The 144,179-nt window shown below is 37.6% G+C and overlaps 1 protein-coding gene across 3 annotated transcripts; it reads left to right on the top strand.

Moving 5' to 3' along the window:
* The first annotated feature begins 66,421 nt into the window (after positions 1-66,421).
* On the top strand, positions 66,422-133,086 carry FAM114A1 (family with sequence similarity 114 member A1). 3 transcript variants are annotated; one of them, XM_053704058.1, is made up of 14 exons: positions 66,422-66,453; positions 76,212-76,498; positions 77,180-77,267; positions 80,696-80,800; positions 101,666-101,766; positions 102,521-102,655; positions 105,996-106,148; positions 110,153-110,285; positions 118,567-118,652; positions 120,101-120,250; positions 122,072-122,211; positions 122,616-122,688; positions 123,415-123,468; positions 132,746-133,086. In XM_053704058.1, exons 2-14 carry the CDS (start codon positions 76,217-76,219, stop codon positions 132,842-132,844), a joined length of 1,599 nt encoding a protein of 532 aa, XP_053560033.1. In that variant the 5' UTR covers positions 66,422-66,453; positions 76,212-76,216; the 3' UTR covers positions 132,845-133,086. The 3 variants fall into 3 exon arrangements, with proteins under 3 accessions (XP_053560033.1, XP_053560034.1, XP_053560032.1); XM_053704059.1 differs by lacking the exon at positions 66,422-66,453 and adding an exon at positions 68,153-68,296 and having other exon boundaries at positions 118,570-118,652; XM_053704057.1 differs by lacking the exon at positions 66,422-66,453 and adding an exon at positions 68,153-68,296.
* Positions 133,087-144,179: the final 11,093 nt, after the last annotated feature.

The following is a 144,179-nucleotide window of genomic DNA, read 5'->3' as shown; positions in this document are numbered from 1 at the left end:
CCAACAGTTGGTTTTGTTCCCGCCATCTGTTGTCAGTCTGAATCTGCATATCCGATATAACCCTCATCATCTGAGATTGGTTTTGTACTATACCATTTAAAGATGCTGCCATGTCCCGTTGCAGCTCAATGGAACGCTGGAGTAAGGTCTGTTGGCTCCTGTAAAACTTGCGTTGATCTCTCTGTCTTCTCTCACAGCTTGCTAGTAGTTTCCTATGGATGGAAATGTATTCGTCGCCCATCTCAGAATACAGAGGATCTACAGGCTCTTGACCAGCAGGGATTCTAGGTGCAGGTTCACCTCTAGCTGCTGTTAGATCTGGAACATCCTCAGCTTCTGCTTCCTCTTGAACTAGGACAGCTGGTGCTTCTTGGGGAACTAGGACAGCTGGTGCTTCTTGGGGAACTAGGACAGATGGTGCTGCATGAGGAACTACAACAGCTATATGCTCCTCCTCAGATGCTGGAGCTCTTCCAAGGGAAGCAGATGGTGGAGCTCTCCGTGTGGACTGGTAGTCCCATTGCCGACTGGTGTGCGACCACTCAGCCTGTTGGTAAAAGCCCTGACTGGCCTGATATTGGTGGGGGGGGTAAAGACATCTACCCTTCGGGGCTGACTTGGCTCCCCCTCAAAGCCAAAGGAAGAGTCCTCCTGCCAGGGATCGTCTTGCAATGCTGGTGGCATGACATCTGGGTCCTCAACAGAGGCAGTCCAACCCAGCTCATGCCTGGGAGCATACTCTTGATGTATTCTCTGTACCGGTGGTTGAGGTGGAGGCATTCTCTGTACCGGTGGTTGTGGTGGATGCATGCCCGTTTGCACCCTGGTGACTGGAGGTTCTGTGGAGGAGTCAAATGAGAGTGATTAGTACAATCATATATATGTCCATGTGGGCATACAATGTACATTGATACATGCTAGGGCCTATACTCATTCTCATGTCAAACTCTATAACATGCATGTGCACATTGAGATTTTTGATATTAAGGTTTTTAATATGCAAAGTATACATGTATGTGTTTCATACAATAGTTCTGTGTACATGTCAGTGATGGAGAAAATGTGTTCTTTAAGTGACACTATGGTCACACAATTTCCTTTAGCCTTATGTAGGCACATAACGTGCTTTCTTGAGCTAAAAGTATTGTGATGGCGAAAGTGTCCATTTACTGAAAACTCTACATGTGGCTTGTGGCCTGTGTTACTCTGAGACATGTTAGTATTTCACTATTCCACCTCATATCATGAATTTCAATGTGTTAAGTAGCATTAAATGGACATTAAACCCATTTTTATTCTTTCATGATTCAGCTACAGCATGCAATTTTAAACAACTTTGTAATTTACTTCCATTACCTAATTTGCTTCATTCTCTTGATATTCTTAGCTGTAAAGCATATCTAGATAGGCTCAGAAGCTGCTGATTGGTGGCTGCACATCAATGCCTCATGTGATTGGCTCACCCATGTACATTGATATTTAATAAACAAAGAATAACAAAATAATGAAGCAAATTAGATAATAGAAATAAATTGGGATGTTGTTTAAAACTGTATTCTCTATCTGAATTATGACATAAAAAGCTTTGGTTTAATGTCCCTTTAATGTGAAATCTAATTGTAGATGTTTTTGTTAGTAGGCCAAATACCATGCTCCTCATTGTGTACATGAATGTGGGACATTAAAGGATGTTATATCTCAAATACATATAATACTGGTGTGTGGGATGTTACTCACTCCCTGGAATTCCACGGACTGCTGTGACGCTCAGGGACCTGCGAATGATCTCCTGCCACTCATTATATTCCGCCTCCTGGGGAGGACCACCGCCTGTTCCCCTCTGGTGCATGGCTTCTTGTTACCATTTTCTCCTTGACCCGCCTCTTGCAGTCATCATTCCACCTTTTCTTGAGCCCATCCATATTCCTCCTCTGCCGGGCCACACTGTTGACTGCCTCCTCGACCCTCAGCCATGCATCTTTACGCCTTCGGGCAACTCCTTTGCCCTTCTCTTGGCCAAAGAGGGCAGTGTGGTTCTCCATGACGGCCTGGACTAGCGCAAGGTTTTCGGCAAAAGAGAGGTTGGGGCACCTCATGCGCTCCTCATCCTGGGCCGCCTGGCTCCCTCCCTGGGATGTCCCTGGTGTGGGTTCCTCCCTATCCTCTCCCTCCTCCCCCCTTCTATCCCCATGTGCACCCTCTGTCCCTCTTCTGAGTGTGCCTGGCCTTGGGGCAACCCCACTCCCATCCTCCCTTCTAAGTCTCCCTCTCCCCACTCCACTCACTCCCTGACGGGGACCCTGCTGCTCCTCCTGTCCATAATCCTCTCCCTGCAACTCCTTCCCTCCTCCCCCCGCCCTATCTCTCCCTGTCATCCTCAAACTACACACACTCACTCCCACTTCAATCACACACAATCACAACCAAACACTCAGCCTACCACACTGTAAAAGATAAATAAAATGTGTGAGGTGTTAGAAAAAAAAAGTGTTGTGTATTTTGTATATGTGTGTATGCAAAATGTGTGCAATATGTTAAAAAAAGTATAAGAAAATGTACAGGCTTAACTATCCAACAATCCGACCTAACTAACTTAATGAAATGCTCCTCTCTCACTACTCTTACCACTAATCTCTACTCACTGTAGTGTGCTGTAGCTCCAAGAACCAACCAAACACACTAAAGAAAATGGCCGCTCCGCATGGGTTTATGTATGAATTTTGAATGGCGTAATTACGTGTCGCATCTTTTAGAACTGGCCGTAGTTTTCTACGATTCGTAGCCTAATTTGCATAAAACTACACTTTATTGAGACTTTACGTGAACAAAATACTGGCGTTTTTTCCTACTTACGCCAGTTTAGCATCCGACGGCGCAGTATATTGGATAGGTCGAGTTGCGAGGTGAAATTACGGGCGGCGCGGGTTCCCTCGCTTGCGCCGAAAACTACGACCTATATCGGATCGCGCCCAACGAGTGTAACAAGTGCAACAACATATACAGCTCAGCAGCTGAAATCCTTCCCTGCTAACATAACAGAAAGGAGGGGTCCTCGGTAATATTGAATTGATTGCTCCAGCCTGGCCTCGCAGGACTTGGAATGTAGAACAACTAGAAATTATAAACATTTTCAATCCTTAAAAAGAGAGTAAACAACAAAAATGTTATTGTTTAAAAAGTTAAATAATCCCTTTATTTACTATTCCCAACACTTATTGATATACTTTTTACCTCTTTCATTTCAGGCAATTAGTGCTGACTCTTAAATAACTCCACGGCATGTCTCCTGGCTGCTTTTAAAATTGTCCCTTTAATTCCTGCTAGAAATCTCTGGTATGTCTCTCTGCTTGTGTCTCCTGGCTGCTTTCAAAAACGTCCCTTTAATTCCTGCAAGAAATCTCTGGTATGTCTCCCTGCTGCTTTCAAAAACGTCCCTTTAATTCCTGCTAGAAATCTCTGATATATATTTCCTCCATTTTATCTACCTGTAATCATCTTATCAGATACTCTGTATAACTTTAATGCATCCTGCCTTCCCCACCCCCCTCTAATTTGCAAGTGTGTAACTCCTGTTTGGCTAGCTAGACTGCTTGTAACCAGCTGCATAGAATCAGTTCACTACTTTTACTGCTATATACAGGTCAAACTCGAAAAAATTAGAATATCGTGCAAGTTTATTTATTTCACTAATGCAACTTAAAAGGTGAAACTAATATATGAGATAGACTCATTACATGCAAAGCAAGATAGTTCAAGCCATGATTTGTCATAATTGTGATGATTATGGCTTACAGCTCATGAAAACCCCAAATCCACAATCTCAGAAAATTAGAATATTGTGAAAAGTTGCAATATTGTAGGCTCAAAGTGTCCCACTCTAATCAGCTAATTAAGCCATAACACCTGCAAAGAGTTCCTGAGCCTTTAAAAGGTCTCAGTCTGGTTCAGTAGGAATCACAATCAAGGGAAAGACTGTTGACCTAACAGTTGTGCAGAAAACCATCATTGACACCCTCCATAAGGAGGGAAAGCCTCAAAAGGTAATTGCAAAAGAAGCTGGATGTTCCCAAAGTGCTGTATCAAAGCACATTAATAGAAAGTTATGTGGAAGGGAAAAGTGTGGAAGAAAAAGGTGCACAAGCAGCAGGGATGACCGCAGCCTTGAGAGGATTGTCAGGAAAAGGCCATTCAAAAGTGTTGGGGACTTTCACAAGGAGTGGACTGAGGCTGAAGTCAGTGCATCAAGAGCCACCACACACAGACGGATCCTGGACATGGGCTTCAAATGTCGTATTCCTCTTGTCAAGCCACTCCTGAACAAACAACATCAGAAGCGTCTTACCTGGGCTAAAGAAAAACAGACCTGGTCTGTTGCTCAGTGATACAAAGTCCTCTTTTCTGGTGAGAGCAAATTTTGCATCTCATTTGGAAACCAAGGACCCAGAGTATAGAGGAAGAATTAGAGGCACACACTGTAAGATGCTTAAAGTCCAGAGTGACGTTTCCACAGTCTGTGTTGATTTGGGGAGCCATGTCATCTGCTGGTGTTGGTCCACTGTGCTTCATTAAATCCAGGGTCAACGCAGCCGTCTACCAGGAGATTTTGGAGCACTTCATGCTTCCTTCAGCAGACGAGCTCTATGGGGATGCTGACTTCATTTGCCAGCAGGACTTGGCACCTGCCCACACTGCCAAAAGCACCAAAACCTGGTTCAATGACCATGGGATTACTGTGCTTGATTGACCAGCAAACTCGCCTGACCTGAACCCTAGAGTATCTATGGGGCATTGCCAAGAGGAAAATGAGAGACATGAGCCCGAACAATGCAGAAGACCGCTATTGAAGCATCCTGGTCTTTGCTTGACTCTGCGAGTCCCTTTACTAGCTCCCCATTCACAGCAGAATTAAATTCAAAATAATCACCCTGACCTACAAAGCCCTCACCAACGCTGCCCCACCCTACCTGTCCACACTCATCACCAAATATACTCCAGCCCGCCCCCTAAGATCCAACAATGACTTGCTCCTTGCGTCCTCTACCATCACCTCCTCTCATGCTAGACTACAGGATTTCTCTTGTGCGGCACAAACCCTCTGAAAAGCACTTCCTCGAGCTGTCAGACTCTCCCCTAACCTCTGCTCCTTTAAAACGTTCCATAAAGACCTTTTTGTTCAGGGAAGCTTATCACCCGACTCATTAACACATTACCTTCACTTACCTATCAGTTGCCCTCATCTATCTCCACACTAATATCATTCTCATCTTTGCAGTCCCCACCTCCTCTTTCCCATCCTCCTAGTCATCTAGATTGTAAGTTCCCACAGGAATATGGCCCTCTTCTTTCCCTGTATTTGTCTGTAAAATGTTGTCTTTTATTGTATTGTTTCTCCGTTGTACTTTTATCCTTGTACCCATGGGCAGCGCTGCAGAATCTGTTGGCGCTTTATAAATAAAGAATTATATTAAAATAATAAATAATGTCATCTAAATGGCACACATGGACTAATGCCCTCTAGCTATGAAAAACGGCTAAATACATTCAGATAAGAGGCGGTCTTCAAGGGCTTAGAAATTAGCATATGAGCCTATAGTTTAGCTTTCATCTAAGAATACCAAGAGAACAAAGCAAATTTGATTATAAAAGTAAATTGGAAATTTGTTTAAAATGGCATGCCCTATCTGAATCATGAAAGTTAAATTTGGACTTTACTGTCCCTTTTAATGATGAAATATCTTTATTACAAAGGTTTTTCTTTTGCACCTATAAATGCCCCAGATGCATTCCAGCGACACAAATTTTATGACAAGACAGGAGGCTCCAATTTTGCCACAGGCTGATAGCTTCCATGCCACGCCGCATTGAGGCAGTAATTGCTGCAAAAGGGGCCCAATCCAAGTACTGAGTACATACGGTATGCATGCTTATACTTTTCAGAGGTCCGATATTGTTCTATGTACAATCCTTGTTTTATTAATTGCATGTAATATTCTAATAGAGCCATATATATGGATATTTGCTCACAAAAGTCAACTCCACTGCAGGATGCAAGCGGATACAGGCAAAAGAAACTTAACCGCTGCACAGATCAACCTGACCCCAGATGGGAGTGGCTCCTCCTACCAGTGTATTAGCAAGTGTATAGACGCACAAGTGAGTACAAAAGTTCCAAAAGTTCCGACAATCGTTTCGCTTAACAAGCTTTTTCAAGGAGATCGCCTCCTTGAAAAAGCTTGTTAAGCGAAACGATCGTTTGCCTGTATCCGCTTGCATCCTGCAGTGGAGTTGACTTTTGTGAGCAAATATCCATATATATGGCTCTATTAACCTCTGTATAAGGTGTTTTGTATAGCATTTGTGACGCTTTTTAATGTATTTTAAATAAATCTTTTATATATTGCATTGCCGTGAGAGTACTGTTTACCCATCAGTATAAAGTGGGTGTGCGCATTTCCCTGAGCTTGGTCGTAAGCTCAAGTTCATGTGAGAAGGCATTTGTCCAAAAGTTGGATACATTTCTGCTAATCATCACAGAATCACACTATGTTGCTATTTCTTTCTCTTTTTCTTTGAGAAACTCCAAGGATACAAAGAGTCACAGAAGTCTCAACAAGAATACACATATCCTTATATGAACGTTTTATTTATTGATTCTCGTTTGAATCATCACATTTATTTTCTCACCTGTACAGCAGGCCAAAGACTCATTTGAGCCATAGCTCTCTAATTCTAAGTGGCTCTGTTAGAAGTGGCAGAGTTACTCACTGGAGATGGAAACTACAGTCCCATAACAGGTAAACTTAACTATACAACTACACAATGCTCTATGTCTTTTCTGCTCTCTCTGTCTGCCCTTCTCCTAAAACTCACTGCATGTCCCTAAAACAACAATCTCCACACTATCTCCTGCTCCTATCAGTACTTATCTCCATTTCCATCTCTCTCCTTTTTTTCCTTTGAAGTCCGCTGCATTTGCCTGTTCTCGCCCTTCTCTCTCAGAGTGGCAGTTATCGCCCCCTTGGACCAACCTCCCAATTCCTGGCTTCCTTACTTTCTCTCTACAAATACACCTACTCTAATTCTGGGGGACTTCAACATCCCCATTGACAACCCATCTGCACCTGATGCCTCTAAACTTCTCTCACTCACTAACTCCTTCTGCTCTCACAATCCCCTCTATTCCCTATCCACCGCGATGGACACTCTTCTACCCACCTGCACCACCCCCCCCCCCCCCATCATCTGCATTCAGTGCTCAAGACCTGGCTGACTACTTTTTCAATAAAGCACTTACCATCCAAAGAAACATCTAAACACAAGCCTGCAATCTCCCAACTTCGCTCCCAGTCACCTCCTCTGCCACTCTCTGCACCCTCCTCCCATCCACTGAGAGTGTAGTGGCTTCCCTATTGTCTTCCTCACTACCTGCCCACTTGACCCTATCCATTCACATCTAATACCTTCTCTGTCTCCCACCTTCAATCCCGCTCTTACTCACATATTCAACCTATCCCTATCTACCAGCTCATTCCCTTCCTCCTTCAAACATGCAAAGGTCACCCCAAAAACCCTCCCCTTGATCCTAACTCTCCTGCAAACTACCACCCCATATCACTGCTCCCGCTAGCTTCAAAAGTCCTTGAAAAACTAGCTTTCTATCGCCTAACCCACTTCCTGTCCTTCAACTGATTGCTTGACCCTTTGCAACCTGGCTTCCTTCCCCAAAACTCAACTGAGACTGCCCTCACCAAAGGCTACTACTCTATACTCATCTTGACCTATGGACTCGCAGCTCTCTTGGGCTTTGTGACACTGGATTCACTCTTATATCTCTAACAGACCCTTCTCCGTCTCTTTTGCTGGTGACTCCTCCTCTCCATTGCCTCTGTTGGAATACCTCAAGGCTCTGTCCTGGGTCTTCTACTCTTCTCTATTTACACTTCTTCACTGGGTAAACTTATCAACAGCTATGGCTTCAACTACCACCTCTATGCTGATGATACCCAGATCTACCTTTCCACCCCTGCACTCTCTCCTTCTGTCAATTCTCACATCAGCGACTGCTTATCTGGCATTTCCTCCTGGATAGCCTCTCACCACCTAAAAATAAACATGTCCAAGACTGAACTACGTCTAATCCCCTCTCTAACTCTACTCCAGTTTCTAATTTTTCCATCACTGTTGGTGGCACCACTAGCTCCCCATCAACCCAAGTCCGCTGCCTCGGAGTCACACTTGACTCAAATCTGTCCTTCGTTCCCCACATCCAATTGCTCTCTTCATCCTGCCGCAACCACCTACGGAATATCTTCAAAATGTGTTCATTTCTGAGTAATGAAACTACTAAACAGCTTATCCACTCCCTGGTAATTTCCCAACTTAACTACTGTAATAACTTACTAACTGGCCTCCCTCTCTCTCCCCTTCAATCCATCCTAAATGCATCTGCCAGGCTAATCCACCTCTCTCGACGCTCTGTTTCTGCTGCACCTCTCTGCGAGTCCCTTTACTAGCTCCCCATTCACAGCAGAATTAAATTCAAAATAATCACCCTGACCTACAAAGCCCTCACCAACGCTGCCCCACCCTACCTGTCCACACTCATCACCAAATATACTCCAGCCCGCCCCCTAAGATCCAACAATGACTTGCTCCTTGCGTCCTCTACCATCACCTCCTCTCATGCTAGACTACAGGATTTCTCTTGTGCGGCACAAACCCTCTGAAAAGCACTTCCTCGAGCTGTCAGACTCTCCCCTAACCTCTGCTCCTTTAAAACGTTCCATAAAGACCTTTTTGTTCAGGGAAGCTTATCACCCGACTCATTAACACATTACCTTCACTTACCTATCAGTTGCCCTCATCTATCTCCACACTAATATCATTCTCATCTTTGCAGTCCCCACCTCCTCTTTCCCATCCTCCTAGTCATCTAGATTGTAAGTTCCCACAGGAATATGGCCCTCTTCTTTCCCTGTATTTGTCTGTAAAATGTTGTCTTTTATTGTATTGTTTCTCCGTTGTACTTTTATCCTTGTACCCATGGGCAGCGCTGCAGAATCTGTTGGCGCTTTATAAATAAAGAATTATATTAAAATAATAAATAATGTCATCTAAATGGCACACATGGACTAATGCCCTCTAGCTATGAAAAACGGCTAAATACATTCAGATAAGAGGCGGTCTTCAAGGGCTTAGAAATTAGCATATGAGCCTATAGTTTAGCTTTCATCTAAGAATACCAAGAGAACAAAGCAAATTTGATTATAAAAGTAAATTGGAAATTTGTTTAAAATGGCATGCCCTATCTGAATCATGAAAGTTAAATTTGGACTTTACTGTCCCTTTTAATGATGAAATATCTTTATTACAAAGGTTTTTCTTTTGCACCTATAAATGCCCCAGATGCATTCCAGCGACACAAATTTTATGACAAGACAGGAGGCTCCAATTTTACTTTCTTTACTTAAAGCACTCCAGCAGTAATACAAGTACAGAAAAAAAGCAACATATTAACATAGATCAACCAATCAAAACATAGATCCTCTCCATAAAGCAGGACTCTAGACAATCCCCTTTCTCTTTCTTTACTGCTCTCCAGCAAGAAAGATGATATAAATTAGTCTCGAATATCTAACAGTTCAATAAGACATTTATCTGTCTACCACTCATTCATTGAGAGCGGTCTTTCTTTGATCTATCCTGATCTTTTTTTTTCTCAACTTATACCTTTTTTCTACATATATCTATATTTCTATCCTATCTTTGCAGTATCTCTTATACCGAGAACGCTTAACCTTATTGTTTACCTTGAAATTTAGCATATATTATGTTTATCATTGGTGGTCTCATCTACTAGCGTGCTAACATATTAGGATACCCTCTCATTGATTACCGTTGCACATCTCTCTCATCACCACGCTGCTCTCCGGCGGCCATCTTGGGAAGGTCCTCTAACACTAAGACTGCGCACACTTGTGACGTCACCTCACGTGATTGCGGCCATCTTGGGGAAAAATCTTTGCTTTATTTTTCTACCGCTATACTACCAAGGATTAACAAATTAATAGTTATGCAAACTGCATATAATCTAAATACATGCTGATAACAAGGTATCAACTGTCCCTGATTTAAAAATCCATGGTAGCTGCTTCTGTCTCTCAGGAGACCCTTGAGCCCTCAACCCTGGCACAAAACCCCTCTGAAACAGAGGCCCCTAAGAAACGCACAGCCAAATCAAACCATACGGGGCAGAATCCAAGAATAAAACGAACCAAGCCTGCCGTAACCCATACTCCTGGGGTAATAATAAGGCAGGATACTGATACCCCAGAAGCCCCTCTAAATCCAAATTATTACCCTGATGGGTACCTATCTGAGAATGGAATCAGAAAATGATTGGTCAAAGGAGCTTCCCAAAAACCCCCTCTCTCAAGAGAACAAAACTGATTACCCCCCTCAGGCCATACTAGACCCCTTGGGTCAACCTATGTTCGATCTTGACCATATACGACACACTCGTTCATCTAAGTGGTTCCCCCTCCCCTCAAATAGTACAATTTTTACAATCTTGGCTGAGAAAACCCCCCTCCAATCCTACCAGAAACAAATTGTGGGCTGAATGCCCACGGCCTATTCTGCTAGACAAGGAATCTACCACCCCTGAGTTTGATCCAACCATGCTCACTTTCCTAACCAGGGGTGGAGAGAGCCAAGACGGGGCATAGATTGTTCCCTTAAGTCAGGGAACATGTTAAATTTGAATCCCCAAGAAATTTTAACACAAGGAATAGGTTCCAACCCCTTACGTTCCCTGATAAAGATGGGAAAGAGAATTATCACAGAAAAAATGATTCAATGCCAAGTACAAGTAACCAAGGTAATTTTAAGAGTCATTTTTTAGAGAAAGAGCTAAATTGGAGTGGAATACAAAAACGTCAAAACAAAAAGAATATAGTTGAGGATACTAGTAGCATCTATAACTTGAGTAAGGTTGAACTAACATTAAAACAAAAATAAGTATTAAATAGGGGTTTATCATTTGCACCAACACAGAGAATGAATAGATTTAATGCCTTTATTGATGCACATAAATTTGTAAGAAACCTAACAGTGAAAAAATGGTTTCTTCGAAATCCTCAGGAGAGAAATACGAATAAGAGTAGAAACTAATAAATGTATTGTCATTTAAACATACTGATCTGAAAGAGAAATCCCGTTTTTATCCTAAATATATGAAAGGAGGGTCAATTGAAACTTTTGAAAAACTGGTGATGAATGATATACAAAACTTAAAATTAAATGAAAATAGGAGTAAGTTTAAGAAAACAAATTTAACGAAGGCTCAATTGACTGAAGGCTCAATTGACTGAGATTAAGGATCTAGAGGAGAATAATATGATAGTGGTAAAACCAGCAGACAAAGGGGGATTGTTATAATGGACAAAGAGAAATATCTAAATATGTGTAATCAACTCCTTAATGATAAAGATACTTATAAAGTCTTAACGAAGAACCCAACTAATGAATTTTTGTTAGAGTTAACTACACTTTTATCAGAAGCAAGGGATAAAGGTATTCTAAATGACAAAGAGATGGGCTACCTACTCCCAAAAGAGCCAAAGATTCCACTTATGTATTGTTTACCAAAGATTCATAAAGACAATTTAAATCTGCCCGGGAGGCCTATTGTATCCGGCATTAACTCAATTACTGCTAATTTATCAGAATACATAGATTTACACCTTCAAGAACATGTAAAGGCTTTGCCAAGTTATTTAAAGGATTCAACTGATGTACTTTGTATCTTAGAAACTATAGAATGGCAGGAGGATTTCCTCCTCGCCACCTGCGACGTGTCTGCTTTATACACCTGTATCAGACATGATTTAGGTATAGCAGCAACTAATTATTTTTTAGAAAAGGGTCTCAATCTGCCTATAGAACATAGGGATTTTATTATTGATGGTATTAAATTTATTTTATCGCATAATTATTTCAATTTTAATGGTAATTATTATTTGCAAGAATGTGGAACGGCTATGGGGACCAGATTTGCCCCCAGCTATGCAAATCTTTTTATGGGCCTATGGGAATTAATTTTCCTTGACTCTACTGACCTGGGGGCAAATCTGGTCTCCTTTAAAAGATATATTGATGATATTTTAATTGTGTGGCGGGGAAGTAAGGAAGATTTAGAATAGTTCTTTTCAAGAATGAATCTAAATGACAAAAATTTGAAATTCACGTATGAGATCAGTGATACTAGCATAAACTTTTTGGACCTTAAAATATATGTAGAAGAGGGAAAAATATTGACAAAAACTTACTTCAAACCTGTCGACGCAAATGGCTACATTCATGCTGAAAGCTGCCATCTAGAGAAATGGAAAGCTAACATTCCTTAAAGCCAATTTTTACGTATCAGAAAGAACTGCACGAAAGACATAGATTTTATTGACCAATCAGATGTTTTAGTTAAAAAAAAAATTACAAAAAGGTTATAATGTAGATTTAATAGAATCATCCAGATCAGAAGCCTTAATGACAGGTAGGGCTAATCTTTTGATTAAAAAAGAAGACAGAAGTAAAAATATGAATAAAAATAAGAATAAAAATAAAAATAGAAATGAAGCCATAATTGTAAATAATTTGGGTGTCACAGAGGCCGTTAATATTCCATTCATTACACAATATAATGATGATAATAAAAAACTTGAAAAGATTTTAAAAAGACATTGGCAGGTCCTGAGGTCAGATGAGACTTTAGGACCAGTTTTGCCAAATATCGCTAAGGTAATATACAAGAAATGTAGGAATTTAAAAACGCGTCTGGCACCAACTGATTTGAAGAATACAAGGTTGTGTAAAAATAGAGATAGGGATTTAATAGGGAATAAAATTACAGGGGTTTTTTCCCTGTTTAAGCTGCAAAGCATGTAGAAACTCATAGAAATGTAAAACATTTAAATCAAATATTACTAATAAAGAATATAAGATAAAGGACGTCTATAGGTGCACAGACTCCAATGTTGTTTATCTATTAGAATGTTTATGTGGGGCTCAATATATAGGAGAGTCAACAAGGGCTGTGAAAGATAGGATAAGAGAACACATAAACTCTATTGAGAACATGGATTTAGAAAGGAATAAAGAATTACCTGTCCCCAAACATTTTAAAAAATGCAATAATGGGAACATAAAACATCTTTCATACACTATAATAGATAAAGTAATACCAAATTGGAGGGGTGGCAACATACAAAAGGAGATCCTAAAACTAGAAGCAAATGGATTTTTGAATTGAGAACCCTTACACCTTATGGCCTGAATCTAGATTTTGATGTAGGATGCTTCCTGTGAAATATCTTGTAAAAAATCTTTTTTTAATATTTTCAACTGTATAATAAATTTAATAAGTTCAGGATTTCTCAATCAGGGGAATGTAGGGTAGTGGTTAGGGTGTTTGTTTTTAGAACCAAATGTCCATGGTTCAATTCTTACTTCAGATTTTGATAGTTTGAAAAGCATCTGTGCTATGTAGATCACTCAAATTCTCCAATCCATTTAGATATAAGGTTGGCTGAGTGGTCTAGGTCTCGGTTTTTAACAACAGAGGTCTTGGGTTTGAATCTTGCTATGTCTTAAAAGTATGAAAAGTTTTTTCGTTATATATATCCCTGATTCCCCATTCTATTTAGTATAGAACGGTATGGCCGAGTGGTTTGGTTCTCCACCCTAGAGTCCTTGAGTTCAATTCCAGTTCAGGGATTTATAATTTGGATTTATATTTTCTCATATGTTTTTTCTGTCTTGAATTATACTTTTAATGATACTTTTAATGAAATTTAAATTAATTTTAAATAGAATTATCCTCACAAGATACCCAGAAGTAATCTTCGGTATTTCTTGTAGCTTTTATATTAAATTCATTTGCCAGAAAAAGGTGCCGGATATAATCTGCATTATAATTTGCATTGTTAAAATTTTGAATGTCCGATATTCTATTTTTTACTTTTATGTCTTTTCTTTTTTTATTTTTTTTTGTATTTTACACTTAGTGATTATTTGAATATAATGTTTTTAGGTAAGAAAAATGTTTTGCAAATATCACCTTAAGAAACAGGTGTAAGCTAACTAATTAAACTAATTGTCAGATGAGGGTTTAAAAGGCAGCAGTCTGACATTTGAATTTAGAGCTCGACAAACAAATCTAATGTTTTGAAACGCGTTGCTCATTATCTCTAGCTCCTATACTTTGGAGTTTTTTGCTAAATTCTGGTGGAATAACCCGTTAAGGTGAGGATTGCAATATTTGACCGCATAAGCAGGTCTTGGGAAATCTGTTTAAAAGTAAACTTGTTCCTGTAAAAGAACACTGCAGTACATCACCGGGTTTCTTAGCCAGATTCCTTTAAATTAATTGTTGTAAGCACTTCTGTTTCCCGAGTTGCAGAGACTGAACGATACCCTCAGTGGGTGGTCCACGGCATGGAGCAGTGTTTACAGACTGGAGGCCGGTTTTCTGATATCTAATATGTGAGTACGGATATCTTTTATGTTACTCACAGTTTGACACATATTAAGAGGATCCTTTTGTCCGTAGGAGCAAAGCACCATCAGCTACATTCTTTTGCGAATTCGGAACGGCTTTCCCATATTCACACACAATTGTGCACAGACCTGTTTTGTGTGCCCACATACCGACCAGTTGAAGGCTATTACCGCATTGGATTTCATCTGCCACACGAACATTTTGGGTGTATTGTAATAGTTATTTTTATATATTCCCAATATAGATTTCTACTTATTATTTTTATTGTGTAATATATATGTATTTTCAATAGGTCGACCTATAACCAATTGTCAATGTTTAAATAAATATTGTATTGCTTTTTAAATTTTGGCTAAATATATGTGTTTATAACTGGCACCTTTTCATTTGTTTTGGCATTATTTTATATATACACTAATTTTTTATACTATTCATTTATATCTAATATTGATTAAGTTCGGTCTTGTAGATAGGTCAGTTTATTTTTTATTTTACTCTTTAGCTTGTTTTTTCGAGCGCTCCCTAGTGTTTTTTCTATTTTACTTGGTCTCTACTATAGGTTTGAGAGGGTGTCCTATATTTTCTAGTTGGAGTTTGTAGTAAATTATTTGGAGCTGGTCACTAATAATCCCCTTTTTTCCCTTAAGTCAGCCCAAGATAAACTTTTGGATATGGTGGCACCCATTACCAAGATTTTACAACTCGCAGATCAAGCAGTAGTTACTACACAACCTGTCTGCGGGGAGGCGTAGAGCAGCTATGGCTAGACTAGACCTAAAACTAGCATACATGGCCAGGGTAGAAGGGGGCTCCTCTGCCAAAGGCATACTTTTTGGCTAATCCTTTATAAGAGACCTAAACAGGTTTGTCTCGACCTTCACCTCAGACAGAGCACAAGCAAATGAGCGTAGAGTCCTGTATTCCAGGTATTTTTTGCCAGGGCTGGTCATTTCAGGGGCCGATCCGCCAGCCGGGCATCATTCAGAGGCTCCTTTCTGACAACAGTATGAACCTCACATTAGACCACTATTTCCCACAAGAGGCTGAGCCTTCCGAGCTTGAGGTGGTCACTGAGGAAGTATGTCTTATATATGAAACGCGTTTCACCTACCTAAAATAGCCTGTCTGTAATGCTTTTTTTCCCTTAAATCTAAATACAGACTTTCTTTTGCATCAACCTGGTGTGGATTTGCAATTTTTACATTTGCCGTATGCCGAGTGCATTGGATGTTGTTGCTGTTTGATGTTTGGAAGCAGTGGTGGATTGTTTCCTGCTATTTGCACCGGCGTAGCTGACAGCTTTGGGCTACGTCATCAAGACGTAAGTTGGAGTCCCAGGAGGGGTGTGTCGTTACGTGAAGAGCCGATGTCTGAGCGCTCCCACGTTGTGTAATACTGATCTTTACATGGCAGGGAGATGATCTAACACTGAACAGATTTATTGAATATTTAAATACTAATGACATGAATCTCAGATTCACACATGAGTCAGAGTGGAAATTAACTATTTAGATGTCACTCTATATGTAGAAGATGGAAACAACTCTATTCAAACTAAGATTTATAGAAAACCTATTGCAAGGAATGCTCTGCTTCACGCAAAAAGCAATCACCCCCAAAAAGTTTTTAAGGCTAAAGCCAAAGGACAGTTTATTAAGGACAAAAAGGAACTGTTCGCAAGATGACTGCTTTAGGCGAGAGGCAGATGCTCTAGAGAATAACTTGAAGAGAGGTTTCTCAAAGAACCTGGTGAAAGATGCAAAATATAAAGTCATGGCTATGGACAGGAAAGATTTAAGGATAAGAATATTCCCAATAGGGATAAATATAAAATAAGAAAGGATGACAAAATTATATTCACGACACAGTACTCACAACAATACAATAAAATATGTGATATCATCAACAAAACATATACTTATTCTAGCAGCAGATGAGAAACTACAACAGATTACGAAAAAGAACTGTAGGTTTTCATATACGAGGGGTAAAACCATAGGAAACTTTATTTCACCTACAGTATGAAAAATCTTGAATATAAGTGGATCATTATGGTTAGAAGTAAAGGGGACACATACATGTGGATATACACAATGTAAAGCATGTAAATATGCGACTACAGGTGTGAAGTTCAACTCTAGTGTAACAAGGAGAACATATGAAACTAAACAATGTGTAGAACTGCAGAAGTACAAATGTAGTATATCTCATAACTTGCAAAGAGTGCCACCTGCAGTACATTGGTAAAACTACACATGAGACCAGAGTTAGAATTAGAGAACACCTTAACAGAATCACATCACAATCAGAAAATAAAAAAAATGAGGAAAAATTACACCAATAGCAAAGCATTTCATAGAAATACATGATAGAAGCCTAGAAACATTCTCCTGGAACATTATAGAAATGATTATCCCCAATGAAAAAGGAGGGGACATTGGACAAAACTTAAATAAGCAAGAAATGTATTGGATATTTACAATGAATACAAGAATCCCGCATGTATTGAATTCTAGATTTGATCTAATCAATTATTAGAAATAAATAATTAATATATCTTTGCATACATATCCTATTCAAAGGATCATAAATTATGTTGATATACATATTGATCTAATCAATTATTAGAAATAAATAATTAATATATCTTTGCATACATATCCTATTCAAAGGATCATAAATTATGTTGATATACATATTGATCTAATCAATTCTTAGAAATAAATAATTAATATATCTTTGCATACATATCCTATTCAAAGGATCATAAATTATGTTGATATACATATACAATAACATATTTGTGCTAAAGTTCATAACTAAATAGATATCTTAAATTGATTGTTGCTGAAAGAATCATATTGTATTGAGAAGGTGGGAAGATACCACAAATGATGTGTGTTAAGAACTGTAGATATATATACATTTAATGTGTAAGAGAGCTATATGAATACACTAATTATACTCTATAAATATAACAGACTAAATTTGAATGTTTAAATATCACCATAATACAGTTTGTAAAATCCGAAAAATGACACTAATAAATGTATATGATACTTGTATATAAACTAGAAAAAAAAGAGTTAGTACTAACTAAAAATATTGTCAATGAAACAGCAACTTCCATTACCTAAATACTTTGATGTATACATAATTATTAAGCTTCATAGTAAAGGTATACAACACCAAATTGTATGGAATAAAAGTATAACTATGGAGTTAAAACACTAATTATGTTCAGGTGATTTTAATTGTGTAAGATATAAAAGAACTGTTTTAGTCAGACACAGATTATGTCTATGAGTACGGCAGCAATAGCTGAAACGTGTAAGACAATGTGGTCTGAACACATTAGCTTATTTTATTGAAGATTGATGTTTTTAAGATGTTACAAATAAAGGATTGAAGATATTATATAAAGCAACTTCGTTTTGGGATATCCTTCTGTTTGCTATTTTTGAATTGCCTTGTGCACCAACTATCCCAATTAGAAGACAGCTGAAAGTATCCAGACACCTGTAAAAAGACCTACAGTACCTATGAGAACCATATGGTCAGCGGAGGATGACGTCATGAAGAAGGGCCGAAGACTAGAAGCGGTGTAAGGAGCAGAGACAAGGGAGCAGTGAGAAGACAACAGGATCAAGCCTCTCTGCTTAGACAGCATTGAAAGGTCGAGCTGCAAGGGTGAGTACACACGAAACACTGTAAGCGCAAGAACACCTGTCGAGTCACCCGTCGGCCTTGTTTGGAAGAAGCAAGAACGACCAAGCTGTGATAAAGAAAACGCAGAGGAGGTAAGCCCTTATGATAGATGCGACGAGTAACCAGCTTACGAGCTTGAATGAGAGTATCAATAACTCTCTCAGAAAACCCTCTCTTGCAAGGACTAAGCATTCAATCTCCACGCAGTCTCAGAGAATCTAGATTTTGATGAACAAAAGGACCCTGTTCCAGTTGATCCCTGCAACAAGGTAACTTCGCGGCCAGGATGGAACCATCAGTGTTACTGACGCCTGCTCCTGCTTGATGCAGGACACTACCCAAGGAAGGATAATGGCGGAAAAAGGTAGATTAGACTAAACCTCCAAGGCACCGCTAATGCATCTATTAGCTCCACCTGAGGATCCCTGGACCTCGACCCATATCTAGGTAGCTTGGTATTGAGACGAGACGCCATGAGATCTATTTCTGGTGTCCCCCACATATTGCATAGCTCTGCAAACACTTAAGGATGGAGAGACCATTCCCCTGGATGAAAGTATTGGCTGCTGAGAATATCCGCTTCCCAGTTGTCCACACCCGAAATGTGGATCGCCGACAGCAAAAAGCTGTAGGCCTCCGCCCACTCCAGAATCCGAGATAATTCCCTCATTGCTAGGGAGCTTCTCTTTCCCCCCTGATGGTTGATGTAAGCCACAGAGATTATATTGTCTGATTGGAATCTGATAAACCGGAACAAACCCAGAAGAGGCCAAGCCTTCAGAGCATTGTAGATTGCTCGAAGTTCCAGAATGTTGATCGGGAGGGAGCGTTTCTCCTGAGACCACAGGCCCTGTGCCTTCTTGGCACCTCCAACAGCTCCCCATCCTGATAGACTCACGTTCGTAGTCACATTCTCCCAGGATGGTCTTAGAAAGGATTTTCTCGACCGGCTGTCCATTTAAATCTGTTGAGACAGATCTGAATGATCGCCGTTCCACTGCCTCAGCATGCACAGCTGTAAAGGTCTGAGACGGAACCTGGCAAAGGTAATTATGTCCATGCTGGACACCATGAGACCAATTACCTCCATACACTGAGCCACAGATGGCCTTAAAGAGATCCGGAGGGCAAGACATTACGAAGCTAGCTTGCAATGCCTCTGGTTGGTTAGAAATATCCTCATGGATATTGAGTCTATTATAGTGCCCAGGAATTCTACCCTGGTGTTTGGAATAAGAGAAATCTTCTCTAAGTTTATCTTCCATTTATGTGACCATAGATTGGAGAGAAGAGATACCGAATGGTCCTCCGCAAGACGAAAGGATGGTGCTTGAACAAGAATGTCGTCCAAGTAGGGAGCTACTGCTATACCTTGGGTTCTGTCGACGGCCAGGAGAGCCCCTAGAACATTTTTAAAGATTCTTGGAGCAGTAGCTAGACCAAACGGAAGTGCAATGAACTGGAAGTGCTGATCCAGGAACAAAATGGAAGTGGTCACTGTGGATTGGAACATGAAGGTAGGCATCCTTCAGATTTATATTGGTCATGAACTGTCCTTCCTTAACTAGAGGAAGGATGGACCTTATTGTCTCCATCTTGACCGAGGGGACCATTTAGAAACTTGTTTAAGCACTTTAGGTCCAGAATCGAGCGGGAAGTTCCCTCCTTCTTTAGGACCACAAACAGGTTTGAATAGTATCCCAAACCTCTTTCTGCGATAGGAACCGGGAAAATGACCCCTAAGGAGGAGAGATCCTGCACGCACCCCAGAAAGGCTTCCCTCTTTTCTGGTTTTGAAGACAGGCTTGAGAGGAGAAATCTGCCCTTGGGTGGATGAGATTTGAAACCTATCTTGTATGCCTGAGCTATGACCTCCAGGACCCACAGATCCTGCATGTCCCTGAAACGCCTAAAAACAGAAACAGTCTACCCTCTACATGATCCAGCGCCGGATAGGGGGCTGCCCATTCATGCCGACTTGTTCTCGGCTGGCTTCTTATTCTGCTTGGATTTATTCCAGGATTGAGCCGGCTTCCAAGTGCTCTTGGTTTGCTTGGGCTTAGAGGAGGACTGCTGATGATGGGACTTTTCAGAACGAAAGGAACGAAAATTAACTCCTTGCCCCTTAAATTTGTTATTTTTATCCTGCGGTAGGAAGGCACCCTTGCCCTCTGTAGCTGTGGAGATAATGGAGCCTAGGTCTGGACCAAATAAAATATTTCCCTTAAAGATGAAGGAAAGAAGACTAGACTTAGAAGTCATGTCCGCAGACCAGAACTTCAGCCAGAGTACCCGACGGGTTTGTACTGAGAAATCAGAATTTTTTTTTAGCATTCAGGTGAATTATCTGCATGTTTGTATCACAGAAAAGAATGAGCAATTCTCAAAGCTTTAATTTTTTCTTTGATAACATTAAGGGGACCCTCCACCTCGATCAAATCCACTAAGGAGTTGCACCAGTAAGCTGCAGCTCCAGCAACCGAAGCAACAGCCGCTTCCGGTTAAAATAAATATCCTGTGTGCTGAAACATTTTCCTGAGAAAAGTTTCCATCTTCTTATTCATCGGCTCTCAGAATGACGAGCTATCCTCAAGAGGGATAGTAGTATGCTTAGTTAACATGGAGATAGCGCCATCCACCTTAGGGACGGAACCCCACAACTCCAGCTGAGATTCCGGGACCGGGAATAATTTTTAAAGGCAGACGAAGGCGAAAAGGAAGATCCAATTCTATCCCACTCATTTTTAATAATGTTCGCCATTTTTACAGGTAGAGGAAAAGTTAGCGGCGCTACCTTGTCCTCGTACACTCTGTCTAATTTAGGGATCAAAGGATCATCAGGCAACTTGGCCTCTGGAATCTCTAATGTCGACAAAACCTCCTTTAGAAGAAAACGTTTTCATTTTAAATCTAAAGGCTGGCTCCTCCGCAGCCAGAGGCCTAGAGGTATCAGACTCTGATCCAGAAATTTCACCCTCTGAAGACTCAGAGTGTGACTCATCCTGGGATACATGAAAGGCAGACACATCTAATAAATAACTGGATGTCCCCCTGGACCAAAGAGCTATGTTTAACCTTTTGCTTGGGCTTGGCAGGGCGAGGTAAAGCACTAAGAGGGAGTACCCTTCAGCGTTTTCAACATAAGTAAAAATTGAAACGATCTTACCAGAATCTGTGAAACTCGTCAACACTGGTTTCTTAAGGAGCTGTTAGCAGGCAGTCTGCATGGGTTCGCAGGAAGACTCTTCCTGCATCTCCAAACTCTAACTTTCGTCAATGCTCTCACTGAGAGGCTTACAAGACTACTTAAAACTCCAGTCCCATATCGAAGGGCATATACCCCTCCTGAGGAACAACTCCGAAATCTTCTGACACTTCTCTGCCATCCTCCTGTGACGAAAGGCAAAGAATGACTGGGGGATGGGTGATAGGGGAAGTGGGAGAGGTATTAAAGCCTTTGACTGGGGTGTCTGCCTCCTCCTGGTGGCCAGGTTCAGTATTTCCCAACAGTAAAATGAAGCCATGGACTCTCCTTATATTAAGAAGGAAATTAACACATTTAAAGGGACATAAAACACCATTTTTATATTTCAAGATTCCGAAAGAGTATGCCATTTTAAACAGTTTTCTCATTTACTTCTATTACATTTGATTTAGTCTCTCTATATCCTTTGATGAAAAGCATATCTAGATAGGCTCAGTAGATTGCTGGCTGCACATAGACGTCTTGTGTGATTGCCTCACCCATGTGCACTGCTATTTATTTAACAAATGATATACAAAGAATGAAGCTACTTAGATCATAGAAGTAAATTGGAATGTTTCAAATTGTATTCTCTGTCTGAATCATGAAATAAAAATTATGGCTTTAGTGTCCCTTTAAGATGAGGATTTAAACATAATATACCATTAGGAATTTCGTCTAATTCAAATATATCATTAGAAAATATTCTATTTGACGTTTTTTTTGAAGGAACAACAATGCTATACTGCTTTATATAAATGAACATATGTGGGAGATAATCATAATACATACATATATGTACATAACACACATCACACAACAAAACACACAGTTATATTTTTAATCATCACACAACAATAATGTTGCAAAGTAGAACAAGAGAACGAAGATTTGGAAAGTAGACAGGCATGTAGCTAATATGACGACATCATTCTAAGCTTGAACCATAAGGATTCTATCATTAGGACTTTACTGCCCCATTAAACAGTTTCTCACTCAATATTACATATACATAGACGAGAGGTTTGCCATATCTTCATTATTATTGCGATTTCAATGGTACACGTAAAATATTGAAATCTCACCAATCACTTTATATACATATATATATATATATATATATATACATATATATATATATATATATTTCATGTCAGCCGTTACTTTATAGTTTTACAACAATATTGCAACAACATTGCTCAATCAGATTCTATGCAATATCTATGCACACATTATAGATAAGTATGCACTTTGAATTATGTTAGCGTAAACTTGTGGTTTTTAATATAACATCGCGTTTACTATTTGTTACGCATATGAACAAACATTACGAATTTCAACAAACACAAAAAAAACGCCCACTTTGAAAACATTCACGCCACTCAGATACAATCAAGTGTATACAATCAGCAATCATTACGAACACGCTACCATTGGATATTTTACACTATAAATCACCCAAACACCATGGCCAATACGTCCCTTATGACCGACATTGTATCAGATCGCTTTTGTGTGTTTGAATACCTCGTTACTCATTTCGTGTTTGCTCTGCTATTTGGCTTGTGCTGCTTGGCTCTGCAAATATGGACAACCCCCAGTTAGATTGTGTTGGTGCTGTTAAGTACAACAGATTCAGGCATGCCCGGAGCCTCGAAGAGGAGCATGTGGAACACCTGAGGATTAGGGCTCCTCCTGTTCACAGGGTGAGGCTCACCTTGGATAATATGAGCGATGACAAGGTTTTTGACAAGTATCGGCTCAATAGACAGCAGCTATTGAGCCTGTACGATGTACTAAGACCTTATCTGGAGCCACGCAGACATATGTGCACTGCAATCCCTGGTATGCCCAAGATGCTTTGCTGTACACATGTCCTGGAGTCCGGAATTATCAATCCGCAGAGGGTTACTTGCCCGGTATGTCTCAAGGCACCTTCTCTGTGGTTTTTAAAAGGTTTAACGCCATGAAAACAATTTGTAGGCTTTTCGTAGGATTTCCTCAAAATGAGGACGATTGAAAACACCTCAAGAGGGAATTCTATCAAACAGCTGAAATGACAAATGTTTTGGAAGCAAAAGATTGCACCCATGTTGCTCTGGGGGCTCCAGCAGAAGAGGGTCTTTTCCAAAATCGCAAACACTTTCATAGTTTGAACGTGCAGTTCATTTGCGATGCACAGATGCGAATTATGAACGTGTTTACGAATTTTGGGGGTGCCAGTCACAACACCCGTGTCCTCAGGCAGTCCTTACTCTGGCAACAGTTTGAGGACAGTTTCCCCACAGGTGACTGGTTGGTGAGTACTTGTGCACAGCATGGTTAAGAAGTTAGACAATTGCCACTGTAATGTTCACAAACAGTTGTGTTTGTGTAATGTGCAAAATGTGCAGATATAGAATGTGGCTTAACCATTTACTTGTCTCTTTCAGCAAATGTCTAGGTTTAGCTCCAAACAGATCATAACCAAAATGTGCAGATATAGAAACCATTTACTTGACTTTTTCAGCAAATGTCTATGTTTACATAAACAGATATGTAGCAGGTCATAGCTAAAATGTGCAGATATAGAAGGAAAGTGGAAGACCTATTTAGGGATGTAACAAGTTAAGGGGTAATTTTTTGTAAGGAAGGAAAAGCTGGTAAAGGGTTAAAAAGAGAGGAAGTGTTCCCTGCAGGGCAGGGGGAGGGAGCTTGAGAGGGTGGGGATTCAGAGCTAATAATAGAGCTGCAGAACTGAAAGTAAAACCACTAACCTGTTTTTTGTCTTGCAGGTTACATCATGGAGAGGTCCAAGCGGTCTGCGAAGGTTCCACGAAGATTGGTTGAAGAGGAGGATGTCCCTGCAAGGAAGAAGAAGACTGTTGTTACTTCCAGTGGTGACATGTTTCTGTCTTCTGCTGTAATCCCTGTAGTTTCTGAGCTTGCTGGCTCTCTGCCTGTTTCTGGGGCGGGGTGCACTTCTTTTTCTTCTCCCTTTAGCCCTGTTTATTCTATTTCCCTCCCTGTCTCTTCTACTGCGGTCTTTACTGCTCCTACCCTTTTCCCCAATGTCTCTGTGTCTGCCTCTTCTCTTTTTCCCCCTCATATCCCGGTTTCTTTTCCCCCAACTTCTGTACTTTTTTCTGTCCCTAATGTGGCCACGCTTTCCCTAGCTAGCTCTTCTCAGACTGGGGGGTTTGTGGGGCAGCCGGTTCCTAGCCGGAACCCGGCTGTGGCTCACCAATCCGTTGCTGATGTTCTTATGTACTCCCCGGAGATGCGTTTTTCCCCGGGGAACAGGAGTGTGTCACCATCCCCCTCTTTTGTCTCCGGACAGAGAGGGATGGAAGGTAGGCCCCAAGCACCATTTTTAGAGGAGCCTCGTGGGGATGCTGGGGCAGTAGGTCCTCTTCTGCTCGCGCCCGCTCAGGCTCCGCCCACCGCACTTCCGGTCGCCATCTTGGGACCTACTACGCAATCAATTCAGATTGCGGTGATGGAAGGAGCTGGAGCTGGAGCTGGAGCGGTCGCGTGTAGCTCCAGGCCCATGGGACATCAGGTCCCTGTGGGCAGTTCCAGGCAGGTAGGTGGAGCCGCAGGGGGGAACGGGAGGGCCGGGGGGCCTGTCACTCATGGGGGAAAAGGGCTCTAAGAAGGGGAATATTAATAAATGCGGAAATAAGCCTAGTAGGAGATCTGGTAGGATTCAGGCGGCAAATAAAAGGCCATTAGGGCTGGTTTGTACTCCGGTACATGGGAGATCTGTTAGAAAAGTGGGGCATATGGATTTATTGGCAAGTTTAAGAAAAAGGCTGATATCAAGGCATTTGTCAGGGGGGCAGTCTGCAGGATCTGTGAAATTGAGAGGTGCGACTGGGGGGCTCCCTGGGCAGCTTGTTTCTCCCTGTGTTGCTCCCACTTTTCATTTTGTTCCACAGGATGCTGTTACTGTGGATAAAGCGCAGGAGATTGGAGTGGCTGGTGGCAGTGCGGCACAAGGCGGACCTAGAGCTGAGGGAGTATCGACAGCAGGAGAGAAGGTGGTTGAAGGTTCCTCTGGATCCACGCAGTCCAGGATGGTAGCGGCATCTGGAAACGGTGAGCCTGCTATTACCCAACACACGGGGGTGGAAGATTCATCTAGCTCAGGGGACTCAGACAGCTCCACGGGGCTGAAGGATGAGGGGCATCGCAAATTGTTTAGAAAAATAAGGAAGTTGGTTGATAAGAAAACTAAAAATGTGGGGGTGCGTGGCGTAGGAACTGGTGGTAAAGAGATAGCGGATCCTGGGGCAGTTGCAGTCCTTGGGGGAGGTAGAAAAGGGAAGAAAGGCGGCGTAGCGAGTACAGCTGCATAGTGCGTTCTCTGCATTCACATTTAAAACCCAGGATTGCGAGAAAAATCAGGGAAGGGCGCTACATTAAGATTTTTGAGTTGTCGAGGGCTGCGTACCAGGTTAGGGAAATGGCAGAAGATGGTACAGGGGATAAGAAGGTAAATAGGCCAGAAACCTATCAAGAATGGATGAGGTGTTTTAGGGTCTTTGCTTCTTGTTACATAGAAGCCAATCCAGATCAGGCAGTTAACATCCTTAAGTACATGGAGGTCATTGACGACATCCATGAAAGAGGAAAAGGTACCGCGTGGCGACAGTACGATGCACAATTTAGGAGAATGTTGGAAGCGAACACAGTTTTAACCTTTGGGATGAAAGAGATGGATCTATGGTCCAATCTTGATCTCTTAGACAATACGGGGGCGGGGCCGGTGAAAACATTTAACCCTGGTCAGCAGAACCGTCCCTTTCAAAAGAGAGGGGGCAGGGAATGCTGGCGTTTCCAGGAGAAACTATGCGACAGGGGTACTCAATGCCTCTTGAGGCATGTGTGCATTTATTGCAGTGGTACCCATCCAGGGAATGACTGCAGCAGGAAAAGGGACAGTTATACGGGTAAGCAACGATTTGTGCATGGCCCTGCTGGGAAGAATGTACGTGCCAATGAAACGCGGGGTCAGCTTTAGGGCAATTAGTGTGGTCACGGAGAAGTGGCGGCTGTGTTTTTGCAGGCGGGTTTAAGTTATAGTTTGGAAGTTCAGTTGGGAAAGTTGTTGTTCCCTATTCGCAGTTCTTGTTTGAAAAACCGGTGTCTCAATTTCCAGTCGCTTTGCAGGAATAGGTGGATAAGTAGGTTAAATTAAGCGGAATGACGATTCATCTTTTGGACCTCGGCTGGCCAATGTTGTGGTGTCCCCATCGGGCATTGTACACAAGAGGGATTCAGTGAAGTTCGGACTTGGTCAGTGTTTGTCGCGCCCGATAGGGAGTTCAGGGAGGTTGCAGTCTATAGGGTTGATATGTCAGTAGACTATCAATTCTTTGAGTTGGCATTGGCCATGTTACAGAGTTTAGGATTAGTGCAATGTATTGCGTTAGGTGTTCGCCTACGTGCTTACAGGGCTCTACGTTAGTTCTCCGCCGGGGGAGAATGTTTCAAGGCGGTTAAGGCTTGGGGTTTTATAGGCGCAGTTTCGGGTTTAGTTATAAGTTGCGTTTTAGAAGGAGGCTAATTTTAAAAGCTAGCACCAAAGGTGGAGGTTTAGGGTAATGAGTGTCCAACATATTTCTGACAGGTGGTGAGTTCTGGGGAGCTGCGTTAAGGCTGCTGAGAGGTTCGCTAGCACCTAGAACTTGGTAAGCGTACGGTGTGGCTTGGCGTGAGTGGGGTAAATTTTTACAGTCTTTTGATACCACATGGAGGACACATTCTGTGCAGTTCTTTATTATGTGGTTGGGCTCCTTAGAACAGGCAGGTTTATCCCCTGGCGCTATAGGTGGTAAGGCAGCGGCTGTAGCGTTTTTCTCTAAATTATATGGGGTGGAGGATGTCACTAAGGGCTTTTTGGCTAGGGCTGCATTGAAGGGGGTACGCAGGTTAGGGGTTAAGAGGAAAGATGCGAGGTAGCCAATCACTAGGGGTAGACTAGCGCAGCTGATCCAACAGCTTAGGGTGGTATGTGACTCTAGTTTTGAGGTACTGTTGTTTTCGCTAGCATTTTCTCTTGCGTACTTTGCAGCCCTAGGATTAGTGAATTAGTAGCGCAATCCAAAACGGCTACGGGAATGGGTTTATTGGATGAACATGTTAGATTAGTGGACCAGGCTGTCCTAGTGTTTGAGGCTAGATCAAAAATGGATCAGGTAGGAAAGGGTAGATGGCTCAATTTGCTATCGCAGGTGGAGCCATCAATATGTTCAGTTTTGCTTTGCAAAAAATTTAGGCAAATCAGGCCAAGAGTAGGGGGGCTGTTTTTGGTACACAAGGACGGGTCCTTTTTATCCCAGTTTCAGTTTAGAGCTGTATTGCGGAAGGTGCTTTGTAGTTTGGGGTGGGATCCAGCGGTGGTAGCTCCTCATTCTTTTCGCATCGGGTCTGCCACCGATGCAGCCATGTTGGGATGTTCTGAGGGAGAAATCAAGGTTATGGGCCATTGGTCTTCTGGGCAGTATAAGAAATACATCGGGCCCCTGAAGCAGTGGTAGGTTAGAGAGCGGGCTGTTTGTTGTTCTATGGTTAGTGGATGTGTTTTTTGGGTTTTTCTTTGGGGAGCCAGGACCTTATTGTTGGTTGATGGTTTTTCAGGTCAGGACACGCGATACCGAAGAATTTGGATAGTTGGACATTCATATGTTCATTGGGCGGCCATACGGGCAGCATCCCGGGGCGGGAGGTCAGCAGTTGGGATTGCCGGCTAACAAAGTGTCAATTAGGTGGCTGGGTAGGAGGGGCATGTTGTGGTCCCAACTGCCCAAACAGATTGGCGAAGCCAGAAGGAGATGGGGTAGACCTCATGTGATTCTACTTCATTTAGGAGGAAATGATGTGGGGACTATGCCGATGGGAGACCTTGCTGATATTATGGTTTCAGATATTAGGTGGCTGAGGACACAGTTTAAGGGAGTGACCATTATATGATCAAACATTATATCCAGGAACATATGGAGGCATATGGCTACTAGGAAGGCTGGTTTTCGTGTAATGAGGAAACTAAATAGGGATGTCTGTAAAGAGGTTTTGGCTTCAAGTGGGAAGGTAGTGTTGCATGACAATATTCGTATTGATTATGCGGGATTATTTAGGAAGGATCAGGTACATTTATCCGATAAAGGTAATGATTTGTTCCTGGAGAATATTCGGCAGGTCCTGGCTTCTAGCTATGTTTAGTGGGGCAAGAGTACCTTGTCCTCTTTGGGGTGGCGGAAAGGGGTGTGGCATAACAATCTAATTGGCCGGTAACATAGAAGGAAAGTACAGTGGGCGTGTAGGACCCTAGTCGCCGAGGGGCTAGGGATAGGTCGGCTCACCAGAAGGAAAAGCTGGTAAAGGGTTAAAAAGAGAGGAAGTGTTCCATGCAGGGCAGGGGGAGGGAGCTTGAGAGGGTGGGGATTCAGAGCTAATAATAGAGGTGCAGAACTGAAAGTAAAACCACTAACCTGTTTTTTGTGTTCCCGCCCAGCCCTCCCTGTTTGGCAGTTGTTCGTTATCTAATTTTTTACAGGTCCGGTAGCGGATGGAGGAGTTGCAGTTCGTAGCAGCTGGCTTAGTTTCCTTTGGCGGGGGGCTACATAGTCATCTGGACCTTTGTAAGCCCAAAGGTGTTAATTGGTAGTATGGGGTCTCCCTTCGGGACTAACAGTCTTTTGGCTGGGGGACCGTTGACTATCCAGTATTGGAGACTCCGTTAACCCTAAATTGACAGGTGGGGGTTTGCATGGTGGCATGCTTTCCCAAGTGTGGCGGAAAGGGGTGTGCCATAACAATCGAATTGGCCGGTAACATCATAGAAGGAAAGTACAGTGGGCGTGTAGGACCCTAGTCACCGAGGGGCTAGGTATAGGTCGGCTTGCTGGTCGATCTTCCTTGGGCAGAGATGTAGGCGGAATGAGGGCGTCCTCATTTCCAGGGCGGCCACACCCCTTAGAGGGTTAATTAGGACAAGATCTTCTTGCCAGCTTGTTGGTTATTCAGTATTAAAGTTATTTATTTAATAAAGCAACCCCTCTCCCTGTTGGGGAGGCGGTTTTTTCTCCCAACCCTGAGTGTTGTGTCTTTATTGCATATATATAAGTTGGTATTGGGAGGGTTGGTGTTATGTTGACTGAATGTAACTAAAAAATTTTAACCCCTTATGAGGTTTAACCATTTACTTGTCTCTTTCAGCAAATGTCTAGGTTTAGCTCCAAACAGATCATAACTAAAATGTGCAGATATAGAATGAGGTTTAACCATTTACTTGTCTCTTTCAGCAATGTCTAGGTTTATAAAAACGGATATGTAGCAGGTCATAGCCTTGACAATACTTTTAAAGGGACGGTGTAGCTCTTTAAACGTAACTGACGTAGACGACAGTTTAGCAGTTTGCTGATTTTACAAAGTCTTTCAAAGTCACTAGCAGAGCAATTAAAGTTTATTACATATAGACATTTTAGCTAGGTTATGTAAACGTTTAACCCTCATTTTAATTTCATGGAGTTTATGCGATTTTCGAATACATAAATGCATTGTATCATTTTCTTTTTCTGTCTTTAAATGTATTTTTTCCTCTAATGTATCATATATTTATAATATTGATATTTTGTAATGTTAATTATTTATGGGTGTTTCGGGTTACATGAGCCAGAATTGGCTTATTACGCCTCTACGTAACCCCACCGACGAGGCACAGGAGCGCTACAATCTGGCGCACAAGCGAACTAGGGCTGTAGTTGAACTGATTTTTGGGCTCCTCAAAATGCGCTTTTGATGTCTGGGTAGGTCTGGAGGAGCCCTCCAATACAGCCCTAGGAAGGTGGCAAAGATCATTATAGCCTGCAGCATCCTTCATAACATAGCTCAACAGGCAGGGATGCTGCAGGACATCCGGGTGCCCCTAGCCCTCCAAACAGATGAGGACGAGGAAGTCGTAGAGGGGCTATTCTGAGACAAGGGGGTCAATGTCAGAGACAACATTATTAACAACTACTTCAGAAGGTAAAAACTATAAGTTATATAGGGAGGCGGGGCGTGACCGTTCATGGAGACGGACGCATGAACGAGTAGCTCCGTAGCCTTTCGCAATTCTTTGGCTCACAACTTGTACCAAATCAGGTGCAAAACATAGAAAACCTAGATGAAGCTCTCGGCTATAGACTGTGGACATCATTCTACCACCTTACACCGCTGATCGCGGCGATATTGCTCTGGAATCGCTCCATAACGAGTCCCGGTCGCCATCTTGAAACCGGGGCCTGAATCACTATCGGCTCCCTCAACCAGAGGTTAACGCTGTTCATTCAGCCACTGCAGTGACTTCACTTACGACAAAGGAGGAAAGGGACAATTGACAGCCAACATGTATATCACTGGGGTAAGAGCGGCTTGAAGAGTTAAATGAATGTGCGTAGCAGCACACCGCATGGCTCCAATCCCTGACACCACATAGCAGAGCTGGGTGTAACAACGGCCACATAACACAACGCTACATACCCCATAACCAATCATAAATGCTTGGGTAGATTCGTTATGCAGGCTCTCTATCTAAAAAGGTGGGTCCACACCACATTAATCTGAAAGGCACACGGTACTACACCCAGAGGCATTTTGAGCATCCTGTGGACACAATTACCCTTTCATATAAGCTGCAAATCTAACAATTACAAGATGCTATATTCACTTATATGATTAAACTAAGGTTAAGAGCGCCCTGCTAGAAATATAATATACCCCAGCAGAGATCGCTGCAATTCACAACTACAGGGCCCACAGAGTACATCTGCCTTGATATTACCGCTCACCCCACTATACCCTCAACCTTTCTGCATATGGCAGCGAGGAAGTCCAACAGGCAGACCAAAAGAGCGAATAAATTAGAAATACCGTCAGTAAGCTCTTACTTCACCCTGCAGGAGCAAAACCAGCACTTTGAGACAGCAGCCGCCATACAATCTGACACTATGACATCCCAAACTTCTCAACAGACACCTCAATCCTCCTCAGAACAACTAACTCAAATCCAAGCTACCATAGCTGCACACCCATCAAAATCGGACATAGCCGACCTAAAATCTTTTATTAAATCTGAACTATCGTCCATTAAAAAAGATATTGGCGAGCTGGGCTCCAGAGTTGAATGCCTGGAGGAGGGGCAGGAAAATATGGAGTCTATAGTCAGTGATAACACCCAAACCATTAACTGCCAAGACGCCATGATTCGGGACTTACAATTAAAAGTGGAGGATCTTGATAATAGAAATCGTCGCAATAACTTGAGGATTAGAGGGATCCCTGAAGACGTCACCCACGAAAATTTACTTACATACCTCCTGCAACTCTTTAAACTAAGAAAAGAGCTCACAGAGCCTTACGGCCTAAGCCTAAACCCGAAAGTCCCCCCAGAGATGTCATCATGAAATTTGCCTTCTACCAACATAAAGAACTCATCTGGAAACAAGCCAGAACACAGAGCCCTATAACCTTTCAAGACAGAGCCCTCCAAATCTTCCAAGATCTGAGCCCTACCACAATTGAAAAAAGACGCTCTCTCAAATTTATTACCTCCACTCTACAAGAGAACAGTATCCGTTACAGATGGGGATACCCGTTTAGCCTCCTAGTGCAAAAAGATGGAAAGACTTTCATTTACAAAGACTTGGAGGACCTTGAATCTTTATCTAAAAATCTCAACCTGGCATTTCCAAGCCAGCAGCATCAGACACAAGACTCACACCACAAGCCTCAAGATCCCCGCCACAGCCAGCGTGACGGCAGATGGACTCTTGTAGCTAAAAAGAAGCATAAAGACCCCTCAGTAATTTGAGGGAAATATAATCTTCCTTGGGACATTGCTCCACTTGTTCTCATGGACACTGAAAGATACAGGTTTTATGATAATTGTAGATGTCTACTGTTATGACCTTTAACCCCTTAATGACAGAGGACGTACCAGGTACGTCATGGGAAAAACTCCCCTTAGTGACAATTGACGTACCTGGTACGTCCTCTGCCTTTTGAAGTGCTGGGAGCGATCATGATCGCTTCCAGCTGCTTACAAGGGATTGTAGTGATGTCTCAATATTGAGACATCACTGCAATCCCCTATATTGCCCACCGATGCAGAAAGGGCGGCGCACGCAAAATGTGCATAAAAAAAAAAACAATACAGATGAATGCTGATCTCTGTATTTTAGTAAGGGATCTGGGAGGGGGAGGGATGTAGATTGTTGAGGGGGGCCAGCTACACTACAGAAAACAAATGATTTACATAAAAAAGTAAAAAAAAAACAAATTTGGGGGGCAAATTGGGTACTGGCAGACAGCTGCCAGTACCCAAGATGGAGGCATATATGTAGAGGGGGTCCAGGGGAGTGTTAGAGAAATGTATGGGGGGATCAGGGAGGTTGTGGGGTAAGGGGGGATCCATCACTGCAGACAGTATAAAAAAAAAAAAAAAAAAAGCTTTTTATTTCAGTACTGGCAGACTTTCTGCCAGTACTTAAGATGGCGGTGACAATTGTGAGGTGGGGGAGGGAAGAGAGCTGTTTGAGGGGGGTCAGGGGGTCTACAATAGAGCTAAAAATTAACCCTACAAGCTACCTAATTAACCCCTAACTGCTGGGCATATTACAAGTGTGCTGCGCAGCAGCATTTAACGGCCTTATTATTACCAAAAAGCAACGCCAAAGCCATATATGTCTGCTATTTCTGAACAAAGGGGATCCTAGAGAAGTATTTACAACCATTTGTGCCATAATTGCACAAGCTGTTTGTAAATAATTTCAGTGAGAAACCTAAAATTGTGATAAATTTAAGTCTTTTTTTTATTTGATCGTATTTGGCGGTGAAATGGTGGCATGAAATATACCAAAATTGGCCTAGATCAATAATTTGGGTTGTCTACTACACTACACTACACTAAAATTAAACCTGCAAGCTCCCTACAAGCTCCCTAATTAACCCCTTCACTGCTGGGCATAATACACACGTGGTGTGCAGCGGCATTTAGCAGCTTTCTAATTACCAAAAAGCAACGCCAAAGCCATATATATCTGCTATTTCTGAACAAAGGGGATCCCAGAAAGGTATTTACAACCATGTATGCCATAATTGCATAAGTTGTTTGTAAATAAATTCAGCGAGAAACCTAAAGTTTGTGAAAAAATTTGTGAAAAAGTAAACAATTTATTTTATTTGATCGCATTTGGCAGTGAAATGGTGGCATGAAATATACCAAAATGGGCCTAGATCAATACTTTGGGATGTCTTCTAAATAAATATATATACATGTCAATGGATATTCAGGGATTCCAGACAGATATCAGTGTTCCAATGTAACTAGCGCTAATTTTGAAAAAAAGTGGTTTGGAAATAGCAAAGTGCTACTTGTATTTTTTGCCCTATAACTTGGAAAAAAAGCAAAGAACATGTAAACATTAGGTATTTCTAAATTCAGGACAAAATTTAGAAACTATTTAGCATGGGTGTTTTTTGGTGGTTGTAGATGTGTAACAGATTTTGGGGGTCAAAGTTAGAAAAAGTGTGTTTTTTTCCATTTTTTCCTCATATTTTATATATTTTTTGATAGTAAATTATAAGATATGATGAAAATAATGGTATCTTTAGAAAGTCCATTTAATGGCGAGAAAAACGGTATATAATATGTGTGGGTACAGTAAATGAGTAAGAGGAAAATTACAGCTAAACACAAACACTGCAGAAATGTAAAAATAGCCATTGTCATTAAGGGTAAGAAAATTGAAAAATGGTCCGGTCATTAAGGGGTTAACAGGGTCTTTTTCCTTAACCTGCCAATGTGCACTGTTACTGGGTCTAAAGGGTCAGGATCGTGGATAATTTATGGTTAATCATACGTGCAATTGTCCACAGAATGGTTTTTTTATATATATACATAGCGGTCATACTGCCATAACCCCTCTATAGGCTTAAATGTCATCAGCTTAGTCTAAGAAATAACCCATCCCCCTAGCCATCTCCACACCTTAAGTAACACCAAGGAAGTCCTCCCCCCTTTATTACAGGGGGTCAAAAGACCCTCTCTTGAAAGTAATCATAGGACCTGGGAGAGTACTCAGCTCTATTGGCAGGACGACCAATAAGTAAATCAGTTTGACTTATAGAAATGGGGGAGGTGGTTGTTTCACTCCTGTTTGTTTCCTTTTCTTGTTCTTGTTTTTTTTTTACTTTTTTCACAGGTTAGTAAAGTTTGTCACTGTATATCAATAGAAATGTTTGTATTTCAAGGATATGTTATTTAATGCACCTCCTTTTGCTTATTAATTGCCAAAGTTTGCGAAACGCAACCTCAACGATGTTTTTCTTGTTGACTACAAGATTGTTGCTGTGTCTTTTCTCTGTGTCTCTTTCCTTTCTTCTCTCCTTCTCTGCTGACCTAACTGTCCTGAATTGCCACGCCACATGTGAACATTACGTAACTTTTTCCCATGATTCTTTCATGTCAGTAAAACCCATAAGGTACTCCTCCCTGCACCGCTATGCTTAGCTCTCATACCACCCACAAGCCCCTTGACTCTATTAGAATTCAAACCATAAATGCTAAAGGGCTTAACATCCCGACTAAAAGACATCATGCGCTACAAGATTTTTTAAGGCAAAAAACTGATAGTGTTCATACAAGAATCCCATTTCCTTAAAGGTAAAGAACCAAAAACTTTCACATTTAAATTTGGCACATGCTTCTATGCATCTCACTCACATTCCAAAAAGAATGGAGTAGGGATCCTAATTAAGAAACACATCCCCTTTTCCGTTATCACATCGGTCAAAGACAAAGAAGGCAGATATCTTATATTAGTAGGCCTCTTATATGGGCGCCCAGTAACTTTAGTCTCCATTTACACACCGAATTCCAACCAATCCAAATTTATTAAATTAGTCACTAATCTAATTCTAGAGCACCAAAAAGGTGTCCTGATACTTTGCGGGGACCTGAACATACCTCTAAACCCTCATTTGGACTGCTCGACCTCACACTCTTCAATACCAACCTCCCAGATTAAACGTACTAACGCTCACCTCAGGAAAATAGTTGTCCATGATCTCTGGAGGGTCTCTAACCCAGAATCCAGAGACTATACGTTTTACTCCTACCCTCATAAACGCTACACCAGAATTGATTATATTCTTACTGACGTTACCGGCCTGGCACTTTTCCACAACACCCAAATCTCCCCTCTCACTTGGTCAGACCACGCAGCGGTCATAGGTACACTCACCTGGCCTACTAAACCGATTTGTGATTTCATTTGGAGACTAGATGACCATTTGCTGGCAGACCCTTTGGTAACACAACACATAGCAAAAGCCATCACTGAATACTTTTCCTTTAATACCACCCAAGATCTAAGCCAAGATAATATATGGGAAGCTCACAAATGTGTGCTGAGAGGGGAGTTCATAGGTATTAAAGCCTCTCTATTGAAAAAAAAAGCGTAAATACCTAAATACCCTGTTAACCATTATAGCAGCCTTAGAACAGGACCATAAAAAAAACCTTCAGACCAACAGTTACAGGATGCTTTACAATTGTAGAGGAATAAATTAGCTGCCTACTACAACAAAGAACACAAAAGTCTATCCCTAAAACTACAACAATCAAATTACGAAGGGCGGAATAAACCAGGCCGCTTGTTGGCACGCTATTTAAAACAAAAAACACACAAATCTTACATTTTACATATAAAAGATGATCACAATAAGGAACATTTCACCTCCAAATCTATAGCAAATACATTTAGAGACTATTTCCAAAAACTCTATAACCTAAATAATTCACCAAACGGCTCACCCCTAGCACAGGACATTAAATCCCAAGCAATCACTAAATTCTTGGCAGACTTCCATCTTCCCCAAATCTCCTCCCAACAGAAATCCCAATTAGAAGAACCTATAACTCTGGAAGAAATCAAAACAGTTATTAAAGACCTTCCAAATGGCAAATCCCCTGGTCCTGACGGATTTAGTAACAAATACTACAAACAATTCCAGGAGGAACTACTTCCCCATCTTACCCTTTTATTCAATTATATAGATGAATCCAAATCATTTTCCCCTAGGGCATTGGAGGCCCATATTATCTTATTACCTAAACCTAATAAAACTTTAGATCACCCATCACATTATAGACCAATATCGCTCCTAAACACCGATTTAAAAATTTATGCGAAAGTATTGGCGAACCGTATGAATTGCCTGCTACCAGAGATAATCCACCAGGACCAGGTGGGGTTTATCCCACAGAGAGAGGCTAAGGACAACACGGTCAGGGCCTTGAACCTCATCCAATTTCTATAAGACAGAGGCACCCAAGGGATCCTGCTGTCTATTGATGCAGAAAAGGCCTTTGACCATGTTGACTGGTCATATCTACGTGCCACCTAGGAGTCTATGGGCTTCGGCCCTAAAATATTAGATAGAATTTTTTCCCTTTACTCTCACCCCAACGCCAGGATATCCTTGAACGGAACTTTATCTGCCCCTTTTAAAATAACCAATAGAACCCGTCAGGGATGCCCCCTATCTCCCCTTTTATTTGCCTGCTTTATCGAAACCCTGGCATCTAAGATAAGGCAAAATCCAAACATAAAAGGGATACAAATAGGGTCACAATCATATGTCTTTTCGCAGACGACATTTTATTCACACTTACTGAACCAGAACACTCTATTCCCCCACTACTACACGACTTCCAACAGTTTCACAAACTCTCCAACTTTAAGATCAATTCTACAAAATCTGAGGTACTAAATATTAATCTAGATAAGGCCACTCTACTCAGGGTTAAACAAACGACTCCCTTTACCTGGTGCAAAAACTCACTACACTATCTAGGTATAGAACTAGCAGCTACACTAGAAGAAATCTTTACCAAAAACTACGAACCTATTAAAAAAACTATAGTTAGAGACCTATCATCCTGGCTATCCAAAAGACTTTCATGGTCAGGTAAAATAAACACCCTTAAAATGAATATTTTCCCAAGACTACTATACATCATGCAAGCACTACCTATTCCTTTACCAACATCATACCTTGCAAGTATTCAAAAAGCATTTAGTGACTTTGTGTGGGCCAGAAAACCTCCTAGAATCAATCAGAACATTATGCAAAAACCTAAGTCACAGGGAGGACTGGGTATTCCTAATATAGCGCTTTACAGACAATCCATCTTTTTGCAAAGAATAATAGATTGGCACATTCACCACGATCACAAAAGATGGGTACAACTAGAACATTTAGTATCTGGTACTCCCCACCTGGGCAGAATATGTTGGAGTTTGGAGAAAACTCACTACAAAAAGATACATAGCACTCCTTTAGTCAGGGAAACCTATGAAGTTTGGGAACGAGTCCTTTCCAAAACCACACACATCTCCTCCAAACCGTCCCCCCTCACCTCACTCATAGAAAACGGTCAATTTACAATTGGCCACACTATCCTGACAACTTTAGCAGACTCTAACATCCGTGACTTCCCAGTTTGCAAAATAACATCGGGAGACAAAATCCTCTCCCAAAGCGAATTATTAGACAAAGGGTACACCTACTTCCATAACTGGTTTAATTACCACAGAGTTAACCGATTTATCTTGTTGCATGAGCAGAGTAGAAACATGGTTAGGCCACTAACAAACTTTGAAACACTTTGCACCAGGGCCCCTCCGATGTCCCACACACTCTCGTTGATTTATCAAATACTCACAACAAACACTCCAGGCTATGTCACACCATATCTTGAGAAATGGGAGGATGACTTAGGAATCATAATACTTCCTCAAACTGGCACATCAATCTTCCAAAACATCACAAAAACTTCAGTCTCGCTCTCCGTAGTGGAACTGAACTTAAAGATACTACATCGTTGGTACCTTACACCTAGGAAAATCCATCGCCTCTTCCCCCATAGATCAGACTGCTGTTGGAGATGTGGCCATGGTGGCAGCAACATGGCTCACATGTGATGGTGGTGTAACACCATCCAAACATTCTGGAGATTAGTCATTACTGAAATAGAATCAATACTAGAGGTTCAGTTTCCTCTGGACCCCCTGTTGTGGTTGCTATGCAACCCCCCTAACATAAAACATAAACCCCATAAAAAGCTATTTTACGTGTTGACGAATAGCATTAAATTTTTAATAGCAAAAAACTGGAAGAGTAGGACAGCCCCACCAATAACGATGTGGTCGCTTAGGGTATCGGAACTACTAGAACTGGAGGAATACTTTTATATGAAAAATGACAAAATGGACGTATATGCAGAAATGCTAGCTACGTGGGAATGTTATCTCAAAACTCAAATACCAGCATAGGCAATCGGTCAGGTTAATATTTACAATATAATACACAGGGATAGGGCGAAGTTTCAATCATGGGTATGGGCACCCCTCATTTGGTTCTACATATAATAATGACGTTTATAACTCCATGACAGGGTTCTGCGTGACAAGGGCAATGGGCAACATACCGTCCTTTGTGAAATCTCTACCTTGGCAGGGTGGATCAGCATTCCAATCTTTTATAATCATAGCTAAATTATACATCTTATGTCTCTGGCATTGGCTTCTGTGAAGACTTTGCCACCAGATTTTTAAAGACAACATCAGATGGTGTCATGACTTACACCTGTGCCTTTAAGGATACCTGACACCAGTTGCCATCTGTATAAAATCCCCACCCTCAGTTCATTCATTGCTTAGTAATTTTTGACTACATCAGTCATCTACCTTAGCCTCTCCTGGAAGTATTATTACAAGCCTTTGGACCATTGCTACAATAAGTTTATACTTTGTTGTAAATACCTAAAGTGACTAAGTTTCCAGCTCATTCCAATTTTGTTCTCAGAACAATCAGTCTCCAGCTTTCTCGCTACTGACAGTTTCACAAGCTAATCACGCTGTCTACCGCAGCTGTCTGTATTACCTTCGGAGCCGGATTCCGCGGTGACATCACCCGCCATCTCAGCTGTTTACCTCTTACCATCTGGAAGCCGCAGCTCACGCTTGTTCCACACGCTCTCCTAGCGTGTTCCAGATTCTATCCTCTACTCCTCCAGCTTATTGCTAAGACTTCCGAAGCAGTAAAAGTAAGCCTTTACCTCCGGTATCGATACCTTAACAGCCTTGACTCCGGACTCTCTCTCTCTCTGGTACAGTTATCCAAATTGGTTTAATTTATATTTGCCTGTTAATATCCATACTTTCTGCTTTAACCAATTATACATTAACTTATAAAATTTATCACAAGGTTTTTATTTATAACATAACCTGCCAAACTTGTTGCCACCTATTGGCTATAGGTTATGATTATGATAAGTTAACCTAACAGTAATGGTAGGATTGTTGCCTTAATAAATGAAACCATTTTCATTTAACTCCAATTCCTTCCTAAGTCAACAATTCTTCCACACTCCTCTAACTTTTAAAGTGATACTATATTTATACTAAGATACTTTTATCTACAGTTGGATTCACAATCTATCCTTATATCTCTCCCTACAGGGAAATATAGGATCTTGACTGAGACCTGACAGATGGTAAGTATACACCATGTATGGACCAAGATTGGGGAGGGGGGATTTGGGTCACTGATCCATCATATTGCACACAATAAGTTTACATGTATTATTTATTTTAGACATTATTAGATTTTAGATCTAGTCTGAAAGGGATGAATGCCACAGATAGCAGATAAAGGGATACTCTGAAGCACATCAAATTGACAAAGTCATACATCAGAGGTTAAGTATGCACAATGTATGTGACTCTGCTTCACACTTGATTGTTATAACATAACACAAAAGAGGCTATGTACGCTTATTAAGCTATTACTAAGAAACATTTAGGAAATAGTGTTAAGGGGAGGGATACAGAACTATGTACCACTTTATTAGATATTTTGATTTACACTTTATTTTCTATTAGAGAGATTTACTTAATCTACAGACTGAAACTGAAGAATACCAATGTGATCATGTCTGTGGCATTATCTTTTCAACTGTGCTGACGTCTACAAAATAAAAAAACACGTTCACATTGTAAGTATACACAATGTATAGACCAAGACTGGGGGGGGGGGGGGATTTTGGCCACTGATCCATCATATGGCACACAATTAGTTTACATGTATTATTCATTTTAGACATTATTAGATTGTAGATAGTCTGAAAGAGATGAATGCCACAGAAAGCAAATAAAGGGATACTCTGAAGCACAACGAATTTACAAAGTCATACATCAGAGGTTAAGTATGCACAATGTATGTGACTCAGCTTCACACTTGATTGTTATAACATAACACAAGAGGCTACATACGCTTATTAAGCTATTGCTAAGAAACATTTAGGAAACAGTGTTAGGGGGAGGGATGCAGAACTATGTACCGCTTTATTAGATATTTGATTTACACTTTTTCGATTAGGGAGATTTACTTAATTTACAGACTAAAAGTGAAGAATACCTACGTGATCATGTCTGTGGCATTGTCTTTCAACTGTGCTGACTTCTACAACATATAAAAAGACAAAAAGACACCTTCACATGGTAAGTGTACACAATGTCTGGAACAAGACTGAGGGAGACAGGATGCATCCTATGGGAAACACTTGTTTCCTCATTTATTTTAGATGGTATTTCACAATCCTCTATTTTGAAAGTGATGAATGTGACACATAATGCAGATAAATTGAAATTTGGACTAGAATCGACTTTTAAAGATCATACATCAGGTTAGTTTGCACAATGCATGCTATTGAGAAGTATCATAGGAGGAATAATGGTGGAATTATTAATAAATACATTGAATGTGTCTAACAATTAGTTTTCACAATGTCCTATTTTATTAATATTTATTTCATATACATTCCCCCTACGTTGTGCTATAGAGGGCTCAGATTGTGACCGATCATACAGATAAAGGGATACATTTCATCTGAAAAAAATTCATAGGTGACATTTTTGTATTTTAGTTTTTGAAGGGACATGAAATATAACATTCAATTATGTCCCTCATACAATTGAATAATAAATTAATATTTTGTCCAAAATAGGATATTAGACATTCATTTGTCTAATTTTAAATGTTAATATGTAAGTCAACTTTTGATTAGCCAATTTAAAGTGATTTATTTTAAATTATGTACATATAGATATACAGTCAGAACCTGACTTTAATATCAGAACAAACACTAAAGTTTAGAGAATAGACAGAAGATGACTTTAGAATTATTATACTTACAGATAAAAAATTATTGTGTTATGAAATAACATACTTGCTTTCATATTCCAATTATTTGTATTCTTTTTTCTTACAGATTTTCAAGTTTGCTGAATTCACAAAAGAATTTGTAGTTATTGTAAGCTGAAACGTCGGATATGCTCACTACATTAAAGTGTTGAAACTCATACATGAAGCCGAGTCTTATTGGAATTATTATTTACATATAAGGATTTGGCATATGTTTAACTTTTGGATTGCCTATTTCATATGGATTATATATATACAACTCCGCACTCAGAGTGAAGAAATCCAATTCACGGCCACAAGGTAAAATCTTGAAGTTTATTTGGAACAACTTAAAAACATAAAGGATCCTGGTAAAAAGTATAAAAGCACAAAAGTGTACACTAGTGCATAGCTGTATGCGTTTTGGGCTCCACCTAGCCCTTGCTCACCAGCTGTATGCTCCTATCCTAATTAGGCATATTTAAATACCCTTTGACAGAGTAACATTTCCTAATTCTCTTAAAGTGATACTACATAAAAAGAAAGCATCACCCATTGACAATCCTCCACCATTATCAATTCTGATCTTATTGATCAATTGATATACTATTAAAAATTGCATAAACTGTAACACTACACACGTCATATCTTCTGACATGTAAAGCGTGTAACAAACAGTATACAGGTCGTACAAAAAGACCTATGAAGGATAAATTTCTCCAACATTTGAGGTCAATTGAGGATATAGATACTAAGACACCTGTTGGGAGACACTTTAGGGATAAACATGAAGCAAATACTGATCTTATACAAATTCAAGGTAAACACTTTATACCAAAACCAGTTAGAGGCGGGGACAGATAATGATTATTGGACCAGAGTGAGGTCTACTGGATCTTTCATCTAAATACTAGATCCCCATTAGGTTTGAATTCACATATGGATATTAATTAGTTTTATTAGATTTTTCAAAGCCCTGTGAGATTCTTGGGGATATTTACATATACTCTAAAAGTATGTAATAGGAAAATTTGCATACAGAGATTAAGTAACAAATGTGATCCATTGTTCATTTTCTATTTCTTTATTATATGTCTTCCACTGTCTATAATAATACACTATTAATATGCTAATGATATAATATATGACCCAATATGCAAACAATATATATTTGTTTTTAGTGTTTAACATTGTATTATCATATTAGATACATTTGTATAAGTATTACATTTTTTAAATTGATAATGGTGGAGGATTGTCAATGGGTGATGCTTTCTTTTTATGTAGTAAGTATCACTTTAAGAGAATTAGGAAATGTTACGCTGTCAAAGGGTATTTAAAGATGCCTAATTAGGATAGGAGCATACAGTTGGTGAGCAAGGGCTAGGTGGAGCCCGAAACATGTACAGCTATGCACACTTGCACATGTACACTTTGGTGCTTTATACTTTTTACCTGGATCCTTTATGTTTTTAAGTTGTTCCAAATAAACTTCAAGATTTTACCTTGTGGCCGTGATTTGGATTTCTTCACTCTGAGTGCGGAGTTGTATTTTCTTCTGTTAAGTATTTTACCGCTTGGACAGAGGCGGTCTCCTTGCACCAACTACGTGATCACCCTCTCAGGACGTGCGCCGACGCTGAAGAGCGCAGCAGGCTGGGAATGGAGGTTTGAGCACTGCGGGTCTGCATCCACTTTGTTTGTGAAATCTGTTTATCCAGCTTGGCAGCTAGACCGTGTGGCTGTTCCCGTGACTTTTGAAAGTAGAAGTTTGCCTGACGATAAGCGCATATTGTGCATGGCTGAAGAGAGAGGTATTTATTAAATATATACAGATACTGTTTAAATTTGAGTGGTCACTAGAAATCCAATCCCAAAGAAAATTTTAGAACATTAAAGAGGTTTATCCCTTACCTTATGTTTATAAACCTTTTTACGGCTATAATAAGCTTAATTGGATCTGAGGATTGTTTGCTACATTATTTACTTTGAATGTGCTACATTTCCTGATGTTTACATTATACAAAATGGAGTCAGATGGCTATGTATTCAGAGACGTTACACTAGATGGCGAATCATCTGATATGGAAGAATATATGGAGGATGTTGAATTATACTTGAATAATCTTTTTACACAGATGGATAATTTAAGAAAGAGGGACATTAGATTGTTGCTGATATTGTTGAAAGGTCTTAATGTGAAATTCCAATCACATATTCCCAGGGGATGAAGAATTTAAAAATTCCCATCCTTTCATGTAACCTGTCAGGATTTTATTATCAAATGGAATAGAGCTTTAACAACTTGCTCACAAAATTTGATTAATTTGTTGATTGATTATAAAAAGAAACAAAGATTGCTTTTGATACAACAAATGCAAGAGCTACAGTCAGATTTAAAAAAGTTACAGCATGTTGCTGAATTTAAAGAGTTTGACAAAGCTTTTCAGAATAATATGCAGTATTTGGTTATTTAAAATGCAGAAAATTAATTGTGATAAGAGTGATTATGATATGGATAGGGTATATAGGTGGACCCATAACACCTATAGAAATGCACCTAATAGGAGATATCAAAAGGGGAAACAAGGTGGAGGGAAACTTAACAAGAACAGAAATGTTTCTTTCAGTGAAACAGAGTATGATTATGACTCATCTGATGCTAAAGTTAATTCTACAAATAATACAGATTCTAATATGGAAGAAGCTATTTCTGTTTTAGAAGTTCCCAGTTCTACTAATAAAGACATAGTATTAAACCAGGGAGGTAAACAATAGGCTTTAAAAAACGGGGAGCATATGTTGAAACCAATCTTAAAAGGTCCCAACAAAAAGAGAAATTACGCAGAGGTAGGAGTAGGGGGAAGCACAAGACAAAATCGGTACCCACAGAGAAATAAATTTCAAAACAAATAGAACTGAATATAAATAATGTTGTTAAACTATCTAATAAAGTTTTGACAGAAGCAGAATGTTGTGTACTTAGTAAAGGTCTAGGCTTCTCCTCTATGTGTAGTTTTAACCTCTTTTCCACTGTCCTTGATGTCAAAAGATTTTTGAAGAGCCTCACTCTTAATAAACTTTTTTTATACTAAGGACATGGAGGTCAGTGGAGAGGTTATTACTAAAAACTTATGTGAGGATCTAAATTTTCAAGATTTTACATCTGTTTGTGATTTGCAATCTCTTTTGGTTGAGAATGAAGGGACAATAGCTGCAGAAATAGGCCCTAGTAAAGGAATGATATATATTTCTAGGATTAAACAGTTTAAACTGTTTGTCTGAGGACGTGTTTTTTAACCCGAAAACGTTCACATTAAAGTGACCACATTGTTTGATGAAAGCCCTTTGGAGTGTGCTTCTTCTCTGCATATAATTATATTTTGCTGCACCCAAGGCTGTTGGACCTTTGTTCTGGAGTGCACACTGTCCGGTGATTTTTTATATATATATATATATATATATATATATATATATATATATATATATATATATATATATATATAAAAGTGAAGAATTTTATTGAGTGATGTTTCTGGACCTTTAGCGCCCCTTCTTCTGACAAAAACAAGGTGCAAATGAACAAACTTATAAAGGCCTAACAATCCCTCCCCCAAACTCCTATCACAGGAGGGTGTGTGCAAAACTAAAAGACTAAACCATTATAAATGCTTAGAGATGTTTTTTCACAAAAATGATGAACATAAACTTTAGTGTGTATATAGTGAAAAGTGATCAAGTAATATGTGATACTCTTAATATAAACAGATACATGTGACAAAATAGTGAAAAGGCACTGATCAAACTCCTTTCACGTCCTAAACCACAAAATGTCCCCTCTGTAAATAAATTGAGTGTTCCACAATTACATTCACTGCATAGGCACTGAATCCTACTGCCCCTCACTCCTGATAGGCCAAACAGTCATAATGTCAGGACGAGGATGGCCAATCATCAGTCCAGCATAAGATCTGCCCTAAAGAGTGGAAAATCCGATCAACCTGTGGCCCAACATTTTCTTGAGAAAGGACACACAGTGACTGACCTGAGGTTCCGCATAATTGACCATGTACCAAGTCTTAGACAAGGTGGAAACAGGGCAAGGATTTTGCTCCAGAAAGAGGCCCGCTGGATCCATGAGTTGGGGACTTTAGCACCCAGAGGCCTGAATGTACACTCAGGGTGGCAAGCCTTTCTGGGATGATTGATCCTGATAACCTGAGTTATTCTGATGAGAGTCCGGATCTGATTCTAGTTATGATGAGAGTACAAGATCCCATTATGGATTTAGAAAATATTTCTTTTATAAATGTATCTTCACTCTGCCATTTTGTAATTTTTGAGCACTAACTGAAGATTTATTCTTCTTATTTCAGTGACATTTTTGTCCTACATTATTTCAGTGACATGTCAGTATGCCAAGTGGACTACTGTACATGTGGTTTAATAGGAATCGGTATTTGGCGTGGATGTTGTCTGGAGACTATTAACACTAATAACAGAATTTATGTTTACCTGATAAATTACTTTCTCCAACGGTGTGTCCGGTCCACGGCGTCATCCTTACTTGTGGGATATTCTCCTCCCCAACAGGAAATGGCAAAGAGCCCAGCAAAGCTGGTCACATGATCCCTCCTAGGCTCCGCCTTCCCCAGTCATTCGACCGACGTAAAGGAGGAATATTTGCATAGGAGAAATCATATAATACCGTGGTGACTGTAGTTAAAGAAAATAAATTATCAGACCTGATTAAAAAACCAGGGCGGGCCGTGGACCGGACACACCGTTGGAGAAAGTAATTTATCAGGTAAACATAAATTCTGTTTTCTCCAACATAGGTGTGTCCGGTCCACGGCGTCATCCTTACTTGTGGGAACCAATACCAAAGCTTTAGGACACGGATGATGGGAGGGAGCAAATCAGGTCACCTAGATGGAAGGCACCACGGCTTGCAAAACCTTTCTCCCAAAAATAGCCTCAGAAGAAGCAAAAGTATCAAATTTGTAAAATTTGGTAAAAGTGTGCAGTGAAGACCAAGTCGCTGCCTTACATATCTGATCAACAGAAGCCTCGTTCTTGAAGGCCCATGTGGAAGCCACAGCCCTAATGGAATGAGCTGTGATTCTTTCAGGAGGCTGCCGTCCGGCAGTCTCGTAAGCCAATCTGATGATGCTTTTAATCCAAAAAGAGAGAGAGGTAGAAGTTGCTTTTTGACCTCTCCTTTTACCGGAATAAACAACAAACAAGGAAGATGTTTGTCTAAAATCCTTTGTAGCATCTAAATAGAATTTTAGAGCACGAACTACATCCAAATTGTGCAACAAACGTTCCTTCTTTGAAACTGGATTCGGACACAAAGAAGGCACGACTATCTCCTGGTTAATGTTTTTGTTAGAAACAACTTTCGGAAGAAAACCAGGTTTAGTACGCAGAACTACCTTATCTGCATGGAACACCAGATAAGGAGGAGAACACTGCAGAGCAGATAATTCTGAAACTCTTCTAGCAGAAGAAATTGCAACCAAAAACAAAACTTTCCAAGATAATAACTTAATATCAACGGAATGTAAGGGTTCAAACGGAACCCCCTGAAGAACTGAAAGAACTAAATTGAGACTCCAAGGAGGAGTCAAAGGTTTGTAAACAGGCTTGATTCTAACCAGAGCCTGAACAAAGGCTTGAACATCTGGCACAGCTGCCAGCTTTTTGTGAAGTAACACAGACAAGGCAGAAATCTGTCCTTTCAAAGAACTTGCAGATAATCCTTTCTCCAAACCCTCTTGAAGAAAGGATAGAATCTTAGGAATTTTTATCTTGTCCCAAGGGAATCCTTTAGATTCACACCAATAGATATATTTTTTCCATATTTTGTGGTAGATTTTTCTAGTTGCAGGCTTTCTGGCCTGAACAAGAGTATCAATGACAGAATCTGAGAACCCTCGCTTAGATAAGATCAAGCGTTCAATCTCCAAGCAGTCAGTTGGAGTGAGACCAGATTCGGATGTTCGAACGGACCTTGAACAAGAAGGTCTCGTCTCAAAGGTAGCTTCCATGGTGGAGCCGATGACATATTCACCAGGTCTGCATACCAGGTCCTGCGTGGCCACGCAGGAGCTATCAAGATCACCGATGCCCTCTCCTGATTGATCCTGGCTACCAGCCTGGGGATGAGAGGAAACGGCGGGAATGCATAAGCTAGTTTGAAGGTCCAAGGTGCTACTAGTGCATCTACTAGAGTCGCCTTGGGATCCCTGGATCTGGACCCGTAGCAAGGAACCTTGAAGTTCTGACGAGAGGCCATCAGATCCATGTCTGGAATGCCCCACAGTTGAGTGATTTGGGCAAAGATTTCCGGATGGAGTTCCCACTCCCCCGGATGAAATGTCTGACGACTCAGAAAATCCGCTTCCCAGTTTTCCACTCCTGGAATGTGGATTGCAGACAAGTGGCAGGAGTGAGTCTCCGCCCATTGAATGATTTTGGTCACTTCTTCCATCGCCAGGGAACTCCTTGTTCCCCCCTGATGGTTGATGTACGCAACAGTCGTCATGTTGTCTGATTGAAACCGTATGAACTTGGTCTTTGCTAGCTGAGGCCAAGCCTTGAGAGCATTGAAAATCGCTCTCAGTTCCAGAATATTTATCGGGAGAGTAGATTCTTCCCGAGACCAAAGACCCTGCGCTTTCAGGGGTCCCCAGACCGCGCCCCAGCCCACTAGACTGGCGTCGGTCGTGACAATGACCCACTCTGGTCTGCGGAAGCTCATCCCCTGTGACAGGTTGTCCAGGGACAGCCACCAACTGAGTGAATCTCTGGTCCTCTGATCTACTTGTATCGTCGGAGACAAGTCTGTATAGTCCCCATTCCACTGACTGAGCATGCACAGTTGTAATGGTCTTAGATGAATTCGCGCAAAAGGAACTATGTCCATTGCCGCTACCATCAAACCTATTACTTCCATGCACTGCGCTATGGAAGGAAGAGGAACAGAATGAAGTATTTGACAAGAGTTTAGAAGTTTTGATTTTCTGGCCTCTGTCAGAAAAATCCTCATTTCTAAAGAGTCTATTATTGTTCCCAAGAAGGGAACCCTTGTTGACGGAGATAGAGAACTTTTTTCTACGTTCACTTTCCACCCGTGAGATCTGAGAAAGGCCAGGACAATGTCCGTGTGGGCCTTTGCTTGTGGAAGGGACGACGCTTGAATCAGAATGTCGTCCAAGTAAGGTACTACTGCAATGCCCCTTGGTCTTAGCACCGCTAGAAGGGACCCTAGTACCTTTGTGAAAATTCTTGGAGCAGTGGCTAATCCGAACGGAAGTGCCACAAACTGGTAATGCTTGTCCAGGAATGCGAACCTTAGGAACCGATGATGTTCCTTGTGGATAGGAATATGTAGATACGCATCCTTTAAATCCACCGTGGTCATGAATTGACCTTCCTGGATGGAAGGAAGAATTGTTCGAATGGTTTCCATTTTGAACGATGGAACCTTGAGAAACTTGTTTAGGATCTTGAGATCTAAGATTGGTCTGAATGTTCCCTCCTTTTTGGGAACTACGAACAGATTGGAGCAGAACCCCATCCCTTGTTCTACTAATGGAACAGGATGAATCACTCCCATTTTTAACAGGTCTTCTACACAATGTAAGAATGCCTGTTTTTTTATGTGGTCTGAAGACAATTGAGACCTGTGGAACCTCCCCCTTGGGGGAAGCCCCTTGAATTCCAGAAGATAACCTTGGGAGACTATTTCTAGCGCCCAAGGATCCAGAACATCTCTTGCCCAAGCCTGAGCGAAGAGAGAGAGTCTGCCCCCCACCAGATCCGGTCCCGGATCGGGGGCCAACATCTCATGCTGTCTTGGTAGCAGTGGCAGGTTTCTTGGCCTGCTTTCCTTTGTTCCAGCCTTGCATTGGCCTCCAGGCTGGCTTGGCTTGAGAAGTATTACCCTCTTGCTTAGAGGACGTAGCACTTGGGGCTGGTCCGTTTCTGCGAAAGGGACGAAAATTAGGTTTATTTTTGGCCTTGAAAGACCTATCCTGAGGAAGGGCGTGGCCCTTGCCCCCAGTGATATCAGAAATAATCTCTTTCAAGTCAGGGCCAAACAGCGTTTTCCCCTTGAAAGGAATGTTAAGCAATTTGTTCTTGGAAGACACATCCGCTGACCAAGATTTTAGCCAAAGCGCTCTGCGCGCCACAATAGCAAAACCAGAATTTTTCGCCGCTAACCTAGCCAATTGCAAAGTGGCGTCTAGGGTGAAAGAATTAGCCAATTTGAGAGCATGAATTCTGTCCATAATCTCCTCATAAGAAGAAGAATTATTATTGAGCGCCTTTTCTAGTTCATCGAACCAGAAACACGCTGCTGTAGTGACAGGAACAATGCATGAAATTGGTTGTAGAAGGTAACCTTGCTGAACAAACATCTTTTTAAGCAAACCTTCTAATTTTTTATCCATAGGATCTTTGAAAGCACAACTATCTTCTATGGGTATAGTGGTGCGTTTGTTTAGAGTAGAAACCGCCCCCTCGACCTTGGGGACTGTCTGCCATAAGTCCTTTCTGGGGTCGACCATAGGAAACAAATTTTTAAATATGGGGGGAGGGACGAAAGGTATACCGGGCCTTTCCCATTCTTTATTTACAATGTCCGCCACCCGCTTGGGTATAGGAAAAGCTTCGGGGGGCCCCGGGACCTCTAGGAACTTGTCCATTTTACATAATTTCTCTGGAATGACCAAATTCTCACAATCATCCAGAGTAGATAACACCTCCTTAAGCAGAGCGCGGAGATGCTCCAATTTAAATTTAAATGTAATCACATCAGGTTCAGCTTGTTGAGAAATTTTCCCTGAATCTGAAATTTCTCCCTCAGACAAAACCTCCCTGGCCCCCTCAGACTGGTGTAGGGGCACTTCAGAACCAATATCATCAGCGTCCTCATGCTCTTCAGTATTTTCTAAAACAGAGCAGTCGCGCTTTCGCTGATAAGTGGGCATTTTGGCTAAAATGTTTTTGATAGAATTATCCATTACAGCCGTTAATTGTTGCATAGTAAGGAGTATTGGCGCACTAGATGTACTAGGGGCCTCCTGTGTGGGCAAGACTGGTGTAGACGAATGAGGGGATGATGCAGTACCATGCTTACTCCCCTCACTTGAAGAATCATCTTGGGCATCATTTTCTCTAAATTTTGTGTCACATAAATCACATCTATTTAAATGAGAAGGAACCTTGGCTTCCCCACATTCAGAACACAGTCTATCTGGTAGTTCAGACATGTTAAACAGGCATAACTTGATAACAAAGTACAAAAAACGTTTTAAAATAAACCGTTACTGTCACTTTAAATTTTAAACTGAACACACTTTATTACTGCAATTGTGAAAAAGTATGAAGGAATTGTTCAAAATTCACCAAAATTTCACCACAGTGTCTTAAAGCCTTAAAAGTATTGCACACCAAATTTGGAAGCTTTAACCCTTAAAATAACGAAACCGGAGCCGTTTTTATATTTAACCCCTTTACAGTCCCTGGTATCTGCTTTGCTGAGACCCAACCAAGCCCAAAGGGGAATACGATACCAAATGACGCCTTCAGAAAGTCTTTTCTATGTATCAGAGCTCCTCACACATGCATCTGCATGTCATGCTTCCCAAAAACAAGTGCGCAATAGAGGCGCGAAAATGAGACTCTGCCTATGATTAGGGAAAGCCCCTAGAGAATAAGGTGTCCAATACAGTGCCTGCCGGTTATTTTACATAATTCCCAAGATAAAAATAATTCCTCAAGGCTATGGAGTATAAAATATGCTTATATATAAATCGATTTAGCCCAGAAAATGTCTACAGTCTTAAAAGCCCTTGTGAAGCCCTTTTTTTCTTTCTGTAATAAAAATGGCTTACCGGATCCCATAGGGAAAATGACAGCTTCCAGCATTACATCGTCTTGTTAGAATGTGTCATACCTCAAGCAGCAAAAGTCTGCTCACTGTTCCCCCAACTGAAGTTAATTCCTCTCAACAGTCCTGTGTGGAAACAGCCATCGATTTTAGTAACGGTTGCTAAAATCATTTTCCTCTTACAAACAGAAATCTTCATCTCTTTTCTGTTTCAGAGTAAATAGTACATACCAGCACTATTTTAAAATAACAAACTCTTGATTGAATAATAAAAACTACAGTTAAACACTAAAAAACTCTAAGCCATCTCCGTGGAGATGTTGCCTGTACAATGGCAAAGAGAATGACTGGGGAAGGCGGAGCCTAGGAGGGATCATGTGACCAGCTTTGCTGGGCTCTTTGCCATTTCCTGTTGGGGAGGAGAATATCCCACAAGTAAGGATGACGCCGTGGACCGGACACACCTATGTTGGAGAAATCCTATTTAGTGATCATAGTGGTCACTATTCACTTGGTTATATATTATTGCCAGCCTACTACATTTTGAGTTTATGTACAGCATTAACATTTGAATGTGGCAGTGTGTATTATTTTATTGTTGTTTGAGCCCGGTGCATTCTCTTCTTAAGGGAATACATGATTAGCCTTTCCTTATGTTTGCTGATGATTGTAACTGTAGATTCAATTGGTCGTTATTTTTGAAGCCAGTCTGAAGTGAGCTGTAGGTGTGTAGGGCTTTTAACCTGAGTAAAGAGAAGTGGCTTACAAATAACACAGGGGACGTGGCCTAACTCGTAGTAACGATGTGTTTTGATTTATATGCTTCTCTTAGTTATGTATAATTGTAGGGGCATAGCGATGTGCTTTTCAAATGAATCTGGTTCGTGTGATGATGTGGGGAGTAGCCTTCACAGAGGGTTTGATGTATGTTATGTGAGGCCCTATGGGGGGGCGAGTACAGTCGGGGTATCACGATGAGTTATGATTACATGCCATTTTGAATTGAGCAGATGTGTAGGAGTAGAGCGATGAGCTCTCTTATGATTACATGCCATTTTGAATTGAGCAGATGTGTAGGAGTAGAGCAATGAGCTCTCTGTTTGGATCTGTTGTTTATGTAGTTGAAATGAAGCTATATCAGATGATACAATGTATGAAAAGTGAAGTTTGTTGTGGAAGTGTGATTTGAACCAATGGGTAGAGAGGTGTGGCCCGTGTAGCCTATCAGTATGTGAAGTGGGCGGGCGTAGACTGGCTGCTACGAGTTGTCAAGAGACGGTTCCGTTTTTTTTCAGTTGTTCTGATTACACGGTTTACCCCAGTGACAATCCAAAGTCAGATGTGTACAGAGGGCATGGTCAGACGGAGGGGTGTAGTGTATATGTGAACGATCCCTGAGGTGATCTGGAGATATGAATTATTACGTTCTGTAGCTGTAATCGCTACCATGACAACAGTGACTGTTTGGCCTATCAGGAGTGAGGGGCGGTAGGATTCGGTGCCTATGCAGTGAATGTAATTGTTGTGGAACACTCCATTTATTTACAGAGGGGACACTTTGCGGTTTAGGACGTGAATTAAAGAGTTTGAACAGTGCCTTTTCACTATTTTGTCAAATGTATCTGTTTATATTAAGAGTATCACATATTACTTGATGATCACTTTTCACTATACACACACTAAAGTTTATGTTCATCATTTTAGTGAAAAAACATCTCTAAGCATTTATAATGGTTTAGTCTTTTAGTTTTGCACATGTTTAAATTTGAGTGGTCACTAGAAATCCAATCCCAAAGAAAATTTTAGAACATTAAAGAGGTTTATCCCTTACCTTATGTTTATAAACCTTTTTACGGCTATAATAAGCTTAATTGGATCTGAGGATTGTTTGCTACATTATTTACTTTGAATGTGCTACATTTCCTGATTTGTTTACATTATACGAAATGGAGTCAGATGGCTATGTATTCAGAGACGTTACGCTAGATGGCGAATCATCTGATATGGAAGAATATATGGAGGATGTTGAATTATACTTGAATAATCTTTTTACACAGATGGATAATTTAGGAAAGAGGGACATTAGATTGGAATTTGACATTAAGACCTTTCAACAATATCAGCAACAATCACATATTCCCAGGGGATGAAGAATTTAAAAATTCCCATCCTTTCATGTAACCTGTCAGGATTTTATTATCAAATGGAATAGAGCTTTAACAACTTGCTCACAAAATTTGATTAATTTGTTGATTGATTATAAAAAGAAACAAAGATTGCTTTTGATACAACAAATGCAAGAGCTACAGTCAGATTTAAAAAAAGTTACAGCATGTTGCTGAATTTAAAGAGTTTGACAAAGCTTTTCAGAATAATATGCAGTATTTTAAAAGAGATCTTTGGTTATTTAAAATGCAGAAAATTAATTGTGATAAGAGTGATTATGATATGGATAGGGTATATAGGTGGACCCATAACACCTATAGAAATGCACCTAATAGGAGATATCAAAAGGGGAAACAAGGTGGAGGGAAACTTAACAAGAACAGAAATGTTTCTTTCAGTGAAACAGAGTATGATTATGACTCATCTGATGCTAAAGTTAATTCTACAAATTATACAGATTCTAATATGGAAGAAGCTATTTCTGTTTTAGAAGTTCCCAGTTCTACTAATAAAGACATAGTATTAAACCAGGGAGGTAAACAATAGGCTTTAAAAAACGGGGAGCATATGTTGAAACCAATCTTAAAAGGTCCCAACAAAAAGAGAAATTACGCAGAGGTAGGAGTAGGGGGAAGCACAAGACAAGATCGGTACCCACAGAGAAATAAATTTCAAAACAAATAGAACTGAATATAAATAATGTTTTTAAACTATCTAATAAAGTTTTGACAGAAGCAGAATGTTGTGTACTTAGTAAAGGTCTAGGCTTCTCCTCTATGTGTAGTTTTAACCTCTTTTCCACTGTCCTTGATGTCAAAAGATTTTTGAAGAGCCTCACTCTTAATAAACTTTTTTTATACTAAGGACATGGAGGTCAGTGGAGAGGTTATTACTAAAAACTTATGTGAGGATCTAAATTTTCAAGATTTTACATCTGTTTGTAATTTGCAATCTCTTTTGGTTGAGAATGAAGGGACAATAGCTGCAGAAATAGGCCCTAGTAAAGGAATGATATATATTTCTAGGATTAAACAGTTTAAACTGTTTGTCTGAGGACGTGTTATTTAACCCGAAAACGTTCACATTAAAGTGACCACATTGTTTGATGAAAGCCCTTTGGAGTGTGCTTCTTCTCTGCATATAATTATATTTTGCTGCACCCAAGGCTGTTGGACCTTTGTTCTGGAGTGCACACTGTCCGGTGATTTTATATATATATATATATATATATATATATATATATATCAGCAATCAAATCAAAGCACTCACTGGTGTTCTGACATCAAAAGTGAAGAATTTTATTGAGTGACGTTTCTGGACCTTTAGCGCCCCTTCTTCTGACAAAAACAAGGTGCAAATGAACAAACTTATAAAGGCCTAACAATCCCTCCCCCAAACTCCTATCACAGGAGGGTGTGTGCAAAACTAAAAGACTAAACCATTATAAATGCTTAGAGATGTTTTTTCACAAAAATGATGAACATAAACTTTAGTGTGTATATAGTGAAAAGTGATCAAGTAATATGTGATACTCTTAATATAAACAGATACATGTGACAAAATAGTGAAAAGGCACTGATCAAACTCCTTTCACGTCCTAAACCACAAAATGTCCCCTCTGTAAATAAATTGAGTGTTCCACAATTACATTCACTGCATAGGCACCGAATCCTACCGCCCCTCACTCCTGATAGGCCAAACAGTCATAATGTCAGGACGAGGAAGGCCAATCATCAGTCCAGCATAAGATCTGCCCTAAAGAGTGGAAAATCCGATCAACCTGTGGCCCAACATTTTCTTGAGAAAGGACACACAGTGACTGACCTGAGGTTCCGCATAATTGACCATGTACCAAGTCTTAGACAAGGTGGAAACAGGGCAAGGATTTTGCTCCAGAAAGAGGCCCGCTGGATCCATGAGTTGGGGACTTTAGCACCCAGAGGCCTGAATGTACACTCAGGGTGGCAAGCCTTTCTGGGATGATTGATCCTGACAACCTGAGTTATTCTGATGAGAGTCCGGATCTGATTCTAGTTATGATGAGAGTACAAGATCCCATTATGGATTTAGAAAATATTTCTTTTATAAATGTATCTTCACTCTGCCATTTTGTAATTTTTGAGCACTAACTGAAGATTTATTCTTCTTATTTCAGTGACATTTTTGTCCTACATTATTTCAGTGACATGTCAGTATGCCAAGTGGACTACTGTACATGTGGTTTAATAGAAATCGGTATTTGGCGTGGATGTTGTCTGGAGACTATTAACACTAATATCCTATTTAGTGATCATAGTGGTCACTATTCACTTGGTTATATATTATTGCCAGCCTACTACATTTTGAGTTTATGTACAGCATTAACATTTGAATGTGGCAGTGTGTATTATTTTATTGTTGTTTGAGCCCGGTGCATTCTCTTCTTAAGGGAATACATGATTAGCCTTTCCTTATGTTTGCTGATGATTGTAACTGTAGATTCAATTGGTCGTTATTTCTGAAGCCAGTCTGAAGTGAGCTATAGGTGTGTAGGGCTTTTAACCTATGAGTAAAGAGAAGTGGCTTACAAATAACACAGGGGACGTGGCCTAACTCGTAACGATGTGTTTTGATTTATATGCTTCTCTTAGTTATGTATAATTGTAGGGGCATAGCGATGTGCTTTTCAAATGAATCTGGTTCGTGTGATGATGTGGGGAGTAGCCTTCACAGAGGGTTTGATGTATGTTATGTGAGGCCCTATGGGGGGCGAGTACAGTCGGGGTATCACGATGAGTTATGATTACATGCCATTTTGAATTGAGCAGATGTGTAGGAGTAGAGCGATGAGCTCTCTTATGATTACATGCCATTTTGAATTGAGCAGATGTGTAGGAGTAGAGCAATGAGCTCTCTATGTTTGGATCTGTTGTTTATGTAGTTGAAATGAAGCTATATCAGATGATACAATGTATGACAAGTGAAGTTTGTTGTGGAAGTGTGATTTGAACCAATGGGTAGAGAGGTGTGGCCCGTGTAGCCTATCAGTATGTGAAGTGGGCGGGCGTAGACTGGCTGCTACGAGTTGTCAAGAGACGGTTCCGGTTTTTTTCAGTTGTTCTGATTACACGGTTTACCCCAGTGACAATCCAAAGTCAGATGTGTACAGAGGGCATGGTCAGACGGAGGGGTGTAGTGTATATGTGAACGATCCCTGAGGTGATCTGGAGATATGAATTATTACGTTCTGTAGCTGTAATCGCTACCATGACAACAGTGACTGTTTGGCCTATCAGGAGTGAGGGGCGGTAGGATTCGGTGCCTATGCAGTGAATGTAATTGTTGTGGAACACTCCATTTATTTATAGAGGGGACATTTTGCGGTTTAGGACGTGAATTAAAGAGTTTTAACAGTGCCTTTTCACTATTTTCTCAAATGTATCTGTTTATATTAAGAGTATCACATATTACTTGATGATCACTTTTCACTATACACACACTAAAGTTTATGTTCATCATTTATGTGAAAAAAACATCTCTAAGCATTTATAATGGTTTAGTCTTTTAGTTTTGCACATGTCCTCCTGTGATTGGAGTTTGTTTGGGGGAGGGATTGTTAGGCCTTTATAAGTTTGTTCATTTGCACCTTGTGTTTGTCAGAAGAAGGGACGCTAAAGGTCCCGTAACGTCACTTAATAAAATTCTTCACTTTTGATGTCAGAAGACCAGTGAGTGCTTTGATTTGATTGCTGCTATATACTCATTGATAGCACCCTGGCAGTACCAAGAACTATTTGTGTATGTATGTATATATGTATATATATATATATATATATATATATATAAAATCTATCCATCCAAGTAAGACACTAACAAACACATCCTTCTAATATTAAGACATAGAAAGAAAAGAATAGTACCATAACTGGTTGTTAAAAGTCTAGACAATGTCAAAGGTTATATACATTTAAAGGGTCAGTCTCCAGCAAATATTTACTTTATTAGCCATTCCACTTATCCTTTTAGTAACATTATTTATACCGTTTAGTGGAAGTATTGTTCTACAATAAAGGAAATGTCTTCTCTAAAAAAAACAAAAAAAAAACTGATGTATACTGTATCTTAATTCCTTCTTTCACCTTTTTCCTTTCTCTTCCTCCGCCCAGTCATATAAGAAATGGAAATATAAGGTCTAGCTCGCACCTTTAACTTAACTATATATGATTATTGTTTATATCTAGATCTTTACGAAAACAAGCAAAGAATCAACCTGAAACTTAGGACTTGCATTTGGACGCTGTTATTTTTGGATTAAATTCCAAAAAACAAACAACAAAATTTAGGCCATACTACTTGATGTTTGGAAGAGAGCCACACTATCCGTCTGAAGTCCCTGAAGCATTACAGGTTATTTATTGATATTACATGTTGAAAAGTATAACATCACATATGGTTCAATTTAATAAAAAAAAATTTTTAAATGCGCAGTATATAAAAATTAACAAACACGCTATAATTTATAACTAGTCCAGCTCATTGTAGCAGTTGTTTTCAAGAATTCTACTGAATGTTTACTTAGTAAGTAAACAACTTTTTATAGTAACCTTTATAATATAAGTAATATTTTTGGATTTGTACTTTGAGGGCTATAGTAATAGTTTTTTTTTTTAATTCTATATTTAGAAGTTGAGCTAATAATCAGTGCAAACAAAGCTTTGCAAGCATCCGTAAAAGTTAAATTTAAGTTAGTCATTTTATAACTTTTTAACATGTACTGTTTTTCAAAACCTACTACGTGGCACATCAATGGGTTGAAAGTAGGTGCCAATTGAATATATTTTTGAAGGCCTTAAGTTACAGGGGGGGGGGAGCTGAAATTGTTTCCAGAAAAGTCATGAAAGCCAATGAAAAAAGAAAAATGAGGGTTCGAAATAGTCTTTCAGAAAAATATAAAATCTATTTAGAGAAAAGGTGGCAAATTGCATAGCCCATTTTTGGGACCATTTGAAATTGTAAAAGGTGAGGGGGCAAAGTAGCCCAAATTTTAGATACAAATGGAAAAACTGGTCAACATTGACCTGCTGAAACAGTACAGAAAAAAAAAAGCAAACGAGTACCCCATAAGTTAAAGGAGGATGCATCTATAACAGAGAATATTTCTACTTAATCAGTCATTATCAACAGAATCTTGTTCTTCAATGGACAACCTCTGTAATTCTCCTGTACAAAGTGACTGCTGTAATCAATCAGCATTACTGAATATGGATACAAAAATGGAAGAAACATTCACAACCCACATGCTCAAATTACATTATTATTGCATTTTTATGTAATATTAAAAAGTAATTTGATTTTTTTTCTCAGTTACATTAGAGGTGTGGAACAAAATCACAGGACATATACTTCTTTCCAAAATTGGAGCATATTCAGTATTCAATCTTGATTTGCTCTCTCTACAATCGGGAAACTAATTGGAAAGCAAGTTGAATTTCTATGTTTGAGTGTTACATATGTAATTTAATGGTAGGTATGACAAAACGTATTTAAATTTCTATTTATTGACTAACAAAAGCATGTTAATTCAGCATGCTTTTTGGAAATAGAAACATTGTTTGAGGCATGTTCAACTATCCTAATAATGATTACAGTATTTTATTTTATTTTTACAAGCTTGCATTGTTATTAACAGCTAAGAAAGTCAACCTCCAGGCCCTAATTCTCATAAAGAAATTATGCATTTATACTTAAGATTATAATGAATGTAATATAATAGGAATTAATAAGTATGCTTTTGTGAGTGCCAACAATGTTAAAGGGACAGTCTAGGCCAAAATAAACTTTCATGATTCAGATAGAGCATGTCATTTTAAACAATTTTCCAATTTACTTTTATCACCAATTTTGCTTTGTTCTCTTGGTATTCTTAGCTGAAAACTTAACCTAGGAGGTTCATATGCTAATTTCTTAGACCTTGAAGCCCACCTCTTTAAGATTGCATTTTAACAGTTTTTCACCACTAGAGGGTGTTAGTTCACATATTTCATATAGATAACACTGTGCTCGTGCACGTGAAGTAATCTGGGAGCAGGCACTGATTGGCTAGACTGCAAGTCTGTCAAAAGAACTGAAAAAAGGGGCAGTTTGCAGACGCTTAGATACAAGATAATCACAGAGGTTAAAAGTATATTATTATAACTGTTGGTTTTGCAAAACTGGGAAATGGGTATTAAAGGGATTATCTATCTTTTAAAACAATAAAAATTCTGGTGTAGACTGTCCCTTTAAATAAATGGTTTTGTTGAGAATTTGCTATACACAGCAATGTATTTTTTTTCCAGATAATTAACGCTTACCTGTTTTCTTTGGTATCCAATTATAATAAGAACGCTTCTAAAAAAAGCTTTACTAATTGTCTCGTATCTAGAGCCGCATAGGCTGAGGAGGATCGCTATGATAAATGGACATTATTTAAGCCTTTTTACACCTCCAGATACTATGGGGAAATCCATTATAAGATGGGGTGGTACACTTTACTTTAAAGCTGGCATTGGCTGATGCTAACTCTAAGTAACACTTAAAATGTACTCTAGTTTTTAGCTCCTGACAGGACTCATGTTTTGCTATTCTGGGATTAAACATTTACATGACGATCTTCTGATCCGAGACTTTATGTGCTATACAACTCACTTTGGGGGTGACTAATTCTAGCCATTCTAAAACTGGTATTGTATAGTTTAAGCTTTTCTAACTGTATCTCTATGACATTTGATAAATCTGAGATTCTTCAAGCACATATATCCACCTCTTATAAGTGAATATTCAGCTGCATGTCTAACATATCCTAAACGTTAATGCTTTAGCTTTTTGCCAATACCTTATATTTCTGTAGTCTGCTGCTCAGTTTCCCTAATATAATTGGTTATTTATTCCTGAAGTTACTAGTAATTTAAGTCAAATAACTACAATGGCAAAATGATGTAAGGCTGCAAGAAACCCATACGTTGGCTAACTACCATATCAACTTTATCCTTTTTCTGAGTTATTATTGAATTAGATTGTTAGTTGTAGGATAAATTCTGTGAGTCATACTATAAGATTGAACCAGTTACCTGCGGCCGGGGAAGATTGGTTGGTTTACTTTTAGAGCTTGTTTGGTATGATGTTCTCACAGAAAGAGATTTCCTACACACTCAGATTTTAATATGACATTAATCACAGAAATATGTAAAACTACAAAACTGCATATGGTACCATACATATGGCCTCCCTGCTGGATCGTCACTGTATTTGTCTGTTAATTATTTGATCATATGCATCACATGTACACATAAATATCTATGTTGACTGCAACCCCAAGTCTATTAGACTTGTGAAAATAGCATGCTATCTTCCTTATATTCCTCCTTGTTCTGCCCATCCAACTGAAAGGAGTTAGTAAAACTAGTCCATTAGATTCACTCAGAGTGTAAGCGGCAACTACATAGGCAGTAGTCTCCAGCATACTGAGTATACCTCTTACAAGCTATATTACAGTCCAAAGTGTTGTATATTTATATATTTGGTCTATCTTAGTATGGACCCAATATGTCTTCTCACACAAACCTATTAATCATACTATTCCTTGCAGCCCCATCACCCCATATCCCACAGTTCGCACCTCTTACTACTTGGGTTTTGTTTATATAGGCTCTATAAGCTAGATATATGTTATTTTTTATAGTTGATTGGTTCTACCAGTGCTCTGAAAGTTTAAACGTGGTCTTATATTAATATATTTCTCCTATTACTACTTGCTTCAGATATGACTACATGTGAGTCATGAGTGGCTATCCTTGTATTATGCTACCCTCTATTAGATTACCTATTTATTTTTTTATGAGGTCCAAAATTGGCCTCCTGTGTATTTTGGAGGCTTTGAAACGTATATAGCACGCTATCCCTGAGCTGATACTACAAACACTTCAATCTCTCCCCCCCACCCGAAATTTACTGAGTAAACAAAGGAAAATATATCCTACGACCCCTATCTATGTGAGTCATTAGTGCCTAAGATATCTAAAGGAGACAACTAATATTATACTGTTGGTTGAAACAATTAACTGGTAATATTTTTGTCAGCATCCCAGAACACACAAACTTTTAGGATAACCTGATACTTTATGAGCATATCGAGAACTTCCTTTGATAACAAAGCATATACCGGCTTTCCCGCTCAATAACTAGTGAGGTGTTCCACAGACCACCTGTTATATTTGGTATTGTAGTTTCCTCCTGGATAGAAATGTACCACTTATAGAATAAAGTGCTACAGTAACGTTATACATGCAAATAATAAAAAAATGAGGTGCTATACGGTTTACTTACCGTTTATTTTCATACAGACCATTTTAATTATAGACATTTACAATTTCTGATATATTGCTTTGTTCTGTAATGATTCTCTGTCTTGTTGCTTGTTTTTTGGGTAGATTGTTGTATTTTTGGCACCTGTTATTTTCTTTAATCACCCGTGCAGAACATTGTATTCTGAGATTTATCGTATGATAAATTTGTTTGGTGTAATTTGCTGATGTCCGTATTTATTAGCTAATGACCTCAATAAAAAAAAACTTTTTTTTTTTTTTTTAAATGGTAATACCTTAGATGCATTTAGAATGGTTTAGATACATTTCTGGCTAGAAACAGAATCCAGGGATATGATTGCTTGTGTTAAATGGGTCACCTTTTTTAATGGAATTAATTTAAGATCAACAGGCGCTTTTTTTGTAAGTATATTAAGATTTGTATAGGTTTAAAGTGAAGGTAAAGTTTTGCGCAATTGAAAGCAGTATTATGTTATTTAGTTGATATATACAAAGATCGATAAGTTTTTAACACATATATGTATACATAGAAATATAAAATAAATACTTTTTAGCAACGTGTTTGGGCGCTTATAGCTCCTCCCTGCATCTAGTTCCTGCTTTCTTTCAGTATTACGTATAGAGCGTTCCCACCCGCTCTATACGTATTGCAAATGCGCGTTTGCGATATTCTGAAGGCTTGCGCGTGCGCACATCACGCCGTAATCTCGAATTGCGCCTGCGCGAATAAAAACTATCACGATACTGTTGCCAAAAGTTTGTAAACAGACTGCGTTCGGGCGAGTGGCTTTATTGACGGCGATTTGCGCATGCGCTAAGCTGGAATGAGCACGGCTTCCAAGATACAGGATGTGTAGGTAACGCATGCGCACTATTAATACTAATGAAGTGACGTAAAATGACGGCCGCCTAACGGCCAGAAATATGATTGGGTACTAAAAAAACGTGACCTGGCAAGGAAAAAAAAAAAAGAAAAAACGGGCAGATTGCAGAACGAGTAGTTTGAAGATTAAAAACGCTGATAAATAGGTAAATATTGCGCTCTAACAAAATTGATGAATTAAACTACCCTTATTTTTTGTACTATTTACATTTGCAAACATCGTTACATAATAACTTTACCTTCACTTTAACTTGATGAACTTCTGTTACTATGATACTATATTCCTTCCTATCAGAGACATATCAAATATGTTCCTTGGGTATGTGTAACCATGATATTCCACCCATAATCCCCAAGTAAAAAAATAAATATAACCATATTCTTATCAGAAACAGGTCAAATGTGTTACTTGGGATGTGTAACCAGGATATTCCACCCATAAATCAAATGTGTTCCTTGGCATGTGGGATCATATTACACTCATAATCCCCATGTAGTAAACAATTATAACCATATTCCTATTGGTAATCAAAAAAATAGGAACCCCTAAGGGAACCGTAAGTGGGGTGCGCTGACAAATTAATATGTTGATAATAACAAGTGTTAGTGAGTAATGTCTATGGACAAACCATATTAGTCCAAATGAAGAAACGGTGCTGTGTCTTTTGATACAGTCAAAATGTGCTGGCGGCAAAGCTCCTCTGGACTTCGGGTGAAAGGTGTCTGTAAATTAGAAATAACAAAGAGGGCGCCACATAGCGTGATATTGTAGATTGAATAGCCAAAATGGAAGAGTAATGTAAAGGCTTACCAGAGGTAATGGCACCGTATTGTAACCGGTGCTGACATGCAGGCTAACACTTTCAGTGGCTAGCACACTGGGTGGTCTCCGGCAAGCTGTGCACAGGTGCTATTCAGCGTTTCTGTGATTGACGTCTGTGCGGCTGAAACTTGAGACACTGCGGTAGAGCAGATACTTTGATACCTTATCCAGGAAGGCTCAAAGGGAAAACCAAGGTAAAAACAAATGGACAACTTCCGTGTGTTTAAAATCAGTGAATTTTAATCCATAAAAACTGCTACGCGTTTCTAGACCATAAACCGGTCTTTTCTTCAGGCATACAAACAATGGAGCATCCATTGTTTGTATGCCTGAAGAAAAGACCGGTTTATGGTCTAGAAACGCGTAGCAGTTTTTATGGATTAAAATTCACTGATTTTAAACACACGGAAGTTGTCCATTTGTTTTTACCTTGGTTTTCCCTTTGAGCCTTCCTGGATAAGGTATCAAAGTATCTGCTCTACCGCAGTGTCTCAAGTTTCAGCCGCACAGACGTCAATCACAGAAACGCTGAATAGCACCTGTGCACAGCTTGCCGGAGACCACCCAGTGTGCTAGCCACTGAAAGTGTTAGCCTGCATGTCAGCACCGGTTACAATACGGTGCCATTACCTCTGGTAAGCCTTTACATTACTCTTCCATTTTGGCTATTCAATCTACAATATCACGCTATGTGGCGCCCTCTTTGTTATTTCTAATATTCCTATTGGTAACAGGTTAAATATGCTCTTTTTTTTTCTCTCTCTTCCTTGTCCCCCTCCAGCCACTATGATTGTAACGCTGCATGTCTTTTTTTTTTTAAAAAAAAACACAGTTTACAATATCTCCTGTTATTTAAAGCACACTACTCTTGCAGTGTATTTTTGATATTTTTTGATATTCTGTTGATGTATTTTCTCTTTTTCAATAAATAAATAAAAAAATATATATATGCTCTTTGGCATCTGTAACCATGATATTTCACAAATAATTCCCATGCATAAAAATATTTATACCCATATTGTTATCAGAAATAGATCAACCGTTTTCCTTGGCATGTGCAACGCATAATCCCCATGTTTAAAACATATATTCCCAAATTCCTATCAAAACAGGTCAAATGTGGTGCTTTGCACATGCATGCACTATATTAAATCAGTAATCTAGTCCTACAAAAGGTATGGACTCATTTTTCTATTATTTCTATACAATTTTCTATGATTTCATTGTACAACTGTATATATATATCAGCAAGCAAACAGTTTAAACATTTGCACTACTTTTTGCAATTTAGTATTTTGCAATGTATTTTGAGTTACAAGAGTCAATGTCATATGTGTAAAAAGTATACTGACACCTAGTGATAATGGTAAGCATTACAGCCAATCACCCCAAAATGCTGTTTAGTACATAATGTCTTGAATACTTTTTCACTACTGCAGTTTTAACATAATTTAAATTACATCGTAGTGGCTTTCTAAATCACATTCATTTCCACTACAAATTAAAAAATGTCCCAATTGTGACCGGTTGCAAAGAACGCATGAGTTTTTTAATAATATTAAGTTAATATTAAGTTATGAACAGGGTAGAATAAAAGCAAACTCAGCGTTACTGGGCATATTTGGGTTATAACTGAACTAGTATCAGCGTATTAAATATATATATATTAAACGCTGCGCCGTATTTCTGATAAAAATAATAATAGTCGTAGTCATTAAGTACCATTATTTCTAACGTTCCCGGTAGATTTAATCTTTGTGCGATTTACACAGCAAAAGTATTATAACGAGGTGAGGAATGCGATTATACTTCAATCCCTCTTTACAACGCGGCCTTCGCTGTCTCATTTATGTATATAATTTAAGATAAAATATTCTGCTTTGTGACCCAGCAGTTTAACCAATTTTTAATATGTCAAAGTGTTATTAAACGTAAAGTACATACGCAGTTAACAGATTGTAGGAAACATTTGCGAACACCTCATAATTAACTACCCACTTTCCTCCACCACGCACCCACTCAAACAGGAAACTCCGCAAAGCAGCGATTTTTAAAGCCCACAGGTCACCAACCACGTGGTAAATTATCCAATAAACACGACCTTTGTAGAAGCTCTTCTACTCGATTTGTTGCTATAAACATCAATCAAACAATACAACCAATCGAAAAACAGAGTCCCCTTTCTCATGTAACGGAAATTGCTTCGTGGACTCGGTATTTGTCGGAAGAGATCGATTTTTTTTTTTAAATAACTTTATGTGTGCGTTTAAGTGAATGTCAGTATACGGGTGGAGCCCGAGCCTGGGCGTTAACTCTTTCAGATCTGGATAGATTTATACACAACTGTAAAAAGTTAGGGACAAATTCCTGTCATTTTAATTATATTGATGTGAGAATGTAACAGAATGTTAAACTTGTGTGAGCGTTAATGGCCAGATTTGTTATGCGTGTGTACTACTACAAATTGTGCATAGCAACTAGAGGGTTAACCAAAGAACATGCAGCGTGGCAGTGTGTGCATTGCATTTAATCACACATCTGGCTGCTTAGAGGTATGTTCAAACTGGGGTAGCTCTGCATACAGAAATAATGGTGATCTTAATATTATAGGTTAGATATCCGAAATATAACCATCTCCAAGCAATTGATAATAATGTGAAGAATAAATATGAGGTTAGCAAACCTATACTCTGCGTTACTTAGTAGAGTGATCTATGGACCTTACAATTAATTCTGCTTAAGAGTTTGATATATTTATTTAATGTGGAACAAGGTAAATCCAGATAACAGGAAACAAAAATATCTACATTTTGTATTATTAATATAATATTTTAATACAATAGGTTGCTGTATGGAAAAAGTGAAAATTAAACCTTGGTTATATTCAGTAATGAACATTACATGCATTAATATAAATTTTAGTCACAACATGTCTTACTTTACAAATTATAAACTGGCTATGATATCCATAAAAATAGTTATATTTTAGTTATTTTTTATATATCAACAGGTCAATACATTGCAAATATTCCATTTAGTCATTATTTTAAAATATTTACTGTATATAGTTTCATGTTTTATATACATATATAAATTATCTATTTTGTTTCAAAACTAAATGCTCACTTTGCACCACTTAGTTACAGAAAAAAAAACAAGTCAAGAGAATGTCCTGTCACTTCTTTTAATTTAAACAGTGTCAGACATTAAACAGTCAAGGTGTCAACTGATATATATATATATATATATATATATATATATATATATATATATATATTCACACATAAGTCCTACTCTTTACAAGTCCTAAGATACTAGCCATCCTAAAATGTTATTAGCCACTTTTGATCCCGCCCACACCACACCCACTAACTCCCCCCTCTTTGCATATGTTTAGCCAATGTAAAACACCTTATTGTACAGTAAACTTTTAATATAGTTTTTGTTTTATACCATAAATTCAATTATGCTACATACAGTAATAAATTAACAAAAATAAGTGCATAGCAGTTAGCAACATCAACTAGGGTTCTGGGAAAAACAACAACTAGACAGAAAAAGGATGTTGTTGATCTGAGAGAAAGTAGAGAGTGTTGACATTAATGTGAGGTCATAGCAGACCTGGAACAATTGTTTTATAATCATCTCTCATCTATCTTTCCCCACTTCTCTCTTCAATCTCTCTTTTTACCCCCTCCCTTCTCTCTCAGGCCATATCTGCTCTTTACACTTTCTCTTCTCTCTCCACTCTTTGTTTTTTCTCCACTCTTTCTCTACTCTCACTTTTCCTCTCCAATCTCTCTCTGCCCCTGTTTACCCTATCAGATATAGCCGTCTAAGCACTAATGGGGTCCCTATAGCCCTAGAGGAATAACATATCCTTGCCCTTTCATGGATATATATTCCTTAATAATATTTGTGGAAATTCACTCACTAACTTTCACTCGCCACTGTTAAATTTCCACTCGCCAATGGCTAGTGGGCTAGTTAAAATTTTGACCCTATGTATATATATTTATACAAATATAAATATCACTAAAAATCCTCAACAGAATATTTTGCTTGTGATTGGATAATCAGTTATTAAACTAATACTTCACAAATGTCCCTATTTGCCTGTGACAGTCACAATTTTTGGCCTCTTGTCCCATGGTACAACCGTTCTGCTTTACTTGTTTCTCTTGGACTTTACATTAGAACAGAATAACTACATATTTAATTTGAAGAACTGACATCTGTGATTCTCTTGCAGTTTACAGATAAAATATTTAAATATTGTGTCCATATTCTGTGCAATTTACATTGGGTGCTTTGATGTGGAGTATAATGGGCAGGACTACATAAACATATAACCAGCTGAATAGGATCTATGATGACAGCCGGTAGCCAAAACACGTAAGATCTTTTCAGCATATCTTTTTTTGTTCCTGTAATACATGTTTTTAAAGGGACAGTCTAGTCAAAATTAAACTTTCACTATTCAGATAGGACATGTAATTTTAATCAACTTTCCAGTTTACTTTTATCATTAAATTTGCTTTTTTTCTTTTGGTATTCTTAGTTGAAACTAAACCTAGGTAGACTCATATGCTAATTTCTAAGCCTTTGAGGGCTGCCTCTTATCACATGCTTTTTAAATTTCTTTTCACAACAAAAGACAGAAAGTACACGTGGGCCATATAGATAACACTGTGTTCAGGCACAGAAAGTTATTTAAGATTTAGCACAAAACAATACTAAATGCAAGACAATAGATAATAAACAGTCACAGTCATGTGATCAGGGGGCTGTCAGAAGGTTCTTAGATACAAGGTAATCACAGAATTAAAAAGTATTAATATAACAGTGTTGGTTATGCAAAACTGGGGAATAGGTAATAAAGGAATTATCTATCTTTTAAAACAATAAAAATTCTATTGTAGACTGTCCCTTTAAAGAGGATCAAATAAGATCTTCAGTTTTTAGGAGCTTCCGAGCGCCTTTGTTTTTAATTATCTCTTATACTTATGTCAGACTAATCTGACAACTCCATCATCAGTATATAACACGGTAAAGTCAATATGTCCTAAATTATGTGAACAACACTATGAAAAACATGTATGGACACAATGGGCCAGATTACGTGTGGAGCGCTAAATTGCGCTTTCACAAGCGCAATATTTTCACACCACTTGTAATATCAGCACATGCAATTGGGTGCTGTTATTAGAAGTGAAGGGCAATTGCGTTAGCATTGCAGGGAAGCTCAGCCCATTGTTGGCTAATAGTGCTTAAATTTACAGAATTTAAATACAGTATATGACAGGAAGGGTCAAATAAAGTATTACAGCATTGCAATGAAAAATTAAATATTTTACAGTACAGTTAATTACTATACTAAAGGGGCAGTGTGGTATAAAAAATATCCCGTGTTGCAAATGATCAATTTTAACTGCTGGAGTCTATTAAAGGAACATTAAACCCCCCCCAAAAAAAATCATGATTCAGATAGAGAATGCAATTATAAACAACATTCCAATTTACTTCTATTATCTAATTTGCTTCATTCTTTAGATATCCTTTGTTTAAGAAATAACAATGCACAAAGGTGAGCCAATCACATCAGGCATCTATGTGCAGCAACCAATCAGCAGCTACTGATCATATCTAGATATGCTTTTCAGCAAAGGATATCAAGAGAATGAAGCAAATTAGATACTAGAAGAAAATTAGAAAGTTGTTTAAAATTGCTTTTATCATGAAAGAAAATGTTTTGGTTTAATGTCCCTTTAAATTGTTTAAAAATACCTCCTCTATTTTCTTCTTTGAAATAGCTGATTTTGCCTGTTGAAACCACCACCTATTGTGAAAATGTAAATACTGTAGTATTGGTTATTGAAAAACTATGTAAACAAGAGACAGCAGCAGAAATCAACCTACCAGGGGGAGGACCCAGTCCAGTTGAAAATGTCTGTCTGCAGCTGCTTTGAATATAGTGCACCCTTATCACCTGCTTGTCTGAGTAGATTGTTACTTTAACAATTGCGTGATGGTTCACAAGAAGCTCCAAGGGTATATGTATTAAACTATAACTGTTTGAAAACCTTGGATTATCTATAGGGAAAAGTACCTTCTTAAAAAAATATGACTGTAAAGTTTGTATTTTCTTAATAACTTCATGTAACAAGCAAATTCTCCTACTTTTATCAAACATTTGCCTGCCAATTTTAATATAAATGAAAATTTCTATTTGAAAATAATTGCTGGGATTTCAGGATCATCATCATTTTCAGATGTTTATTTCTCTACTCTGTAAGTGTTTGTGCATCCAAATGCACTTGCACCCAATGCATCTTCGGACTGCCTTCATATACCATTCAAGAGGGTTTTCCAAGTTCCATTCATGCTATCAAATCTCACCTCTTTCCATGTTGCAAATATGTTTAATTTGTAATATGTAAAATCTTATATTTATTCCAGAATTTCTGTTTTGTTACCTTCAGTAGCAGTGGTAACCAGGGAGAAGGTATAACACAATAACCATGGCCTGGTCTATAAACTGAACAACTGAGGTGGTGTATCTTTTAGATGTAAGAGGTGTTCTGGAACATTATCCAAATATAAATGGATACTATGCTCAAACATTTTTTTAATATTCCATACAAAAGAGCAGCAGTTAAAGTAATGGTAAACTTTACATTTTTTAAAATCAGGACTGGAGTCTAAGCAATATTTTACAAGGACTTTAATTGATCACTTTAACTTACTTTTTAATCTAATCATGACATTCTAATCCCCCGCCCTCCAGCCGCTAACTTCAAAACTCATATTTTTTGTGAGCTAACGGTTTGAACTCTAGTCCAATTGGCACTCTAGCTACAAAAAAGTGCCGTATAGCTAGGGCCTGGATTGGAGAACAGTTCAAACCGTTAGCTCACAAAAAAAAAAATTCTTTTGAAGTGGGCGGCAGGAGTATGGAGTATTAGAATGGCACGTCTAGGTTAAAAAGTAAGTTACAGCGCATCTTCATTAGAAGTGATCAATTAAAGTCCATCTAAAATATTGCTTAGATTCCGGACCTGATTTTAAGACATGTAAAATTTACCATCACTTTAAATGTTCTTTTGCCTCAAAAAAGTGAAATAAAAGCTTTTTAAATTGAAATTTAAGTTAATACAGCAATATCTGTTATGCATTTCCTGCTAATGCTCATTGGCTTATAGGTGCTTCCTACTAATCATAACTAGTACCAGTTATTGACCACTAACTTGAAGTTACTATCAACCAATGAGCCTTACTAGGAAGTACCTATCAGCCAGTGAGCCTTAGCAGGAAGTACCTATTAGCCAATGAGCATTAAAGAAAAATACCTATCAACCAATGAGCATAAGCAGCATAGAAGGTTCTGAACTGATACTGCTGTGTTGTAAACCCACATCTTCTCATTTAAGATTAGGACTTATAGATCAACTCACTTATTTAATTGTATTTTAGTTTCAGGCTATAAGGCACTATCGGCTAGATTACGAGTTTTGCGTTATGAGTAAAAAAGCAGCGTTAAGGCTGTCGCGCACACTTTTTTTGCCGTACCGCAAATTACTTTTTCGTAAAGTCTTTTTTCAATGGGACTTCCATTGCGCCGGTATTACAAGCTTTTATTTTGAGGCCAAAAAGTGAGCGGTACAGCCTACCCCGCAAGATTCGTAACGCATTCTAAAGTCAGTAGTTATGAGTTTTACACTACAAAGCTGTTGCATAAAACTCATAACTAAAGTGCTAAAAAGTACACTAACACCCATAAACTACTTATTAACCCCTAAACCGAGGCCCTCCTGCATCGCAAACACTAAAATAAATGTATTAACCCCTTATCTGCCGCTCCCGACATCGCCACCACTAGAATAAACATATGAACCCCTAAACCACCACACTCCCGCATCGCAAACACTAGTTAAATATTATTAACCCCTAATCTGCCATCCCTAACATCGCCACCACCTACCTACATTTATTAACCCCTAGTCTGCCGCCCCAACGTCGCCGTCACTATACTAAATTTATTAACCCCTAAACCTAAGTCTAACGCTAACCCTAACACCCCCTAACTTAAATATAATTAAAATAAATCTAAATAAAATCTACTATTGCATGTAGGGCTTTAAAATTAGACTGAGAACTTCCAGTTAATATACTGTACCTGAATCCCCTAGTATACTTATAAATTGTTTGTGATGGTTATTATGCATGTACTAGTTTAAGGCTATAAATGTCGGTATATCTAACTTAGCGAGAAATGCCATACCAATAGCAAACAAGGGTATATACTGTTCTATGTTGTTTGAAAATCTGACCTAACTAATGTATTGCAGTCCAGCTCACTGACCCATAGACAAAGGTTTGATAGTTTTATACTGTGCCAGGTTTTAAAATCCTGTCTTTGAGTCTGTCTTTAAGTCTGAATCAGACAACACAATGGTCAACGCAGAACTGTTTATATTAGCTTTTCTGTTTATATACATATATGGTTCTGGTCCAGAAAATATGCAGCGACTGATCCCTATGTACCACGCTAAAATGTTCCTCATCTCTATCCTTATATACCATGCTAAAATGTTTCTTTTGTCTATACATCTATTACTTACCACAGCTTCCAGTACACCTTGCTTCATTAGTGCTGGTCTCGGAAATTAGTCTCCTCCAACTTAGTATTGCCTACTCTAAGAGTACCAAAGTAAAATGAGGTAAGAGCCGAACTATCACTTTTTAATATGCCGACATCTCTTACCCTAGGTCACACAGAGCATTTAACTGTTCCTAAAAGCTCCTTGCTGTGGCTTCTCCCACCTTCCTAAGCCAAGCCCTAACCTGTACGCATTATGGAGCCTACTTAAACAGCTCTCGGCTACTGCTTTATTGACACTCGGTAATCATAAGGTCCTGACATACCTCTCATTGCCATCCCTCACTGAGGCTCTATAATAGTTTACTGTTTGAGGTTAAGGAATGTACCATATTATATCATATACCTAATTTGCTAATATTCTACATATTATTCACCCAATATGGTGAATTTCTTAGCGGCATTAATACGCTATTTTGCACCTACACGCACAAGGCTATAAAAATGTGTTACCTCTCATAAATAAGAGTTTGTTATGGCTTACAAAGAGCCATTATACAATTTTACTCTAATAGGCAGCAATCCATGTTCCAGAGGTACTAGTATCAAGCTACCCTATAAATTAAAAAGAGGTATCAAATTATTATTCTTGCATTTTAAGGTTTGCATTATTATTAGAGACAACGTGGTTTACTATATTCTATAAGTAAATATGTTGTCTTCAGTGTTGTCAAACAGATTTTTTTTAGTGGAAAATATGTATAAAGCTAATGTGTTTTGTGTTTGACATGGTCGCTTTGAACATCTCTTATTTGCATTCTATAAATATGATAACACAAAATGTATGTTATTATCCGAAATACCTCAATAAAAAAATTTGATTTAAAAAACAAAACAAATTACAAGATATTTAAGCTAATGACACCTAATCTAATAGCCCTATCAAAATAAAAAAGCCCCCCAAAATAAAAAAAACCCCTAGCCTAAACTAAACTACCAATAGCCCTTAAAAGGGCCTTTTGCCAGGCATTGCCCCAAAGAAATCAGCTCATTTACCTGTAAAAAAAAAAATACAAACAACTCCCCAACAGTAAAACCCACCACCCACACAACCAACCCCCCAAATAAAACCCTAACTAAAAAAACTAAGCTCCCCATTGCCCCAAAAAGGGCATTTGGATGGGCATTGCCCTTAAAAGGGCATTTAGCTCTATTGCTGCTCAAATCCTAATCTAAAACCCACCCAATAAACCCTTAAAAAAACCTAACACTAACCCCTGAAGATCCACTTACAGTTTTGAAGAGCCGACATCCATCCTCCACAAAGCCGGGAGAAGTCCTCAACGAAGCGGCAAGAAGTCCTCAATGAAGCCGGGAGAAGTCTTCATCCAAGCCGGGAGAAGTTGTCCTCCATACGGGCAGAAGTCTTCATCCAGGCGGCATCTTCATCCATCCGGCGCGTAGTGGGTCCATCTTCAAGACATCCGGCGCGGAGAATCCTCTTCTTCCGACGACTATCTGACAAATGAAGGTTCCTTTATGTGACGTCATCCAAGATGAATTAAGGTTGAAAAAATCCTATTGGCTGATGCAATCAGCCAATAGGATTGAGCTCACATTCTATTGGCTGTTCCAGTCAGCCAGTAGAATGTGAGCTCAGTCCTATTGGCTGATTGGATCAGCCAATAGGATTGAAGCTCAATTATATTGGCTGATTGCATCAGCCAATAGGATTTTTTCAACCTTAATTCCGATTGGCTGATAGAATTCTATCAGCCAATCGGAATCTAAGGGACGCCATCTTGGATGACATCACTTAAAGGAACCTTCATTCATCGGGTAGTCGTCGGAAGTAGAGGATGCTCCGCGCCGGATGTCTTGAAGATAAACCCACTCCGCGTCGGATGGATGAAGATAGAAGATGCCGTCTGGATGAAGACTTCTGCCCGTCTGGAGGACCACTTCTCCCAGCTAGGATGAAGACTTCTCCCGGCTTCATTGAGGACTTCTTGCTGCTTCGTTGAGGACTTCTCCCGGCTTCGTTGAGGATGGATGTCAGCTCTTCAAAACTGTAAGTGGATCTTCAGGGGTTAGTGTTAGGTTTTTTTTAAGGGTTTATTGGGTGGGTTTTAGTTTTAGATTAGGGTTTGGGCAGCAATAGAGCTAAATGCCCTTTTAAGGGCAATGCCCATCCAAATGCCCTTTTCAGGGCAATGGGGAGCTTAGGTTTTTTTAGTTAGGGTTTTATTTGGGGGGTTGGTTGTGTGGATGGTCTGTTGGGGGGTTGTTTGTATTTTTTTTGACAGGTAAAAGAGCTGATTTCTTTGGGGCAATGCCCCGCAAAAGGCCCTTTTAAGGGCTATTGGTAGTTTAGTTTAGGCTAGGGTTTTTTTTTATTTTGGGGGGCTTTTTTATTTTGATACGGCTATTAGATTAGGTGCAATTAGTTTAAATATCTGTAATTTGTTTTTTATTTTGTGTAATTTAGTGTTTGTTTTTTGTAATTTAGGTATTTGTATTTAATTTAGTTAATTGTATTTAATTTAGGTAATTGATTTAATTATAGTGTAAGGTTAGGTGTTAGTGTAAGACAGGTTAGGTTTTATTTTACAGGTAAATTTGTATTTATTTTAGCTAGGTAGTTAGTAAATAGTTAATAACTATTTAGTAACTATTCTACCTAGTTAAAATAAATACAAACTTGCCTGTAAAATAAAAATAAAACCTAAGCTAGATACAATGTAACTATCAGTTATATTGTAGCTAGCGTAGGGTTTATTTTACAGGTAAGTATTTAGTTTTAAATAGGAATTATTTAGTTATTAATAGTAGGTTTTATTTAGATTTATTTTAATTATATTTAAGTTAGGGGGTGTTAGGGTTGGGGTTAGACTTAGGTTTAGGGGTTAATTTGTTTATTATAGTGGCTGCAATGTTGGGGCGGCAGATTAGGGATTAATAAGTGTGGGTAGATTGCGGCGACATTGGGGGCGGGAGATTAGGGGTTAATAAATATAATGTAGGCGGCGATGTTGGGGCAGCAGATTAGGGGTTAATAAATATAATGTAGGTGGCGATGTTGGGGCAGCAGATTAGGGGTTAATAAGTATAATGTAGGTGGCGGCGATGTCCGGAGCTTCAGATTAGGGGTTAATGAGTATAATGTAGGTGGCGGCGATGTCCGGAGCTTCAGATTAGGGGTTAATGAGTATAATGTAGGTGGCGGCGATGTCGGGGGTGGCAGATTAGGGGTTAATAAGTGTAAGATTAGGGGTGTTTAGACTCGGGTTTATGTTAGGGTGTTAGGTGTAAACATAAATTTTGTTTCCCCATAGGAATCAATGGGGCTGCGTTACTGAGCTTTACGCTGCTTTATTGCAGGTGCTCTCCCCATTGATGTCTATGGGGAAATCGTGCACGAGCACGTACAATCAGCTCACCGCTGACTTAAGCAGCGCTGGTATTGGAGTGCGGTATGGAGCACAATTTTGCTCTACGCTCACTTCTTTTCTTTTAACGTCGGGTTTATGAAAACCTGTTATACCAGCGCTGTAGGTAAGTGAGCGGTGACAATAACGTGAAAGTTAGCACCGCACCCCTCATAACGCAAAACTCGTAATCTAGCCGTATATTTTTAAGATTAGTGTATACATTATTCACAATTTGTGTTTAACAATTTATATTATATTAACATATATTTCTCTATTGTAGTTAAAATGTCTACTGAAACAAGTACATTTGAAGACAACACAGACAAAGAGATAGAAAACATTGCAAATCTTACAGTGTCTGAAATTGAGGAATCTGTACCAACTGATAACTCAGAGTTAATCACAGATCAACAGCAAAAAAAAGATATTGGTGATGCATCTTGTTTAAAGCATGGACTGTTAGAAGCTCCAGAAGGCGATCTCACTACAAAACCTCTGGATTGTTGTGATTCTGTGAGCTTGGAACCAGTAGCTGAAGCCAACGTGACAGAAGAGGAAAACAGCCAGGTGTGTAATTTATAATATATACACATACACATTTTTATTATTATTTTTTTAAGAAGTGGGCAAAAATCAGGGGTTAAAAGTAGGAAAAAGTACATTTGTTTTTATTACTTGTCTGCTGCAATTTCTTACTCATCCAGCACTAGTGGAAACTTATATACACACATACTTCTGGGGAAAATCAAGCAATGATACTTATCTAGATGTGTTAACTGTCTATACAATAATTCAATGGCTCTTACTTTTATTTTACCATAAATTAAATGAATAGCACCAAATCAAACCTATCTTCTGCTGATAAGAGCTAATGAGCTCAAACAGCTGCCCATAAGTGATTTTGTTTTTGCTGCACCTACCCCATAAGGGGATCGCTGTGGTTAAGCACAGTACTGGAAGCAAAAGCATGAGCTATTGTATCTAATTTGCATATCTTACTCAGAGTTCACTGGTACATTGGTAACAATATATACAGAATACTTCTGGGTAAAAGCAAGCGGGATACTTGCCAAGATGTTGTAATTGTCTAGACAATAATTCCATGGCTATATTTTTTTTTATTCCTTAGAAATAATTTTCCTTAGAAATAAATTTGATATACCTTTCTGTTTTGCTATGTTAATTTATTTTTAAATTGTTTTGTGACTTTCTTTCTATTTATGTTAACACGCTATTTGTATTTTTAAGGATGCAAACACTGCTGGTAAAGAAAGTGCCTGGGGGGCTTGGGGCACATGGGGAAAGTCCCTCCTGTCATCAGCAAGTGCAACAGTAGGTGAGGATTTCACATAGACTGGTAAAGTTACTGCCTTGCTCTTTGGTCATTTTTTGGTTCCTGCTGTGAATAGTACTGCTGAATCTGTTGGCGCTTTACAAATAACCAATAATAATAATATATTTTGAGTATTCTTTGTAGAAATAAAATAAATACATAAACTTAATAACGCATAATAAATAGAAAGTCTTGTGATGAGGGTTTCTTATATAACGTAAAGCTGCTTTACATCAGGGACATTGCAAAAATGCAACTTTTTTTTTTTAAGTGACAGATTTGATCTGAAGCTTATTCAACTGTAATGCATATACTTACATTTCTCTCCAGGACAACGCAAGCGACACTTAGGGTTAGATTTATTAAAGCTGAGGCAGACAGGGACGCGTATACGCTCCCCTGTGCGCCTCAGCTTGCCTGTGGTGGGGCGAAATTACCCGCAGGTATTCGCCATTGCACACAAGCGCAATTTTGCGCTCGCGTGCAATCCTGCCCCCTGCCCGCGCACAGCCAATCAAGCGTGGGCAGGAGCTGTTAATCTCCTCGGTCTGACTAGACTGAGGAGATTGAATTTCGCCACCTTAGAGGTGGCAAAGAGGTTAGGGAAGCGGCGGTCTGGTGACCGCTGCTTGATAAATTATGGTGAGAAAGTTCTTATGAGAACTTGCAGTCGTAGGGCTTTAATAAATCTAGCCCTTAAAGTGTGCATTTTTATATACCACTATAATATCCATTTATATTACTCTGCTGAAATTAAATTTCAGTTGTACTTGATACCTTGAAACATTCAATTTATGTTTATTGAGCAATACTTGTTTCAATACATTTGTGCACATACTATACATTTAACTTGACTTAAACAGTTTAACAGCCATTATAGTTGAAATATAGTTGAGTATGTCATTTTAAGCCTAGCGACCCTGCACCTCTATGTGCAAAGGGGTTAGAAACATAATAGGACAGCTCAGGACCCACAGCGCAGTGCTGGTCAAGAGTGGAAATGGCCACTTACCCACTCGGTCGTGCAACTAGTGCTGCTGGTTGGATCAGTTGTAGTTTTCGCTTGGAACAGTGCAAAAAAAATCTACTACCCATTTGAAGTTCAGACTAAGTGCTATTGCATTGTCTTGTTATCTTGCATTTGTTGTTTATGCAACTCCACTGTATTTACTGGTCATTTAATACCCATGACTCTGTACCCACTAATTAGAGAAAAGTTGCATATCTTCCTGCATACCATTATACAGGCATACCTCATTTTAATGCGCTTCGCTTTATTGTGCTTTGCAGTTATTGCTCTTTTTACAAATTGAAAGTTTGTGGCAACCCTGTGTCGATTAAGTCTATCAGTGTTATTTTTCCAACATATACATACATATACACATACTGTACCTATATATAAGAAACAGGTAATTGAACAAAAAATATATAACTATTATTCAACAGTGCTACCCTTCTGTTGAAATCTAAGGCACACACTTAATTTTCCTTGTAGTTGCACCAGACCGGTGTCCATTTAAATTTCATATGTTTGATGTAAAAAAAAAACTTTTAAGCTAGTTTAAAAAAAGAGGTGGGTATTAAAACTGCTCCCTACCTCCACTCTTTTGACTCCTCAACAGAAGAAAGAATAGTTAGTCACTCTAAAATAGCTATCAAATGATCCTCTGTATATCATATTACCAATGTAAAAATAGCAAATTAATTAATGTTCTTCATATATGTAGAGTAAATACTACTAATAATCTTGTCTGGCTTCACTATATTCTTGTTGGCTTAAAAATGTTATATCAATTTTTGATCCATATTTTTCATATTTATATGCACGCAAATTAGTTCAATTAAATCTAGCTATACATATATATTGGAGCTCATACATTTATGGTTGTGTGTAGCTAAACCAATAAATATAATTGAGTGCAGACATATAATACATTTAAAGGGACATAACACTCATATGCTAAATCACTTGAAAATGATGCAGTATAACTGTAAAAAGCTGTCAGGAAAATATCACCTGAGCATCTCTATGTAAAAAAGGAAGATATTTTACCTCACAATCTCCTCAGCTCAGCAGAGTAAGTTCTGTGTAAAAAGTTATACTCAGCTGCTCCCAGATGCAGGTAAAAAAAAAAAAAAATGAAGAAATGAACTGCAGCCAATCAGCATCAGCAGTGCTGAGGTTATGAACTCTCTTACTGTGATCTCATGAGATTTGACTTAACTCTCGTGAGATTTCATAGTAAGCTTCCTTTAACCTGAATAGGGAAATAGTATGAGAGTGCACAAGGCTCATCCCCTAAGCTGTCCCAGGACAGACATATTAATATGCTGCTTAGAAATCCTTTACAATGGGATGTGGCTACTGAGGAACTTTTGAGGTAAAATATCTTTCTTTTTTACATAGAGATGTTCAGGTTATATTTTCTAGTCAGCTTTTTGCAGCTATACTGCATCACTTTCAAGTGTTTAAACATTTGGGTATTATGGCCCTTTAATGAGATTAGTATTTGCTTATAAATGTGTTTAAATGTGTGAATACATATTTGTTATATGAATGTGCACATACTGTATAGGTATGTAGGTTTGTAGATGTCATGTTTGACCACTTATAAAAATGTCTCTGGACTCCATTGTTACCTGGGGCTTATAGCGTGTTATTGGAATAGAATATAACCTCGCCATCTGTACTCAAGTCAAATCCTCTACTTTCTAGTCATTGCTCAATTCCAATTAGATATGATCATTGTATTATAGGGAAGATGGCCATGCTATATGAATTGCATTACAACAAAGTGGTAAACTATGTGTTGCCTCAAGAGAAAACTAATTAGCATACTTTGCAACAAATTGTCTGTTCTAATCAAAATTATTATAGTAATTTAAATAAAAGACAATGATGTACAGTATATTTAAATAATTATATTATTTAGGAAAATAAAATAAAGATAAAAAATACAATTGTTTTTTTTTTGTTACTATTTAGTAAATACCTATCTTGCTTAAAGGGACATTGTACACTAGATTTTTCTTTGCATAAATGTTTTGTAGATGATCCATTTATAAAGCCCATCTGGGAGTGTTTTTGTAAAAATATATAGTTTTGCCAAAGTTTTAGATGTAGACTATTGTATACAGATTTCTGCTGACTTCTGTTTGTATAATGGTCTTTTAATATGCAGGGGAGGGTCTGCTTGCAGCCCCTTTTAATGGGTGTCACAACCTAACCTTATCAACAGTGCTAAACTTGGAGCCTCTAAGTAAGTTTTTAAAAGGTTTTATACTGTATTTTTAGATCACTCTCTGTTAATACTCTTCTTTATAGTAGTGTCTATTACATGCAGTTATATGAAAATTGGTGTAGTATAGTGTCCCTTTAATGCTCCCAGGACCACGCAAATGACTACAGTTGTTTTCTCATAATTCTCCAGGCCATGGGTTATCAGCAGTGAAGGAAAAAGCTGGGGCTACACTAAGAATCAGAACAACATCTGAAGAGAGTTCTGTTGCTGATGCGTCTGCTAATGCAGATCAAGGTGAGGCCCTTTTTATCTCAATATCTCTCTTCTTCCTTAAAGGGACAGTCTAGTCCAAAACTGCTCCATAACTGGTCCAACTGCTCTGAGGCTGCAGCAATCAATCAACCCGATTTTTATTAATGATTTAACAGTTAAAAACAACAATACATCATTTAATTTTTACTTGTTACATTTGTATAACAATATTAGAACATACACATACATAGCACTTAAGTATTTTTACATTTCTCCGAAAGAGGTGAAAAGTATATATTGTTAGAAGTCTGCTTTTTCTTACCCAAAGCCTAATTCATATCATAATGGCAAACAAGTAAACTCCGCACTCGTCAATCTAGTATGTCCAGACCACGGTAGTATAAAAACTCAAAATTTATTGATGCATTAAAAGTTCAGGATCCACAAAGAATACACACATGTAAAATCACCACATGTAGCGAACTGCTGTATGCGTTTCGGGCTCCTCCCAGCCCTTGCTCACCAGCTGTGTACTACTATCTCAGGTGAATTCTTTTATACCAGCTTCCCAATTACTTTAACCCTTAGTCATTCAGTACTATAAAGAACATGTCATTTTTACCATAGAAACTTATATACTATGTGTTTAGCAGGAGTTCATACATATATACTTATATGTTTGACTATTTCATATAACCAACATCCTCAAAAATAAACATAAACATAATGATACATGTACCAAAATTGTAAAGACAATATCTTGCATATATAAATAAATAAATGAATAGTGTTATTAATAAGTCATCTGTTTACACAATTATATCTCTCAACATTGCAACAAATATATTATAGTATACTATATCATTATAGACAAAATTTAATAGAATAAATTATTATCTATATGTGAATTGAGACCAAATGGAATGCTAGTATTCAGATTGAAAATCCAATATACTTCACTTTGATCTAACAGTCTCTCCCTATCTCCTCCCCTAGTAGGCTTTGGCATAAAAATGTATGCCTTGTATATGGATTAAACTGGTATCAGCACTATGGTATTCTCTGAAATGTCTCCCCACAGGGGTTTTAGTGTCAGGATCCTCAATTGATCTTAAATGCTGCTAAAAAACGGTCCTTCATAGACCTTTTAGTACGCCCTATATACTGTTTTACACATGCTTTGCAAGTTAAAAGATAAACTATATGTGTAGTATTACAGTTAATACGGTACTTGATTTTATACGTCTTCCCTGTAGCATTAGATACAAAAGTATCACCCTCTTCTACATAATTACAAGCTCTGCATTTATAACAACCTTTCTTTCTAGTCAGCCAATTCTGACTTGCTTCAATTTTAGGTAACAAAGATGGTGATAAAATATTACCAATTGATTTAGCTTTTTTGGGCACAAAATGACATCCATCCTTTAATAACTCCCTAAGAATGGGATCCTCATGTAGAATCGGTAAACATTGTTTTATTATTGCACATACTTTATGGTATTCTGTGCTATAACCTGTCACAAAATAAGGTTTAGTTCTATTTTTAAATTCTCTGTTCCCATTTTGGGCATTTTTCTTTTTATATTTAAGAAGTGTATTTCTCGGAATATTATCTACCTTTTTCAAGTTTGTCTCTAATATCTGTTCAGTATATCCTCTCTCTTTTAACCTATCACAAGTTTCACTAAGATGTTTAATACAAGTATCTTCCTGCGTACAGTTCCTCTTAAGTCGTATAAATTGCCCCTTTGGAATGGATTTCAATAAGTGTTTCGGATGACAAGAATCAAATCTCAGAATAGTATTACCTGATGAAGCCTTCCTAAAAAGCTCAACATCCAACCTATTTGTATTGCCATTCACCTGCAATAATATATCCAAAAAATTAATCCTGCAACAGTCTTGTTCCAATGTAAATTTTAAATTCAAACTGTTACAGTTAATGTAATCATGAAAATTCTGCACTCTTTGTTCTCCTCTATTCCACACCACTATAAGGTCATCAATATATCTGCCAACAAATATAATGTTGCCATTAAAGGGGTTTCTATCCCCAAAGACGTGGAACAACTTCGCCCCCATAGCAGTTCCATGTCTCTGGAGATAGTAATGTCCCTCAAACATAAATATCATCATATTCTGAAAAATTATCTAAAAAAAATTGAATTGCTCCAATACCCAAGTGGTGTGGAATCGAGGTATACAATGATGAAACATCAGTAGAGACCAACCTATAGCCTTCCTTCCATTCCAAATTCTCAATTTTAATTATTAATGAAGTGGTATCTTGAATATAGCCAAACAAACCTTTTACTAGCAGTTGTAAATATAGATCTACCATTTCAGATAGTTTTTCATTGAGAGAGTCTATCCCAGCGATAATTGGTCTTCCAGGAGGTTTAACCTCATCCTTATGTAATTTCGGTAAATAATGAAAAATTGGAATGACCGGTTTCTCAACTAGGATAGAATCTCCCAAGGCTATGGTTACTACTCCCTTATGCGTAAATGTATCCAACAAACTTTTCAGAATAGACTTATACCTGGATGTTGGATCAAAAGGCAACTGCTCATATACATCTTTGTCCGACAGTTGTCTCATGGCTTCTGTTATATAGTCTTTTCTATCCAACACAACAATATTCCCCCCCCCCCTTATCAGATTGTCTTATCACAATATTTGTGTCTTCCTGAAGGGATTTAAGTGCTAACCTTTCATCTGATGTAAGATTATCTTTAAATTTGTATTTATTTGCAGTTTGTCTTTTTTCATTTAATTGTCTCAGTTTAGTTTCAACAACTGATTGAAAAACATCCAAAGATTTACCCCTTGAGTGGATTGGGTAAAAACTACTTTTGCTCTTAATACTGAAAACATCAATCATGCTTCTAGAAGGTCTTCTACAGACCAATTGACCATTATCATTTTCAGCAAGCAGAGATTCCATATCACAAATAGCTGTATAATCACCAAAATCCTGGACTACATTTTGCACATCAGTATATGTATTATCTCTACTGTCCTGGATGTCCTCAACATCAAAGAAATGTTTCTTTAAGACGAGATTCCTCACAAATTTATTAACATCAAGGACAGTAGAGAATAAACTAAAACCACATGTGGGAGAAAAATCTAACCCTTTACTGAGTATAGTATATTCTGCTATTGACAATTCTTTACTGGACAGAAATTTCTTCCTTTGAGGATAACGATTCTGCTTTGTTTTTCCCCCTCCCCCTTCTCCCACGCCTGCCCCTATGTAATTTCCTTTGCTGGGACCTTTCAAAATTGGTTTCGGGGTTGGATACCCGTTTTTTGAAACATTACTTTTATTAAGACATTTATTCCCTTGGCTATTTGATGCACCCATATTTACCACATTCCCAGTGGCAGAAATACTCTCCTCTGTGTTAGGCTGATCTCTATCAACAGTAATGACATCACCTTCTGATGAGTCATGTTTGTATTCTGTTTCACTAAAGGATACATTTCTGCCACTGTTAGTTTGGTTATTAATCTTTTTTGTTTTACGCTTATTCCCATATAGTGTCTTTGTGTAAGATGAGGTGTGCTGTGTCCATCTATACACTCTGTCCATATTGTAATCATTTTTATCTCTATTCATTTTTTGCATTTTAAACAGCCAGAGATCTTTTTTAAAGGATTGCATGTTATTCTTAAATGTTTTATCAAATTCTACATATTCTGCCACATGTTGCAATTTCTTAAGGTCAGTCTGTAATTCTTGCATTTGTTGAATTAATAAAAGTCTCTGTTTTCTCTTATAGTCAATAAGTAAGTCCATCAAACTTTGGGAGCATGTTGTTAACACCTGATTCTATCTTGAAATAAATTCTTGGCAGGTTACTTGAAATGAGGGGAATTTAGAAAACCTCAAACCCCTGGGTATACGTAATAACTGTTGATATTGCTGGAACGTTTTTATGTGAAGCTCCAGTCTAATATCTCTTTTACGTAAATTATCCATTTGTGTAAATAAATTATCTAGTGTCAATTCGACATCCTCCATAAAATCTTCCATGTCTGAAGTGTCACCCTCCCTCCAATGTTAAGTCTCTAAATACATAGCTTTCTTTATCCATGTTTACTCAGTCCAAAAAGATGAACGACAGGAAAAATAAAGTAATCGGTCTGCTAACACTTTTAATTAAATTTTAGTGTGATCCTGTAGATAACGTGTTATCCCTTCATTATTTTATAAACTTACCAAACCTGTTACATCTATTAGGTCTGGTTAATTATAAGTATCCATCCTCTTGAAAGTGACCATTCATTTATTCACATCAAAAACACAATATTGCCCTTTCTTCAGTCACTCACATTATAAACGCATCTTCAATAGGTAATATAAATAATAATTATCGTAAGAATTAGCCGTACCGAGCCCAGCTGCTTACCAGTTATAACGGATACATTCATTCCTCAAAAAGCCAAACCTTCAGTGCTCAGGGCTCCGGCTCTTACCTATGGCGTTTTCTTCAGCGTCGACACTAGCAAAAGGCACTGGTCACATGAATGGTGCTGGAGTTCAGGATCCACAAAGAATACAAACATGTAAAATCACCACATGTAGCGAACTGCTGTACGCGTTTCAGGCTCCTCCCAGCCCTTGCTCACCAGCTGTGTACTACTCTCTCAGGTGAACTCTTTTATACCAGCTTTCCAATTACTTTAACCCTTAGTCATTCAGTACTATAAAGAACATGTCGTTTTTACCATAGAAACTTATATACTATGTGTTTAGCAGGGGTGTATGCTGTGTGGATCCTGAACTTTTAATGCATCAAAAAAATTGGAGTTTTTATACTACCGTGGTCTGGACATACTTGATTGACAAGTGCAGAGTTTACTTGTTTGTCATTGTTTCATTCACCGCTGTGACGGAGGCGGTACTTCAGCACCATTCACGTGACCAGTCCCTTTTGCTAGTGTCGACACTAAAGAAAACGCCATAGGTAAGAGCCGGAGCCCTGAGCGCTGAAGGTTTGGCTTTTTGAGTAATTCATATCATAGGTATAGCCTAGGAAATATTGCTCCACTCTCCCAAAATTTGTAATTCTAAAAAATATTCTGTATTTGTGAAGGCAGATAGTATATCTCTTTGATAGGCTTCAGGCAGGGTCTTTATATACAAGGACCATTTTTCCAAAAAAAATTCAATTCTGTTATTAATATTCATTAATGTATCAATTTTTTCTATATTTATCTGGCACCTTATATTTTCTCTAAGTGCACTAATTGTTGGCTTTTTTTTTTTCAATCCATAGTTTAAATATAAGCTTTTTAGCTAACAAAATAATCATTATAATGAGCCTTTTCTCTTTTTTTGTTATTACACTCTGAAAAACAAAGAGCATAATATTATTAAGGTCTAATTGTAATTTTATCTTCATGATGATTGTGAGAAACAAAGACACTTGGCACCAGAAGTGATTTATTTTTGGACAAAGACATATATAGTGTTATATCAGGAGCTAGTTTGCTACATTTCATACATACTGGATTAGTATTATTGTCCCATTTTTCCCTTCTAGTGGGGGTTATATAATCAAGATGGAGATGTCTCATGTTAGATTCCCTTAGTCCCATATCTAATGTTGTATATCTTACTTTCTTAATATTACTGAGGATCATGTTGTTTGTATATCTGCAATTTTCTCCCAGCTTTCTGTTATTCCCTTTAAACATGTTTTTGACTCTTTCTTTATAAGCTGTTTATATAGTAATGCTAGTTTATATTTCTCTTTCTGACATCTTTCAATAATATTTAGCATTGTATATTCTGAATTTTGTTTATCTATCATTAGATTTTCTGATTGAATATAATGCTTAATCTGTAAGTATGGTAATGTTTGTCTTTGAAAAGTTTCATACTGACTAGATAACTCTGTGTATGATTTTATTCACTTTTTCCATAATAATTACGTCTTTTATATATTTAATTATTGAGTTTCCTTCCCATGAAAGAAAAGTAAATTGATTTCCTGATATAAACTTAGGATTCCCTTGTATAGGTGTGTATATCTTAAAGGGACATGCCACCCACATTTTTTCTTTTATGATTTAGAAAGAGAATGCAATTTTAAACATCTTTCTAATTTACTTATATTATCTAATTTGTTTTATTCGCTTGATATTCTTTGATGAAAAGCATATCTAGATATGCTCACTAGCTGCTGATTCGTTGCTGCACATAGAAGCCTTGTGTGATTGGCTCACCATGTGCATTGCTTTTTCTTCAACTAAGGATATTTAAAAAATTAAGCAAAATAAATAATGGAAGTAATTTGTAATGTTGTTTAAATTTCTATTCTCTATCTGAATCATGAAAGAAAGATTTTGGGTTTAGTGGCCCTTTAAGTTCTGATTCTACTTTTAAATTTTTTACTTTTTTCCATGCCCATATTGTGTCGCTTATAAGGACATTATTTTTTTGAGCTATAGTTAATTCCTTTTTGTCTGCATATGGTATTTTCTATTCTAGTTCATACCTATGTATTAATAGTGCCCAATTGTAGTATTGAATATTTGGCAATCCTAAGCCACCTTGTTCCTGGAGAGCTTGCAATTTATTTAGTTTTATTCTTGGGTTCTTTATCTCTCCAAATGAAATTCCTAAATGTCGTATTTATATTATGTAAAGCTATCTTATTCAACAGAAAAGGTAGCATCTGCATAGGGTATATTAGTTTAGGTAATACAACCATTTTTATTAATTGTATCCTTCCGTTAGGTTTAAATATAATCTACTCCAAATCTTCAAGTCTCTTTCTATTTGTCTTATTATGGGATGATAATTTAATTTATATAATGTAATTGAGTCATTAGTTAACATCCTTTTTAACCTATTTTGGGTATTAGATATTTCTTGTTTTACTTGATAACAAAAGTAAATTGGAATTTTTAAAAAAATGTATAATCTATCTGAATCATGAAAGAAAAAAATTGGGGTTCATGTCCCTTTAACTATTACATACTTTAACTATTACATACATAAAGGTCGATAACATGTGACACATTTGAAGATAGTTTCTGAACACCTCTGGTCTTGTTTTATTGTATTTTTAGCCAATTAACATAGTTGAGCACCTGTATATAATGTTCCCCTTTGACTGGCATGTTACAGCTTTGACTACGGCACACCACGTCAAAACGTGTTAGCTTCCCAGCCAGCCCGAGGTTTTCCCCTTCACTGTGGACTGTCTGTGGTTTATGACATTATGGAATAAAAGTTACGTTTTATTTTCGGCCTGACTCCATCTTGTTTCTTTGGATTCGACTACATTATACAGGGAGTGCAGAATTATTAGGCAAGTTGTATTTTTGAGGATTAATTTTATTATTGAACAACAACCATGTTCTCAATTAACCCAAAAAAAACTCATTAATATCAAAGCTGAATAGTTTTGGAAGTAGTTTTTAGTTTGTTTTTAGTTATAGCTATTTTAGGGGGATATCTGTGTGTGCAGGTGACTATTACTGTGCATAATTATTAGGCAACTTAACAAAAAACAAATATATACCCATTTCAATTATTTATTTTTACCAGTGAAACCAATATAACATCTCAAAATTCACAAATATACATTTCTGACATTCAAAAACAAAACAAAACATATCAGTGACCAATATAGCCACCATTCTTTGCAAGGACACTCAAAAGCCTGCCATCCATGGATTCTGTCAGTGTTTTGATCTGTTCACCATCAACATTGCGTGCAGCAGCAACCACAGCCTCCCAGACACTGTTCAGAGAGGTGTACTGTTTTCCCTCCTTGTAAATCTCACATTTGATGATGGACCAAAGGTTCTCAATGGGGTTCAGATCAGGTGAACAAGGAGGCCATGTCATTAGATTTTCTTCTTTTATACCCTTTCTTGCCAGCCACGCTGTGGAGTACTTGGACGCGTGTGATGGAGCATTGTCCTGCATGAAAATCATGTTTTTCTTGAAGGATGCAGACTTCTTCCTGTACCACTGCTTGAAGAAGGTGTCTTCCAGAAACTGGCAGTAGGACTGGGAGTTGAGCTTGACTCCATCCTCAACCCGAAAAGGCCCCACAAGCTCATCTTTGATGATACCAGCCCAAACCAGTACTCCACCTCCACCTTGCTGGCGTCTGAGTCGGACTGGAGCTCTCTGCCCTTTACCAATCCAGCCACGGGCCCATCCATCTGGCCCATCAAGACTCACTCTCATTTCATCAGTCCATAAAACCTTAGAAAAATCAGTCTTGAGATATTTCTTGGCCCAGTCTTGACGTTTCAGCTTGTGTGTCTTGTTCAGTGGTGGTCGTCTTTCAGCCTTTCTTACCTTGGCCATGTCTCTGAGTATTGCACACCTTGTGCTTTTGGGCACTCCAGTGATGTTTCAGCTCTGAAATATGGCCAGACTGGTGGCAAGTGGCATCTTGGCAGCTGCACGCTTGACTTTTCTCAGTTCATGGGCAGTTATTTTGCGCCTTGGTTTTTCCACACGCTTCTTGCGACCCTGTTGACTATTTTGAATGAAACGCTTGATTGTTCGATGATCACGCTTCAGAAGCTTTGCAATTTTAAGAGTGCTGCATCCCTCTGCAAGATATCTCACTATTTTTGACTTTTCTGAGCCTGTCAAGTCCTTCTTTTGACCCATTTTGCCAAAGGAAAGGAAGTTGCCTAATAATTATGCACACCTGATATAGGGTGTTGATGTCATTAGACCACACCCCTTCTCATTACAGAGATGCACATCACCTAATATGCTTAATTGGTAGTAGAGGATAATTTTGACCACATAAAGAGGATGATGTGGTCAAAATACTCATTTGCCTAATAATTATGCACTCCCTGTATATACTACAATACTTTAATTATTAAATCTAGTATGTTCTGAATAATTTAAGTCTCCAATTTCCTGTGACCCCTTTATCACTTAAATATATGGATTTTTAAGTGGACAGAGTTGTGTTCAAGCACAAAATTGATACTTAGACTAAACTAACAGAATAGAAGTATGTCTTTACCACAATGTTCAATATTGTGTTTGTGTAATAAATATTAAAAATATCTTAAAATGAAACACAATAACAATATTGAACAAAAGGAGAGACGCACCCTGCCCTTGAGCACAGTCAGTAGAAGATGCAGTTTTATACAAAGTGGCCTTCAGGCAGAGAGGCTCTCAAGCTTACAATCTAAAGGAAAATGAGTGACTCAGGAAGGTAAGAAAGAAATGAAGTAAATGTCAGAAATATGATCAGCGAGAGTTATGAATTGGAAGATGTGTGGTAAGAAATTGATATGAAGATAGTGTAACTAGATATTAATAAGATATTAAGTCAAAGTATAGAGAGATGTGTGGCAGAGTGCGGAGGGCTTGAAATAAGTATGACGTTATGTAAGAGAATGTGTGTATGTTCAACTTTTGTTGCTTTTTGCTCAATTATTCCAACTGATAGCAATTAAAGGGGTGATTATGTTAGGTTTAGCCCTTAAAGTGATGGTAAATTTTCCACATATATAATCAGATCCTGAAAGTTTGTGTTATTTTAGATGGACTTTAACTGATCACTTCTAATGAAGATGCGCTATAACTTACTTTTTAATCTAGCCATGCTATTCTAATACCGCACACTCCCTCCGCCCAATTCAAAAGTAATATTTCTTGTGACCTGACGGTTTTAATTGTTCTCCAATCAGCGCTTTACCCATATGGCACTTTTATTGTAGCTAGGGCGCTGATTCGAGAACAGTTCAAACCGTTAGGTCACAAAAAATATAACTTTTGAAGTGGGTGGTGGGAGCATGCAGTTCTAGAATGGCACTGCTAGATTAAAACGTAAGTTATAGCGCATCTTCATTAGAAGTGATCAATTAAAGTCCATCTAAAATATCACTAACATTCAGGATCTGATTATAAAAAGAAGAAAGTTTACTATCCCTTTAAAGGGATAGTAAACCCATTTTTTTCTTTCATAATTCAGATAGAGCATGCAAATTTAATCAACTTTCTAATTTACTCCTATTATCAATTTTTATTTGTTCTCTTGCTATCTTTATTTTAAAAACTAGGAATGTAAACTAAGGAGCCAGACCATTTTTGGTTCAGAACCCTGGCTAGTGTTTGTGATTGACGGCTACATTTAGCCACCTAATAAGTAAGAGCAACCCAGCTCTTAAGCTTTATATTTTTTGCTTTTCAAAAAAAAGATACCAAGAGAAGGAAGAAAAATTGATAATAGGAGTATATTAGAAAGTTGCTTAAAATTGATTGCTCTATCTGAATTATGAAAGTTTAATTTTGACTTTACTGTCCCTTTAAGGCGGGTGGGGTAGCAGGGTGGAAAGGGTGCATGTATAAATGGATGGAAGTTTGTTTGCAGGTTGATGTGCTGCCTGATCTTAGGTTTTGCGTGAATAAAGGATCTATGTGATGCAAGTATAAGATATGAGTTTTTGCATGAGGGGACTTTGGAATGGTGGTTCTAGTTATACAGATAAGGAAAGTGTGAATATGGGTAAGGGACAGATGCAGGGGTTAGCTAGCGTTAGTAGCAAAAGTGAATTGCATGATTAAAAATATATGAAATAGATACGGTTTGCTATTTTCTTGAGTGAAGATGGATTTTTCTTTATAACTGTAGCTGAGTTTGTAAATCTGAAGGAAGTTTATTTTCAGGCTGTTATGTGATGTGCTGGATGATCTTAGGTTATAAGTGGTATACTGTAGTGCCCCCTTACTTTAGTTCTTTCATCCTCAGTCTGCAATAGGAGCATTAGACATAGCACAGGTCTCACCAAAAGAGGTGCAGGAATCTAAATAGGGTTTCTGAAATCTGGATTTGGTTATTCTACTGTGATGACCCTGGTGTTCTTGATATCGGACTTTCCCATTCTGGTGTGGCCTCAGGTAGGGCAGCGTCAGGTTTGTACATGCAGTCTGATTCAGGATAAAAAAAAATATTAAATGCTATGAGTATTCTGTATGATAATAACTACCGTGCCCTGTGAACTTATGTTTTTACTGTGGAAAGGTTGGTAATTTCTTATTTTCCTGTCCTGTACCGCTTTAGAAGTAGATTAAAGAAAGTAATCATATGCCCTGGTGCACCATTTCCATTTGGGAGATTATTTCCTTTGTCTGACCCTGAACTTCAGCATATGAATATGTTGATGAAAATCTTGCAAAAGTTTTACCAGCCAGAGCAGAAATATTGTTTGTGGAAAAGAAGGATGGAGGTCTCAGGCCCTGTGTAGACTACAAAGTGTAAGAATCAGAAACCGCTATCTTTTGCCTTTAATCTCTGAAATTCTAGATAGGATTAAAGGACCAATAATATTTCCATTTTAACAATACATAAAGTGTTTTATTATTGCAAGTGAAACATTATTGCAATATACATTCATTATTTGTTTTGCTGCCTTTTTTAAAAAATACATCTAAAATTTGTGCTTGTATTACTTTCTCCCAGGCAGGTTTGGGTTAATACTTTTAGGCAATTTATGCAAACTTTTGTTTACTTCACCCTCCCCCATAAGATTCTTAACAGTCACATGTTTGTAAAGGGTGGATTATCAGTATTGCATCAACAATCATGATAGGAGAATCATTCTTTGCAATAGTAACCAAGTTGAATCAATGCTAAACTACCTTAAAGGGACAGTATACACTCATTTTCATATAACTGCATGTAATAGACACTACTATAAATAATAAGATGCACAGATATTGATATAAAAATCCAGTATAAAACTGTCTAAAAACTTACGTAGAAGCTGTCAGTTTAGCTCTGTTGAAAAGGTAGCTGGAAAGCCCACTGCAAGTGGGAAATATCCGACACTCCCCCCTCCCCCTTCTTTTGCATATGAAAAGACCCTTTACACAAACAGGAGTAAGCTGGAGAAGGTAGCTGACGGTATTCACATAAAACTTTGGGGCTTGGTTAGGAGTCTGAAAATCAGAGCAATTTTATTTAAAAATAAGCAAAACTATACATTAAAAAAAACAAAAAACTTGATGGGCTATATAAATAGATCATCTACAAAACATTTATGCAAAGAAAAAAATGAGTGTATAATGGCCCTTTAAGGGCAGGGATTAGGACAGGTTTACCCAGTCTCTCTCAACTGCACATGTGCAAACAGAGTTGATGTTATATCTGTGTATTAGTTTGTAATTGGTTAGCAAGGATTAATTTGTTCTGGGGGACAGGGAAATAAGTGAAATGAACAAACATAAAACAATATACTCATTTGACAAAATAAAGCTGCAGTTTCCATTGTAAATTTATTCTCAGATATCAAGGTTCAAAATCATGTAGTTCACTATTTGTGTTTAGTGGTCCTTTAAGGGGGCATGTTTTTACAAACATCGACTTTGAGAGGTGTTTAGTACTTAGTACTTGTTTGGGAATGGTATAAGGTTGTTTGGGAAAGGGATAAGTGAAAGACAGGCCTCTGTATACGTTATAGACATTTTAAGTATCTTGTAAACATTTGGTTTATGCAGTATCTAAGCAACCTTTCAGCATTTTCTAAACAATATTTTTCATGATATGTGTGTGTGTGTATATATATATATATATATGTATACAGTAGGTAAAAGTTAAATTCAGCCAGCAAAGTCTTCTTTAAAGAATAGAAAAACTTTATTTTATAACATCATTAAAAAGCTACAGACAGCGTAAGGCAGGAAAATCTGTCTGACATGTTTCGGCCGTATGGCCTTAATCATAGACACTTCAGTCATATATTTTATCAATCTGATACAGTCATGAAATCTATGACTTATAATATGATATAGGATGGTGACTCTGTCTAATATTTAGAAAAGAACTGACATGAGGTCACTTGTTTAATTCCAAAAATTATTTTTACCCATTTACTGATAAATATATAATACCTAATTTTTGGAAGAAGAATAATAATAATATTACTACAGCCCATTAGACAAATAGACACATATATGATAAACAATGTTACATATGACTATCTGAGTTGACTGTTTTATAGCCAATTATGTATTTATTACAACTTAATGTATTGCTATGAATATTGAACTCCATAATCTTATACTCCACATGTGTATTAACTGCAATTCATCCTTATCATTAAAGCCTTCAACCTTTATAACAATGATTTAACCAAAGAATGGGAAACAGCCTTGTCAGAGTGCTCTCTCAAATTAATAAATATATTAATTAAACACGATAAACTCGAACTAACAAAGTTAGATTCTGAAATTGAAGAATATAATGCCCAACTGTCTCAATTTAATGATAAAATAGATTACAAAAATCAGTATGATAAATATCAAAAGGAATTGGACAAATTGGAGCAAGAAATTATAGCAACTAAAAAACAAAAGTTGCAGAGAGATATTGAAGATTTTCAAAATCAAAGAGTTTATCGTTGGCGTAGTAATGTCACCCCTAGATATAGAGGTAACAGATATCTTGTTCAACAATCTGAGAGCAGTGCAGAAAGTGAAACAGATATTTCAGATAATGACTCAGACACCAATACTGACAATGAAAGTACTACCAATACAGACACAATTAGTGCCAGACCTAAGAGCTATAGCTCAGTACAATCCTCCACATCTTCTTCTTCCTCATCATCTTTTTTGTCCAAAACCCCTCACAATATAACTCCACCAGTCACCTCAGCCAATCAGACCAACACTCAGAACAGGGGCAACAAACGGAAATTCTCAGGCCCAGTGAGACAGTCAACAAGAAGAAGGGAATTGAGTCCCTTCAGCAAGATAAGGATGAACAAATGAGGATTATTAACCTCTCTGATTATACACTCAGTACTACACACAAATCTGTACTATCCAGAGGACTGTCTTTCTGCCCTGTAAATTCACTAAATAAATTTGAGGTAATAAAAGATATCCATCTGTTCTCCAGAAAAATATTACTCAAAAAATTATATGCCTTTAATCGAAACAGTTTGAATGCAGAAGATTTACTGACTGTAGACATACTACAGGAGCTATCTGCAGACAGTACAGATATACAAACAGTAACTAACACAAATACTCTAGTAGATGAACCTGCATCTTCTGTTTGGAAATCAAATGTAAAACCCAAATCTACTTATGTTCCATCCTTTTCTATATCCCCAGAGATACAGATTTTCTGTAAGATGGTTTGTAAAGAAATCGAACAATTGCCCATATACAGGGCCAAACAAAACCTTAATATCAATGAAATGAATGCATTAAGAGAGATAGAATCATGGCAAGATGTTCTAATCAAGCCATCGGATAAAGGTGGGAACGTGGTCCTTTGGCCACAACAAATGTATATGGATGAGGCTAAAAAACAACTATCTAACTCTGCTTGTTACAAACAGTTGATATTCAACCCGCAGAGTTCATATCTTACTCAATATAACAAGATGATACTAAGTGCTTGGAAATCCAATATAATATCTAACTCAGAGAAAAAGTATCTGATAAAGGACAACCCCAAAGTTGCCACTTTATACTTTCTACCGAAAGTGCACAAAAATTCCTCAATACCCCCTGGAAGACCTATTGTGTCAGGAAATGACAACTTAACAGAAAATGCAAGTAAATTTGTAGACTTGCGATTAAGGGAATATCTTACAAGCATACCCTCATATGTACGTGACACAATGGAGGTACTGCAGCTGTTACAAAACATCAAATTATCAGAGGATATGTGGCTAGTAACAGCGGACGTCGAGTCCCTGTACACAAATATAAAACACGAAGATGGAATTAAAGCCATTAAATATTATTTGGCTTCAAATAATAATGATAACAATCTACATAATGACTTTATAATTCAACTCTTGAAATTTGTCCTGACTCACAACTTTTTCACATTTAATGACAGGTATTACTTGCAAACCCAAGGTACCGCTATGGGTACAGCTTGCGCGCCGACTTACGCGAATTTATTTCTTGGCTACTGGGAACTATTCTATGTATTTTCTAATGAGCTCGAAAAATATACTGAACACATCCCAATGTGGTTAAGATACATAGATGATGTTCTTTTCATCTGGGAAGGGTCATATCAACAACTTGAAACCTTTATGAAGAGAATTAATGAGAATGATCTCAACATCAAATTAACTTTTGAGGCTAACCAGCAGGAGATATGCTTTTTGGATTTAAAAATATTCAAAAACAATGAAGGATTCATCAATACTACGATGTTTAGGAAAGAAACATCAACTAACACTCTTCTACATCATTCCAGTGCCCACTCTCCAAGTACCCTGAAAGCAATACCATACGGGGAATTTCTGAGACTTCGTCGGAACTGCACTACCAATGAGATCTACATACAGGAAAGTGCAGCCCTAGCACAAAGACTAATGGCACGTGGATACAGTAAGAAATCCATAAAGAGAGCCAAGTACAAAGCACTCAGGAAAAGTAGAGATGAATTACTAATCCCAAAAAGTAAAACTCTTCAAGAGTCATGTCCCAGACTCATTACGACATATAACCCCCAGATGCCACATGTTATTAAAATTATTAATGACCATTGGAACATACTCCAAAATGATGAAACCCTCAAGCCATTAATAGGCGACAGAGTCTCATTAGGATATAAGAGACCAAACAACTTGAGAGACAAACTGGTATCTAGTCACTTCGTAAGAACTGCCAAGAAAAAAGACACAAACCCAGGTATGTACCCATGTGGTACCTGCTCTGCCTGTAAATATGTTCTGAAAACAAAAACAATAACTAAAAAAACAGGACAAATATATAACCTCCAAGCACATTTCTCATGCACCACTATAGGAGTAATATATGTACTCTACTGCTCTTGCCAAATGGCATACGTTGGCATGACGACAAGGGAGATAAAAACACGCATCTTGGAACATGTGTATAACATCAAATATGCCCAAAGAGATAAAGATAAAGGCAAAAAAATCACCTCTGTGGCCAAACATTTCTTATCACACCACAATGGTTCACCTATGGACCTAAAATACACTGTGATCCAAAAAGCATCTCTTGGCATAAGAGGTGGCAACATTGAAAAGGCTTTATTAAAAATGGAGTGCAAATGGATATACCTCCTAAATGCGGTTAAACCGTTTGGCATGAATGACTTCAATAACTTTTTTGTATATATCTAACCCTTAAGTTACAAATACATAGTATCATTATTATCTAAAATTGTGTTTTCAATATTATATACTCACCTAATTTTGGGAGAAAATACACATTAAGGTTATCATTTGATCAACCCACATAGGATAATAACTGTTAAACATCTCGATTGATACAATAACCATTATAAGTGTATAACACAGGGGATATTATCTAAATAATGTGAGATAAGGGACTTAATTCCAAAGAAATAACTATGTATTTTCATTGTATCCAGATACACAGTTAAATAACACACCAATTAAAACAGTATACAGAATCAATTACCAATATGAGTCTCAGTCTCTCTCCTCTACCTGATATTTACAATTTGTCACTCACTAATTTTGACATCATCTTTCCCACTTTATTTGTCCTATAAGGGGTACACTTCTAGCCCAAACTCACATCATAACACAAATTAGTTTTCACTCACACTTAACATACTCATGCGGCTCCTTTTTACACTTCCCTTTTCACAATAATAAGGCATCACTTCCCACTACAAAGATTAATATTCTCATCTAGTTAAGAATACCACACACTCCTTTCTTTCACAGTACAGACTGATCATTATATCATATTAACTCACATTTGGAAGATACTGTAATTAAGGATATATTTTATTCAGTCCTTTCCCTCATCACCCTTTCACTTTTTTATTTATGTACAGTTTTATCCCTCACACATCATATTTCCTGTGTTTAATCCTATCACTTCTTGTTACATAGCACTATCGCTACTCCCCAATAATAACCCACACTTGGGATTCCAAATAAGAATCTAGAGTCTAGACTAAACTTCATCAATTTGTATTTACTGGCCTAAAAAAATTTCTCTCTATATATATATGGAGATGAAAATAATAGAGTCTAACCCAAGACCAAACTGCAGGACACGTCCTATCCCACTATCAGTACATCAGCCTAAAATTATATATACATCGACAGATGGAAATAAAGACAATGCAATATAGTACTAAACTTAACACATAACTATATGCTGCCGGTGTATTTACTGATCGGGTTCATAATTATTCCTTATGAGTCCCATCTGTACAATATACATCAAGAATACCAAATCACGTTATCTCACTAAGTATAACTACTACTCTGCATTATTTCGAAACTAAAGCAGTATAAATTATAAAACAGTATCCTATATCGTGATCGGCTATTCTAACTTCCATCTATATATTAACAAATAAATATATCAACACACTAATAATACTATGACATCCTAGCATCTCCCTATAGGCTGCCATTACATGCAGCAATCTGTCTTACAACCCTTGAATAAACACATGATATATCCCTTAACGCGTCCGTTCATAAATCGTATATTTTATGTATTTGCTTTAAAGACTAAGATCCTAATTATGCCATTGCGGTACCACATAACAATTTACTATTAAGCAGTGGTAAGGTATGATACAAAGTAATTCTTAAGTCTCAATGCCTTATTTACAAACCGCAGTGATCATCCAATCATTGCTACTGAATACACACACCCCTTGTTTACTTAGTGTTGATTGGTCCTTTATCGACATCACATACGCCCCCCTATTCACACTCCCTCCTCACGTTACGTAATACCGGATGTCACTGTCTACTCATATGATTGACAGAATGAGCATCCAATCAGAGCCATTTGAAATCGAGAGGAACATCAAATCAGGGGCTTGAGGTGGGACAACCACCAACATAAATAACGCCGAGTAGCAGCGGCCCGCACCCCCTCTGAGGAAGCGTTCTGTGAAACGCGCGTCAGGGGTCCAGCAGGAGAAGCTAGTTCTCTCCTGTCTGTCGCTTTTTTAACTGCTTGCCTAGTGAATAATAGAATCTGTATATACCTATATATTTGTTGAATCCTGGTGCCTACTATTTACCTTTAAAAATATAACTATTTAAAAGTAAAATAGCCCTCGGATTGTAAGGGCTTAGCTTATCCTGCACTATAATTTTGTGGGCATCAGGCTGAATACATAGAGCATTGCTGACTATATCAATTTAATTTAACTGGGTTTAAGTGTTTTTAACCCTTTCAGGCTACTTCTGTGTGAATGTTTGTTCCTAGTTGTAACAATAAAGTATTAAAGTATGAATGTAATGGAACATTTTAAACAAATAGAGTAATTTTCATATTCATATGATCATTTGGAGTTAAAGAAATAATAATTTTCTTTGTGGTATTCTTTTCTAATAATCCTAAGTGTATCTCTTTGTACAATTAGTATTTCTAGTTGTTTAGTTCTACCCTCTAAGAATCCACATTAGATGTGCACCATAATTATTATAAGTGACTACTAAGTATTGGTATATTATATACCTTTTCTGATTTACATAATAGGTACAACATCTAATTACTGACTAACTCCTACCATCCCCCACCACACTTTTCAAAGCTAATTTTTGGAAGAATAATAATAATATTACTACAGCCCATTAGACAAATAGACACATATATGATAAACAATGTTACATATGACTATCTGAGTTGACTGTTTTATAGCCAATTATGTATTTATTACAACTTAATGTATTGCTATGAATATTGAACTCCATAATCTTATACTCCACGTGTGTATTAACTGCAATTCATCCTTATCATTAAAAAATGATAAACTCCACATTCCCATATTCATGTACCTAAACTAAGCATATGATCGATACCTATGTTAGAGCTATGTCTACAAGCAACACTTTCTTGATATCAACTATTGGATGGTACATAATGTATAATTAGTATAATATATAAAAATATATAAAAATGAGAATGTCACAGCTGAGACCAACAATATTTAAATAAGATGTTATTAATGGACAAAATAAGGCATGTATATACCCATTTTGACAATTGATAATATATATATATATATATATATATTGTCTATATACTATATATATATATATATATATATATATATATATAATCTAGTCTATATACTGTATATATATATATATATATATATACACATATATATAATCTATATAGTCATCTACCTTGCCAATATTCTTTTATTTTCCTTATCCCATGATGTGCATAAGCTCATGTTCAGTGTGTTTTGTCCATAATTCTTGACAATCATCTTTTTTCCAAACTGGAGAAGTTTAAACTGTAATTTTTTTTCTGTTGACTTTTTGGTATAGATATCTTTAGGAAGAGTGGAACTACCATTGGTGCAGCAGCACAAGGGCACAAGTGCTGGGGTGGGGGGGCATAGCAGCCATTCTATACATAGGTGTGTGCAGAATTTGCACACTCCTAATTCAGTGGAGACTTTGATTAGTGCAGATCTATCTATCCTCATTATAGAGAGCAGCATTTATATTATTACTATTGCTTTACTACTGAGTTACCTTTTGGGGGGCCCTCTGTTGAGAAGGTCCGCTACTGTCTTTAGGCTTATTACCATGGCTTCAAAGAAGGTTACAACAATTCTTGATTTTCTCTGGCACCTGTTTCCCTATTACTCATCTTACTAAGTTACTTTCTCTTCAACGCCCAGCAACGCTGCACTTTTTTGTCAGCTTGTTTCCTGTTTACCTCATTATAGATAAGGCTTTCCTGAACTTTGCCTCGTTTTCTTGCTTCTTCATCATAAAAGTTTCAGGAAAGAAATTCACTTAGACAGTAGACCTAAGATGAGATTAAAGGGTCATTATAGTCAAAAGAAATTACATGCTCTGATCCATTACAGCACGTCATTTTAAGATTATCAAAGTACCACTTGGGACCAAACAGAAACAGTTTACCAGGGCATAGTATTACATTCTTTAATCTCTTTCTTAGGCGGTACAGGACCGGAATGTAAGACATTACCAACCTGTAATGTAGTGGTCCACCCTCTCTGTTATTCAGTGATCCCCACCCCATCCCAAACTTTTTTTGTAGTGCAGTGCCCCATTCTTCCCTCTCCCTTAAATAACTTTATCTGCAGGGTAGGGCCACTTCCTCCCTTCACTGCTGGGCAGTTCACCCGCCTCCCGCCCAAACCTTCCATCTGCGCCAATGCAGATTGTTACAGACAGTGTTACTGTCTGTAACAAACTGGCAATCTGCCTTTATTAAGGTAATGGAGCACCTATAGTGCTCCTTTTACCATATGGCGACAAATGCCTGCAGCTCAGGAACAGGAGCTCTCGGCTCTCACTTCACAACCGAGATTGCTGGAGCTTCATGAAGCTGCAACATAGATCTATGTTATGCGGTATGATGGACTATGTATCGCATGATTTAGATCTATGTCATATAGGCACAAGGGGTTAATGAGGCTTCAAATACAGCTTTAAAGCTTGAGCACTGCAGGCTCATACAAGCTGGCCTGAAACACTAGTTAAATAGTTGTGGTCTTAATACAATTCTGGTAATTCCACCAGTTATTGACCTGGATGATTGACAAGCCCAAGAAACCAATTGTGCAAAAGCAGGTAGTGCAACTGCACAAGCAATATCTTGTGAAATAACTGCGCTCACTGTGCTGAACCTTGTTTCAGACGGGAACCTTGTCTGTCTGGTGTTTGATAAATGGGGGCCATAGTCTTAATATACTACAGGGGTCTTGCATGAGTAATCACATTACTGGTCTATGTACAGTATTTTTTGCCATCACTAGCTGATTAAGGATTGCTTACTCTACCTTATTTACTATTACATTCAAAATGTAATATATTATTTATCTTTAACTTATTATGGCTGCATTGTGTTTAAATATCATCTGAATATGTTGGTATTTATTAATTATATATAGAGGAATCATTTGAGAAAGAAGAAAACATTACAGAGCTCCCATCATCTCCATCAGGCTCCCGTGGTGTCTTATCAGCATTAACAAATGTGGTGCAACACACTGTAAGTAAAACATATTTTTTTATCAGGTCTATATTAAATTACAAAATATATACATTCCACCCTTGTTCAGCTAGTTCACATCTATATTAAAGGACCCTAAATAGTAGAACTGCATAATCCACAAAAGCACAATAAAAAAAGGTTAGGTTGGGACACCCACTGAAAGGGGCTCAAAGCAGACCTTCCCCGCACATGAAAAGATCCACCATACAAACAGAAGAAATCTGAAGTCTGTATACATCGGTATAAATCTAAAATTTTGGGGCTTGGTTAGTAGTCTGAAAATCAGCACAATGTTATTTAAAAATAAGCAAAATTATAAATGTTTACAAAAACAACCCCAGATGGGCTATATAAATGGATCATCTACAAATTATTTATGCAAAGAAAAATCTAGTGTATAATGTCCCTTTAACGACACGGACACACCCTGTACGTCGCGTGTCTATAAAGCTTTTTTTGGCTCTGTAATAGCGCAAGTCTCACCAAAGCAGCTATTATAACATGCCTCACTGCTGGAGGCATCCAGCTATATTGCAGTCTTGCCGCTGTGGCAAGAGCCATGCTATTTAACCCCTTCAAAGAAAAACGACAGACGACATATAGGGTGCGTCGGCTGTCATTAAGGCATTAACTTTGTACCCTGGTACTGATTTTTTATTTAGAGTACATTCCTACTCAAGTCTATTTGTATATTAAATATTTTATATTAATAGTTATATACGGATGTAACACTGACTTTATTTATGTTTAGGGTAAAACTGTTCTGACTGGTGGGTTGGATGCCTTGGAGTTTATTGGTAAGAAGACAATGAATGTACTGGCAGAAAGTGACCCAGGATTCAAAAGAACTAAAATACTGATGCAAAGGACAGCTTCTTTATCACAGGTAAGTATCAGACAATACAATTTATATATATATTATTTTTTATTTTTTTAAATCGTTTACATTTAGCCAGTGCTTTATGCCAGTGATTAGCCCTCCGTCAGACAAACAGAACATATATTAAGGGGACAATGTAGTCCAAATTAAACTTTCATGATTCAGATAGGGCATGCAATTTTAAACAACTTTCAAATTTAATTTTATCATCAAATTTACTTTGTCCTCTTTGTATTGCTTGTTGAAAGCTAAACCTAGGTAGTGTCATATGCTAATTTCTAAGCCCTTGAATGCTGCCTCTTATCTCAGTGCATTTTGACAGTTTTTCACAGCTAGACATTACTATTTCATGTGTGCCATATAAATACAAATTGTGCTCACTCTTGTGGAGTTATTTATGAGTTAGCACTGGCTGGCTAAAATGCAAGTCTGTCAAAAGAACTGAGATAAGGGAGCAGTCTGCAGAGGCTTAGATACAAGGTAATCGCAAAGTTAAAATGGTATTAATATAACTGTGTTGGTTTTGCAAAACTGGGGAATGGGTAATAAAGGGATTATCTATCCTTTTAAATAAATTCTGGCGTAAACTGTCCTTTTAACTAATTTCTTCTGAACTTAGAGAAAAGTATTTTGCTCCTTCCTGCCAAACAGAGAGAGCATTGATTAACATACATAGCTAAAGTATTAGCCTTTTCCTCCAGACTTGACCTGAAGCCTATAAATGTGGGTGAGGATTCACAGCACCGAAAGTCTATACATACAGGCACATTGTTATATCTTTTGAGTAGCAAAGTGACATTCCAGCTAGGCCTAGTCAGCCTAGGCACAAATATACACGCAAATGGAACATATACACTATATTTTAAACCAGCTATTGTTTGAAGGGAGTGTTGCCTGTGGGGTTTTTTTTTTTTTAAACTGGTTAAAATGAAAAATACTCATATAGAAAAAAATCATTTTAATGGTTTATAGATAAATAAAACATATGATCAAATGACCAACTTCTTTTTTTTTAAATAAGCAAAGGAACAGCATATATGAGGCACATGCATCAGAAACAACAGAAGCATTATTACAACAATATCCTTGTCCTAAACAATCCTCCTGTAACAGAATGAGGCCACTTTTGGATCTTACTTTACAATGTAAAACAACAACAATCAGGATCCAAATATGGGAAAAGGGGGCCACTTTTGAACCTTATATAATTTGAATTGTTAAATATATCATATATAAATTGAGCCACAGTGAATAAACAAGATAGTACTAGAATTCCAGATATAAGCTAATAAACTAACATACCTCATGAACTAGCATAATACCATTTGAAGAGGGAAATATACCCAAGCGCTCAGGGAAGCTTAGCTGACATTCTTAATATATATAAGCAAAGATTACATTCAATTTATAATCTTAAGATTATTCAGCTAAAATATTGGACAAGATGTTGTCTAGCTACGTCTGGAGACAGTTATGCATTAAAATATAGGTCTGAGCGCAATATAATACATTTAGGGCAATAATAATTAATAACAAAGTGATGCATAGACCGTAAACTTCCATACAGATATAGGTGATCCGAAACTAAGAGACATCTCACTAATATCTACTTCTGGATCTAATTATATCTTTAAATGGAATATTTGAATTATGCAATATTTGAAATAAAAAAATTGGAATCAATATATTTGTATCAATTATGTATCATTGTACAAAATTTCCTATCACATATATTATTGAACGTCTGAATATTATTTGTTGGATTGAATGTTGTATTCCAAATTTTTAATTTAAATATTTGATGTAATTATGAACATTCGAAAACAAAAGTAAAATAAAAAAAATTGGAAATAACATTTGTTTAAGGAATTTTAAAGGGACATGAAACCCAAACATTTCCTTTCATGATTCAGACAGAACATTTGATTTTAAACAACTTTTCAATTTGATTCTATTATCTAAATTGCTTCATTCTCTTGGTATCCTTTGTTGGAAAGCATATCAAGGTAGGCACAGGTGCAGCAATGCATTACTGGGAGCTTGCTGCTGAATAGTGGCTGCACAAAAATGCCTCTTTTCATTGGTTCACCAGATGTCTTCAGATAGCTCCCAGTAGTGCATAGCTGCTCCTTCAAAAAAGGATACCAAGAGAATTAAGCAATTTGGATAAAATAAAGTAAATTGGAAAGTTGTTTAAAATCACATGCTCTATTTGAATCATGAATGTTCAGTTTCATGTCCCTTTAAGGGTTTTTTGGTCCTTATCGACATTTGTTTGTCCACAACAAATGTCCACAGGGCTATTCGTTCAACCAAATGAATTGTACTTTTGCCACATTCACACATCACTACTGTTGGCCAGACCACTGCTTGGTATAAGGACCAACTACACCTGAGGGGGTCAGGTAACCACAAGCTAGGTTAAAATGAAAATGGCTTCTGCCACCCAAGAATGATAGGGCTCGCCAATCGAACAGAGGTCTTGAGCTGACAATATTTTCTCTCCATAAGAGCGTTGGTGGTGAGTTTAGCTCCAGGCCAATTATAAGCTTAATGCAACTCATTTTCATTTGGTAATTATCATGATAAGGAGCTCAGCTTTGTTTTCAAATATATTAAACCTCCACCGCAGCACCACGGGTCCTGGTCCAACTCCCCTGCATATTCTGTATTGATTGTAGCCTTCATCACAACAGCCTCCATCAATGCATCCATACTGGTAGTCCTAGGATTCTCAGCAGAGATACTGGCATGGGCTTAGTTTGGGGAACGTGCAGCTCAGTGAGGCATATTGTTATAGCAAACATAAGGCTTACATGCTCTCTACCTAAGTAGGTCTTTAATAAATAGTTTGTCCAAGGAGTAGACTATGTTCCAAAATATTTGTCATGTGGAAATGCTGAATCTTATATAGCTAGTTGACCTCTTAAGCAGAGTGGGAGTTGGTTCAGGGTTATTTAATGCAGATCAGGAGGCTTTGTTATGCTTCTGCTGAAAACAGGGCGCTGCCAGTGACTATACTCAATAAAGAGATTCCTCCTGCTTCAGGTTTCAAAAGAAGGTTTCTCCACATGAGCGATTGATTACAGGATTGGTATCTCACTTCTTGAGATAGTCACATGATTTTAGAGGTCTCTTCTTGAGCCCTCAGAGAAGCCATCTATCAAGATGGTCCTCACTGGAAGAACCCCCCCCCCTTTTTTTTCTTTTTTTGGAATAGTATATCTTAGTAGTTATGTTTAGCAAAATATATAGTCACCTGAATGGAGGTAGATTTAACTAATCAGCTCTACAGAGTTTTGTGACGCTATACAAATAAATGATAAGAATAACTTATGTTTTTCAGATGCTGAGGGAAGCTAAAGAGAAAGAGAAGCAGAGAATGGCTGAACAGTCCACAGACGAGAGGACGGCCCACTATGGACTGCTCTTTGATGAGTACCAGGGTCTGTCACATCTGGAGGCACTAGAAATATTGTCCCAAGAAAGTGAAACTAAGGTATCGCTCTGTGTGTTTAAATGCCTTATAAATACATGTGCATTAATTTCAAAATATGTCTTTATAAGATGCGTATGCATTTACTAATAATACTAGTTTTGTGGTAAACATTTTTTTTTATTTATATATCAGAAATGTTTAATATAATAATAAACCATCATCATGTAAGAAAATCTTTTAATCCTAATAACGCTGGCATAAGTTGAATTGTATTACTAAGAAAGGTGTAAGTATTTACTAAACAAATGCTTCTTTACGGTTTAACGTCTTCTAAAGTAAAAAAGAGAGAGAATGGTAAACTTTTTTATCATCTATATTCTACATTCTTTTGTTAAAATAAAATAAAAGTCAATTTTTTAATACAATACAGCTCATTTCTGATTTCATTAAAAGCAGTATTCATGTACAATACATACTATTTGTAAATGTCTCTTTTAAAAGTTTTATCCGGGGCAAAACCCACTGCCAAGTTGTTATATGTAAGATCCCACCACTGTATATTTAGCAAGTACCATGCACAATAAAATGTATCTTTAAAATACTTTTTAAAATAGTTATTTTTGAAAACAATGTTATAGTGCAAAAATAAAAGCTCCTAATCAAATATGAAATGCTGTTCATTACAAATTAAAAGCTCCTAATCAAATATGAAATGCTGTTCATTACAAATTAATTTTATTGGGCCTCCTTAGTATAACCCAGATCTGATTTCCATATAAATATACTGGTCTTAAAAGGACAGTGTACTGTAAAAATGTATTTACCTTAATGCACGGCTTGACAAACCCAGGCGCCAGGGAGCTTAATGTCCTTCCAATGACTTGTTATACCAGCTGCAGAGTATAAATAGTATGGAAAAATGCTCATTTTATTTTTTGAGTTTGCAGGAATTCAGATATCCTTAGTTCATCATTTTCTGTACACACACATACTTCTTTATATTATCTCTCTAAACCAAAGCCGAATGCTTAGAACAATTACAAATGAACATTTTATTGCTTATGTCTTTTACCTCCTGCTAGGAGTGTAATATCTTCTGCTGGCTATGTTTGCACAGGTTTTCTTTAACCTATACTAAGTATAGAATCTTTCAGAATAGGTGTGGATACCACAGGAAAAATCAGCTATTTCAAATGCCGAAATAAAGTAAAAGGAGCTATTTGTAAACAAGAGACAGATGGGGAAATACCGTCTACTTCATTTTCTTTAGGGGAAATTCCTGCTTTTCATCTGCCACTATGAAGGGAAAATTAATGTTTCAGAAGAAATAAGGAAAGGGGAAAACTGTCAATTAAAAAAATTGTTCTAAATTGGCATTACAATCAAAGTTCTTATGCAAAGCAGTTGGCACATTTATAATGCTTATTATTATTATTATTATCAGTTGTTTGTAGAGCACCAACTGCCTATGCAGTTTTAAAGTGGAGGACTAGATTTCAAGTAGCGCAGTATATCTTTTTTTTTTGAGTTAGCGAAAACATTGCTATTGTTAAGCTTTTTGCGCTTTTCGGGCTGTGCTCGTATTACAATTAATAAAAAAACTTATTTTGACCTCGCATTTTCACATTCCCCATAGAAGTCAATGGAGAGAAAAAACACCCTACCATAAGCCCCTAGCCTATTAACCCCTAATCCACCATTCCACCACATCGCAATAACTAAATAAAACTATTAACCTCTAAACCCACCAGCCCCCCACATCGCAAAGTCATAAACTACACTATTAACCCCTAATCTACCATCCCCCACATTGCAATAACTAAATTAAACTATAAATCCTGAAACCGACAGCCCCCCACATCGCAATAGCAAAGTCACAAATTACACTATTAACCCCCAACCTAACACCCCCTAACTTAACCCGAATTAAAATACAAAAAAATTACAAATAAATAAATAAAAATAACTACCATAAAAAAAATAAACTTACCTGTAAAAATAAATAAAAACTAATCCTACTTTTTAAAAAAATAACATTACTATAAAAAAACTCATATTACAAAAATAAAAAATCCTTACATTACACAAAATAATAAAGTCCAAATTTACAGAAAATAAAAAAGTAATTATCCCAAAAAATAATCCTATTCTAATACCCCTTAAAAAAACAACCCCAAAATAAAAAAAAACGTATTATAAAAATAAACTACCAATAGCCTTTAAAAGGGCCTTTTGTAGGGCATTGCAACCACCCCCCCCCCCATAAAAAAAAACCTTAAAAAAAATCTTAATCTTTAATAAATCTTAAAAAAATATATATTTTCTGTAAATTTAGACTTTATTTAGACTTTAGACTTTATTATTTTGTGTAATGTTAGGATTTTATTTTTACATGTAAGTTTATTTCTTTATGGCAGTTATGATTTATTTTGTAATTTTCGTGTATTTTAATTTGGGTTAAGTTAGAGGGTGTTAGGTTAGGGGTTTTAGATGTTAGTTTATGGCTTTGCAATGTGGGGGGCTGGCTGTTTAGGGGTTAAAAGTGTAGTTTATTACTTTGCGATGTGAGGGGATAGAAGTTTAGGGGTTAATAGTATTATTTAGTTATTGCAATGTTGGTGGATGCCGGTTTAGGGCTAACAGTTCTATTTAGTTATTGTGATGTGGGGGATGGCGGGTTAGGGCTTAATAGTTTTATTTAGTGTTTGTGATGTGAGGGTATGGTGGATTAGGGGGATAATAGTGTAGTTTATTACTTTGCGTTATGGGGGGCAGGCAGTTTAGGGGTTAATAGTTTTATTTAGTTATTGCGATGTGGGGGCATGGCGGTTGAGGCATTAATAGTTTATTTAGGTACTTTGCTTTGTGGGGATGGCGGTTTAGGGGTTAATAGTTTATGAGTGTAAGTGTACTTTGTAATGTATTTTTGTTGTGTTTTGTGCAACTTTTTCGTTTTGAAAACCAGTTAACCACAGCTGTGTAATTCGCGATTTCGCTGCACTTGTAATATCAGCGGAATGAAAATGGCTTGCGAAAACGCGTTTGCGCTAGCGCAAAACCATTTTCACCATACTTGTAATCTAACCCAGTGTAGGGTTTATTTAAATAGCTGGATTTTATTTTAATCCCTGAGAAACATGTCATCTTGTTTTAAAGGTACATTAAATACTACATAAATGCTAGAAAAAAATTATGCATTTAAAGAAAACATTAGTCTGAGAATAACATGTAGATGTATTTTTTTAAAGTTTCATTAGCTGTCTTAGTATTAGCAAAATAAGTGTAAAGTTTTAGTATCTATATATCAATGGGAGCTGCCATGTTGTAACTTAGGTTACCTTCTCTGCTGTGGCCAATTAGAGACAGTTATAAATAGGTCACTATAGTGTGCAGCCAATGGCTGTGTGGAATATAACAGTGTTCTGCACTTCCATTTCTGACAGGAGCTAAAAAGCTCACAATTTCAGAAGGGAATTACAAGAAAAGGGGACAAAAAAAAATAATGAAAGTATATTGCAGATTTGTTTTTTATATATATATATATATATATTATCATTTATCATTTTATATTACTATTTCAAAGTTCTTAATGTCCCTTTAAAGTAAACTTTTTTTTGAAAGATTTGTATTCAACTTGTTTTTAGAAGGTGAAGTGTGCTATAAAGTATATGTAGTTAGTTACTATTACAGGTACATTTTCAAATATGTACTGTGGTCATTTTTTAACCTACTGTGAAAAGAAAAGTCTATTTAATATACTATATATTTTTGGAGCCTGTTTGTTGATCCCAGTGCGCAGTTAGTTGTCTGCATATCTCTTGGAGTGTGAGCTAGCTGAGGGATTGCGAATTCAATTACCCACACTGCACTTGTTGTCATAGCTGCATTAAACACGTTTGTGCCATTGTTTTTCAAGTTCTTATTGTAACTGAGATTAATAATAATAAATAAATGTTGTCTCTCTTTTGCACCCGGAAGGCTTTAATACTTAATAACATTTATCTAATTTTGCTTTTTTTAGATTATTGTGTATTTCACATTAATAAAATCACTATTTTCATTAGGTTCAGTCGTATTTATCAACACTGGAAGATAAAGAGTTGGAGACTCTTAAAGCAGAACTTATCGCCATCAAAGAGATTTTCATTCAGAAAGACTTTGATAAGGAAGCTGAAGCTGATGAAACTAGTGACAAAGGTAAAGTCCGCTAATTCTAAAACAATCTGATATATATTTTGTTTTGCAAAGAGTGATCATGTTGTAAGAAAATGATATTTAGTGGGTCATGTTGCATTATTTTATCTAACATCTTAAAATTTGTTTTTAGGTCTAGAGCTCTGGACACATCTCCCAGCCTTCAGTTTAATCTGTTTTAGTTAGGTTTAAAGGAACATTAAACACTAAATACATGCTAGATAGAATGATGCATTCAAAGAAAAGATTAGTCTGAGAATAACATGTAGATATATATATTATTTATTTTTTAAAGTTTCATTAGTTGTTTAAATAGTGATAAAAGTATAAAGTTTTAATGTCTATAATACCACGGGAGCTGCCATGTTGTAACTTAGGTTTCTATCTCTGCTGTGGCCAATTAGGGACAGTTATAATTAGGTCACTAGAGTGTGCAGCCAATGACTGTGTGGAATAGTACAGTGTTCTGCACTTCCATTTCTAACAGGAACTGAAATGCTCACAAATTCAGAATGGAATTACAGGAAAAAGGGACAAAATAAAGTAGTATATGATTTATCATTTTACATTACCATCTCAAAGTGTTTAATGTCCCTTTAAGTGGTCTGTGTTGCAGAGTATTTTAAAGTGTGTCTAATGTGTGATGTCTGTTCCCAATTTGGCGTGGAAATAGAAAACTTTGGGTTCTTCCCCTCACTGGAATGGTACAAAAATATGCATGATAGGTCAGCGTTAATTGTACCATTCACTAAAATAATAATAGTAAAACTAATATTCTGCAGTAGTCAATAACTGTCTTCCATCTGAAGATGGCTCTCACGCAACATGAAATAGTATAATTATAAGTAAAATCATTATGCATTTCAGTATATCATTATAAATACAATATAGCCAATTGCAATTGGTTGTTTTGTACTTACATTTGTCAACTTGGTTTCTTAAAGGGACATTAAACGCACATTTTTTTCTTTCATGATTCAGATAGAGAATAACATTTAAAACAACTTTCTAATTTACTTCTATTATCTAATCTGCGTTATTCTCTTGATATTCTTTTCTGAAAAAGCATATCTAGATAGGCCCAGTAGCTGCTGATTGGAGGCTACACATAGATGGCTCATGTGATTGGCTCATCCATGTGCATTGCTATTTCTTTAAAGAATAAAGCAAATTAGATAATAGAAGTAATTTGGAATGTTATTTAAAAGTGCATTCTCTGTCTGAATCATGAAAGAAAATGTGAGGTTTAAAGTCCCTTTAAGTTACGTTGTTGGGGTATCCTGAATTACAATTACCAAAGTGTTGTTAATATGAAAAAAAGGTAAATGTTCATACAGTGATATCAGAAACCTTGAGTAAGCTACAAAATGGAACAATATTTTCTGTATGTTTGTTTCATAATAAATAAAACCATATAAAACTTTGTATACTGAATTAAGACAAGTGTGAAAGCAATATTTGCAGATACCAACAACTGTAGGCCTGGATTAGGTGTACAAGTCACTGGGTTCCAAATGCTGTGGTAAGGCACGACTGGCCTGAAATAGAAGTAACACAGTGGTGCATGCATTCACCATAACCGGTTAAACCGTTTGTTCTGGGAATGTAGTGGAACAGGAGTTCACACACAGAATATAGTTTGTACGTAAAGGGACACTCAAGTCAAAATAAACTTTCTCTTGTAAGGTGTATCCAGTCCACGGATCATCCATTACTTGAGGGATATTCTCATTCCCAACAGGAAGTTGCAAGAGGACACCCACAGCAGAGCTGCTATATAGCTCCTCCCCTTCCTACCATATCCAGTCATTCTCTTGCAACTCTCAACGCGCATGGAGGTAGTAAGAGGGAATAGTGAAAAATAGTTAGTTTATTTACTTCAATCAAAAGTTTGTTATTTTAAATAGTACCGAAGTTGTGCTATTTTATCTCAGGCAAAGATAGAAGAAGAATCTGCCTGAGTTTTCTATGATCTTAGCAGGTTGTAACTAAGATCCATTGCTGTTCTCACATATGTCTGAGCAGTGAGGTAACTTCAGAGGGAGAATGGCGTTCAGTTTATTCTGCTATCAGGTATGTGCAGTTATATTTTTTTCTAGGATTGGAAATGCTAGAAAATGCTGCTGATTCCTGATAAATGTAAGTTAAGCCTGAATACAGTGATTTAATAATGACTGGTATCATGCTTTCTCTCAGGGGTAATACCCTTATATATAGGCTATATAAAACGTTTGCTGGCATGTTTAATCGTTTTTTATATATGCTTGGTGATAAAACTTATGGGGGCCTAATTTTTTCCACATGACTGGCTTTATTTTTGCCTAGAAACAGTTTCCTGAGGCCTTTCACTGTTGTAATATGAGTGGGAGGGGCCTATTTTAGCGCTTTTTTGCGCAGTTAAAATTACAGACTGAGACATCCAGTTTTCCTCAGAAGTTCCCTGAATGCTAAAGGACATCTCTAAAGAGCCTAAAAATGTTTATTGGGGAAGGTAGGAGCCACAGGAGAGCTGTGGCAGTTTGCTGTGACTGTTAAAAAACGTCTATGTCGGTTTTTTTATCCGTTTTTTTAACTAAGGGGTTAATCATCCATTTGCAAGTGGGTGCAATGCTCTGTTAGCCTATTACATACACTGTAAAAATTTCGTTTGTGTAACTGCCTTTTTTCACTGTTTTTCAAATTTTGACAAAATTTGTTTCTCTTAAAGGCACAGTACAGTTTTTTATATTTGCTTGTTAACTTGAATTAAAGTGTTTTCCAAGCTTGCTAGTCTCATTGCTAGTCTGTATAAACATGTCTGACATAGAGGAAACTCCTTGTTCATTATGTTTAAAAGCCATGGTGGAACCCCCTCTTAGAATGTGTACCAAATGTACTGATTTCACTTTAAGCAATAAAGATCATATTATGTCTTTAAAAAATTTATCACCAAAGGAATCTGACGAGGGGGAAGTTATGCCGACTAACTCTCCCCACGTGTCAGATCCTTTGACTCCCGCTCAAGGGACTCACGCTCAAATGGCGCCAAGTACATCAAGGGCACCTATAGCATTTACTTTACAAGACATGGCGGCAGTCATGGATAATACACTGTCAGCGGTATTAGCCAGACTACCTGAACTTAGAGGTAAGTGAGATAGCTCTGGAGTTAGACGAAATGCAGGGCATACTGACGCTTTAAGAACCATGTCTGATACTGCCTCACAATATGCTGAAGCTGAGGAAGGAGAACTTCAGTCTGTGGGTGATGTTTCTGACTCAGGAAGAATACCTGATTCTGATGTTTCTACATTTAAATTTAAGCTTGAACACCTCCGCGTGTTACTAAAGGAGGTTTTAGCTGCTCTGAATGACTGTGACACAATTGCAGTGCCAGAGAAATTGTGTAGACTGGATAAATACTATGCAGTGCCGGTGTGTACTGATGTTTTTCCAATACCTAAAAGGTTTACAGAAATTATTACTAAGGAATGGGATAGACCAGGTGTGCCGTTCTCTCCCCCTCCTATTTTTAGAAAAATGTTTCCTATAGACCCCACCACACGGGACTTATGGCAGACAGTCCCTAAGGTGGAGGGAGCAGTTTCTACTTTAGCAAAGCGTTCTACTATCCCTGTCGAGGACAGTTGTGCTTTTTCAGATCCAATAGATAAAAAATTAGAAGGTTACCTTAAGAAAATATTTTGTCAACAAGGTTTTATCCTACAGCCCCTTGCATGCATTGCCCCTGTCACTGCTGCTGCAGCGTTCTGGTTTGAGTCTCTGGAAGAGGCCTTACAGGTAGCGACTCCATTGGATGACATACTTGGCAAACTTAGGGCACTTAAGCTAGCCAATTCTTTTGTTTCTGATGCCATTGTTCATTTGACTAAACTAACGGCTAAGAATTCTGGTTTTGCTATACAGGCGCACAGAGCGCTATGGCTTAAATCATGGTCGGCTGACGTGACTTCCAAATCTAAGCTGCTTAACATTCCCTTCAAGGGGCAGACCTTATTCGGGCCTGGTTTGAAGGAGATTATTGCTGATATCACTGGAGGAAAAGGTCATGCCCTTCCTCAGGACAGGTCCAAATCCAGGGCCAAACAGTCTAATTTTCGTGCCTTTCGAAACTTCAAGGCAGGTGCGGCATCAACCTCCTCTAATGCAAGACAAGAGGGAACTGTTGCTCAGTCCAATGCGGTCTGGAGGCCAAACCAGACCTGGAACAAAGGTAAGCAGGCTAAAAAACCTGCTGCTGCCTTTAAGACAGCATGAAGGAACGGCCCCCTATCCGGTAACGGATCTAGTGGGGGGCAGACTTTCACTCTTCGCCCAGGCGTGGGCAAGAGATGTTCAGGATCCCTGGGCGTTGGAAATTATATCCCAGGGATATCTTCTGGACTTCAAAGCTTCTCCCCCAAAAGGGAGATTTTACCTTTCACAATTATCTGCAAACCAGATAAAGAGAGAGGCATTCTTACACTGTGTACGAGACCTCCTAGTTATGGGAGAGATCCATCCAGTTCCAAAAGAGGAACAAGGACAGGGTTTTTACTCAAATCTGTTTGTGGTTCCCAAAAAAGAGGGAACATTCAGACCAATTTTGGATCTAAAGATCTTAAACAAATTCCTCAGGGTTCCATCATTCAAGTTGGAAACTATCCGTACCATCCTGCCTATGATCCAGGAGGGTCAATATATGACTACAGTGGATCTAAAGGATGCTTATCTTCACATTCCGATACACAAAGATCATCATCGGTTTCTCAGGTTTGCCTTTCTAGACAGGCATTAACAGTTTGTAGCTCTTCCCTTTGGATTAGCTACAGCCCCAAGAATCTTTACAAAGGTTCTAGGGTCGCTTCTAGCGGTCCTAAGGCCGCGGGGCATAGAAGTGGCCCCTTATTTAGACGACATCCTGATACAGGCGTCAAACTTCCAAATTGCCAAGTCTCATACGGACGTAGTACTGGCATTTCTGAGGTCGCATGGGTGGAAAGTGAACGAGGAAAAGAGTTCTCTATCCCCACTCACAAGAGTTTCCTTTCTAGGGACTCTGATAGATTCTGTAGAAATGAAAATTTACCTGACGGAGTCCAGGTTATCAAAGCTTCTAAATTCCTGCCGGGTTCTTCATTCCATTCCGCACCCTTCGGTGGCTCAGTGTATGGAAGTAATCGGCTTAATGGTAGCGGCAATGGACATAGTGCCGTTTGCACGCTTACATCTCAGACCGCTGCAACTATGCATGCTCAGTCAGTGGAACGGGGATTACACAGATTTGTCCCCTCAACTGAATCTGGACCAAGAGACCAGGGATTCTCTGCTCTGGTGGCTATCTCGGGTCCATCTGTCCAAAGGTATGACCTTTCGCAGGCCAGATTGGACAATTGTAACAACAGATGCCAGCCTTCTAGGTTGGGGTGCAGTCTGGAACTCCCTGAAGGCTCAGGGATCGTGGACTCAGGAGGAGTCTCTCCTTCCAATAAATATTCTGGAACTAAGAGCGATATTCAATGCTCTTCAGGCTTGGCCTTAGTTAGCAACTCTGAGGTACATCAGATTTCAGTCGGACAACATGACGACTGTGGCTTACATCAACCATCAAGGGGGAACAAGAAGTTCCCAAGCGATGCTAGAAGTCTCAAAGATAATTCGCTGGGCGGAGATTCACTCCTGCCACCTATCAGCTATCCATATCCCAGGTGTAGAGAACTGGGAGGCGGATTTTCTAAGTCGACAGACTTTTCATCCGGGGGAGTTGGAACTCCATCCGGAGGTGTTTGCACAAGTGATTCATCGCTGGGGCAAACCAGAACTGGATCTCATGGCGTCTCGACAGAACGCCAAGCTTCCTTGTTACGGATCCAGGTCCAGGGACCCCAGGGCGACGCTGATAGATGCTCTGGCAGCGCCCTGGTCTTTCAACCTGGCTTATGTGTTTCCACCGTTTTCTCTGCTCCCTTGACTGATTGCCAAGATCAAGCAGGAGAGAGCACATTGGTGATTTTAATAAACACAATTTATGCTTACCTGATAAATTTATTTCTCTTGTGGTGTATCCAGTCCACGGCCCGCCCTGTCATTTTAAGGCAGGTATTTTTAAATTTAAACTACAGTCACCACTGCACCCTATGGTTTCTCCTTTCTCTGCTTGTTTTCGGTCGAATGACTGGATATGGTAGGAAGGGGAGGAGCTATATAGCAGCTCTGCTGTGGGTGTCCTCTTGCAACTTCCTGTTGGGAATGAGAATATCCCTCAAGTAATGGATGATCCGTGGACTGGATACACCACAAGAGAAATAAATTTATCAGGTAAGCATAAATTGTGTTTTTATGATTCAGAAAGAGCATGCAATTTTAAGACACTTTCCAATTTACTTCCATTATTAAATTTTGCACCATCTTTTTACACACACACTTTCTGGGGAACAAGATCCTACTGAGCATGTGCACAAGCTCACAGGGTATACATATACTAGTCTGTGATTGGCTGATGTCTGTCACATGTGTAGTGGGCCGGCAAAATAGGAGAAAAAAATCTACTGTTCAGAGTAGGTGTTATTGCCTTGTCCTTTTACTATGCACTTGTTAATTATGTAATTCTACCGCATTGAGTGGTCCTTTAAACAGGAAACTTTATTAATTTTTGTGGTAAACAGTGTACTAAATAAATGTTATGTTAATATTTTAAGAATCTAAGGTTATAAAGTGGTAACCATGTGTAATTTACACAAAAAAAGACTATAACAGATAAAGAAATGTAGGATCTAATTTTTAAACAGATATAGTTTTTCACATGGTAGGAGGAGATCTTGTATCCTGAATTGCTTTCCATTGTGAGGCTGTAATGCGTAAAATTAATACTGTAGATATATTGAGCATGATTTATCATTCATATTCTCCTATATTTTCTCCTAAAAGTTCTCATGAGAAATAATGCCCCTATTTATCATTCAAAAATGCATCTAAAATTGGGCTAGTTTGACTGTTAAAATAATAATAGTAAAATAATATTCTGCAGTAGTCAATAACTGTCTTCCATCCGAAGATGGCTCTAACACGTTCTCCAAAAAAAAATGGTAAATTAGATTCTTTTAGTCGTATTTCATATAGTTCTCATTTATTCTCCTAGTTACAAATGTATCATTTATATTCTCATATAGTGGACCGAAAGTTCTCCTGCAAGTTCCTGCATTAAAGTTCTCCATAGCTACTGTGGAGAACAGCATTAGAAATCTATTCTCTACCAGTTATAGAAGCAATATACAAAAAATGGCTCTAAAAGGTGCAAAAATTATCTATAACAAAGCACCATAATAATGTTTATTGGAGCGCAATAATAATTTATATTGGAGTGATAAAAAAATATATATAATGGATCGCCAAAATAATATATAACAGAGCACAAAAATTATATCTATTGGGGGATAAAAATAAGATATAAAAGAAACGCTTAAATAGAAGAATAAAACCAATGAAAATGTAGATCTATTTTCTTACATGACAGTTTGTTGAAGAGGGGCGTTAAAGCAACTAGGTAGGCTGTATAAATATTTCTATTGGCTTATATATGACTGACAGGGAGAATAGTTGCTTATTGTCAGTGATAAATAAGGCGCAGATACTTATCTGACTAGAGAAATGTATCATTAGTTCTCCTCAGCTCTCCTATAGAGAAGCGCAAAGAAAAAACACATTTTTTTAAGATAAATACGGGTGCACCGCCTCTCCAAAGGAGAGCTGCGGAGCACTGATAGGAGAACAGAAAGGAGAATTCCTCAAATGATTGATAAATTGTGCCCATTATGTTAGCCAACAATTTAATTAGATAGTATTGACTTGTTTATCATGGTATTGGGTATAATATAAGGAGATGATTGTTGACCACATGTGATAACATTATAAGACAGTATCTTCATTTTGAAATATTTGAGATGAAATAATTTATTACCAGCCTGCTTTATAGATTTTATATTGATTATACTGGCTCTTGCAACATAATGAAGTCTAATAATTTATAGTTGTCATTGTACTCTCAAACAAACCATCATTATGATATGTCCTGTAATCCAAATTACAAGGTGCTTGCTAGTTACCAAGTATTTTTTTTTTGGGGGGGGGGATTCTGTTGTCTCCTTGATGAATTCTTCTTCATAAGGAAATATGAAGCAAAGCGCCTCTGACTTTTATAGGCACTGCATCCATTGACCATGGACACGAATGTGAATCAGTTTGCTAGCTGTATGATATACATATGCTTTAAAACGAAATAACTCAATCATTTTACTTTTCCTTTCAGAAGCAGAAACAGAGGAATTTGTCCGCACGCTGACAGAGCTCCTTTTTGAACTACATGTTGCTGCCGCACCTGACAAAATGAATAAGGTTTTTTTATATTTGCTTTAAAAAGCTGAAACTTGTGCTTTTATTTAAAGGGACATCAAACACTAAATACATCTCATGCACCTCCCTATAATTATGGTTGCGCCATTTTGGATCCTTGGTTACACTGTAGGTATCTGAAAGAGAGTTGCTGCATATGTGCAAACACATCAACACTAGAATGTAGTGAAAGCTAGATGTCAACATAATGGCACCCATGACCAGAGGGAGGCGGATAATAACCTCAATACTATGCTTATAAAACAAAATGTATTTAGTGTTAATTCCCCTTTAATTTTGAGAAGGACCAAATTTTATGTGCTATAAGTTTACATACCTAAATTATTTTTTAGTCTGTGCACTTAGCCAAGCAACAACAAGTAATGTCAACCACATCGGACATTGCTGTTTTGTTCTCATTTGAGTACTGCTGTTTGTACTTTGAAATGTCAATGCAATGCATAGTATGTTGGGGTAATACATAAGCAGTTAAACTGTGCAGCTGGCATATGCCTAGGCAATTGGCACATATGACTCATGCACAAGAAGAGGTAGAAAAAAATAAAATGCTAGAAAAAAATTAATATCAGTGACAACATATTAAGCAGAGTTATGTGTTATACAGATGAGCTGAAGATTATTTAGCAAATGGTGGCTCATTGGTATCAAAAATTGTCTCATATTGGTAGTTAAAGGGACAGGAAACCCAAAATGTTTCTTTTATGATTCAGATAGAGCATGCAATTGTAAATAACCTTCTAATTTACTTCTATTAGCAATCTTTCTTCGTTCGCTTGGTATCTTTTGTTGAAAAGGAGGGACATAAGCTCAGGAGCCGGCCCATTTCTGGAGCACTATATGGCAGCAGCTTTGCAAGAATGTTATCCATTTGCAAGAGCACTAGATGGCAGCACTATTTCCTGCAATGTAGTGCTCCAGACACCTACCTAGGTATCTCTTCAACTAAGAATATCATGGGAACCAAGCTAATTTTTTAATAGAAGTAAATTGGATTTATTTCTATATTTGTATGCTCTGTCTGAATAATAAAAGAACATTTGTGGGTTTTATATCCCTTTAAGCTTAGATTTAAAGAGCAGAATTTTGGGAATAGTGGCATTGCTCCCCTCTTGCCTTCCTTTTAGACACCCATGTGCTAAAGCTGACATTTTAACTGCATATATTTGCAAGATTTCTTGTGCTGGGATTATACAAACCTATTATATTGTACACAGATTGTTCTTTTACATTTTTTACTCCATTAAAAAAAACTGAATTTCAGTATATGCCACTTAAAAAATCCTACATTGTTCTTTGAATTTACTACTACTAATTTACTATTAGTGCATCATTTACTAATGAAGTAATGGAAGGTTATGATTAAATGAAAATTCTAAGAGGATTTGTGTTTTTAATGTACACTTTCTTTTTTTCTTTTTTTTTTTTACAAGGCAATAAAGAAAGCTCGTGATTGGGTGTCATTAGATATGTTTTATGTAGACGAGCAAGAAACTAAACCAAATGAAGAGAATGTGATAGATACTGAAACAAAATCAGATGAAGAAAAAAAAGACGATGTTAAGAAAAGCATGAATATAGAGGTGAACCTATCTACTGACCTACAACATATGTATTTTGATGTACAATATATTGTTTTTTAATTAAAAACACTACTAAAAACATTAAGAAAAATGTGATAAAATAATATGATTTCTGTCTGTGAATCATCTTCTGTGCAATCAAATATCCAAGACGATAGTTTTCATCATAAAGATCTGAATTACTTACTGCTCAAGAATATTTGTATGTGTTCATTTGAGTTACTATAAAGGGCTAAATTATAAGTGGTGTGCTAATTTATCACACGCCCGAAAATGGGCAAATTCGCCCATTTACGGGCACGCAATAAACAACCACCCACTTATCCCTTTTTCTATACATACTTTCTTTTTTGTAAGTTACTATATCACGTATTAAATACATATAAATATGTACATTTATATATATATATATATGTAAATGTGTGTCCTGCCTAATACAGACATACTATACAATAGCATTGAATAGATCTTTACTTAATCTAGACCTTGTATACAAATACACCTTCAAAATGTTGTCTGTGGCCATTTCAGAGTGTTTTGCATATATGCAGAATAATATAATTATTCCATATTGTCTTGAGATACTTGCAAAGATGTCAAATAGGCCAGTTATAGACTTTATAAAGTGTCTTTAGGTGTAAAATTTGATAAGTGTATAATGGACTCTAAAACTTGTTGAAAAGTATCAAGAAAATGGATTGTAATCACCAAGAAAATTTCAGCTTATAAAACTTTTTTTGGCAAACAAAAGCATGTTCTCACCTCAGAGAAACGGCCAAAAACCCACTATTGGGATTGCATTAAAACAAAAAGTGCCCTTTTTCAGCCAAAAATCCTCAAAAAGATCCGCCAATTGTGATCGACCCTCAAAAATGTTACATCACTTTCTTTAAAAAAAAATTTTTAGATATGGAAATATAAAATATAGTGATTTGGATAATAATAATATGGCTGTGGTGTTTACTGGTGAGCTAATAATAATATATAGTATGCAGTAATTAGAGCGATCTGGAACTGTGGATCCATATTAGGAAGGTTGTATGTGCTCCTATAAGTTATATGCCTACTTCTATTTTTTTCCTTAGAAAACTCATTTTGGAAAATAAAAATAATATGATAAAGGAAGTTCTTATTCAGTTCTCCAAGACTCTCCCCAATGAGCCATACACATTTATCCAGAATGGAATGAAAAGCTACTAAGTCATTAAACTTAGTAAGAGGATAGGTAGTGTAGTGGTGTTTAATAAAACTGAAAACACTGAGTTGAGTCCTTTTAATGATGACAATACTTTGAAAATTTAATTTCACCCTACAGAGATTACTGATACAAGCAAGTCTTCTTTTGATACTACATATTTGGATCCCTGGACACCTATATTGATCACTAACCAATAGTTCACAAATCCTGGTTTTTGTAGTTGTTTATTGATGAGGTTCCTTTATTTTTGCTAAAGTTGCATTTCACAACCTGCCTTTTTCTGCCTGACCGCCGTTTACAGCCAACCCCATTTTTATAAAATATGTATTATCTTACCCATCCCAAACCTTTGTTCTAAACTTTATTAAATACCTTATAAGAATTATACATAAGGGATGAATAGCAAAACTCCTTGTTATACAAGACAACCAAACTGTTTTAAGTATTTGTATCTAATGAGAGCTCCTTCCATATGTTTTATTTTTATGCAGATGCCAAAACATTGTATTAGTTTAAATGCTTGCCATAAGAGCATGGGGACAGATGCTTTCTTTGAAAATTATCTAAAATAAATCTCCACAATTTAAGTATCAGCTATTTTTTTTTTACATTTTGTCTTCTAGGAAGTATATAAGCAGTCAATTGAAAGCTTGGCAGAAGTCACGGCTCGTTGCATTGAACAGCTTCATAAAGTGGCAGAATTAATACTTCATGGACAGGATGTGGAAAGGCCGGTGAAAGACCAAACAGTAGTGTTAACTAAGTATGTTATTGTCCACTGACATTACAAGATGTGGCCACGCCCTATATAGCCACGCAAAGCACAGGGCCACTACTTTATTTTGCTGGTATTTGTTGTCTGAACTCCAGTACTTGCAGCTTTTTTTAACCTGGAACGACAAATCTGTACAAATGCTTTATACTAATTAAACTGTATAGTTGTATGATTTACATTAGAAACCTAATATTTATTTATTACTAAATTAGGAAGTTGAGAGCTTACTTTTTGTATACAATGTAAGTTGTAATTATTGGCTGCTTTTGGGATATTTTGTTTTAATTGTAGATTTAATGATTTTTTAAGTCTTAGACTACTCCTTGATTAAGCATTTATAAATCACAAGTAAGACAAATGCCTTGAGTGTAAAAATGCCTCTGTTTCTGCAGGCTAACTGGTGCCATGTGTAAAGAAGTTTTGTCTTTATCTAAGAAGTTTTCCAGCTGCCTGACGTTAACTGGGGTAAGCATACATAAGATTTATGTTTCATATGATCCTATATACAGCAGCTCAGATATTTGAGTAAGGCTTCCCAAGTGCCTGACCCATAAAGATTACCAATTTATCCAAATGAGATAAAGAAAGCCCCACAGGGACCGGGAAGAGCAAGTTTTGCTGAAACTCAGCAAATTTCTTTCTTGTCAACATTATGTGGTGTGAGTAATAAAAATAAATGTAAATAATATTCTATAAAGGGACATAAACATTTTTTTCTATAATGATTCAGATATAGCATACAATTTTAAACAACTTCTATTAACAGTTTTATTTATTCTTTGGTATCCTTCGTTAAAGGAGCTGCAATGCATTACTGGGAGCTAGCCGAACACTTCAGATGAGCCAATGAAAAGAGGCATATATGTACAGCCACCAATCAGCAGTTAGCTTACAGTACTGCATTGCTGCTCTTGAACCTTCCTAGGTAAGTTTTCCATAAGAAGAGAACACAGCAAATTTAGCAAATTAGATAATAGACGTATATTGGAAAGATGTTTAAAAAAAAATGCATGAAATATCAGAATCATGAAAGTTTTGTTTCAACTTTAAAGTCTATCAAATTAATATTCTGAATATGTGTAATATAAAGGACTTTGTTTCACTATAGGAGAGTTAATTAAGGTAGATTTATATAGTTTGTGTAGTTTTGACATGTTTAATTTCTTGTTTAATTTTTCTAAATTTTCACAGAGCAATACAAAGGCGGAAATCCTGAATCCATTGGTCAACAGTGTGCAGTTGGAGGTAAATTGTCACGTTTTTTTACCATAATTCTAAATCTTTAAAATATAATAATTCTAAATTGTGTTTTGGTACCTACTAAGGGACAGATTACGAGTGGAGCACAAACGTTTGCGGGCAAAGTGATATTGGGTTTTTGCGATCATTTGCGTGCAGGTTACATTGCGCTGGTATTACGAGTTGAAAGTAAATGCAATCACTTGAGCACTTGCATGATTTACGCTAGAATGATGACCGCAACTTCAGAGTTTTGGTTAAAGGGACATAATACTCATATGCTAAATCACTTGAAACTGATGCAGTATAACTGTAAAAAGCTGACAGGAAAATATCACCTGAGCATCTCTATGTAAAAAAGGAAGATTTTTTACCTCACAACTTCCTCAGCTCAGCAGAGTAAGTTTCTGAGTAAAAAGTTATAATTCAGCTGCTGCTCAGCTGCAGCTAGAAAAAAAAATAATGAAGAAATGAACAGCAGCCAATCGGCGTCATGAACTCTTTTACTGTGATCTCATGAGATTTCACTTAACTCTCATGAGATTTCATAGTAAACTTCCTTAAACTGAATAGGGAAATAAGATGAGAGTGCACGATACTCAATCCCTTAGCTGTCCCAGGACAGACATACTGATTTGCTGCTTAGAAGTTCATTACAATGGTATGTGGCTACTAAGGAATTTTTGAGGTAAAATATCTTTCTTTTTTACATAGAGATGTTCAGGTAATATTTCTAGCTTTTTACAGCTATGCTGCATCACTTTTCAAGTATTTAAAAATTTGAGTATCATGGCCCTTTAAAAGTTGCACTAAACACATAAACACATAAAAAATACATTACAAAGTAAAGTTACACTCATAGTAACACTGTCTAATAAAAATGATTTAAAAAAAAAAATATTGCACACAAAAGTTATAAAAGCTCAAAGATATGAAATCTCAGGTGTTAGAAAAAAAGATAGCCAAATGGCTTTAACATTGAGATACATACATATACATCTCTAAAGATGGATATGTATGTATATATAAATATCTATACTGTATATGTGACTACACATATATAGACATATATAGAAGTGCATTTCAGCCCTTTGCAGTTAAATAGAGGAAAACATGTAAAAACATATGTTTGCAATATTCATTTTAATAAAGTGTTTTACTGTGTATTTACTGTAAACATTTCACATTCCAATGTTCTGCACATAGATAATCCTATATATATCTGTATATATCTATACCTATATATAATCAGAATAGAATAACCATATTTAATCACTCTGAGTAAAACTCTTATTGATTTATTTTGAATGTTCCCCCAAGGATAGGATAATGACAGTCATAAATTGTAGCTTATTACCTATAGTGACCCAATAATAAAATCCAGCAATAGTAAAACAGTAGTTATAGCAAATCATTTGAATGCAAAGTTATGCTGTGTCAGAAAATGCACCATCAGCACACATAGTTCCAATAAAACGTAAGTCAACAAATACTATTAGTCTTAGTGTTCTCCGCAGAACATTTTGCCAGCCAAGTGGCATTACGAAGTAGCTGGGTGGCATTATAAAGTATCTTGGTTTGTATAGGTTCTGATGGCACTACTATAATATTTGCAGAAACAGGGACTCTGCCTCTTTAAATCTTTAATTTATATTGTGGCATAAAGGTGATATGTATCAAATTACTAGCAATTACTTATTCAGTTTATAGAACTGAAAAAGAGGATACTGGTTAAGCACTCCGATATTCCCTTAATGTATTGCATGTGGTAAAATAAAAAACATTACTTTATTTTTCTTGGTTAATATTACATTTATAATATTATATTGCATGCAGTTATATGAAAATTTGTGTACGCTGGCCCTATAATATTTATCATCAGAATGTTCTTTTCTTACAAAGGGATTTTTCTTTTTTGAATGCACTGGATAACTAAGTACTACACTTTTTCTATATTGGGGGGAAAAAACAATGCATGTGATATACCTTACATGAGAAATTTCTGTTCTAGGTTTTTCTATCTCAGACTTCCATGACGTGAATGTGGAGTGTATATTTATGTATGATCCTGACATTACTTCTCAGCTAAAAATGTGTATGTGGAGTGTATATTTATGTATGATCCTGACATTAATTCTCAGCTAAAAATGTGTATGTGGAGTGTATATTTATGTATGATCCTGACATTACTTCTCAGCTAAAAATGTGTATGTGGAGTGTATATTTATGTATGATCCTGACATTAATTCTCAGCTAAAAATGTGTATGTGGAGTGTATATTTATGTATCATCCTGACATTAATTCTCAGCTAAAAATGTGTATGTGGAGTGTATATTTATGTATGATCCTGACATTACTTCTTAGCTAAAAATGTGTATGTGGAGTGTATATTTATGTATGATCCTGACATTACTTCTTAGCTAAAAATGTGTATGTGGAGTGTATATTTATGTATGATCCTGACATTAATTCTCAGCTAAAAATGTGTATGTGGAGTGTATATTTATGTATGATCCTGACATAAATTATCAGCTAAAAATGTGTATGTGGACTGGAGTGTATATTTATGTATGATCCTGACATTACTTCTCAGCTAAAAATGTGTATGTGGAGTGTATATTTATGTATGATCCTGACATTAATTCTTGCTAAAAATGTGTATGTGGAGTGTATATTTACTGTATGTATGATCCTGACATAAATTCTCAGCTAAAAATGTGTATGTGGAGTGTATATTTACTGTATGTATGATCCTTACATAAATTCTCAGCTAAAAATGTGTATGTGGAGTGTATATTTATGTATGATCCTGACATTACTTCTCAGCTAAAAATGTGTATGTGGAGTGTATATTTATGTATGATCCTGACATTACTTCTCAGCTAAAAATGTGTATGTGGAGTGTATATTTATGTATGATCCTGACATTACTTCTCAGCTAAAAATGTGTATGTGGAGTGTATATTTCTTTCATGTAATTGGCAAGAGTCCATGAGCTAGTGACGTATGGGATATACATTCCTACCAGGAGGGGCAAAGTTTCCCAAACCTCAAAATGCCTACACCCCCACCACACCCACAATTCAGTTTTACAAACTTTGCCTCCTATGGAGGTGGTGAATTAAGTTTGTGCTAGATTTCTACGTTGATATGCGCTTTGCAGCATGCTGAAGCCCGGTTTTCCTCTCAGAGTGCAGTGAATGACAGAGGGATGTGAAGGGAGTATTGCCTATTGAATGCTATGGTCATCCTATCGGGGATCTATTTCATAGGTTCTCTGTTATCGGTCGTAGAGATTCTTCTCCTACCTCCCTTTTCAGATCGACGATATACTCTTATATACCATTACCTCTGCTGATTCTCGTTTCAGTACTGGTTTGGCTATCTACTATATGTAGATGAGTGTCTTTGGGTAAGTATGTCTTATTTTATTTATGACACTCTCAGCTATGGTTTGGCACTTTATATGTAAAGTTCTAAATATATGTTTTATACTTATATTTGCCATGATTCAGGTTAATCAGTATATTTCCTTCTTACAGACTGTCAGTTTCATTTTTGGGAAATGCATATGAATAAAAAAAATTCTTACCTGAAAATTTTTCAATTTGACTTTTCTTTCTAAATTGCAGGCTGTTAGGCTCGCAGGTGCAAAAAATACTAGAATTTATTGCGTCATTTTTGGCGCGAGACTTTTTTGGCGCGAGAATTACGTTTGTTGACTTTAATGACGTCTTTTCCGGTGAGAGTTTTTCATGTAGTTGCGTCATCTATGACGCTCGTGTTTGTTGCAGACGTTTTTGGCGCCAAAATATTTTGTAAATTCTGGGCGTCATACTTGGCGCCAGTTTTTTTGACATTATTTAAGTCTTTGTTTCTTTTTGCTTCTGGTTTCCAGAGGCTTATTCTGTTTGCATTTTTTCCCATTCCTGAAACTGTCATTTAAGGAATTTGATAATTTTGCTTTATATGTTGTTTTTTTCTATTACATATTGCAAGATGTCACAATCTGACCCTGTATCAGAATCTACTTCTGGAATGCTGCTGCCTGATGTCGGTACTATCAAAGCTAAGTGCATTTGTTGTAAACTTGTGGTAACTGTTCCTCCGGCTGTAGTTTGTGTTAGTTGTCATGATAAACTTTCAAAAGCAGACAATATTTCCATTAGTAATAATCCATTACCTGTTGTTGTTCCTTCAACATCTAATGTTCAGGATATTCCTGTTAATGTAAGAGAATTTGTTTCTAATTCTATTCAGAAGGCCCTGTCTGTTATACCACCTTCTAATAAACGTAAAAGGTCTTTTAAAACTTCTCGTAAATTAGATGAATTTTAAATGACCGTCAACATTCTGATTTATCTATCTATGATGAGGATCTATCTGGTTCAGAAGATTCTCCCTCAGATATTGACACTGACAAATCTTCATATTTATTTAAGATGGAGTTTATTCGTTCTTTACTAAAAGAGGTGTTGATTGCATTAGATATGGAGGAGTCTAGTCCTCTTGATATTAAAACCAGTAAACGTTTAAATTCGGTTTTTAAACCTCATGTAGTTATTCCAGAGGTTTTTCCAGTTCCTGATGCTATTTCAGATATAATTTATAGGGAATGGAATAGTTTGGGTACTTCATTTACTCCTTCTTTAAGGTTTAAGAGACTGTACCCTTTGCCGGCTGATAGATTGGAGTTTTGGGAAAAAATCCCCAAAGTTGATGGGGCTATCTCTACTCTTGCTAAACGTACTACTATTCCTACGGCTGATAGTACTTCTTTTAAAGATCCCTTAGATAGGAAACTTGAATCTTTTCTAAGGAAGGATTATTTATGTTTAGGTAATCTTCTTAGGCCTGCTATTTCTTTGGCTGATGTTGCTGCAGTTTCAACTTTTTGGTTGGAGGCTTTAGCGCAACAAGTATCAGATCATAATGTGTTTAGCATTGTTAAGCTTCTTCAACATGCTAATAATTTAATTTGTGATGCCATTTTTGATATCATTAGAATTGATGTCAGGTATATGTCTTTAGCTATTTTAGCTAGAAGAGCTTTATGGCTTAAGTCTTGGAATGCAGATATGACTTCTAAGTCAACGTTGCTATCTCTTTCTTTCCAAGGTAATAAATTATTTGGTTCTCAGCTTGATTCTATAATTTCAACTGTCACTGGGGGGAAGGGAGCTTTTTTGCCTCAGGATAAAAAATCTAAGGGTAAATTTAGGGCTGCTAACCGTTTTCGTTCCTTTCGTCAGAATAAGGAACAGAAGACTGACCCTTCCCCTAAAGGAACGGTTTCCAATTGGAAGCCTTCTCCAGTCTGGAATAAATCCAAGCCTTTTAGAAAATCAAAACCAGCCCCCAAGTCCGCATGAAGGTGCGGCCCTCATTCCAGCACAGCTGGTAGGGGGCAGATTACGATTTTTCAAAATTGTTTGGATCAATTCAATTCAAAATCATTGGATTCAGAACATTGTTTCTCAAGGGTACAGAATAGGTTTCAAGGTAAGACCGCCTGTGAGAAGGTTCTTTCTCTCACGCATTCCAGTGAACCCAGTAAAGGCTCAGGCTTTCCTGAAATGTGTTTCAGACTTGGAGTCATCTGGGGTAATTGTGCCAGTTCCATATCTGGAACGGAGTCTGGGGTTTTATTCAAATCTGTTCATTGTACCAAAGAAAGATAATTTTTTCAGACCAGTTCTAGATCTAAACATTTTGAATCATTATGTAAGAATACCAACGTTCAAGATGGTAACTATAAGGACTATTTTGCCTTTTGTTCTGCAAGGGCATTATATGTCCACAATAGACTTACAGGATGCTTATCTTCATATTCCAATTCATCCAGATCACTATCAGTTCCTGAGATTCTCTTTTCTAGACAAGCATTACCAATTTGTTGCTCTTCCTTTTGGCCTTGCAACAGCTGCACGGATCTTCTCAAAGATTCTCGGTGCCCTTCTCTCTGTAATCAGAGAGCGGGGTATTGCGGTGTTTCCTTATTTGGACGATATCTTGGTACTTGCTCAGTCTTTACATTCTGCAGAATCTCACACGAATCAACTTGTGTTGTTTCTTCAAGAACATGGTTGGGGGATCAATTTACCAAAAAGTTCATTGATTCCTCAGACAAGGGTAACATTTTTGGGATTCCAAATAGATTCAGTATCCATGACTTTGTCTCTAACAGACAAAAGACGTCTGAAATTGGTTTCAGCTTGTCGGAACCTTCAGTCTCAATCATTCCCTTCAGTAGCTATGTGCATGGAAGTTTTAGGTCTCATGACTGCAGCATCGGACACGATCCCCTTTGCTTGTTTTCACATTAGACCTCTTCAGCTTTGTATGCTGAACCTTTGGTGCAGGGATTATACAAAGATATCACAATTGATATCCTTAAATCCCAATACTCGACTATCTCTGACTTGGTGGTTAGATCACCACCGTTTAGTTCAAGGGGCCTCTTTTCTTCGTCCAACCTGGACTGTGATTTCAACAGATGTGAGTCTTTCAGGTTGGGGAGCAGTCTGGGGATCTCTGACAGAGCAGGGGGTTTGGAAATCTCAAGAGGCGAGATTACCAATCAATATTTTGGAACTCCGTGCGATTTTCAGAGCTCTTCAGTTCTGGCCTCTTCTGAAGAGAGAATCGTTTATTTGTTTTCAGACAGACAATGTCACAACCATGGCGTATGTCAATCATCAAGGTGGGACTCACAGTCCTCAGGCTATGAAATAAGTAACTTGGATACTTGCATGGGCGGAATCCAGCTCCTGTCTAATCTCTGCGGTTCATATCCCAGGTATAGACAATTGGGAAGCGGATTATCTCAGTCGCCAGACTTTACATCCGGGAGAATGGTCTCTTCACCCAGATGTGTTTCTTCAGATTGTTCAGATGTGGGGGCTTCCAGAAATAGATCTGATGGATTTGCATCTAAACAGGAAACTTCCCAGGTATCTGTCCAGATCCAGGGATCCTCAGGCGGAAGCAGTGGATGCGTTGTCACTTCCTTGGAATTATCAACCTGCTTATATCTTTCCGCCTCTAGTTCTTCTTCCAAGAGTGATTTCCAAGATCATAATGGAACGTTTGTTTGTTCTGCTGGTGGCTCCAGCATGGCCACACAGGTTTTGGTATGCGGATCTTGTTCGGATGTCCAGTTGCCAACCTTGGCCACTTCCGTTAAGGTCAGACCTTCTATCTCAAGGTCCGTTTTTCCATCAGGATCTCAAATCATTAAATTTGAAGGTATGGAGATTGAACGCTTAGTGCTTAGTCATAGAGGTTTCTCTGACTCAGTGATCAATACTATGTTGCAGGCTCGTAAATCTGTGTCTAGAAAGATTTATTACCGGGTTTGGAAGACTTACATTTCATGGTGTTCCTCTCATAATTTCTCTTGGCATTCTTTTAGAATTCCTAGGATTTTACAGTTTCTTCAGGATGGTTTGGATAAGGGTTTGTCTGCAAGTTCCTTGAAAGGACAAATCTCTGCTCTTTCTGTTCTGTTTCACAGAAAAATTGCTAATCTTCCTGACATTCATTGTTTTGTACAGGCTTTGGTTCGTATCAAGCCTGTCATTAAGTCAATCTCTCCTCCTTGGAGTCTTAATTTGGTTTTGAGAGTTTTACAGGCTCCTCCGTTTGAGCCTATGCATTCTCTGGATATTAAGTTACTTTCTTGGAAAGTATTGTTTCTTTTGGCTATCTCTTCTGCTAGAAGAGTTTCTGAATTATCTGCTCTTTCTTGTGAGTCTCCTTTTCTGATTTTTCATCAGGATAAGGCGGTTTTGCAGACTTCATTTGAATTTTTACCTAAGGTTGTGAATTCCAACAACATTAGTAGAGAAATTGTTATGCCTTCGTTGTGTCCTAATCCTAAAAATTCTTTGGAAAAATCTTTGCATTCTTTGGATGTGGTTAGAGCTACTAAAGATTTCAGAAAGACTTCTAGTCTATTTGTTATCTTTTCTGGTCCTAAGAAAGGTCAGAAAGCTTCTGCTATTTCTTTGGCTTCTTGGTTGAAACTTTTGATTCATCATGCTTATGCAGAGTCGGGTAAATCCCTGCCTCAGACGATTATGGCTCATTCTACTAGGCCAGTTTCTACTTCCTGGGCTTTTAAGAATGAAGCTTCTGTTGATCAGATTTGCAAAGCAGCAACTTGGTCTTCTTTGCATACTTTTACTAAATTCTACCATTTTGATGTTTTTTCTTCTTCAGAAGAAGTTTTTGGTAGAAAAGTACTTCAGTCAGCTGATTCAGTTTGATTCTTCTGCTTATAATTTCAGTTTTTTTCATTATAAGATTAAAACTTTTGATTTGGGTTGTGGATTATTTTTTCAGCGGAATTGGCTGTCTTTATTTTTATCCTTCCCTCTCTAGTGACTCTTGCGTGGAGTTCCACATCTTGGGTATTTGCTATCCCATACGTCACTAACTCATGGACTCTTGCCAATTACATGAAAGAAAACATAATTTATGTAAGAACTTACCTGATAAATTCATTTCTTTCATATTGGCAAGAGTCCATGAGGCCCACCTTTTTTTTGTGGTGGTTATGATTTTTTTGTATAAAGCACAATTATTCCAATTCCTTATTGATGCTTTCGCTCCTTTCTTATCACCCCACTTCTTGGCTATTCGTTAAACTGAATTGTGGGTGTGGTGGGGGGTGTATTTATAGGCATTTTGAGGTTTGGGAAACTTTGTCCCTCCTGGTAGGAATTTATATCCCATACGTCACTAGCTCATGGACTCTTGCCAATATGAAAGAAATGAACTTATCAGGTAAGTTCTTTCATAAATTATGTTTTATGTATGATCCTGACATTAATTCTAAGCTAAAAATGTGTATGTGGAGTGTATATTTATGTATGATCCTGACATTAATTCTTAGCTAAAAATGTGTATGTGGAGTGTATATTTATGTATGATCCTGACATTAATTCTCAGCTAAAAATGTGTATGTGGAGTGTATATTTATGTATGATCCTGACATTACTTCTTAGCTAAAAATGTGTATGTGGAGTGTATATTTATGTATGATCCTGACATTACTTCTTAGCTAAAAATGTGTATGTGGAGTGTATATTTATGTATGATCCTGACATTACTTCTTAGCTAAAAATGTGTATGTGGAGTGTATATTTATGTATGATCCTGACATTACTTCTTAGCTAAAAATGTGTATGTGGAGTGTATATTTATGTATGATCCTGACATTACTTCTAAGATAAAAAAACATGTATGCTAAATCTACTCTGTTTTTTTTTCTTGTAGGGAGGCAACAGCACCACCTATATCCAAGATGCATTCAGACTACTGATGCCTGTTCTACAGTTTTCACATATACAGACTTCCTCTTCCAAAACATCTTAGTACTCAGCTTTGTTTAATTACAGCGTTGGCTTGATCATTTGTATAAAGTATTACAAAGAAATATAGTAGAGCTGTCTAGAAGCTTTAAAATGGCTTCATTTTGTGTGTACGCAAATTTGCACATTATATAAAAGAAACAAATTATTTTAGACACTTTTTTTAGTTTAAATGAGTTCTCATGTTATTTAATTGTTATAAAATGAGCTATACATTTTCACCATAAAGCAGTGTGAAAGATTAAATCTATGTAGTATGTTTTTGAAGCGACAAACGTGGTTATGTTTGTCATCACAGAAGTAAACTCATACAGGCTTCAAATTGTGCTATGAGGTGCGTTACTTCTTCCTACAGCTGTCTGTTAAATGGAATTTTATCCATGGCTTTCCTTTGTTTTTACATATCCCGCTGTATTTTTTAACTAGATGAAACACAAAAGAAAGGAACAATATAGAAACTAATCAAACTCTGTTATAAACTGTTTAACTGTGTAATCTGAGAAAATCAATAGCATTATCTCAGTTTTTATATATAATTTTATAACCATCGATTGCTACTTAATTTAATGTAAATTATTTTACCCAGGAAAGTGGGTAAATAAATAATGAAAGTACATTATCATTTTTTGTTCATTATATATAAATTAACATTTTATGGGAAGTTTAATTTTGAGTTTAAGGGACATGAAACCCAAAATTTTCTTTCATGATTTAGGTAGTTTACTTCTATTATTTTGTAGTTTACTTCTATTATCAAATTTGTTTCATTCTCTTTGTATCATTTGTTGAAGGAGCATCAATGCACTACTGGTTTCTAACTGAACACATGGGTGAGACAATGACAATCGGTATATATATGCAGCAACCAATCAGCAGCTAGAACCTATGTTCTTTGCTGCTCCTAAGCATTCCTAGAAAAACACTTCAGCAAAGGATAACAAGAGAAGGAAGCAAATTAAACAATAGAAGTAAATTGGAAAGTTGTTTAAAATTGTATGCTCTGTCTAAATCATGAATGTCTAATTATGACTTTACTGTCCCTTTAATGTTCCTTGAAGAAATACATTAGCTCTTTAATACTTTGTTCTCTGATAACTAAAATATCGTATTTTATCGATATCAAACAGTATATCCACTAAGGGGCAGATTATAAGTGGAGAGCAAACTATTGCACCCGAACGATAAGGGGTTTATCGCGAGTGTTTGCGCTTGTAGTGCTTATCGCTCGTATTACGAGTTGAAAGTAAACACGATCGATTGAGCCCGATCATGATTTACGCTAGAATGATTACCACAACTTCAGCACAAAACAAATCAAATATACATTACAAAGTATAGTTACACTCATCCACCATCTAATAAAAATTTAAAAATATTGCACACAAAAGTTACAAGTGCTCAAAGATATGAAATCTCAGGTGTTAGGCAAAAAAGGCAGGCAAAGAACTCTAAATATGTATATGTATGTATATATATATATATATATATATATATATATATATATATATATATATATATATATAATATTCAACACAGCTGCTTTCCTTGCCCGGGGTGCATACGTATAAATAAAGTACAGAATCCGTAGTAAAGGTAGCACTCACTGGGTCTTTAAATATCTAACTTTTTATTAAGTCTCCTGTAACGTTTCAGGGTTACCCCCGTCCTCAGACAGCATTACAAAAACAAACAGTGTTTACTTACTTTTAAACCCTTCACCATAGGACTCACTCCCCGCCGTTACCAGTGGCGTACCGGAAGTAACGTCACATCTCAACAGCCCATGCTACTGGCCGGCGTGCTTTGTTGTCAGGGTTACCGGGGCGCAACACCAGCAATCAGCTGTCAGGAGGCAGTCACAGTGTGCTGTATTAAAAACAAGATTAAAATATAATGGAACATAAGAACATTCTGTCAGCTAGTTTTTAGACAATATTAGTTATGGCTATATTATATTCCTGCAGTTTTCGTAAAGTAGCCTTATTAGTGAAAAATACACAACTCGCTCATTTATGTAATATAATATATTATGTTTGTCTTTTTAATAAATAGTCAAGTATGTAAGTAAATGAATGACCAGCTCTTGCAGGGATATATGGCAGTATAACTAGTCATACCTGTCTGGCCATCCCCTTTCTATTACAAAATGGTACCATTAATATACACATATGGATGGCATTTTTGATATAGTGGGCATTTCTTGCTCCACATATAGTATAATCCTATTTGATATAAATACAATTAAGTATATATTCCAATTTATAATAGACATGCATAGTACGATTCAAATCAATTTATGTATCACTGTAAGTCTTTGAAATTATTAATATATTATTATTATTAATTATTATTCTAAATGAGCGAGTTGTGTATTTTTGACTAATAAGGCTACTTTACGAAAACTGCAGGAATATAATATAGCCATAACTAATATTGTCTAAAAACTAGCTGACAGAATGTTCTTATGTTCCATTATGTTTTAATCTTGTTTTTAATACAGCACACTGTGACTGCCTCCTGACAGCTGATTGCTGGTGTTGCGCCCCGGTAACCCTGACAACGAAAGCACGCCGGCCAGTAGCATGGGCTGTTGAGACGTGACGTCACTTCCGGTACGGCACCTACAATGGCGGGAAGCGAGTCCTATGGTGGAGGGTTTAAAAGTAAGTAAACATGGTTTGTTTTTGTAATGCTGTCTGAGGACGGGGGTAACCCCGAAACGTTACAGGAGACTTAATAAAAAGTTAAATATTTAAAGACCCAGTGAGTTCTACCTTTACTACGGATTATATATATATATATATATATATATATATATATATATATAATTCCAGGCAGAGTATGGCACTCACAAATCTTTGACCAGGGTGCTGCAGCAGGCAAAGCATACAAAACAAAAAGAAGCAGGCACTCACCGGTATTTAAATAAAGGATATCTTTTAATCCCACAAGGTGTGCTACCTTTACTACGGATATATATATATATGTGTGTGTGTGTACATATGTATTTATATTTGTACATATGTATTTATATGTGTATATATGTATTTACAGACACATATATAGATATATATATATATATATACACACACACATACAGAGAGAAGCGCACTCACAGGAACGAACAACCAGCTCAATACCATTGTTAACCTTTTCTATGGCAATTTACCACCTGGGTGCGGCTTCTTTTTAGCCCAGTAATGCTTTTGACATTACGGTCAGTCCAGTGCAGAAATACCAGGCAATTTCTCTCTGAACAAAGTACACAGCCACACCAGACAATCGTTTCGTCCTTCATTGGGCCTTGTCAGTGAAGTGTAGCCATATTCCTCTAAGTACACTGAGCAAGGAGTCCACGTCTGGTTGCCCCTTTTTCCTTTTAGAGAGATTAAATACCTACAGAGAGAAGCGCACTCACAGGAATGAACAACCAGCTAAATACCATTGTTAGCCTGTTCTATGGCAATTTACCACCTGAGTGCGGCTTCTTTTATATATATATATATATATATATATATATATATATATGCATTGGATCCCTTTGCAATTAAGTAGATGAAAACATGAAAATTTATATTTATTCAATATTCATATTTAATAAAGGTTTTAACTATCTATTTAGAGTAAATATTTCACATTCCAATGTTCTGCATATAGGTATAGATATATATTGTACCAAAAACCATCAGATATATGTAGAAATATGTATTTATGAATAAATAGAACTTATTCTGTTATGTACAGAACATTGGAACGTGAAATATTCATATTTTCATGTCGGTTTAATGCACATGAGAATATGCAACTGTGTTTGCGCACGTGTAAGGGGAATACGTGAACGCACATGTGATATTCTAACTTCGGCTTTTTGCATTTGGCGGGTTAGTGCAAGAGCGAAAACAGTTTATTTTCAACTCATAATACGAGCAAAACCCGACTAGTGCAAAAAACTTCTAGCACAATTAATGCTTGAGCGGAAGCGTTAATTTTCGCTTCACTTGTAATCTGGCCCTATATTTGTATAAATTACTGTTTCAACTGATTTTATTGATTAGACACATTTGTATATTTTGCATACAGTTTCCTGCAATAAACAGCTGTTGTTTTGTGGCTTATTGCTAACAAGATATTCATCATAAAACTTTTTCCAGCTTTATGTTTGTTACTGTTTTCTTATTGTGTACAAAATTGTGATTCAGTACTTTCTCTTTGAAGGGACAGTGTACTATAAAATTGGTTACCCCTTAATGAGCTTTCAATTACTTGCTATACTATCTGCAGAGTAAAAAATGTATGGGACATTCCTCCTTTAGGTTTGTTTATGTATATGAAATAGATGTTTTTGCACATTAAAACCACAACCCGTTCCAAAAAAAACCAAAAAAAACTACTTGGAGCAATTGAAAATGACAATTTTTCTATTAGCTACAAAACATTGCAAGACGTAGGTGATTGGTGGCTACACGCATATGCCACTCATTTGTCCACCAGCCATGACCTGCCCAGGAGCTTCAATGTGTTGTTGGACTTCAGCTATTTTTTAAAATAGTTTTTTGGGGTTAAACACATGGGGATTCAATAAAATATATGGTTTGATGATTTTCTGCATGTTAATGGCTGCAGATGAGCCACATTTTGACACGATCATGATCAGCACTTTTTAATACAATTTTTTTTTTAGAATGAAGTTGAACCATTTGTTTTGTGAATGGGCAAAACATAATGATATTACATACCACCACATTGTATGATGTTAAGAAGCAACATCGCAAGATACAAATGCTCTCTGTTCAGTTAAAGTTAAAATATAATCATAAGGACTTGTACTATAGTAAAACATTGCAAAATCATTTATCCACTAAACACAAATGCTCATTGTACTGATATCCCTTAAAAAGAAACACACATTTCTGTATGGTTTTGAAGCACAAGTTAATTGCACACGTCACCTATTAGCGTCGCTACACACAATTAAAAAACATAATTTATGTAAGAACTTACCTGATAAATTCATTTCTTTCATATTGGCAAGAGTCCATGAGCTAGTGACGTATGGGATATACAATCCTACCAGGAGGGGCAAAGTTTCCCAAACCTCAAAATGCTTATAAATACACCCCTCACCACACCCACAATTCAGTTTAACGAATAGCCAAGAAGTGGGGTGAAAAAGAAAGGAGTAAAAAGCATAAACAAAGGAATTTGGAAATAATTGTGCTTTATACAAAAAAAATCATAACCACCATAAAAAGGGTGGGCCTCATGGACTCTTGCCAATATGAAAAAAAATAATTTATCAGGTAAGTTCTTACATAAATTATGTTTTCTTTCATGTAATTGGCAAGAGTCCATGAGCTAGTGACGTATGGGATAGCAATACCCAAGATGTGGAACTCCACGCAAGAGTCACTAGAGAGGGAGGAACAAAATAAAAACTAATCCACAACCCAAAAATAAGTTTATTCTCAAAAAATAAAAACTTAAATCATAAGCAGAAGAATCAAACTGAAACTGCTGCCTGAAGAACTTTCCTATCAAAAACTGATTCCGAAGAAGCAAATACATCAAAATGGTAGAATTTAGTAAAAGTATGCAAAGAAGACCAAGTTGCTGCTTTGCAAATCTGATCAACTGAAGCTTCATTCTTAAAAGCCCAAGAAGTGGAAACTGATCTAGTAGAATGAGCTGTAATTCTCTGAGGCGGGGCTTTACCCGACTTCAAATAAGCTTGATGAATCAAAAGCTTTAACCAAGATGCCAAAGAAACGGCAGAAACCTTCTGACCTTTCCTGGAACCAGAAAAGATAACAAATAGACTAGAAGTCTTCCTGAAATCTTTAGTAGCTTCAACATAATATATCAGAGCTCTCACCACATCCAAAGAATGTAAAGATCTCTCCAAAGAATTCTTAGAATTAGGACTCAAAGAAGGGACAACAAGTTTTTTACCTAAGGTTGATAAGAATTCACAACCTTAGGTAAGAATTTAAATGAAGTCCGCAAAACTGCCTTATCCTGATGAAAAATCAGAAAAAGAGATTTACAAGAGAGAGCAGATAATTCATAAACTCTTCTAGCAGAAGAGATGGCCAAAAGGAACAACACTTTCCAAGAAAGTAGTTTAATGTCCAAAGAATGCATAGGCTCAAATGGAGGAGCCTGTAAAGCCTTTAAAACCAAATTAAGACTCCAAGGAGGAGAGATCGATTTAATGACAGGCTTGATACGAACCAAAGCCTGTACAAAACAGTGAATATCAGGAAGTTTAGCAATTTTTCTGTGGAATAAAACAGAAAGAGCAGAGATTTGTCCTTTCAAGGAACTTGCAGACAAACCTTTATCCAAACCATCCTGAAGAAACTGTAAAATTCTAGGAATTCTTAAAGAATGCCAAGAAAATTTATGAGAAGAACACCATGAAATGTAAGTCTTCCAATCTCGATAATAAATCTTTCTAGAAACAGATTTATGAGCCTGTAACATAGTATTAATCACTGAGTCAGAGAAACCACTATGCGTTCAATTTCCATACCTTCAAATTTAATGATTTGAGATCATGATGGAAAAACGGACCTTGCGATAGAAGGTCTGGCCTTAATGGAAGTGGCCAAGGTTGGCAACTGGACATCCGAACAAGATCCGCATACCAAAACCTGTGAGGCCATGCTGGAGCCACCAGCAGCACAAACGATTGCTCCATGATGATTTTGGAGATCATTCTTGGAAGAAGAACTAGAGACGGGAAAATATAAGCAGGTTGATAACACCAAGGAAGTGTCAACGCATCCACTGCTTCCGCCTGAGGATCCCTGGACCTGGACAGGTACCTGGGAGGTTTCTTGTTTAGATGAGATGCCATCAGATCTATTTCTGGAAGCCCCCACATCTGAACAATTTGAGAAAACACATCTGGGTGGAGAGACCATTCTCCCGGATGTAAAGTCTGACGACTGAGATAATCCGCTTCCCAATTGTCTATACCTGGGATATGAACCGCAGAAATTTGACAGGAGCTGGATTCCGCCCAAACAAGTATCCGGGATACTTCTTTCATAGCTTGAGGACTGTGAGTCCCACCCTGATTATTGACATATGTCACAGTTGTGATATTGTCTGTCTGCAAACAAATGAACAGTTCTCTCTTCAACAGAGGCCAAAACTGAAGAGCCCTGAGAATTGCACGGAGTTCCAAAATATTGATTGGTAATCTCGCCTCTTGAGATTTCCAAACCCCTTGTGCTGTCAGAGATCCCCAAACAGCTCCCCAACCTGAAAGACTTGCATCTGTTGTGATCACAGTCCAGGTTGGACGAACGAAAGAGGCCCCTAGAATTATACGATGGTGATCTAACCACCAAGTCAGAGAAAGTCGAACATTGGGATTTAAGAAAATTAATTGTGATATCCTTGTATAATCCCTGCACCATTGGTTCAGCATACAAAGCTGGAGAGGTCTCATATGAAAATGAGCAAAGGGGATCACGTCCTATGCTGCAGTCATGAGACCTAAAACTTCCATGCACATAGCTACTGAAGGAAATGACTGAGACTGAAGGTTCTGGGAACCTAAAAAGGTTACCCTTGTCTGAGGAATCAAATAACTTTTTGGTAAATTTATCCTCCAACCATGTCTTTGAAGAAACAACACAAGTTGATTCGTGTGAGATTCTGCAGAACGTAAAGACTGAGCAAGTACCAAGATATCGTCCAAATAAGGAAACACCGCAATACCCCGCTCTCTGGTTACAGAGAGTAGGGCACCGAGAACCTTTGAAAAGATTCTTGGAGCTGTCGCTAGGCCAAAAGGAAGAGCAACAAATTGGTAATGCTTGTCTAGAAAAGAGAATCTCAGGAACTGATAGTGATCCGGATGAATCGGAATATGAAGATATGCATCCTGTAAGCCTATTGTGGACATATAATGCCCTTGCTGAACAAAAGGCAGAATAGTCCTTATAGTCACCATTTTGAAAGTTGGTACTCTTACATATCGATTCAAAATCTTTAGATCCAGAACTGGTCTGAATGAATTTTCTTTCTTTGGGACAATGAATAGATTTGAATAAAACCCCAGACCCTGTTCCTGAAACGGAACTGGCATGATTACCCCTGATAACTCCAGGTCTGAAACACACTTCAGGAAAGCCTGAGCCTTTACTGGGTTCACTGGAATGCGTGAGAGAAAAAATCTCACAGGCGGTCTTACTCTGAATCCTATTCGATACCCCTGAGAGACAATACTCTGAATCCAATGATTTTGGACCAAATTGATCCAAACATCTTTGAAAAAATGTAATCTACCCCCTACAAGCTGAGCTGGAATGAGGGCCGCACCTTCATGCGGACTTGGGGGCTGGTTTTGATCTCTTAAATGGCTTGGATTTATTCCAATTTGAGGAAGGCTTCCAATTGGAAACAGATTCCTTTGGGAAAGGATTAGATTTCTGTTCCTTATTATATTGAAAGGAACGAAAACGGTTAGAAGCTTTAGATTTACCCTTAGGTTTTTTTATCCTGAGGCAAAAAGACTTCCTTCCCCCCCGTGACAGTTGAAATTATTGAATCCAACTGAGAACCAAATAATTTTTTACCTTGGAAAGAAAGAGATAGCAATCTGGATTTAGAAGTTATATCAGCATTCCAAGATTTAAGTCACAAAGCTCTTCTAGCTAAAATAGCTAAAGACATATATCTAACATCAATTTTGATGATATCAAAAATGGCCTCACAAATGAAATTATTAGCATGTTGATTCAACTTAACAATGCTAGACAAATCATGATCCGACACTTGTTGCGCTAAAGTTTACAACCAAAAGGTTGAAGCAGCTGTAACAACAGCCAACGAAATTGCAGGCCTAAGAAGATGACCTGAATATAAATAAGCCTTCCTTAGATAAGATTCAAGTTTTCTATCTAAAGGATCTTTAAAGGAAGTACTATCTTCCGTAGGAATAGTTGTACGTTTAGCAAGTAGAGATAGCCCCATCAACTTTGGGGATCTTTTCCCAAAACTCCAATCTAATTGCTGGCAAAGGATACAATTTTTAAACCTTGAAGAAGGAATAAAAGAAGTACCAGGCCTATTCCATTCTTTAGAAATCATATCAGAAATAGCATCAGGAACAGGAAAAACCTCTGGAATAACCACAGGAGGTTTATAAACAGAATTTAAACGTTTACTAGTTTTAATTTCAAGAGGACTAGTTTCCTCCATATCTAATGTAATCAACACTTCCTTTAATAAAGAACGAATATACTCCATTTTAAATAAATAAGAGGATTTGTCAGTGTCAATATCTGAGGCAGGATCTTCTGAATCAGATAGATTCTCATCAGAGAGAGATAAATCAGAATGTTGCTGGTCATTTGAAACTTCATCAACTCTATGAGAAGTTTTAAAAGACCTTTTACGTTTATTAGAAGGCGGAATGGCAGACAAAGCCTTCTGAATAGAATCAGAAATAAATTCTTTTAAATTTACAGGTATATCTTGTGCAATAGATGTTGAGGGAACAACAACAGGTAATGAACTACTACTGATGGATACATTTTCTGCATGTAAAAGTTTATCATGACAACTATTACAAACCACAGCTGGAGGTATAATCTCCACAAGTTTACAACAAATGCACTTAGCTTTGGTAGAACTGTTATCAGGCAGCAGGGATCCAACAGTGAATTCTGAGACAGGATCAGATTGAGACATCTTGCAAATGTAAGAGAAAAAACAACATATAAAGCAGAATGATCAATTTCCTTATATGGCAGTTTCAGGAATGGGAAAAAATACAAACAGAATAGCCCTCTGATATAGAAAAAAGCAAGAGGCAAAAAGGAATGGGGTCTTAAATAATGAAAATATTTGGCGCCAAGTATGACGCACAACAAACAGAAAAATATTTTTTGGCACCAAAAACGTCCAGAAACGACACACTCGCGTCATAGATGATGCAACCTTGTGAAGGACTCGGCGTCAACTAAGACGCCGGAAATGACGAATTTTGCATCAACGAACGTAACTTCGCGCCAAGAATGACGCAATAAACTTTGGCATTTTGTGCCCTCGCGAGCCTAATTCTGCCCGCGAATTTAAAAGACCGTCAATTTGAAAAAAAGACTATACCCCAGGTAAGAAAATAAATCTTCATAAAAAAGCATTTCCCAGATATGAAACCGACAGTCTGCAAAAAGGAAATATACTGAAAATCTGAATCATGGCAAATATAAGTACAATACATATATATAGAACTTTATATAAATACATAAAGTGCCAAACCATAGCTGAGAGTGTCTTAACTAATGAAAACATACTTACCAAAAGACACCCATCCACATATAGCAGATAGCCAAACCAGTACTGAAACGGTTATCAGTAGAGGTAATTGTCAGGGTGCCAGGAATCAGAACCAGAGCTGGTAGTCAGACGAGCCGAGTCAGGAGCCAAATCGAATAGTCAGATGAGCCGGAATCAGGAACAAGGAAAACAGCAGAGTCAGGAACAAGCCAGGGATCAGGAACCAGGAAGGACGTCAGGCAGCCAGGTAATACACAGGAACTCTCACAAACAGGTCTGAGACAACGCAAAGGCAAAGCCTACTGAACAGAGGCCCTTTAAATAATAAGTGATGACATCACAATTCTGAGACTGCATCCTGTCTCACATGGATAATGCACACCAGTCTGGCCATAAAAGGAAGTGCAGGAATTGAGCAGCATCCCCCACAATGCACCATAGTCAGGAAGAGAGGTGAGTAAAATGGCTGCCAGCAGCACATGGCAAACGCAACAGGAAAAAAACCCTGACAGTACCCTCCCCTCAACGACCCCTCCCCCCTGGGAGGACAAAAGGCTTATTGGGGAAACGGGCATGGAAGGCACGGAGGAGGGCGGGAGCATGAACATCAGAGGAGGGAACCCAAGAACGATCCTCCGGACCGTAGCATTGGAGATGCTCATAGCAGGAGGAAGGTCAAGAGTGTAGGCCACAGGATTAACCCGTCAGAGTATTTGAAAAGGACCAACATAACGGGGAGCCAATTTATTGGAAGGCACACGAAGGTTCAAGTTGCGGGAGGACAGCCAAACTCTCTCACCAACCTTGTAGGAAGGTGCGGGCAGACGCCTACGATCAGCCTGGAACTTTTGGCGCTGCATAGAACGATGAAGGCAATCCTGAATCTGCACCCACGTGGAACGGAGTTGCCGGAGATGCTCCTCCAAAGCCGGAATACCATGAGACATGAATGAATCGGGCAACAAGGATGGTTGAAACCCATAATTCGCCATGAACAGGGATATCTTGGAGGAAGCATTAATAGCACTATTACGAACAAACTC

Source organism: Bombina bombina, chromosome 2 (genome assembly GCF_027579735.1).
Source record: "Bombina bombina isolate aBomBom1 chromosome 2, aBomBom1.pri, whole genome shotgun sequence".
Taxonomy (NCBI): Eukaryota; Metazoa; Chordata; class Amphibia; order Anura; family Bombinatoridae; genus Bombina; species Bombina bombina.
This window is presented reverse-complemented; position numbering and strand designations above follow the sequence as displayed.

Excerpts from the sequence above, each read along its gene's own strand:
- FAM114A1 (XM_053704058.1), top strand. The coding sequence starts at position 76,217 with ATGTCTACTGAAACAAGTACATTTGAAGACAACACAGACAAAGAGATA. Across the intron at positions 77,268-80,695 it reads ATCAGCAAGTGCAACAGTAG|GCCATGGGTTATCAGCAGTG; the intron begins GTGAGGATTTCA and ends ATAATTCTCCAG. Across the intron at positions 122,689-123,414 it reads GCTGCCTGACGTTAACTGGG|AGCAATACAAAGGCGGAAAT; the intron begins GTAAGCATACAT and ends AAATTTTCACAG.